The sequence below is a fragment of the Talpa europaea genome (assembly GCF_964194135.1).
Source record: "Talpa europaea genome assembly, chromosome: 1".
Taxonomy (NCBI): domain Eukaryota; kingdom Metazoa; phylum Chordata; class Mammalia; order Eulipotyphla; family Talpidae; genus Talpa; species Talpa europaea.
Window position 1 is genome coordinate 48,666,684 of NC_140073.1, and position 132,491 is coordinate 48,799,174.

General features: G+C 53.8%; 3 protein-coding genes across 6 annotated transcripts; all 3 read left to right on the plus strand.

Moving 5' to 3' along the window:
- Positions 1–385: 385 nt before the first annotated feature.
- CAPN5 (calpain 5) lies at positions 386–33,360 on the plus strand (the record flags this gene model as incomplete). Its single annotated transcript, XM_084246632.1, has 12 exons — positions 386–550; positions 7,466–7,597; positions 22,332–22,540; positions 24,624–24,816; positions 25,988–26,181; positions 26,693–26,770; positions 28,379–28,574; positions 29,188–29,310; positions 30,398–30,594; positions 31,480–31,595; positions 32,130–32,266; positions 33,181–33,360. The coding sequence occupies 12 exons, from the start codon at positions 386–388 to the stop codon at positions 33,358–33,360; spliced, it is 1,920 nt and encodes a 639-aa protein (XP_084102758.1).
- Positions 12,390–12,881, plus strand: OMP (olfactory marker protein; the record flags this gene model as incomplete). Its single annotated transcript, XM_084239017.1, has 1 exon — positions 12,390–12,881. One exon carries the CDS (start codon positions 12,390–12,392, stop codon positions 12,879–12,881), a length of 492 nt encoding a protein of 163 aa, XP_084095143.1.
- Positions 33,361–53,930: 20,570 nt separating the features above from the next.
- On the plus strand, positions 53,931–115,447 carry MYO7A (myosin VIIA; the record flags this gene model as incomplete). Of its 4 annotated transcripts, XM_084228618.1 has the most annotated exons (48): positions 53,946–54,044; positions 58,286–58,438; positions 65,511–65,528; positions 66,851–67,035; positions 67,501–67,622; positions 67,697–67,839; positions 68,089–68,202; positions 69,263–69,416; positions 69,993–70,069; positions 70,697–70,816; positions 71,418–71,560; positions 72,403–72,613; positions 73,375–73,510; positions 76,089–76,195; positions 79,784–79,921; positions 81,594–81,752; positions 82,191–82,283; positions 84,304–84,398; positions 84,855–84,939; positions 85,479–85,697; positions 86,135–86,242; positions 87,425–87,634; positions 88,002–88,205; positions 88,446–88,622; positions 89,088–89,177; positions 90,496–90,623; positions 93,587–93,713; positions 94,414–94,533; positions 95,097–95,270; positions 96,064–96,291; positions 97,497–97,667; positions 98,845–98,962; positions 99,674–99,800; positions 101,152–101,321; positions 102,173–102,363; positions 103,006–103,130; positions 103,740–103,915; positions 104,952–105,105; positions 106,080–106,235; positions 106,707–106,812; positions 107,912–108,025; positions 109,059–109,146; positions 109,308–109,414; positions 111,727–111,912; positions 112,362–112,478; positions 113,539–113,622; positions 114,533–114,652; positions 115,232–115,447. In XM_084228618.1, the coding sequence occupies 48 exons, from the start codon at positions 53,946–53,948 to the stop codon at positions 115,319–115,321; spliced, it is 6,537 nt and encodes a 2,178-aa protein (XP_084084744.1). In that variant the 3' UTR covers positions 115,322–115,447. The 4 variants fall into 4 exon arrangements, with proteins under 4 accessions (XP_084084745.1, XP_084084746.1, XP_084084747.1 ...); XM_084228619.1 differs by lacking the exon at positions 65,511–65,528 and having other exon boundaries at positions 53,931–54,044; positions 101,059–101,321; XM_084228620.1 differs by lacking the exon at positions 65,511–65,528 and having other exon boundaries at positions 53,931–54,044.
- Positions 115,448–132,491: the final 17,044 nt, after the last annotated feature.

A 132,491-nucleotide genomic window follows, 5' to 3' on the forward strand; every position in this document is an offset into this window, starting at 1 on the left:
TGACTGAAATACACTGCTGAGGGGAGCAGCTGGCGAGACAAGAAAGGTCTGCCGCGCCATATAAGACTCTTGCCGCCGGCCGGCCGCCAGGATCTAACTGGCGCTGCAGAGGCTGCTGACAGCTTCACAGCGCGGTGCTCAAGCGCCTGCGCTACCAGGGGAGGCCCACAAATACTATTTCCTGTTCTCCTCTGTCTGATGGGTAGGAATGAGGTTGCTTGCTTCATGGGGGTTCATCTGATGCATCGTGCCCTGGGCCCCCAGCCTTTGGTGAGTGATGATGTCCTGCCTTTCTGTCCTCCCAGGTGCCCCTGGAGCTACCCACATACCCCCTCCATCGTCCACTGCCTTGTCTCAACCTCACCCCCCTGGGGCAGCAGCCACCATGTTCTCCTGCGTGAAGCCCTACGAGGACCAGAACTACTCAGCCCTGAAGCGGGCCTGTCTGCGCAGGAAGGTGCTCTTCGAGGACCCTAATTTCCCAGCCACTGATGACTCTCTGTACTATAAGGGCACCCCAGGACCCATGGTCAGATGGAAGCGGCCCAAGGTCAGTGACTGGTCTGAATAGGAACTGAGATGAGCAGGCCCAGCCCCACCCATGGGGCTCAGTGTGCAGGGGACAGTGGGGTGGCCAGGGGGAGTCCTCTCAGGAAATAGAGGGGCACATGTGGGGCCTCTTGCTGTGGGATTATATCTGGCGAGGAGCCGGGACCACCGCAGCCCCATGACTCCCCCTCCCCACCCCGGGCCTCCACCCCTCGCTGGGAAACCCTGCCCTCTGCCCTGCTGCCCTCCTGTTTTGGGAGTAAAAATGTGGTGATGTGGATGTGACCTTTTTTTTAAGAGTTGACATTCAAGTGTAAGGAATTTAATCATAATGATTATTAAATAGTCATTTGCTGCACATGGACAGTATTTATTATGATTAATCAATAATGATAGAAGTAAAAACTAAGGGTGCCTGAGGATTGTTGTGAGTCCTGCCCACACCAGGCCAGGCAGCCATCACATCACTGTCGGTGTCTGGTGACTGCCCTGCCCGGCCAGGGCGGGACCTAGAATGTGTTTAGCAGACGTCTTAGACCTGGGAACATGATTTCAGTCTCTTTCAGCCCATTCCTGAGTGTGAGAGTGCATGCCCCAGGGGGCCTGGGTGTTGGGGAGGCCACTGGATGCCACCGCCCAGTTCCCCTCCCCTCCAGTCCCTCCTCTCTCCACGGCTGTGCTGGTGACACAGTCAGTCACAAGGAGGACCGTAATGCTGCTGTACCCAGCTGAGGCCCAGGGGAGACACCCGCTGCCCAATAATGAGAGAAGGCGTTTGCCGGGAAAGTTGTGCAGGCAGAAGGCAGAGTGTGAAAAGCCCAGGGAGGCTTAAGCCTTCAGCTTGTTTACAAGGAGGCAGTGCCCCTGGGCAAGGGGAGAGCCTGTGAAGGAGAGCGAGGGGAGGGGGACATTTGGGGTCCTGTCGGGACCGGGTGCTGTGCTCTGAGGCTTTCATGGGGTGTGGCAGGGTCAGACTTAAATTTTACAGAGCTTCCTCCAGCCCCACGGACATTTGGGAAAATGAAACTTAGTTTTCACATTCCTCTTATACTATTGTTACAGGGCAGGGAGAGGGGCACCCCAGACCCCGCAAACCTGCCTGCTCTAAATGGGTTCTGCCATCCGCTGCATCAACACAAAACATAGGAGACTTTAATGGGAAGGAACTTTAATACAATTGGGAAACAATACAGGTAAGGCAAAGAATCTAGTTTCTAAATCAAGCACCCAAAGTTACCCGTCCCCTCGTGGGTAAAAGTCCACCCAAGCAGCACTGGCCCAGAGCAAGGCCCCAAAGCCTGCCACAAGTCTAAAGCACCTTCCAGTGGGGACCCACAGAAAAGGGTCAGAAACAACCAGACAAGCCCGGAAGGAAAAGAGCAAAATCAAAATCAAGATAAAAGCTGCCATTGTCACCTCCCCACGGGTCTCACCCACATCTGTGTCACCCAGTCCACGACCAAAAGACAAGCGCAGTTTCTTTACGTGTCTCTAGGCTCCATGTGCCTCCCTTAGGTCTCCTTCTGGCTCCATCCTGCTTTCTCCCTTCCTCAGTCTCCTCTGCAGCTTCTTCTGCTCAGCTCCACCCTCCATTTGGGTGGGCAGGGAACCTGGAACCTCCCCCTTTCCTGGGGACCACCGTGTTACACTATGATCTCAAGTCCCTTCCATCCCAATAAAATCCTGTTTTGTTTTGGATTGGGGTGCTTGAGAAGTAGAGAAACGGAGGCCGAGTGTGGCAGCATGCTCTGATTGCCCAGCCAGCTGGTAGCAAAGCAAGGCTGGGACCCAGGAGTCCTGCCTCCCAGCCTGCACTCCCCCCACTTGCCTCCCCAACAACAGATAAAGGATTCACATTGCTTTGACCTCAGCCCCATGAGCTGTGCTAGCATCGACCCCCTGCTTCGGTTCTCCTGGGCTCCCAGAGCCTCCTGGCCTGGCCACAGATTCCTGTCTCGCAGGCTCCCCCCTCTGCCAGGCCTTTCCTATTCTCCTCTGTCTGATGGATGGGAAAGGAGGCCTGACTCAAAGGGTCTTTGTGAGGCTTTGGGTCCTAGGAAGGGGGGCTGTCTCTTGAGCATTCTGCCCTCCTGACTCCACCCCCTTGCTGCCCCTGTCCTGACCCTCTCCTGCCTCCTGGCCAGTACCCAGATATTTGAGATCCATAGCTCTGAGGGAGGCTGAAGTGGGCTGGCTGGGGAAAGTGAGAGGTGTGGTGAGAGGAGGAAATGCTGGGCTGGCCAGGCTCAGCTGTCCCCTGCCCTGTGACCCTGGCAGAGTCCCCTGTCCTCTCTGGGCCTCTTGCCCTCTCCCTGCACCGCCTTCTGTACTTTGTGCTTGGCCCTTTCTAGACACCAAAAGAGAAGCAGAGCTCCCTCTGCCCTGGACATGGAGACCCCTGACAGACCATGTGTGGTGGTTGGTGTTGAGAGTGGGGAGTTGAAGAGGGCCCAGGAGTGACCACAGGGCATCAGTTGGGGGTGGGGAGGCAGGGCAGGGCCAGGCACTGACTGAGAGGTGTTGGGTGCGGAGGTGAGACCGTGCAGCTGGGACATGACAGATAGTTCGTGAGTGAGCAGCCGCTGTGTGGCGGCAGGCCCAGTTTCACTGCGGGCCCTGCAGCCTGACAGAACAGGGGCTGGAGCAGGAATCAGGCCTGGCTTGCTTCAGGCGGGTCGGGCGGGGCCAGCCTGGTGGGGTAACTATTTACTCATACCTGCTGGGTGTTTGACCAGTGAGCGGGAACTTTGGCCCTAGAAGCCCACTTCCTCTGCCAGTGTGACTCTTTTTTTTTTTTTTTTTAAGATTTTTTTTTTTTTTTTTTTTTTTTTTTTGCGTAGAAGAAGAACTGGGGTACAGGCCAGAGGTGCAGGGGGTGAGAGGATTCCCCAGAGACAGAGTGGAGAACAGAACAGGCAGATTGACCGAAATACACTGCTGAGGGGAGCAGCAGGCGAGACAGGAGAGGTCTGCTGTACCATGTGGGTAGCTCCCTGGCCGGGGATTGAACTCATGCCGAATGACTGGTGATATAGCTTCACAGTTCTGAGACATAACCTCTGCACCATAGGGTGGCCTCAATTTGACTCTTTAAAGAGTAAAAAACCAACTTTCCCCAAACCCCAGGGGACGCCTTCTTCACCCCTCTCCCTCCTCCTGCTCCTTCTCTTTAAGTTGGTCGGCATTGTGGCCTCTGGTTTTGAAGAATCTCCTCAGCCAGCTCCCTGCTCTGTCTTCCCTCCTCCTCTCTCCCAAAATGCATTACGGAGGATGTTTTTTGAACCAGATGGCCTTGACTGTACTGTACGGGGGGGTTTGACTCTGAGCAAGTCACTTCCCTGGGCCTCAGTCGCCTCGTCTGAGATGGGAAGGATAATTCTTGCCGATCATGGTCTCTGGAGGTTGAAATGACTGAGGCGCATCTGTGGGGTGAGATACCATAGATGGGGGGTCAGATGACAGGCTGGTTTCCCTTCTTGCCACCTGCTCCTGGCCAGCAGTGTTTTGGGGACCTGGGAGTGGAAGTTCCATCTCTTGCAGACTCTGCAGTTGGGGCCAGACTTTTCCACTTCAGTCCCCACCCAGCACCTGTCTGGGGCGCACACCTCCTCCTGCATTGTTTCTTTGTTCTCTCCATCTCAGTAAACATGGGCTGGCCTCCCCCAGGCGGGCCTGGACAGGAAGATAAGGGGACTGTCACAGGCCTGTGCCCTCTGAAATCCTGAGGTATGGGTGGGGGAGGCCACCTCTCCTCACTCAAACCCAGGACCTTGTAGGGGTCTCTTCTCATCCCTGTGGGGACAGAGTGTACCCCCATTCCCCATTCAGCACTCTGCCTCTCCCTGTCTCAGGAGATAAGCCTGCAGGGCCTTTGGTAGAACCCAGAAAGGAACAAGCAGATGTCAGTTCTGGAACTTCCCAGAATTCTGTCAAGGCGGCCTGGTGGTCCCCAACCCCACCCCTGGGCTCATGCGCCCCAAACCAGCACCTGGAGAAAGCCACATTCTTTGGTCCTCCTGAACATTAGGCCCCTTTATGCTACAAACAGGCAGTTTGCATGGCCTTACCCAGGAACGATCCCCTCTGAAGGAAGGAAGAGGGGGCGCATGGAGTGGGGAGCAGGTCTGTTGCATGGAGTGGGGCACTGACGGTAACTCCTGAAACACTATTCCTTTCTCCTGTCCCAGGAGAGGTCCTGCCTCCTTCCTGCACCTCATTTTCCCCAATCATCTGGCTGATCCCTGCTGTGATCTTAGATTTGAAGAGGAGGTGACTGCAGTGAAGGTGGATGGATGAGGAGGGTGGGGAATCTCTCGATCCGCTGTCTTGCCACATTCCTCTTTGTTCTGGGCCTGGAGGCCTGGAGGCCTGAAGGCCCGAAGCTCTTGTGCTGTGGAAGGAGGTGGTTGTGGGCTGTGGCCTGTGTCCAATAGAGCAGGTCTGACGAGCTGGGAGGGGCTGACAAGTGAGAGGTGACCACAGGTCAGGAGGCAGTGCCCAGAGAGGCGTGTTGGCTGGATAGCAGTTACCTCCCAGCCCTGGGGGATGACTTGTTTCAGGACTTTCTGCTTCTAATCCTGCTCCCAGAGATCCTGCCTGCAGCCCCAGCAGAACCTGCCAAGCCCTGCTCCTCACACTGGAGGCCAGAAGTCGGGTTCAGGTCATTGCCTGGAGCTTCCAGGTGGTGGCAGAGACTCAAAGGCAAACCCATGTGAATGGTGATGGAAGGGGGCGTAGGTGGCTAGGGGTCTGGGGGAGGATGGGGTCATCTTGCAGGGGCATTTTGCACAAATGGGTGCCTAGTCATTGGGCACTCTCCTGTGGCTGTTTCACTCACGGTGCCCCCAAGGTGGCTGCAGGACGCCAGGGCAGACCCCAGGTGCCACCAACCTCAGGCAGTGTCTCTAGGTCAGAGCTGGCGAGGCTGCTACTCTCCTGGTTGTGGGATGAGTCAGGGCAATGTGGGCTGCAGGCTGGAGCTCCTGACTCCTGAATTTAGTCTCTCAGGGCCTGAGAAGCCTCTAATGCTGTCTTGTTCTGTGTCAGACTGACAGGTTTTCCCTAGCGCGACTGCTCACTGGGGATGGGTCCTGTCAGAGAGCCCAGCCAGCCAGGATTCTATCCCATCCATTCACCTGCCTCTTGACCCTGGGCCTCACAATTCCCCCACACCCCACCTGGGCCTCAACATCCTTCTCTGTGGAATGGGCCATGTGTCTCTGTCACCAGGCCCTGACTGGGGAGATCTGCAAGGGAAAGGTGCAAGGAGGTCACCTCTACAGACGCCAGTGATGCCAGGTGGTGGCTATTCCTGTCCCCATGGGGAGTGGTGGCTGTGGTCCTCCAGATAGGATGCCCCCCTTCATCCCTCCCTCCAGGGATATAAGCGCTAAGTCATGGCTCCCTCTGGCTCACAGCACTGGGTGTGAGCCTGGGCCTGGGAGATAAGAGAGCGGAGCTGTGGGGAGGGGAGGCCCCCCCACTTCCTGACAGCTGCCTCCCTGGGACAATATTACTCAGACCAGTGGCGGCTGGCAGTCTGCTCTTGGGAAACCTTGCAGCTTGGTCTCTTGTCTCCCTAAAGTCCCATCTGGAGCTGTTCACGCCTCAGGGGAGTTGTGACCCTCAAATCAGCTTCCGAAACATTGACTTTCCCATTCGAAGGTGGCAACAGGAGCCCCACACACCTCAGTGAACACTGATATCCCTTTGCTCCATTTCCACCCACCACGTGCGCTGCCTGCATGGTCTGTGGAGCACTCATGCAGCCCCGCAGGGGTCACAATCTGTCTCCTCTGCGTGGGTGAGGAAATGGAGGCTCAGAGAGGTGAAGACATTGGCACAGAATTGCACAGCCAGTAAATGGGGAGCTGGAATTCGGTTTTCCCCTTCCCGACTCTGCTGCCCTCTGCTGGCTTCCTGCAGGAGGCTGTCAGCAGCTTTGTTGCTTTGAACTTCTCAACAGTTAGAAGCACCTGCTGTGGGGGAGGCCTGTGCTGTGTTTCTGGGGCAGGTTCTTTAGTCTCTCTGGGTTTCAGTTTCCTCACCTGTAAAATGGCCACAACACCACCCCTCAGGCCCATGCCTGGGTCCTGATCTGATGGTGCTGGTAGTTGTTTGGCTCTTGAAAGGCACGTCTCAGGACTTGCACCCCTTTCTCTGTTCTGCCCCCCTCTGCAAGCAGTCACTCCCTCTCAGCTCTGTACAATGAAGATGCCGATGGGAGAGGTGGCAGGCCATGCAGCGATCTGGACTGGGGAACCACCTGGTGCCTAACCCTGCCCCAGCCTGGCCCACAGGGCATGTCCAGGGCACTCTGGAGTGCTTAGGTGGCTCCTTGGCATTTGCTTGCTCTGTGTTCTTGCAAGTCACTGCCCCCCTCAGAACTTTTATTCCTCATCCATAAGATGGAACAACAGCCCCATGCTCCTCAGGTGGGCTGAGGGTCAGCAGAGACAGCAGGAAGATGTGCCCAGAAGCCAAGACTGGCAAGAGGCAAGGCCTGGGGCAGGGCAGGGGTTGCTGGGAGTGTCAGCTCAGCCGGGCACAGCAGCTCTCTGCCTCTCCCCTCTGGCACTCCTCATGCCAGCTGGAATTTCTACCCACATCATGACTGTAGTCCCAGCAAGCCAGGTGGGTGGCCCTGCAAAGCTGCTGGTGCTGGAGATGGTGGCCCCGATCCCTGCTGGCCAGGAGAAGAGTCGGCTCAGGGTGCAGCCCCCAAGTCCCTCCACGGTGTTCATTCGTTGCCAGGCCGTTAGCAGAAGAGCAGTTTCTTGGGCAGGGGAGAGAAGGGTGAAGGGCATTTTAGGCAATACCTGGGGGAAGTTAGATTTGGGGAAACTTGGCCATGTGCCTCCCCCACCCCCCAGTTATTAGAGGAGGCAGGTGAATCTCTGTCTGTGCTTCCCCACAGGATATTTGCGAGGACCCCCGCCTCTTTGTGGATGGCATCAGCTCCCATGACCTGCACCAGGGCCAGGTGGGCAACTGCTGGTTCGTGGCAGCCTGCTCATCGCTTGCCTCCCGAGAGACGCTGTGGCAAAAGGTGAGGCTTGGAGTGGGGGTGCTGGGTATGTCCACTCAGCCTGTGGCCCTTGCTGCCCACATGCAGGTGGGACTTGATGGAAGCCTGTGCTGCAGGGCTGGTGTGGGGTGACACTGGGGCTCCCCAGTACTGACTGAGCATCAGAGCTGCCTTTCCCTCACCTCCTGGCTTAAGGTACCGGGAACAGGTGCTGGGAACCTGCATAGCTCCCCAGGTGATTCTACTGTGCCCCCCTCTGACTTTTGGGAGCCCACGTTGTCCCTGGAGCCACGAGGCAGAATGCGTACCTGCCTGGGTCATGTGATTGTGCAGACACTGGTCCTGGGGCTCAGGAAACCCCTGCCAATGCTGTGTGACTTGGCCAGTCCTTGGTCTTCCTTGGGCTTCGCTTTGCTCTGCTTCAGCGGGAGTGACTGTCATGATTAATGGTTTCAAGCGGCTTCCGTCCTGAGTGGCGCCAAAGGGGTTCGGTTGCCCTCTCGTGGCAGCACCGAGCACGGCAGCCTCTCAGTACACCCCCACGTTTGTTCTGGCATCTGGAGGCTGTCATAGAGGCCGCACTTGTGCGCCCTAAAGAGTAATGGCCGCCTGCATCCTGGTTCCCATCCCAGTTTGTCAAGTCACTTCCCCTTTCTCATTCCTGCTGTTTCTGCTCTTAGACGGCCCTGGCGGCAGGGCCGGAGGACTCTGAGCACCCGGTCTTACAGACAGGCTCCGGTTTGAATCCCTGTCTCACCCTTTGGTAGTTTCATGATTACCCTGAGGTTGCTCCCCTGAAAACTCAGGGTGTCAGGGTAGCTTCCTCTTGGGGAGTTGTGAGAGTGAAACAGACACTTGCCTTAGACTGCCTCGTGCAGTGCTTGGTGGCGGTGCTGTGAGCCCCAGGGTCTGAGCATGAGTGTTCACGTGCAGGCTGGGCTCTGCTGTCAGCCCTCAGAGGGAGCTGTGCCCTCGCCTGAGGCCGGGACTGTGGTGGGGGCCTGCCCTCATGTCTTCCAAATTGGGGTGTGACTTCTCAAAGCCACCCAGGTGGCCATCCCTGGGGTCTGGCCCCTGACAGTCCCGTGGGGATAGGGATAGCTGTGTGCTGTCACGGGGTGTCTGGGAGGGCCTCAGAGAGCCACACAGGGGATTATTTAACTCACGAGCCTCCTTGCCAGAAAGGCTCAGGGCCAGGCACTCTTCTCTGGGTAGAGGCTGGTCTTCACGCTCCTGTCTCCAGGCCCCAAGCAAGGCCTCCTGCTCTGCGCTCCACCCCCAGCTAGAGCTGGGATAGAGGTGGCATGCAGAAATCCTGTGGGGCTGGCTCCCACCCTGCCTATAATTGCCTGTTTATCTGTGGTCTCCCCTCTTGAGGTGAGCTCCCCATGGGCTGAGCCAGTCCAACCTATATCTTCCCACTGAGCCCAACAGGAGCCTGGCAAGGGGGAGGCTCAAGAAAGTTGAGCCCCTTCCCAAATTGTCAGATCCAGCTACTGGGCAGCAGCTGTGCATCTGGCCTGGCTGCCTCAGACCTCCTGGGGCCTGACTCATCCGGTCCCCTCCTAGGGAATGGACTGCCTACTCATTTGCAAGAAAGAGCCAGGGCTTGCAGTGTACCCTGCCCTGGACGCGTTCTAGGCCGTCCCCTGGCACAGCTCCCCTCTGGTCAGTGGAAGATGGGCCCCAGGACCTGCAGGCAGGGGCCTGACCTTGATGTCTGGTGACCATGGGCAGGCCCTTGCTCATCTCTGCACTGATGGCTCCTCTGTTGGGGAGTCAGGGCATGCAGCCTGTCTGGGAGGAGACGATCTCTGGTAGCTCGGGTCCCCGGGAGGCAGGGCCAGGGGGTGCTTGGGGCCAATTGCAATCTGCCTCCCAGTGCTGTGGTGGTGATAGCCCCTGGGTCCTGGAAGGAGGCACAAGGCCCTGGGGAGCTCATTACTATGCCTTCCCTCCCCTCCTGTCCCTGCTGACTGGGTCCTGTTTGTTGTTACCCCTCGTTTTCTGGACCTGTTGCTCTGCAGGGCCTCCCTTGCCCCACCCTGTTTTCTCTATGGAAGAGGGGTATTCAGCCCGAGGAGCACCCTTGCTCCTCCCACCCTTCCCTCTGGGGATGCTGAGCCTCAGATGCAGGCACATCACACCTTCCACTTAACGCCACCTCCTCTTGGAAGCCGCCCTTTACCTCTGGTCCCTGATACAGCCGGGCACCAACAGGCATGGCCAGACCTGGGTTTGCTTCTGGCTAGGTCCCTTGCCAATCATGGAACCTTGGGCAGGGGACATTCCTTCCTCTGGCCTAGGTGTAAATCTGACCTTTCTAGTCCCCGGGGTTGTGGGAAGATGGAAGGGGCCCTCGGAGGGCACAGAGCTGTGTGGATGTCAGGGCCTAGCCCCGCCGGCAGCCTCCTGGCCCTGGCTGACCCTGGCCTCCCTCACCCTGGTCCCGCTGACCCTGCCTCCTGTCCTGTCTGTGAGGCCCAAGCTCTGGCAATGGTTTCCACCTTCAGCCTCTTCCTGCAGACCAGGCCTTCCCCAATTTGGCCCCTGAGCGCCCATCCATTGTCTGAACTGCTCCCTCCACATCCTGCAGGTCCGGAGAGGGGATGGGCATTCTCTTTCCATAGTGCCGCCCCCAAACCACACTCTTTCCATCTAAACCTCCGCAGGCTCATGCTGTTCAGCTCCCTCACCCCATCCCAGCCCACCTAACCAGCATCCCCAGTCAATCAACCACCCTGGCCTGCACCCTTGTCACCAGGGGCTTGGCACCCGCAGTTTCCCCATCTTTTCACTCCAAATACTGTTGTTTCCAGGATTTACTGTGTTGGTGACTGAAAGTTGAATCCCTTCTGGGATTCATCTCCATCACCTTCACCCCAGCCACCTGGACCTCCTGCTCCTGTGGCCTCAGTCTACAGCCAAAGGGTCGCACTCTGTCACCTCACCTTCCACACCTCTTCCTCGAACCTCCTCGCCAGTGCGCCCCTGGCCCTGGGCTTTACCTTGACCTCAGGCAGTGCCCGTGTACTCTCTTCCTCCTGAATGTCCTCTTGTCCTGGCCTTGGAAACCCTTTCCATCACAGCAGCTCCTCTTGTCGTGTCAATCACTCATGCATTCAGATAGCATTTTCTGAGTAATTCCTGTGTGGCCCTGGGGAGACAGACATTAGTCATATTCTTCCTCAACCTCAAGTCTCCTTAAGAAATTGAGCATTTGCTATGTTTCTCTTTTTTTCTTTTTTTTTTTTTTAAAAAGATTTATTTATGCATACAAAAAGTGGGGTACGGGCCAGAGGTATGGAGGGCCTGAGGATTCCCCAGAGACACAGTGGGGAGCAGAACAGGCAGAGTGACTGAAATACACTGCTGAGGGGAGCAGCCAGAGAGACAGGAGAGGTCTGCTGCGCCATGTGGGTAGCTCCCTGGCCAGGGATTGAACTTGTGTGGCAGTGGGTGCCAGTAGCTTCATAGTGCTGAGACTTAACCCCTAGCCACCAGAGAGGCCCTGAATGCCCTTGAGGAATCAGTGAACTGGCCCTAAGGTTTGAGGTATTACCTTAACAGCTTTGTCCCTTCGGTGACCCCTCCTGTTCCTGTATCCCAAGGTCCCACTGACTTCCTTAGCCTCCATCTGGGAATTAACTGTGCTTGTGGCCCACTAGACCCTTCAGATCATTTCCAGTTGCTGTACTGTGACCCGTGACCTGTGTCCCTGTCCTCTTTTCTGTGCATGGCAGCCTCGCTTCACCACCTCACCCTCACCCCCGCCTACACTCAAATACTCCACTTCTTCCTACACGCACATACTCCACTTCTCCCTCAGGCACTGGGGTTATGTATGTTTGTCATTTTCTTCTCTCCAGTAGCCTGGGGGAAACTGAGGCAGGTGGTATAAGTGATGGTATTTTAATCGAAAAGAAGCCCGGTCACGTGGCTGCTGTGTGGTACCGCATGGAGGCAGGGCCAGCAGGCAAGAATCATTTGAGTCAGTGGTTCTCAAGGTGTAGCCCTGGCAACAGCTTCAGCATTACCTGGGAGGTGGTTAGAAATGCAAATTCTCAGGCCTCACCAGTGCACCTTTAAATCAGGAACTCCGCAGGGGCGCAGCAATCACGTGTTAAGTCCTACAGGTGATGCTCATGCGCACCATAGTCTAGGACAGGCATCTAGGTGGGAGAGGATGGTGGCTGGTTCTGGGTCCCCTTAGAGGGGTGTGGGGGAGGCCTCTCAGGGCATCGGGGAGGGGGACTGGACAGGCTTTGGTGATTGGATGTGGAGGGTGAGGGGGAGTCACGAACAATGTGGGTGACTTCAAATCTCAAATTGGTGGCGCTCTGGGTAGTTGTTGCCCTCGCCCCTGCTGGGGGCCTTCCCCACCTCTGGCCCCTGCCTGCTCTCCTCTCCCCCACCCTCCACCCTCAACACTGCTCTCTTCACAAACAAGCCAGCCACAGCCCAGCCCTGTAGTCAGGGCGGTTGCCACAGCAATTGACATCAGCGATCTGGTCCCTGAGGAGCCTGTCACCCTCCTGCTGCCTGTGGTGCCTCCATTGCTGCTCCTGCTCCCATGGAGAGGAGTCACTCGGAGACTCCCTCTCTCACTGTTGCCCCAGTTTGAGGACTGGGTGAGGCTAGGATGGGCCAGTGACCGAGCGGGGAGGGGAGAGGGAGGGCGGAAAGGTAGGCGGGGCCCCTGCGGTGGCCTCCTGCGTTGGTGGTGTGGCCCAGGCCACTCAGCTCCTAGACTCACTGCGGTGGCAGCGCCGGCGGCAGCAGCAGCAGCAGCAGCAGCAGCAGCAGCTGGACCATGGCGGAGGATGGGCCGCAGAAGCCACAGCTCGACATGCCACTGGTCCTGGACGAGGACCTGACCAAGCAGATGCGGCTGCGCGTGGAGAGCCTGAAGCAGCGCGGGGAGAAGCGCCAGGACGGCGAGAAGCTGCTGCGGCCGGCCGAGTCTGTGTACCGCCTCGACTTCATCCAGCAGCAGAAGCTGCAGTTCGAGCGCTGGAACGTGGTGCTGGACAAGCCGGGCAAGGTCACCATCACCGGCACCTCCCAGAACTGGACACCTGACCTCACCAACCTCATGACGCGCCAGCTGCTGGACCCCGCTGCTATCTTCTGGCGCAAAGAGGACTCGGATGCCATGGATTGGAATGAGGCCGATGCCCAGGAGTTCGGGGAGCGCCTGTCAGATCTGGCCAAGATTCGCAAGGTCATGTTCTTCCTCATCACCTTCGGTGAGGGCATGGAGCCCGCCAACCTCAAGGCCTCCGTGGTCTTCAACCAGCTCTGACGGCAGCTGCCTCCTCTGGCCCACCGCCCATCCCCTGCCCGGCTCCCCGCCCCAGGTGTGTTTGGGGACGTTCTGCTACCTGCTGACCTGCACTCGGCTCGCCAGACCCCCTGAGCTCATGTCCTCCCTCTCTTGTCCCTGGCGCAAGCGCTCCGGCCGCGGGCGGAGGAGCCAGGGCTCTGTAGTCTAGAAGCTGAACTGGCTGCTGCTGCTGCTGTAGACCTGGAGGCCTGAGGAGGCTTGTGGGGACGCTGGCGGGACCGTGGACTTCTGCCTTCTCTGCTTCATGGTCCCGAAAGAGACTGAGACAGACACAGAGAGATGGAAGAGAGAAGGAAGGAACCAGCCACCGAACTCTCTCCAGAGACCAGAGACAGAGGCGACAGCGGCCTCCTTGGGGAATCCAGTAAACAGGCCTTGCTGCCCATCTGGCCGCCACGCCTTTGCTGAAGCCTGTGTCCAGAGGTGAACACCAGCCTGAGGACCCAGAGCAGCGCTGCCCCCAGTGCGTGGTCCCAGGACAACTCAGGCCCTCGGGATGTGGGGCGGGGCTGCTTGGGGGGCTGCCTTGGGCGGTCGGGAGTGGCCAGCATGTTGGAGGCTATGCAGTCCAACTCTTGCTCTTCTGGGAATGGCTTCAGGAGGGGAGAAGGGAAGGGGTCCTGTCATGTCACAGAGCAATCTGTCTCTCTCTACACGTGCATATATTGAGAGAGAGCATGCTATATTCATATGGATATATTCTAGAGTCTAAACCTGCACTAAGAACAAGTCTGATTTTAGGTGAACTGTATTATAACTGCCCAGCTGGTCTAAGGGTGTCCCTTAGCAGTAGCTTGGTCAGGATGATCTTGGGGTTCGACTTGGGTGACTTCAGATCTCAAATCTATGGCCTCTCTGCCAGGGGTCTTCCAGCCTCTAATTTTGTGCTGGGGGACTTTTAGGTTCATGCAGTCAAGTGGGGAACAGTATGGTTTCCTTCTGTCTGGAGGAAGCTGGATAGAGGGGTTCAGCCCCCTGGAGCTGGAGACAGTAGGTTCTCAAGTGGCCTTGCTGGGAGCGCAGGCTTTTCCCAGCTCCCTGGCCAGAGAGGATGTGTTTCATCATGGTGTGGAATCTCTCTGGAATCATTAGTGGAACTGGGGGTATCCCGGGGGTGCAGTTATGATGGTTGATGGTCAGAAGTGGATGGAAGGTTGCACATACTGCCCTCAGAGGTTGCACCACCCACTCATCAGACAAGAAACTGAGGCAAGATTATCAGCAGGTTCAGTTTGAATCCCCAAACCTCATTCTTCTTTGCATTGCACAGGCCTGGTGAGACCCCTTTGAGAGAGGGGCCTACCTATTGCTTAGCATCCACCAAGGTCACCATAGGAAGTGCCATCAACACCCTGTTTCAAGACTAGCCCTCTGTTTGGTCAAGGATGTGGCCATGACATTTCCCTCATGCAGAGCCATTGGAGGCTGAGGGTTCTGGGGAGAGACACACTGAGAGATGTAGGGTCAGAGCCATTGGCAGCCGTTGGCACTGCTGGGAAAGTGGACCCCCACTTTGGATGCAGGCAGGCAGGTTTGGGGTACTAGCATCAGGACTAGCATCAGGTGGGAGATTGGCTGTGGTGTGTGTGCTCTGGTCCTTTCTAACTCACAGCTTCAGATTCTAACTTACACCCTGTTCCAGGACTTTGGAGAAGTTCCTGCCTTTCTTCTCCACGGACCACTAGGGGAGGCCAGACCTTGGGGAGCAGCCCTGTCCTTCTGTCTCTTTGCTTAACCTCTCCCAGCAGCTCTAGGGACCTGCTTGGTTCAGACTGCCTGCACTCCCACCTTGCCCCACCATTCCTGCCCTGTGCCAGCCGTGTGTGCTCTGCCGTGCCCACTGCGTGTCCCCAATAAAACCTGTGTGTCCGGCCTGGGTGGTGTACAGTCTCTCGCCGCACGCCAGTCCTCCTCTGCAGGAGCTCTGACCTACCTGTCCCCTCACAGCCCTGAGTAACCCCTTCTGGACCTTTTTCCCGGCTTGAACCCCTCCTCCTGCCAGCTTTCAGGGATGAGGCTCAGCACAGCCAGGTGACTGGGCTGAGGTCAGACATCAGGATTGAGCTGAGACCCAGGTCTCTTGATACCCAACCAGGAAGCAACACGCCTGGTGTTTCCCTGCAGTGACTCCAGACCAGCCTCTCTGGGCACGGAGAGAATGATGCTGAGGCCACAGAAGCTCCTTCTGGTCCTTGGTGGATGGTGCCAGCATCCCAGGGGGAGGGGATGCTTTAAGCCATACTCAATCTCAAGTCTCCCTTGCAGGATGTCTGGGTGGGGGGACAGGGAGGGGGTGTAACCAGGGATGACCTCTCACAAACTTGCTACATGTCCTCAGGCAGTCCCTGACGCTCTTCCAGCCTCTGACTTTCTAGAGGGAACAATGGTTCTGTGAGGTACCTTCCAGCCCCGCCAGATAAGACTGATATCACTGCATCACATTCATGTGCCTCTTGACCCTTCCTCGTTGCTCTGTCCCCTCATCATCTTGTGGCAATTTTCCAAAGAAATCAGGCGGCACACAGAGAGCTGGAGAGAGAGAGAGATTTCATTGTCACAGCAGTGGGCTCAGTGGGATCGCTCCTAAAAGGCTGATCCACCAAGAGCAAAAATAGCAGGGTTTTATACAGTTTATATGGGGAAACTTGCTACCCTATCCATCATAGCATAAGCATTCTTTATTATTCGGGAAGGGGGTCAGGAGCCAAGGTCAAGCAGTGCAGTACACCCAGCAACTTCTCCGCTCCAGCAAGCAGCAGAATCAAAGCAGCAGACTCCCCCAAGCAGCAGGCTTGGGAAACTTCCTGCTTCAATCTCTCTCCAGCTCATTAAGTCTTTGGACAGAGACAACCAAGGCCCAGATAAGCAGCCACCTGCCCAAGGTCAGAGGGAGTGGAGGGGCCAGAGGAGGAATGTGTGGACCAGGATCTGGGTCTGAAGATCTTGGTCCCCTGGGATGGGCTGGGGTGATGCCCTCACTTTCCCTGAGGGCCCAAGCCTGAGCAAGGCCAGCTTCTTCCCAAAAATCAAGGTCAGGCCTAGCTTTAGAGACCACAGTTGGGGTTTTGCTTAGGAACAATCTCTGCTTCTAAGTTTTGAGGTCTTGCACCCCGTCCTCCACCCCAGAGCTCTCTCCAGAGCAGCAGTCACCACCTTGTTTCCTTCCTGAACCCCACACCCCCAGTTTCTCAAGTCTCTGCCTCCCTTGACCTATCTCTCCTCAAACACTGCCCCTCCAGCCACCCCCTCATCTGTTCCTGAAGCTTCCTGTGGATGGAGGGGGTGGAGACCGAGTTACCCAGCCCTCCGCCTGAGGACAGGGGTAGAATCCTGGCTCTATCCCGGCACTGGGTCAGGAGGAATGCAGGGAATGGGAAACAAGGACCTATTTTCCATGGAAACTGTGGTGCCGAGACTGGCCATTTCCTGAACTTCTCCTCCCGCTGAGGCACTGGATGGCAGTGAGGGCCCCGTCCTCCACCAAGCCCCTGGGGGCCCCCTCTGTCGGTGGGGCTAACGGTGCCTCACTTGGAAGGCTGTGGGAGGGTTAGCATGGCTTTGCGAGCTGGCACACGGCATCCGCTCTAGGTTTTCTCATCGCCACACTCCCAGTCACACATGTCCTTGCTTTTCACGATTATTCTGAGAGGAGGGTGTTGGGAGGCCTTATTAGTAAGGAGGGCTCCGGGTGCAGAGAATGAGTTGCCTGGGGTGACTTGCTTATGGCTGCCAGTGGTGTGGGTGAAGGGACAGGCGGGAGCTGGGGCCTAGCCTGCCTCTGTGGCCCAAGAGTGGTCATGAGGGAGTGGACACTCCCCTTTCACCATTACTAGGCCCAGCCAAGGGGACCTTCAGCCCTCACAGTATGGCTGGGGACCCCAGCAGGAGGGGCCCATTCCAAGACTCCCAGCCCACGTCTCTGAGCCTTGTCTGCTAGCCCCTGGCCTGTGGATGGGAATCCCAGGGGCCCTGCAGTGCATCAGCTGCTCTCCAGGTGGCGAACCAGAGGGGCTCTGCTCTCCTAAGGGACAAGGGGTGGTGCCCCATCCTCCTGCCTTTTCCAGTCATGGCCTCTGAAAATAGAGAATTTAGGGGCTCTTGGCATCAGAAGCAGAAGTAAGGCTATTCCGATACTCAGAATCCTCACTATAGAGGCCCTGTGGCACCCCTTCCCCAGCTCGGGTAACAGGAGACCCACTGCGGCCCCTCAGCCCTGCAGACCCTACGCAGAAAGCTCCCAGCTGGCTCTTTGGGGTCCTAGGCAGAAATCTGTGAAAGATGCCTTTCTCTGCACTAAGTGCACCCCACACACTACGTACACATACACTGATGTGCACACGCTTGTGTAATTCACATGCACACACCTACTGACACACCACTTCTAAGCAGTGCCGCCTGCCCTTTCCAGCCTCTCCTCTCATCATGCACCAGGGCAGAACCCTGCCCCAGCCACATTTGGGGCTCTTGGGTCTAGGTTGGAGTCTCCAGGGAAAACCTTCAGATGGCTCCAGGTGCCCACTAGAGGCTCACTGTGGCCAGTGCTTGGGGATTTCCTCTCATCTACAGAGCCCTGTGTTGGGTGCTGGGCATCTAGGTGTGAGTGGGACATGGCCCTGCCCCCAACCCCTCAGTGAGCAGGGAAGGAGCCTGGAGGAGGGATGGTGTCCAAGGGAGCACTGGGTCCAGAGCCCCTGGGGGACCAGGATTAGCATAGGTGCCCGCAGAGGGAGCCACACATTGCATAGCTGAGGTGCCCTGAAGCAGCCAGGGTGTGGATTTGCACAGAGCCTACAGAATGAGGCTGAGAGCACCCTCAGGGCTGCCTGCAGGATTTTGAATCGTGGGACAGGGAGCTGGTGTCTGTGTTGGTGGAGCATGTCAACTGTAGAAGACAGGAGAGGAGGACAGGACCCAGTTAGCTCCCGTACCTCTCTCTGCTTCAACAATTGTCAAGCCACAGCCCTTCTCCTCCTCTGCCCTCCCAGCCAACATCTAATTTCATGTGTAAATATTTTCTGGATGGTTCTCTGAATGATAAGGACTCGTTAGAAAAAAAGTAAGAAACCACTAGCCATAATATCATGCCACAACCCAAATAATTTTTTTTTTTTAAGGATAGATGATCTTTTTTTTTTTTAAAGATTTATTTATTTATTTATACAAGCACTGGGCACAGTCAGAAGCGCGGGAAGGTGAGAGAATTCACCAGAGCCAGAGCAGGGAGCAGAACAGGCAGACTAACGAAATACACTGCTGAGGGGAGCAGCGGGCGGCAGGAGAGGTCTGCACGCCATGTGGGACCCTCTCCCGGCAGCTGGGGATCAAACCGGCGCTGCAGAGGCTGAGGGCAGCTTCGCAACCCAGTGTTCAACCGCCGCGCCACCGGGGAGGCCCTCAAATAATTTTTTTTAAGATTTATTTTTTATTTATACAAGTGCTGGGGTACAGGCCAGATGCGCGGGAGGGGGAGAGGATTCACCAGAGACAGAGTGGGGAACAGAACAGGCAGACTGACGAAACACACTGCTGAGGGGAGCAGCGGGTGAGACAGGAGAGGTCTGCTGTGCCATGTGGGATTCTTGCTGGCCAGCTGGGATCGAACCCACACTGCAGAAGCTGCGGACAGCTTCACAGTGTGGTGCCTAACTGCCTGCACCACCAGGGAGGCCCCTCAACTCTAATAATTTTATTGTAATTCATTAATACCTAAAATATTGAAATCTTGTCCATAAAGATGTATGTTAGAGTTTGTTTGAATCAGTTCCAAACAAAAGTCAAAAATTGGGGCCTCCATGGTGGCGCAAGGGATTAAGTCTCAGCCCTATGGGGCTATCCGCAGCCTCTGTAGCACGCTTTTGATCTAATCCACATGGCGCAGCAGACCTCTCCTGTCTCACCCGCTGCTCCCCTCAGCAGTGTATTTCAGTAGATCCACCTGCTCTGCTCCCCACTCAGTCTCTGGTGAGTCCTCGTACCCGCGCCCCCCCCCCTCGCCCACTCCTGGCTGAGAGCCCCGTTCTTGTATGCATAAATAAATATATCTTTTTTTAAAAAAAGTAAAAAATGACAACTGATTGGTTCCCTCTTCCTCTGTTATTTTTCCCTGGGAATGCCCTTGCTGAAAAAACCAGTTATATGTTCTGTGGCATTTCTGACACTCTGGACTGGCTGGCTTCATTTTTATGGTGTCATTTAACATGTTCCCCATGTCCTGCATTTCTTGTGAGTGATAGCTTTCCTCTGGAGACTTAAGAAGGTTTGCACACTCCTTTTTTGACATGACCATTTCATGCCAAAAATTGTGTCCTTCTCTCAGGAGACACATAAAGTCTGCTTATTCCTCTTAATGAGGTTAGAAGCCATCCCGGATCCTAAACTGATTTGAGAAGCTGCGGTCACCTGAGTCCACTACTTTTCAGTGGTTGCAAAGCAGTAGTGATCTAATATTCTACTCTCTTCCTCATTTACTAGCTGGAATTCATCTGCAGAGATAAATGTCCTTTCTTCTGCTATTGGCTACTCCCCGATACAGCTTATATTGGCAGGATCCATCCTTGATTTTTCCCTTAATTCTACCAAAATAATGAACTGACGCCCTGCCAAGCTCCAGTGATGACTGTGATGATTTGTTTGTGTAAGGACCATTGTGAGCTCATGGGTTTGAACAAGTGGGATGTGTTATCCTCCGTCTTGGTTATCCTCATCGATTGACCCTTCTTTGGCCTGTGGGCACCTCTTCAGGGTGGTTCCTGAATCCTTTGATGGGACTCCAGGCATCTCTGTTTGCTCCCTTGGGCTTCTGAGGTGGATTTTAGTGTATGCCTGTGTGAGCACCCCTTCCAAGACCGTCTCCCTCTTGCTTGGCACCTCGCTCCAGCCCGGGTCCCACAGCCAGGTTCGATGCCGTGAATGCAGGGGGGGAAATGAAGACCCCCCGGGATCACTGACTCTGGAGCCTCATTAGGTGCTTCTTGAGCCACAGAGGACTCAGAGCCAAAGCTTGGGTTAGGCTAATGATTCTCCCGTGGCCCCAGCAGCACCTCCCTGTGCCCTTCGAGGCTCCTCTTCCACCCTCCCGGCCCCCACGTCTCCCAGATTCAATCCAGAGCTTTCAGAGCAGGGAGGAGTAGAGGATGGTGTACAGGCCCGTGAGCTCATTTTTGAGTGCCCACACTCTGGGCCTCCCTGCACCCCTGTGGACCTCAGCCTTCCCAGCCATGTGGTAGGGGGATGCCAGATTCTTGACACAGCCTTCTGTCCCAAAGGCAAAGTGGGGGAGATCGCTGGTGGTTTGGGCAGAGGTGGCCAGGGAGATTTCACTAGGCTCAACAGAGTTGACTGAAAAGGGAGGCCAGAGGCAGGGAGCGTAGCCAGTGGGGAGCCGGAACGTTGGGTCCAGCAGTGCCAGACTCTGCAGCTCTGAGAGTGAGTTCTCCCTCCCTCACCCATGCCCAGGGCAGCCTCTTGCCAGCTGGAGTATCCTGTTTTTAATGCCTCGAAGGAGAGCAGCGAGGGTTGGGCAGCAGAGGAGACAGTCAGCCTGCCGGGCCCCAGCACAGCTGCACTCGCCAGGGCAGCGCCTCTTACTGTGCTGAGTGCTGAGCATTTTCATCCTTGCGGTCTCCAATGCCCTGTTAGGGAGCGTTTCTCTTTGCCAGCATCCCTGTTGATGGCAAGAGGCTGTAAACAAAAGCATCTTTAATGAGTGTGGGGGTTGGGGAATGGCTTTTGGCTGAAGTCTCTGTGCTCGGGCTGGTCCGGGCCTTGGGATTTATAGACTCCTGATGAGGCTGTGGCTCCTCGGCTGGATGCAGCCCTGCTTTTCTTCCAGAAGGAGCTGCCTGTGGTCTCTATGAAACTCAATCCCTCTTGTCTCATGCTTACAAGGCCAGCAGGTGACCCAGACTTGGCTCTTCCTTGCCCACTGCCTGCTGCCCAGCTTGCCAGTCTTCCTTCATCTGTTTAGGCACACCGAGGCCAGCTCTCAGAATACCTGCTCAGAAGCTGCTGCTGGCCCTCCAGGGTGGGGGCCTCCATTCCCTTCTCTCCACTGTGTTGGTGCTCCCAATATCATACTTGTCTGTGTGCCTCCCCCTCCCACCAGACTGGGGGCCTCCCAAGGACAGGGGCCAGACAGAGTGAGCCTCACTATACAGACCTCATTGTTTGGATCCTGGCTTCAAACCAAGTTTGCCTGCCTCCAAAGAGGGTGTGTATTGTCATCCTGACAAGTTACTTGCTCTCTCTGAGCCTCATTTTTTCTTCATTTGTAAAATCAGGATGAGTGATTGTAATCTACTCAAGAGATTATTGTGGGAATTAAATAAATAGACCATGCCCGGCATTCACAGGCATGATACCTGGCATTTCCAATATAATTAACATCACCCACAAATAACCAATGTTATTAGAGTCTCAGCCAATGCCTCTGAATTTATTCATTCAGTGCACACATGTCTATTAAGCACTGCCTCTGGGCCTGGCCATGTGCTAGGTGCTGGATGTACAGCATGACCAAGACAGATGTGTCCCTGCCCTCCGAGAGCTGACATTTCAGTGACAGTGTCAGAATTGAAGGCAATGTCACACACTAGTTTAGTTATAACTAGGATAAGTATCTTAGTGGGGAGGGTCTAGGGGCCATGATTGATGGACAAAGGACCTGGCCTCCTTCAAAAAGTCAAGGAGGACTTCCTGGAGGAGGAGGAGAATGGACCCTAAAGGACAAGTGAGAGTCAGCTGGAGGAAGAGCCCAGAGCAGTGTCTGGGGCTGGGCTGGGGGAGAGGGTAGGAGTAGAGAAATGAGCCTGGGTGGTGGGAGGAGGCTGGAGCACATTAAGAATTTGACCCTTATTTCCAGGAAAGAGAGCTGTTCAGAAAGATCATTCAGCTGCTGTGAGGGGTGAGGGCAGATGTGGCTGCTGATGCTGTTACAGTGTCCAAGGGCAAGGAGATGGGGCCCTGGGCCAGGGTGGTACCAGAGAGGTAGAGAGGAGCAGACAGATTGAGCAGAATGTAGGAGCTTGGATGGGCCTCACTGACTGGAGAAGGTATGGGAGGAGGCCAGCGTGGCCCAGCATCTGGCTCAGGCTGGACTGTGGGATGGTGGCACCATTCTCCAGGTGGGAATTGGGATGGACAGGTGCATTTCTGAGGAACAGGGTAAGTGCTTTGAACCTTCACATCACAGAGCTGGAAGGAGTCTAAGGGAGCCTCCAACCACTGCAGAGACGGGGAATCTGAGGTCCAGAGATGAGAAGAATATGGCCAAATCCCATATTGGTTTATGGCGGAGACAGAGACTGAACCCAGTATTCCTTTCCACTTGGGTGCCCTGGAGGCATGCACCCCCATTTCCTCTGGAAGCCAGATCTGACCCTCCTCATCCTCTCCTCCCTCCCCATCCAGGTCATCCCAGACTGGAAGGAGCAGGAGTGGGATCCTGAGAAGCCCGAAGCCTATGTAGGCATCTTCCACTTCCACTTCTGGCGCTTCGGGGAGTGGGTGGACGTGGTCATCGACGACCGGCTGCCCACGGTCAACAACCAGCTCATCTACTGCCACTCCAACTCTCGCAATGAGTTCTGGTGTGCTCTGGTGGAGAAGGCCTATGCCAAGTAGGTGCCGGCAGTGGGCAGCTGGGCGGGTGCCAGGCTGGGGCAGCATTGCTGATGGGCTCCACATGGATGTTTCTGGCGAGTGGTCCAGGCAGAGAGGTGAGGGGCTGGTGCAAAGTCACACAGCGTGCTCAGAGCCTGAGCACCCAGAGCACAGCTGAGTGTACACCGTGTGGGGTAGAAGCCTCTGGGTACCTGGTTTCAAGTCCCCACAGTCACCCGTACAGAGAGGTGCTGGGTATATATATAGCAACCACTGCTCTCTGCCCAGCACACACTTCTGCCTGTGAAGACTCAGGCCCAGGCAGGTATCCTGCAGGGGGCCTGGGCCAGGGCCAGCTCTCACGTGCAGGTTGGTGATGCTGCCCAGAGATTCAAGCTACTGAGCCCACCCTGGAGCCTGGCTGGGGCTATGGCCTCTGCTCTTGGGCAGGTTGAGGCGGATGGGCCAAGTAACTGCCTTTCTTGCCTCCCAGGCTTACCATCCTCCATCTGTCCATCTGTCTTCCTGTCTGACTATCCATCCATTCTGTCTGGGTGAATGTCTTCCTGCCCTTTGCCAGACTCTGGGTCCCCAGCACCAGCACAAAGGTTTGCTGAGCCGTGGAGGGATATGAGGCGGCGTGATCTGCCCAGGCACCTGCAAGGCAGAGCAGGTGTGGGGCAGGGAGTCAGTGGGTTGAGCCCAGCCCCCCAGCCCTGTGGATCCTCGCCCTGGTTCCTCTTCCAGGCCTGTGTGTCAGTGTCCTTAGTGTGTGTGTGTGTGAGAGAGAGAGAGAGAGAGAGACAGACAGACAGACAGACAGACAGACAGACAGACAGACAGATAGAGACAGAAATATAGAGAAACAGAGGGGGAGAAAAACTCCCAAAAACTCAAGAAAACGCTCCATGAATTAGAATCCTAAGAAAGCAAAATGCGCCCCCTGGTGGCCACTGAGCTCAGGGCCCTAGGCGCCGGCCTCTTTTCCAGCTCCAGAACTAAGGACTTAGGGGGGTTGTTTTTGTTTTTTAAGGAACACTTTTATTGGTTTGTTGTTGTTGTGATGGTGAAATACAATATTTAGCAGGTTAACCCTGTCCAAGTGCATGCATCAGTTACTGGAATTACTTTTATGATGCTGTGCACCTGCCACCCTATCTATATACCCAGCACTTGTTCATCATCCCCAGCATCAACTCTGTACCACTAGACAGCAGTTCCTCTCTCTCCCTCCCCTACTCCCGGGATCCTCTATTCTGCTTTTTGTCTCTATGAACTCGCCGATTCCAGGTAAATCACGTAAGTGAAACCATGTAATATTACCCTTGTGTGTCCACCTTATTTCAATTAGTTTAATGTCTTCAGAGTCCATCTATATTGCAGCATATATCAAAGTTTCATTCTTTATGCATATATATAGCCACATTTAATGGTATCCATTTTCAGTTTATGTATGTCGTGCTGTGTTAAGTATCCTGCTCTGCTTCCAGGCTTACATGCAGCACTGGGCCTGTAAGACCCCAGGTCTTTTCCTGGGAGCTGCAGCTGCGTCTACAGCACCCGGCATATTGCTGTAGATGCTTACCATTCTCTGAATGACTGATTGCATACATTATGAACATAACAGTTTCCAATGTAACAAGCCAGAACTGGCATTTTCCCTGCCATAGCAATTCAGTGCTGGGTTCAGTGGCTGCCTGATGTGTCAGACAAGAAATTCAGCTTTGCTCTCACATGACATTTTCGTTGTTCCTTGTTTTACATTGCGATGAGCAATGCCACTCATCCAGAATTGATGTGTCAAAGGATACATGAACATTTATTGCTTTTGACAAGAACTGCTCGATTTCTGGACAGCGATTTTTTGAAGACGGGGCTGCTAAGGCTAGGGGGAATTTGAGTGATGAAATCATGTGGTTCAGTGGGACAAGCATTGTCTCGGGAGCTGGAGACTGGGTTCTAGCGTTGACTCTGCCATGGCCTGCTGTGGCCTTAGTAGTTTGCTCCACCTCTCTAAGTCTCAGAGCTCATTCCCTGCAAGGTGAAGGATTGTGACTGTCTGGGAGCATGAGCTGGGAACTTTTTCCGTGTCCCCCCCAGGCTGGCGGGTTGCTATCAGGCCCTGGATGGAGGCAACACAGCGGATGCGCTGGTGGACTTCACAGGTGGCGTTTCTGAGCCCATCGACCTGACTGAGGGTGACTTCGCCAATGATGAGGCCAAGAGGAACCAGCTCTTTGAACGAGTGTTAAAGGTGCACAGCCGGGGAGGCCTCATCAGTGCCTCCATCAAGGTGAGAACATCAGTCCAGGCTCTTTCCCCTTGGTTAACCCCTGTCGGGGTGGGAGGTGGGGTGGTATCCCAGATGGAGCCCCTGCCCAGGTTAGCTCACGAATCCAGACCCTCAGCCTCATGGGAGAAGGGAAGAAGTTGCAAGGTACAGCCAGCCCCCTCCCCAGTGCAGGGCAACACAAGCCACACCTCCCCTACCCCAGTCCCTTACACTGTGCAGTGCCTGCACTGTTCAAGCAGCATCCTCCTTTTCTGGTGCTCTTATATAGGCATGGTGGTTGTCTAAGCATCTGAGGATCCCTCAACCTAGGGTTGAGGCATTGCAAGCAGAGGGGCAGTCAGAAGAGGGGAGGCAGCCCCTGTGGGGTGCCAGTACAGGACTGGGTGCCTTGGGAAGGTTGCCTTATTTCTCTGACTGCTCCTGATTCAGATGAGGAATCTGGGTCTCAGAGATGATAGAATTTTAACCCAGGTTTGACTAACTCAGTGGGATGTTAATAAACTGGCTCTCTGGAAAAATGAAAAGCCCTGATTTGTTGCATTTGCTGATTTCTGTGGTGTAAATCCTCCCACCATGTTTGATTTCAAGCTACCAACACTTTAACAGCTAGCTTGCAAAATTCCTGAACATTTAACAATCTCTGAGCCAATGCTGGTCAATTCCAACACAGCCCTGGGCTGACCCTCTGCAGGTCGCTTCCTTCACCCCACACTGTTGCCTGGGCCTTTTTTTTTTTTTTTAATTTTTTAAAGGTTTATTTATTTATTTATTTATTTTATGCAAGCACTGGGTATAGTCAGAAGCACGGGAGGGTGAGAGAATTCACCAGAGCCAGAGCGGGGAACAGAACAGGCAGACTGACAAAATACACTGCTGAGGGGAGCAGCGGGCAGCAGGAGAGGTCTGCGCGCCTCGTGGGACCCTCCCTGGCTGGCCAGAAATGGAACCAGCGCTGCACAGGCTTCGGGCAGCTTTGCAGACCAGCGCTCAACCGCTGCGCCACCAGGGGAGGCCCTGGGTCTTTGTGAACACTGAGCTCAGTTCCTCACTGGCTCAGAACACTGACTGCTGTTCCCTCCCTGTCCTGGAGGAGGTGTGTGACACTCTGGCTCCAGCATGCAGGAGCCTATCGCCTCCACTTCTCTAATCCACTAACTGTGTCCTCCCCTAGGCAGTGACAGCGGCTGACATGGAGGCCCGTCTGGCATGTGGTCTGGTGAAGGGCCACGCGTATGCCATCACTGATGTGCGCAAGGTGCGCCTGGGCCACGGCCTCTTGGCTTTCTTCAAGTCTGAGAAGCTGGACATGATCCGCCTGCGCAATCCCTGGGGCGAGCGGGAGTGGAACGGGCCCTGGAGCGACACGTGAGGCTCTGGGGGAGGGTCATAGGTGCCAAGTAGATCTCAAGCATGTGGACTCTGGTTGGAGGGCTTGGGCAAAAACATGGGTGGGCTTCCTGGAGGAGGTGTCACTGGGGCTGGCTTTTGATGGATTTGGGAGGGAAAATTAGGAGGAGACCTAATTTGGAGTGGGGACAGGAGAGGTGAATTAAGTTCAAGTAAAGGCCTGGCAGTGGGGATGTGCTTACTCCTGTAGGGGACACAGAGACCAGTCTGGGGAATGAGCAGGGAGCGCAGCAGGCTTGAGAATGGGGGTGACTGCTCTATGCTTGGCTCATGGCCCAGGTGAGCAGGGTCCAGGCCCCTCATGAGGATGCCCCCTGCAGTGAGGGTGGGCGGACAGGGCCCCAACCATACCCACACTGATGGAGTCCTGGGCTGAACTGTCCCTCGCACCTCCTCGCCCCTGCCGTGTGGGCCTGGAGGGGCCACTCATCTTATATTCCTCTCTTTCCTCCCCTGTGCTCACACCCAGTTCTGAGGAGTGGCAGAAAGTGAGCAAGAGTGAGCGAGAGAAGATGGGGGTGACAGTGCAGGATGATGGCGAATTCTGGTGAGTGTGTTCTTGGCCCTGGGTGGGCATCCAGGCTGAGGGGGAAGCTTCCTGAGTGTGGGCCCGGGAGTGCTGCTTTGGAGGTGGGAGCCAGGACTGTTGCAGATGCCCCACTTGTTGCACTGTGAACAAATCACGCCATTTCTCTGAGCCTCAGTTTCCTCTTCTGTAAAATGAGCTGAGCAATGATGGTCCTTTTCATTTTACTTTCATCTGCATAGTCCCCTTCCCCACCTGAGGGGAGCCTGGGCTGCTCTGGCATCGGCAAGTAGAGCATGATGCCAGCAGGTGGGGGATGCTGGCAGCCTGGCTGTGCAGGGCAGGAGGGAGAGGAGAGGCCTCAGGGAGGGACCACCTCCTACACTGAGGCTCAGGGTATGAGGAACAAGGAGAGGGCCCCCTCCCAGAGGCAAAAGGGAACACCTGGGTGTGGGAAGAGTGAGGTCAGGGAGGTGAGAGCTGCTGAGGGGTACGTGGATGGGTGGGGCTGGAAGATGGTAGCAGCCTCCCTTAAAGAGCCCAATCATCATTCCTGCACCCATCCAGCCTGCATTCATTCCCCCTGGCATTATTCTCTCCCTCCGGCACCCATCCAGCCTGCCGTTAGTCCCAAATAAGATTTAGTGTTGTTCTTCAGCAAGGCACTTGATTCAGACACTCAGCCACTTCCTGGAGAGTTCCTGGGCCCAGTGTCTGGTGGGTGCCATGAGGGCCCCAGGCAGAGCCAGAGGCAGGTGGCAGTGATATGGATCTCCTACGCAGGTGCCCTCCTGCGGATGTCAGGGAGCTGCAGCAGGAGGCCCCAGGCCCTCTGGTCTGGACTCCTGTGGGTGAGATCCTTTTGCCCAGTGTGACTCAGGGCCAAGCAAAGAAATAGAAAACCCTTATCAGTAGAAAGGGCGTCTTCCTGAGGCCTTTCTCACATGGCACACTCACGCGTGTGTGTGCCGCTCTCATACATGTGCACACTTGAAGGGGGCACCCCCCCTCCCTGCCCAGGCTTCTGGTGGTGTGTGTTCCCGCCACTGCGGGAAGTTCATGGAGGGAAACTGCTTTATGGAGAAACGAGTTACTTATACTATTTTTTAAATTTTGTTAAAGATTTATTTATTTACGCACACAAGAACTAGGGCACAGGCCAGAAGTGTGGAGGGTGAGAGGATTCACCAGAGACAGAGTGGGAAACAGAACAGGCAGACTGACTGAAGTGCACTGCTGAGGGGAGCAGTGGTGTGGGTAGCTCCCTGGCTGGCTGGGGATTAAACTCGTGCTGCAGTGGCTGCAGACAGCTCCATAGCTCTGCGCCCAACCCCTTGCACCCCCAGGGAGGCCCAAGTTATTTATACTATTAATTTTAATAGCGAGCCTGTACCAGCTGCTTCTGTCTGCTGGAAGTTGTACTACGTGCTCCCATTGCGATACTTAATCCCTGCCCTCATTCTGAGAGATACTGTTGTGAGATTTATTGCCATTTTACAAATCAGGAAACTGAGGCTAAAAGAGACCTGGCGAAGCATCCACATGACATCGTGTCCACCCTCAGAGCATTCAGGGTGGGAGGGGGCACCTACGGGGGGCCTTCCCAGCTCAGCCCCTCACCATGTCCAGGATGACCTTCGAGGACGTGTGCCGATACTTCACCGACATCATCAAGTGCCGCCTGATGAACACGTCCTACCTGAGCATCCACAAGACGTGGGAGGAGGCCCGGCTGCATGGTGCCTGGACGCAACACGAGGACCCGCGGCAGAACCGCAGCGGGGGCTGCATCAACCACAAGGACACCTTCTTCCAGAACCCACAGGTAGGCGTTCATGGGGGCCCCCCCCCGTCCTGCTGTGGTGACCTGCATGACCTTGGGTACTTCCCTGTCCCCTCAGCGCATCCCTCAGTGCAGTGGCACTTGGGTGGTCAAATCAGTTCGTCTGTGTGGTCACTTGGGACCCAGCCTCAGAGTCTGACCTGGATGGGAAAAATGAGGAAGCTGAGACTCTGGGAACTCTTGCGTGTCTTATCCAAAGTTATATGGACATTTAGAAGCTGAGTGGGGGGCTCAAAGCCCTTGTATCCACACCACACACAGTTGCTCTGTCCAGGGAAATTTAGACGGACCCCCACAGGGCCCTCTGCCTGGCAGCTTCCGGTAACTGCGCTGTCCTCACCCTGGCATGCCTTCACCGAGCAGTGGCCGTGCCAAGCTCAGAGCCCAGTGTCCTCCTACCCCTCACGCACTGTGGGCCTCCCTCACGGGTGAGGGGCTGAGACTCAGACAGGGATGTGGCTTGTCCCAGCTCACACAGCTTGGAAGTGACTGCGCTGAGGCCTGGCTCTGGACCATGCCTCTGGCTTTCAGGATCCAGTGAGTCCATCTTTGACATGGTTTCGTTGTCATCTGTCTCCCTCGGCCATACCTGTAGTACATCTTTGATGTCAAGAAGCCAGAAGATGAAGTGCTGATCTGCATCCAGCAGCGGCCAAAACAGTCTACCCGTCGTGGGGGCAAAGGTGAAAACCTGGCCATTGGCTTTGACATCTACAAGGTGAGATCAGCTCCCCACCTCCCTGCTCTGGGGAGGAGCTCGGGAGCTGCCTGGGCCTGGGATAAGTATTCTCGAATACCCTGGTGATGACTGCACCCCCATATCCTGGCCACATTGGCTGATGTCTCAGGGATGCAGTTTGGAATACCCAGAAGGCCCAGACTGCTTGGAGATTGGTGCTGTGCCCGATTTCTTCTTGCCTCTGACCTTTAGGCCTGGGTTGTTTGGGGGGGAGCAAGAGGAGGACTGTTGGTGGTCAGGCTGGGCTCTGGGAGGCCTCCACTGCTCCCTCCCTCAGAGCCCCAGGCCTCCCGGAGTTGGAGGCTCACTGGGCACTGGGAGAGCCAGGCAGGCTCACCCCGGCTGCTCCCTCTGACCTTGCGCGTGTGTGATACCCAGTGGGTGTGAGTTCAGCACAGTGGACACCTGGTCCCCCTCGGACAGTGAGAGCCTAATGAAATGCACAGGCACGTGGTGTGAGCTGGCCCGGGCCTCTGACATGCTTATATCATGACAGTTTGCTCGTGCCACTGTGTAACTGTTCACACTGTGCTGACATGTTACAACTGATGCGTCATCACCTCCCCTGACGTGACTGCAGCCCAGCGCAGCGCATGTTCTGGGTTGTCCAGCATGCCCTGGCAGCAGGGGCGCTTATGGACACGTGCTCTGACTTGTGATAATAGGTTCTGTCGTGACAGCTCCCACGGGTGCTGCTAACCAAGGCAGTTGGTTGCCCCCCCCCAACCTTAACAACTTTACTGAGCTAGAATTCACGTTCCATTCAGGTCAGCCATGTAAGGTATACAGTGGCTTTTAGTGTATTTGCAGAATACGGTGCCGCCACTGACATAATCAATTTCAGGACATTTCCATCACCCCAGAAAGAAACCTGGCCCCTTTAGCCATCACCACCCAATTCCATCCCTCCCCCAACCCCGCACAGCCCTAAGCAAATACCCATCTGCTTCTGTCTCTGGATTTGCCTACCCTGGGCATTTCATGTGAGTGAATTCTATTCACTTGGCAAGGGGACGTGGGCGTGGGGCTGGGGTGCTCTGGTGGCCTAGCCCGGCCTCTCCGGCAGGTGGAGGAGAACCGACAGTACCGCATGCACAGCCTGCAGCACAGGGTCGCCAGCTCCATCTACATCAACTCCCGCAGCGTCTTCCTGCGCACGGACCAGCCCGAGGGCCGCTACGTCATCATCCCCACCACCTTCGAGCCGGGCCACCCTGGTGAATTCCTGCTCCGGGTCTTCACTGATGTGCCCTCCAACTGCCGGTGAGTGGGGCTGACGGACAGCAGGGGTCAGTGGGGCCACCAGATCTGCAGCCCAGTGATGTCTGGGTTCTACCTCCTTGAGCTGACACCAGCACCCATCTCTCTGTCCTCCCTGCTCCGCTGTCCCCACCGACCTCAGCCACAACTGAGTTCATGTGCACATAGCACTTCACAGTTTACAAGATGCTTTCACAGGCTTTCCTGTACCCCTCAGCAGGAGGGCTGACCCCTCTGTTTAACTGATGAGAATTGGAGATTGAGGCTAGGTGTTGTCCAAGGTCATGCAGCTGCTGGCAGAGTTGGCCTTGGCCACTCAGCCTGCCTGATTCTGGGCTTGGAGTCTAATCCCCCCAACCCCCTGTCCCAAGGGGCTGGACTGCTGAGACCTGCCCATCCGCCCTTGCAGGGGGCAGACCCCGTGTGGGCCTCCCTGCCCTGCCCACTGGGTTCAGATTCCGTGCTCCCTGCCCACATCCAGACCACAGAGGCAGCTGTGTGTGGGCTTCGTCTGCCCAGTCTGGGCTCCACTGCTCTCCAGTTCGGCAAAGCCCTTCCCCTGTGAGCCTGGTGCCTCCTAGCTTGTAAAACATGGGCATGATGGTCACGTATTGCCCACGGTTGTGTGAGGATTAGAAATCATACAGCATCCCAGCAGAGGGCTTGGCACACAGTAGGTGCTCAGCAAAGTACTTTCCTCGGGGGATGAGGCAGCCTCGGGTCAGGAAAGAGCAGCAGAATGCGTGGGGGTGGATGGTGGACACTGTCGTGGGGCTTACCTAGGACAAGCACCATTGGGACTAAGTGCTGCTCCTGTCCCTTCCCTATTTCTCGAACCCCCTCACCTTCCCTCTTCCTGGCCCCCCATTTACCTGTGCCCTTTACCAGGGAGCTGCGCCTGGACGAGCCCCCCCGAACCTGCTGGAGCTCCCTATGTGGCTACCCCCAGCTGGTCACCCAGGTCCATGTCCTGGGGGCTGCTGGTCTCAAGGACTCCCCGACCGGTGAGACCCTCACCTTTACCTCCCTACCCAGCTGCAGACACTGGCTTCCAGAGCTCTCCTGCTCTCACCCATGGAATGAGCAATCATTTCTTGAGGTCCACGCAGTCCAGTCCAGGAGGAAGCTAGTGCCTAGAGAGGGACAGGCTCTACCGCTGCACTTGGCTCCCAGCATGGTGGGGCAGTCAGGCACAAGAACAGACAGCTGGGAGGGAGGGCTCGGGGAAGGCTTCCTGGAAGAGGTGGCCTTTCTGCAGACTGAGGAGGTGCTAAGCGTGAAGCCTGGTGAAGAGGAGAGCACAAGGGTGCTCTTGGCAGGGGCAACCACCTGGGGAAAGGCCTGGAGGACCAGCAGAGTCTACCTTCTGTCTCTGGAAGTTAGGCAGTGCCTCAGGCTCTAGTCTCCCTTTCCCTGGATGCATGAGCACAGGTGTCTGCTCTAGAGGATGGGGGTGGGGGTCTCAGCTCCCAGAATCTGTCCCATCATACTCTACCCCAGCCCCCACCTTTACCCCATGGCCCACTCCCCTTCTCTAGGGGCTAACTCTTATGTGATCATCAAGTGTGAGGGAGACAAAGTCCGCTCGGCTGTGCAAAAAGGCTCCTCAACACCTGAGTACAACGTGAAGGGCGTCTTCTACCGCAAGAAGCCAGGCCAGCCCATCACTGTGCAGGTGAGCCCACTCGCCCCAGGGCCACTCCGGGGCCCCCACTCAGAGGGGCAGGACCAGGATGGCAGAGCCTTTGTCAGGGACCCAGGAACACTGGGTTCTGGTGCTCACTCTGACCCTAGCAGTGTGGCCTTGGGAAGAGGGATGGCTCCTGGGTGGGGGAGTCGGATTGGCAGATGACCCTGAGACACTGCAGGGCTGTCTCCTGGCCAGGGGCAGTGGCCATCTCTCCCGACCATGTCCCCCAGAGCTTTAGGCGTTGTCCCTAAGGTCCCCTGTGGGAGGGTCCACCCGGACAGGTTACACTGAGATGCATTGCAGGGAGGCTGATTCCCAAAAGCAGGGATCAGAAAGCCGGGGGCCGGGGCCCCGACTTACTTCCCCTCTCAGGCCAAGGGATGGTGGTTGACAATTCTGAGCTCATTAACAGGAAGCTGTCTGTCCCGCAGGCCTAGGCCAGCATCTCTCTGGGTGAGAAGCCATCTGCAAACAAACACACAAGTGCCCCGGGGGAGCCACTGTAGAGTCTCCAAGTTTTCTTAACATTGGGCCCCTCTGGATTGGCCCATAGCTGTTGGGCCTAGAAGAAACCTAAGGGGCCGTTAATCCAACCCTCGTTTTAAAGATGGGGAAAGCCAGGGCTGGGGAGGCCTGTAATCACTTGTCCAAGGTCAATGCAGGGCTGTTAATAACAGATTTAACTTTAAATGTGGAAGGGAGCCTGGACAGATAAGAGGAAGTTCACAGCCCCAGAAGGCCTTGTCTGAGGCTCACGGTGAGGCAGAGGCTTTGCAGGTTTCCCTTCCTCAGCCGGGCTTATCCTGCAGGCTGGGGATCCGCTACCCCCAGGACCTCCCCGCGAACCTGGACTCCTGGTCTTGGATATGCCCCCTCCACCGTCCTCTCTCCCCTCCTAGATCTGGAACCACCGAGTCCTGAAGGATGAGTTTCTGGGCCAGGTGCACCTGAAAGCTGACCCGGATGACCTCCAGGCTCTCCACACCCTCCACCTCCAAGACCGCAGCCGGCAGCCCAGTGACCTGCCTGGCACTGTTGGTGTGCATGTCCTCAGCAGCGCCTCCCTCACAGCTATCTGATGCCTGCCTGCCGCCGCCGGGGCCCACAGTTCTCACCGCCATCTGTATGTCCCCACCCGGGCTGGCTAGAGACTAATCTGGAAGCCAGGACACCAGGGTCCTGTTCCCAGCTCCTCTGCTGACTTGCCGTGTGACCTTGGGAGGTCTCTACACCTCCCTGGGCCTCAGCGTTGCAAGGACATTCCCTTCTCATGGAGGAGTTTTCTAACCTGAGATTTAAAATAGCCCGCCCCACCCCAGCTGTCTCCACTGCTAAGGGACTCTATCCCTGAAACGTTTTCCCAAGGCCCTGCTGTCTGCTGACCATGTGCCAAGGAGATGTCACTTGTTTACACACAAACTGCCACATTCCCAAGCCCACTTTTCCCCTCCGATCTTGGGCTGCCCCGGGCCGCAGACCTTGCTTTTTCTGTCAGGTAAAGACCCGATTTCTAACCACCCTGATAGGACTCCTTGCTCTTCCTGGGCTCCTGCTCAGCCTGGAATTTCTCTGCACATTCTCTAACCCTGTGCTTTTATTTATCTGACAGAGATTTGCCAAATAAATAAACAATGCCCACAGACCCCAGGTGGAGTTGACCCTCCTCATCCCAGGCCTCACCTCTGCACCCCGGTCTTATCAGAGGCCGATGCCTGGAGGGTGCAGCTGCCTTCTCCCAGCCTCTGAGGCCATTCCCAGCCCCTGGATTAAGGCCTCTGCAGAGGTGGGGACAGTGGTGGTGAGGAAGGACATCTTCCTGCCCCCACCGCCTAGAAGCTAGGAGTGTGTCCTGCTGAGCGGGTAGAGGGTCGTGCTCCAGCCTCCCCTCTGCTGCAAGACCTGGGCTTTTCCTGGTTGAACTGACGCTGAGGTGCTGGTCTCAGATCCACCAGTGCCGGGTTCCCCATTGGCCTTGGCCAGGGGTAGGTAAATCCATCACTCCACCCGAGGTCCCTCCACCAATACTCCGCCCAAAATGCAGCCCAGGAGGCCCCAGGCCTCTTCTGCCCGGATTGGAACGTTCCCTTCAACCCTCAGCGTTTTCTAGTCTTTCTGTTTTAAAACACAGTTGGTTTTTACAGCAAAACTGAAAGGCTGAACCCCCATTTTTTTCTTCTTAAACTGCCATTCTGTGGTTCTTTGGTTTTATTTGGATTCTGCTTGAGGTGGGAGAAGCCATACTCCTCAGAGGAGAGTGAAGACAAGGGTGCTTTGCAGGCGGGCTCGGACCCTTGTTCTTGGCGTGTCGGTGCCTCCCCCGCCGGGGGTCCTTCTGTGCCCATGTCAGCTCCGGGCCAGGCGGCATCAGTGAAAAAAACCACTTGGTTCAAGAACAGGAATTCCTTTTGGGGACCTGAATTTTCAGCTTCAAATGTGACTCCTGGGTGGAGATTTTGGATTCTTGACTTTGCCTCTTCACTCCGGGGCCAGCTCTGCTCCGCGTGGCCCCGGGGCCCCCGGAGAACAAGAGGGCTCTTACCGAAAATCTGGAACTTCCCCTTGAGAACCTGGGCCTGGGGCCGGGACTCTGTGCATGACCAGGAGCAAGTCACTTAAACCTCCTGTGCCTCAATTTCCCCCTCTTGCAAAGCGGGGTAATGTTTCTCACGTGTTGGCACTCTTAGTAACCAGTGCTGACCAAGGGCAAAATAATACCCTTTCTCTGTATCTCTGTGTATGCGCCGTATACGCTCATGTAAGCACCACTTTGCAATGTTGATTTCTATGAAGACTCTTGAGACCGGCCAGCGAGGGCCGGATAAGCTGGCCTGGGGCCTCTGGGCTGTCATGTGGGCTCTTCCATAGCCGTGTCCATCAGGGCTACGGAGCGAACTGTGACAGACCGGCCAGCAGGCCTGTGTGGGCGTCAGCCTGGAAGCTGGATACTGCTCCCCCACAAACAGACCTGGCTCGGCAGCCCTTGCGTATGTGCTCTGGGTGGGCCAGGCTGGCTCCTGGCTGTGCAGAGATCCTGGTCCTCCAAAGGCCCTGGAGACTGGGAAGGTGAAGATGGAGTTTTTTCAAGCTCTGACTGGAAGGGGTTTGTGGGGGGGGCATTTGCTCTGGTGGCTGGATGCACCCTACAGCCTACAGGGGCATCCGGGTCTCCATCGGCAAAGGGCAGGGCCTTTGGTCCACACTGCCCTGACCTGGGCTTTATTCCCTTTGGGGTTCACCACAATATCGGTGCCAGGGAGTAGAAATCTCCATTCTCAAAATAAACATTACCACAATCCCAGAAAGATCGTCCTGTGTTTGTCTGTCCCTCTGGGGGTAAGGGATGATGGAGGGGCACTTCCCAGGCCTGGGTGACTGCCCAGGGGTCAGAGACGAGGGAGGGAGGAACTGGCCTGCCCTGTGTGAGCTAAGATCACTGGATCAGTCTGTCTGTCATCTGGCCCTGTGCCAGGCACTGGGGATGTGGGGTCGTGGGGAAGCAGCCGCAGCTTTGCTCTGGGGCATCTGCAGACTAGTGGGGAAGACAAATTGAAATACCTGGATCCTGAAAAATGCTACCTAGAGAACCCCTGGTAAGCAGTGAGGAGTTACGGGGCCTCTTGAGCCTGCCGGGGTGAGGAAGCCTTGACCCCAACCCTCCTGTGACATGGAGGAGACAGCCTCCTCCAGAGAGGGCTGTGGAGAGAGGAGACGGGCCGGTGGGGGTGCAGGTGGCCATGGGGAGACCCGAACAAAGGCTGTTGAGCAGGTGCTGGCAGCTTGAGCCAGGAGACTGGGGGTGGCGATGGGGAGAGACGGCGGGGATAGATTTTGGGGGTACAGTGATGATTGTGTGAGTGGGGATTAAGGGAGAACAAGTAAATTAAGGTCAGTGCCTAGATTTTCCCAAAGGACATAATAGAGCTGAGCACACGTTAGTGGAGCGCCTGGTCTCTCCTGCTGAGTAAATTACAGCTGCTCTAGCATCTGTAGGTCTCGGCTCACCCTGCCGCTCTCCCGACTCTCCATGCCCGTCCTTGGGCACCATGTTCCTCTCCAGGTCTCAGTTTTCCTGTCTGCGTAGGGCCCGCGCCACTTGCCCACCCAGCCAGGGAGGCTCAGCGAGAGGTGATGGAAGGAGTGGTGTGTCCCTAGCGTCAGCAATAGGCGGGAACATGGGGTCGGAGCACCGCCTGTCAGAGCCACCAGGCCAGACACTCCAGCAGCCAGAGGTTTTCAGGGGTCAGGACAGTCGGGTCAGAGGAGCCCTGGCCCCAGCAGAGGCTGTGTTCTGGCACTGTGGCTTCCCACCTGCTCCCCCTGGCAGAGGCTGTAGGCTCAGTTCTGCTCTGAAGGGGGTGCCTGACCAGCAGGTGGAGAACTTGGGCCTTTGGGCTCCTCTGGGCCTGCCCTGTCTGGGTGGCAGCCAAGGGGTCCCATGTGACACAGGGTGAGGATCCACAGAGTGCCTCCCTGGCCCATGCCTACAGCTTCTCTGGAGAGGTCTGTGCCAGTAGGGCCTGTGCCAGGCACCTGTTGGCAAAGCGCGGTGACGAAGTGCTGGGTCTCTACCAGAAGCCCACAGTGTCATTGTTTTCACCAGTGCTAATTGTACACGATTTATTTATTCCTCCATCTGCCCCCCAATACTGCACTTCCAAACTACACATTTCACTTCAGTTTGTACAGTTCCCTGGCACGCGCAGGGTTACTTCAAATTGGCTGATTTGAGAGTTTCCTGGATGATTCTAGAACAACATGCGCTACTCCCCACTTAACCCCCAGAACCGATTGTGGAGACTGCATGGAAGTGACGGATTTCAGGGGACACATCTGAGGGGACCCTCCGGGAAGTGCTTTCGGGCAAGGGTGGTGTGCATACAGGGACAGGGGAGGAAGGGTCAGATGCTGGGGTGGCCACCTCCTGCCCTGCCCAGTCATTTCATCAAAAGTCTCTGTAGGGTGGGCCTCCCTGGTGGCGCAGCGGTTGAGCGCTGGGTTGCGAAGCTGCCCGCAGCCTCTGTGGCGCCGGTTCGATCCCCGGCTGCTCCCCGGCCACCAGAGGAGGGTCCCACATGGCGCGCAGACCTCTCCTGCCGCCCGCTGCTCCCCTCAGCAGTGTACTTCGGTCCTTCTGCCTGCTCTGCTCCCCGCTCTGGCTCTGGTGAATTCTCTCACCCTCCCGTGCTTCTGACTGTACCCAGTGCATTTACAAACAAACAAACAAATGAATAAATAAAAATACATGCCCCTTTAAAAAAAAAAAGTCTCTGTAGGGTAAGGAAAAATGTCAGGCTTTTCTGCCCTCCCGCCATCAGGATAGATGATGGATCCTTGCGGTCCTGAATGCATGCCTGATGGCGGCACCTGGAATAGGGTGTGGGCATAGGTAGATGGGATTTGCCTGGGCTGAGACTGAGTTTATAAGGGCGGCATCGCGGGGACACCAGAAGCAGCCAAGAACGAACGGAAGCCGAGAGAAGAGAAGCAGAGAGCAGGCCAGAGAGAGCCCAGATAGAGTGAGGACTTGCTGGGGGCTGGGAGGACTGCCAGCCTCCCGACCCCCCAGCACCCCTGCCTGCCATATGCCTGGCAAATCTAAATAAAAGACCTGCAAAAGCCACTGAGGACCCTGACTCCTCCTTTACCCGGTCTGCTGGGTCAGAAAACCTACCCTGTGTCTCAAAGGGCCATTTTATGGTGGAGAAACTGGGCGAAGGGCAGGCAGGAGCTGAGACTCAGCAAATCAGTGACCAAGTGAGGCTCAGCACCAGGTTTCCTGCACTGATGCTGGGAAAGCAGGTCGTCTTGCTGTAATGGCTGTAGGCAGCTGAAGCCAGAATGGGTGGGCTGGGCCCTGGGCCCTCGCTGGTCAGCAGCACAGCAGAGACATCCAGGCCCCTGCCTCCTGGCCAGCAGAGCAGCCAGCACTCACACAGAGCCCGCACAGCCCGCCCGCCATGCTGATGTCATGACACCCAGACCTTGGAGGGCCCTCTGGCTCCGCCTCCTGGGGGAAGGCTCTGGAGTGGGGAGGGAGGGCGGCAGTGCCTCCAGACAGCTGCCCTGGCCTGGAAAGAAAAGGAGAGACTGAGAGGGAGATACAGAGTCACCCAGAGACCCCCAGACTCAGACTTGGAGCAAGACAGAGAAGGGGGCACATGCATCTGCAGCTTGTCCTGGACCCCAGACCCTACCTTGCCAAGCCCTCCCAGGCTGGGGGCAACTGAGAGCGGCCAACAGGGATCCAGGTAAGGAGGGGCTGCCTGCGGCTCTGGGCCCTGGGATAAGGGCTTGCCAGACTTCAGTGGAGCTGGGAGTTTGGGTCACCCTGGAGCCCCCGCCTCCAGAGTAACTTACTGGGTCCTGGAATGTGCCTCCTGCTCCTTTGGGGGCTCAGTCACAGCACTCATCAAATGAATCTATCCCAGGCGTGGAGAGAGGGAAGTTTGCACCCTGGAGAAGGAAGGGCCGGGGGGCATATTGTCCACTGAATTGTTTCCAACCGGGGCTTGGCCCGGGGGCTGGCTAGTTGGGGGTGGCGGAGGACGTCCTCTGTCCCTATTTTCTTTGGACTCTCTCCTACACTCTTTTCTTTTTAAAATCTCTCTCTTTATCTTATTCTTTATTTCTCTCCTCAGATAAATCACTTCCTTCTTCTGTGCCTCAATTTTCCCATCTGTGAAATGGAATTATGAAGCCCCACAGAGTAGGTTATAAGAAGGGGTGAATTAGGCATGGGCACAGAAACATAGATGCCGTTCCGTGTTCTCTGCTGTCAGTTTGAAAAACAATTAACATGGGTTAGTATTGTTTTTCCTTATGTGTGACCCTTAAATTCTATACTCTCACCACTCCCCTCCACCAAAGCCCCAAATCTTTCATGAAAACCTTGGCTCTGCCCTTGTGGCTCAGCTGCAGGGCTCAGCACAGTTGGCTGGGCATCGGCCGGGCATCCTCTTCAGACGTAGCCCCCCAGGGCAGGTGCCTTGTGTGTCCTTATTGAATTCCCTTCCTTGACACACACCCAGACAGGGAGTAGGTCTCCATCTCTGTGCCCGCTGTATCCCAGAGCTCCAGGCCAGGGGTCAGGGCTCAGGTGTCGTGGGCAGAAGATCAAATGCCAGGTGCCTCTGAATGGGCCTTGTAAAAAATTGATGCTCATCATGGGGGCAGAGAGGGGGCCTCATGTCGAGATCTATGGGCTGGGGCCGCTAGGATCTCCAGGCTCAGTCCCATGAGCCCATCCTGAGCTGTCTCTAGGCCTGGTCCTTTGCTGGATGAGGCTGAGCCCCATGCCCTGCCCTGGATCAACCGCCTGACGTTGGGAGCAGTGGTGGGTCAGACCCTGATCAGTCAGCCTAGCACATAAGGTGAGATCCAGGTAGAGGGGAGCGCTGGCACTCTGGCAGCCTGGACGTGGTCATGGAAGGCTTCCTCGAGGAGGGACCAACTGCCCTGAGCCACGAAGCATAGGTGGGGATTTATTGGTTAGAATTCCAGGCAGAGGGGCGAGGGCGTACGGAAGCCAGGAGGTATGAGACGGACAGGCACGTTTCAGGAACAGTGAGAACGGGGAAGAGGCTGAGTGAAGGGGTGCAGAAGGAAAACAGGGAGAGCGAGCCTGAACCTTTCACAGGGAGTGCAGGGGTGTTCTTGATGGGCGCAGGGCAGGGCAGGCAGGGCAGGACACGGACAGGCTGGGCGTGGCCTGCGACCCCCTCCCTGGGCCTGGCCGCCCCCGCTCTGGGGCAGCCTTAAGCTGGAAGGCCAGAGATGAAGTCCTAGTCCCGGAATTCACCATGCCCTGCTGTGCGGATGTCTAGGGGAGGGGCTGGCTGTGTTACTTCTCAGGAGCCCTTGGGGAGCCCCTGAATGACAGTGACCGCGGGGAGATCTCAGCAGCTCTGGGCAGTGGAGCTGGCAATGGTGGCTAAGAGTCAGGTCATGCGGGCTGGGCTGCAGCCAGCGGGGGAGAAGCCAGGGAGGAATCCCTGGGGGGAGGAGGGGCTGGGGCTTTGGGAGGAGCCCAGGGGACCCCAGCCAGTGCGAGGCTGCCGGTGGCGCACTCAGAGGTTTTATATGGTCTCTCCTGTGCAGAACTGTATCTGGCCTGACGGGCAGCAAGCTCTTGACCCAGGATGGTGATTTTACAGCAGGTGAGTGCTCCCCAAACCCCACTGGCCTCAATTTTTTATGAGGAATAACACTGCTTCATCCCATATTCTCGCATCCATATGCTTCATTGTCCCTTCTTCACAAAAACTCCTGTCTGTGCTTCAAAACCCAGCTGTGAAATTTTCCCTGATTCTCCCAAGTCCAGCGTAGCGCTCCTCCCTCCAGTGTGAGAAGGGGCCTCCCTTTCTCACTGAATCTCTGTACAGGGCAGAAATGATTTATTTACAGAGATCTCTGAATCCTCAGGGATTCCGGGCAGTGGGACCTCTAGGGCAAAATCTCAAACATGGGAAGGCCCTTGGGGAAAGGAAAGAAGTTGTCTGGTCTGCTGAAGCCAGACCAGGAAGGCCTTAGGGCTGATTGGGCTGCAGCGAGTGGAGCCTGTGGTGGCCACAGCTGGAGCCCCCTTTCTGGGAAATATGGGGAAGAAGCCGAGGTGCGGCCCTGGCCCCCTCCTTCCCAGGGCTACACTGGCCCGTGACCTTCAGCCCTTCCCCGTGATCAGCCTGAGGCTCTAATGAGCGCCTGGTCTCCAGAGCTGGAGTCAGGAATGTGGGCCCTGAGCCAGGTCAGCCTGGCCCCCCCCGGCCTAGGACCAGTAGGGGCATGTGCTATGGGGGGCTCAGCCAGTGGCTTCATGTCCTCACGGCCCCCAGAGGCCAATGGGCAGCATGTCCTATGGTCTTGAGCCACACAGGACCAGCGTGTTTGCGTGCTGGTGTTGTGGATACGAGAAGGCAGGCTGCAGGGCAAGATGAGCCCCATTCTAAGCCCTTGGCCTGGGAGTCTATTCAAAGGCCCATCAGAAGCAGCCAGGACCAGAAAGAGAAGGGGAGACACATGCCCCGAGCTGCTGTGTGTCAGGGCCCGGGCCGCAGGCGGGACTGTGGGGGGGCCCTAGCAGCCATGGCCCCCATGAGCGCCTTCCCTCAGGGCACCTCTAAGGCGGGCCTCTGGCCTACTGTCCCCTCCCCCACCTGCCCCCTCTGAATGCAGGTCCACCTCACCCGCAGACCAGCCGCTTCTGCTGGGGGCAGGTGTCTGCAGGTGCAATCCTGCTCTGCCCGCCCCCCACAAACACAGGAGGTGCGTTTCTGTTACTTCTTTGGTCCTGAAAAAGGCCCCAGCTCAGGGGAACTGACCAGCTATGCAGCCTGTGGCCCCAGAATCCACACATCACCTTGGGCTTGACTGTTGACAAGTGGGAGGGCTATGGGCACGTTCTTCAGCTTTCCCGAGCCTCAGTTTCCTCCTCTGTGAAGTGAGAATAAAAATCCTCCTCTCCTGGGATAGTCGATGAGAGGAGAAAAAGCTGCCGGGGGTTCAATCAAAGCCCCTCTTGTTTCAGCTGCCACCCTGGCCCGCCTCCCTCCTGCCTCCTTCCTCCACTCCCTGCCCTGAAAGGCCCAAGTTCTCTCTCCCCTTCTCTCCCCACCGCCCGCCCCCCACCCGCCCCCCACACACCCCTGTCTGCCTGCCTGGCGCGTTCAGTCTCCCCTTTTTTCTGGCTGACTTCTCAAGCCTCAGCTCGGCCCACATTAGATTCTGAATCCACCTCCTCCCCCGCCTCCCCCGGGCCTCCTGGGAAGCCCTGGAGCGGAGGGGCCATCCCCCTCTCCCCACTGCCTCTTCCGAGATGGTCTCTGGGCTGACCGAAGGAGGAATCCCAGGGGCGAGGGGACAGTGCTCCTACCCCAAGGGCATGCTGAGCAGAGAGGCCGGCGCTTGGCCATCTGGCAAGTTCCCTGGTGAAGCGGCGCTAGCCCCGGCCCTGCGCCTTGCTCTCGCATCCTACTTCTGGTGAGAACTTGAGAGTCTGCAAGGATACTTCGGTTCTGTCAGCAAGCGCAGTGTCCCATGTGGGACGCAGGGGTGACAGATTCCCCCTCCCGCCTCCATCCCTCAGTCCTTCCTGCCATCCGTCCAGCCTTGCTCACCCCCATCAGGTGCCAAGGATGGGGAACACTGGCACAGAGATGGACCGAGAATCCAAACCTCTTCGCTCATGAAAAAAATTATTCGCAGATTCTAATACCAGCTTCCCTGCTAGGGTTACCCTGCCCCGGCGCCTGCTGTGCTCGAATTTCTCCGCAAGGCTCTGAAGGGGGGTCTTCGTGCCTGCGTCACGTCACCGGTGAAGAGACTGAAGCCCAGATGGGCGGGCTCAGGCAGAAGGGGGGGAGCTTGGGACAGGAGCCCCGACGACGTGGGGTGGGGCGGCAGGCAGGGAGAGGAGGTCTCCAGAGGGGCTGCTGTGCAGGGCACTGGGGGTGGCCCATGGGCAGCGCAGGGCTGCAGGGACCAGCGGGGTGGCTTTCACAGTTTGTGGGCTTCTTCCTGGGGACCCTGTATGGGTCTGGCAGATCTGTCATGTGGCTGGCCTGGACATTCCTGATGTGCCAGAACCTCCCTCCTCCGGCAAAGAGGCACTGAGCCCCTTATCTGTGACAGGGCGCGCACAGCAGATGCAGAAATTAATGGCGTGTTCCCTGCCCTGGAGGAGCTCCTAGATTAGCGTGGGCAGAAGCAAGGGTGTCCCTGAGCGGAACCCTGATAGCAGGAGTGGGGAGGGTGGGGAGGGAGGCTCTGCCCAGCCAGCAGCTGGGTAGGGGGCAGGGAGAGGGTCAGGAAGGCTCTGTGGCATGCAATAAGATGTTAATTGTAAACCCCAGGGTAACCACTAGAGAAAAAATTAAAAATGTACAGAAGAATAAATGAGAAAGGGATCAAAACAATACACTGGGGGAATACACTGCAGATGGGGGGGCCTCAAGTGGCAAGGCAGCTGGTGCTTGTGAGGACCCAGAGATCTATGATCCTGTGATCCAGGGAGGTGGTGAGCTGCGCGGACACAACTCCCAGCTCTATGGGGGGACCCGAATGGGGACTGGATGTCCTTTACGCAGACTCATGGATGAAAGGACGTTTGAAGATAAATTGCAGGCTGTTGGTAACAATTGGACTGATCTTTGTATTAAAGTATAAGGTCCTACTTTGTCTCTTGTAGCAATTTTTTATTTTGATGTATAATCCATTTTGTCTGATAGTAATAGAGCTGGCCCAGCTCTTTTTTTGGTTATTTGCATGCACTATATTTTTCTGTCCGTTTACTGTCAACCTGTTTGTATCTTTGGAGCATGATTTTATTTTATTTTATTTTTTTATAGTGATCAGTTCTCTTTATTTTTTTTTAAATAATAAATTTTATTTTTATATTCCCCATACAATTGCAAACCCCCCATTCTGACCCCAATCCCTCCCCTCCCGCCCCCCACCCCCCAAAAAGTGTCTCTGGTTCATAGTTTTTTGTTGATTTTGATTTTCACTTTCTTATAGTTATTCATTTTCCTGGTCCCTTATTTAAGTTTTCTAGATTCCTGTGGAGCATGATTTTAAAGCAAAACCTATGCAGCCAATCTTTACCTTTTTATTGGATAGTTGATGCATTTGCATCTGAAGACTTAATTCTGCTAAGCTACCATTTTTTTCTACATTTCTATCTTTCGTGTTTGACTTCCTCTGCCCACCCCACCCCTGCCAGTGTATTGTTTTGATTTCTTTCTCATTCTTCCCATACTTTTAAAATTGTTTTCTTGGTACCCTGGGGTTTACAATTAACATCTTGCATTTCTAACAATCTAGTGGCGCTAAAGGCAACTTCGCTTCAATACTATAGAAAAGCTCTTCTATATACTGTTTCTCCCTTCACACTGCCATTTTCCAAGAATCACATCTCTGTATATTGTGTGCCTATTAACATGGATTTATAATTGTTGTTTTATGCATCAGTCTTTTAAATCATTTTGAAACAAGGAGAAAAAAAGAGTTATGAACCAAAAACAGCAACAAAACACTGGCTTTTATGAGTGGTAAACTTTACCAGGGTCCCTTGTTTCTTTACATGGCTTCCAGTTCACCTCTGGTGCCCTTTCATTTCAGCCCAAAGGATTATTTTTAACATTTACATTTCTTGTAGGGCAGGTTTACGAACAACAAACTCCTTCGACTTTTGCTTATATAGGAATATCTTAGTTTTTCTTTCACTGTTGAAGGATAGTTTTGCCAGACATAGAATTCTTGGGGAGCAATTATTTTTGTTTCTTTCCTCACTTTAAATAAATCATCCCAGTGCCTTCTTCCCTCCATGATTGCTGATGAGACATCAGCTATTAATCATGTTGAAGATCCTGGGCCTCCCCTAGTGGCGCAGGCGGTTGAGCGCAGCGCCGTGAGGCTGTCTGCAGCCTCTGCAGTGTGGGTTCCATCCCAGCCGGCTGGCGAGATAAACACACAGCGCAGGAGACCTCTCCTGTCTCTCTTGCTGCTCCCCTCAGCAGTGTATTTCAGTCGGTCTGCTTGTTCTGCTCCCCACTCTGTCTCTGGTGAGTCCTCTCACCAAACTGCACAACTGGCCTGTGCCCCAGTTCTTGTAGGTTCTTGTATGCATAAATAAATCTTTTAAAAAAAAAATCATGTTGAAGATCCTTTGGATGCAACAAGTCACTTCCTTCTCACTGTTTTTAAGATTCTTCCTTTGTCTTTTGACAGTTTGACTATAATGTGTCTCAGTGTGGACACATTAGTCTTCAAATATTCTTTCTCCCCTTTTCTCTTTTGGGGGATCCCAATTATACATATATTGGTTTATTCAATGGTGTTCCACAGGCCCTTGGGTTCTGCTCATTTTTCTTAATTCTTTTTTTTTTTCTTTCTGCTGAGCCCATCTAGTGAATTTTTCCCAGCAGCTATTATACTTTTCAACTTCAGAATTTCTGTGTGGTTCCTTTTTATACCATTTCCTTACTGATATTTTCTATTTGGCTAGATATTGCTCTGGTTTCCTTCTGTTCTTTGAGCATATTTACAACAGCTGATTTAAAGTGTTTTAGTAGGGCCTCCCCGGTGGCGCAGCGGTTGAGCGCTGGGTTGCGAAGCTGCCCGTAGCCTCTGCAGTGCCGGTTCGATCCCCGGCTGCTCCCCGGCCACGGAGGAGGGTCCCACATGGCGCGCAGACCTCTCCTGCCGCCCGCTGCTCCCCTCAGCAGTGTACTTAGGTCCTTCTGCCTGCTCTGCTCCCCGCTCTGGCTCTGGTGAATTCTCTCACCCTCCCGCGCTTCTGACTGTACCCAGTGCTTGTATAAATAATAAATAAATAAATCTTAAAAAAAAAATAAAGTGTTTTAGTAAGTCCAGCATCTGGACTTCCTCAGGGAAAGTTTCTATTAATTTCTTTTTTTCCTGTGAAGTCTACCTCCTACTTTTTTGTTGCAAGTGGGGCACTTTGAATACTGTAATGTGCTAACTCTGGAAGTCAGACTTTCATCGGGGTTTGTCATTTCTGATTGATATGAGTTGTACTTTTAGTAACTTCTAAAATACTCTGTGCAGACTGTATTCTTTGTCACATGTGGGTGTGACTAAAGTCTCTAAAACACCTACAGACCCACCCCAATTTTTTTTATCTTTGCAAGTGTGTGTGTGTGGGTGTGTGTGGTGTGTGTGGTGGGTGTGTAGATTAAAACACAGCAAAACTCTCCTACTGGGTTCAGCTACCTTTTTCTGCGTCCAGTGTTTGGTTGGTAACTATAAACCTTCAACTATTTTCTAGAGTTCCAGTAAAGTTGATCCTGAGAGTTTGGTGCATGTTTCTTAGTGTTTCTGTAAAGGGATGGGGTTCCCTACTCTACCATCTTTGTTGACATCACTTGCCAATGACAGTTGGTACAGTCATTTCCTGAAAACTCCTTGCCCTGACTTGCTATCAATCCTTGTGTAAGTCCCTTCATCCTCTCTGAACCTCAGTCTCCCCATTCGTAAAGTGGGTAGCCAGAGCTGGACTGGATGGTACCCATCCAGTGCTGAGTAAAGGCAGCACCATGGTCTGTGTGAAGCACCCAGGGAGTACAGAGAAGAAGGTGGTGGAGGAAAAGGTTGTGGGGAATAGCATGCACATGACTCAGTGAAGCCTTAGGGGCTAGAGGGGCTGAGAAGAAGCTAGTGGGGTAAACCTTCTTATCCAAGGGCTCAGCATGAGCAAAGGTGGGAGTCCCTGTCCTATGTGGTCAGGACAGCAGGAGATGAGGCTGGAGCAGCAGTGATCCCTGGTTCTGGAAGAGGATCTGGAAGAGGATATCAGAGCGGGTCACAGGGGCATTAGACTTGCCTCCCTGATGTGCAGGGGCAGGGCCTATTTCCCAAACATCAGCTCAGGGGTGGCCTGAGAGCAGGTGTTGTGGGTCAGGCAGGGCCAGGCTCTCAGCCCTGCTGGGCATCTTCCTGTTATGGGGCAGGGTAAGGGTACCCCAGGACCCCCAAACTTGCCTGCTCTAAATGGGTCGTGCCATCTGCCACATTAAGACAAAACATACTCTAGTATATAATATCTTCCGTGGAAAGCAACTTTAATACAATTAGTATGCAACAGGGAGAAAAGAGAAAGAATATAGGTGAAACAGTTTCCCCAAGAAACACTCAAAATTACCTATTTCTTCATGGTTAAGTGTCCAGCCAACCAGGGTTGGACAAAAGCAGGGCCACTGAGGCCTGAGAGCTGGCCACAAGCTTAATGTACCTTATGGTGGGGACCCACAGGACAGGGGTAGAAGGGGCCAGGAATGTCTTGAAGGAAAAGAGCAAAATCCAAATCCAAATCCTGATAAAGGCTGCCATTGTCAGCCTCCCCACAGGTCTCTCACCCGCATCTCTGTCTCTTTCAAATGTCTCCTTCCCTGTCCCCAAGTCCCCAGGACAAGTCCAAGGCCGAGAAGCAAATGCAGCTACTTCACACATCTCTCCGCTCCACGCGCCTCCTCCAAATCTCTTCCTCACTCCCTCTCCCTGCTTCCTGCTTTCTCAGTCCTTCTGGTAGCCCTTTCTAGCTGCTTCTTCTTCCCCAGCTCCACCCTTCCTTAGGGTGGGCCAGGGAACCTGGAACCTCCTCTTTCCCTGGGGATTACCCTGTTCCATCTCAGCTGGCTTCTCTCCATCCACCAGACCTGTTTTACTGTCTCTTCCTTCTTAGCTCTTCTTCTCTGTGCTCTGCTGTACCCTCTTCTGGAATGCCATCCCCCTACATGTTTGCTTAAAAAGCCACAACCCCCAGGTGTCATCCTTAACATAATTTTCTTAGTTAATAATTCTCAAACAACATTTGCTCTAACAGCTACTCAGTGAGTGAGTTGCACACCTGAACCTGTTTAATGATCACAGGCAGCTCTCTGCTCTGCTATCATCTGACAGAGAAGGCACAGAGGTTGAGGGACTTACCACAGGTCACACAGCTTGTGGTTCACCACGGTGAGACTGAACCTAACCCATCAGGCTCCAGAGTCCAACCTCTTAGTGGCCATCCTCCTGCCTCTTTAAGGTTAATCTGCCCCTTATCTGGCTGGACTGTCCTTATCTATGTCTGGGTCTGGCCCCGCCCCACCCTCTCCCCTTACCCCGAGAGTTCTGAGGACACTGCTTTAGTCTGAGCCTGTGAAAATTAGTTAAATGGCCAGATGCCTGGAAGCTGGTCACCAGCATCTCCCTGTACCTGAGGGTCTGATTCCTGTCCCAACAGAGTCCCGCGGGTAGGTGGGCAGGGAGACGGTGCTTGTTCTGGGTTTGATCCCTCCTGAAGGCACAGGTAGCGGGTGGGAGGCCCAGCAATCAGCTTTATGCTGGGTCCCCAAGGAGTGGGGTAGTAGTTGGAAGTCAGGGCCCAGGGCAGGCCTGAGTTCTGTGTGAGGTGTCACAGTTTCCTTGCCATTCTCCCTCCTTCCGGCTTGTTTGTTGTTGAGGGAGCTTCCAGGATTCCAGACAACGCGGAGGGCCAAAAATGCAAACAAGAGGCCTAAAGAGAAGGAAGGAGTGGGGAGAAGCGAGCAGACAGGGCGGATAGCAGAAGATGGCGTGGTAGCCACGGTGGCTCATGGCCCAGCATGGACCCAAGCCAGTTGCCCAGTCCAGGACATGCCAGCCCAGCTGGGCAGCCACTGGGGTGAGCTCAGCCATCAGGAGGGGCTGGTTGCCCTGGGGAGCCAGGGGGCCCTTCTCCAGCGGGCTCCACTGGGGCCTGGCGATTATGGCCTGGCTGGCTCAGGAGCCGGCTGAGAAGGGCCAAGACAGACTCTTGAGGGACTTTGCCCACAAAGCCCCCTCCCCCAAGGTTTTTCTCTCTCACTTTCCAGAGGCGGCCTTTGCACTAGGAAGATCTTTGACGCACCTTCCTTTCAGTCCTAAAAATTCACGAAGTTACTGGATTCTACCGCCTGACCTCCCGCGCTTCTCTCCATAGAAAACAGTGATTTTCTCCAGCCCTGAGTCAGGGGACGCGCCGGGAGCCACAGCCGTCCTGGGGCGCGCGGCTCTCCCCGAGCCGCCTCCCGCTGGGGCGCGGCGAAGTCCGCCGGGAATCCCGGATCAAGCTGGGGGTCCACCAGGAGGGAGGGGACCCGACGGCGCCGCGCCCCCTCCCTGTTCCCGCCGGCGGCGTCACCTAAGCCGCCGTTGCTACGAGCCCGCAGCAGGTGGCCGGGTTTAGGGTTCCCGCGGGCGGCGCGCACTGGGTTGGGTGAATTCGGAAGCCCGAGCTGCCGCCACTTGAACAGCGCCAGCCCCTCGGCGCCATGGAGGCCCCCGCGCACCCCGCGGACCCCACCGACCCGGAGGATCCCGCCGAACCCACCGAGCCGGACGCGGCGCGCGCCAGGAGGCCGGGCAGGTGGGCGCTCGTGCGCAGCCTGAACCAGGCGCGGAAGACCCACGCCGTCCTGCCGGTGAGGCCCGGGCCGGGGCGGGAGGTGCCCCCCAGACCCTGCCAGGGGCTCGGGAACCTTGAGGATCCCGGAGAGCTGGCAGAACAGGCGCCTCGGTTTCTGCGCGTGGTCCTCCCCGGGCAGGTGCTCCCTGTGCTCGCCGAGATGAATGGCCCCTGGCAGACCAGGGCGCCCCTGTCCGTGCTCAGACCTAGAGCAAGGAGCGCCGAGGTCCCTGGGTGCTCCTCTGCAGACTTTCCCTGACTAGGACCCCAACTCCTGGTAGGAGGGAAGCGTGGGCCACCTGCCCCTCTACCACCCAAGGGTGCAGCGGGGCACTTGCCAGGCTCAGGGGCAACCTGGGCGAGTCAGTGGGCTGCACTTTCCCGCTCTTGAAAATGGGGCTAATAAACTAGTCTTCCAGCGAGTGAGGGGTGGGGAGGTGTCCAGAGCAGACTTCTTTTCATTCCGCAATGGGATGGAAGCCCCAGGTTCTGTCCCAGAGGTAGGAAGAGGCATGAAGTGCTAAAGCCCCATAGCGAGTAAATACTGAGCCCCCGCTGGGCTCCCCCTGGGCTGGAGGCCACAGACGTCAAGGCTCACCTCCGCAGGCACTGACTTTAGACAGGTGGACACTGAGGCGGGGAGACACTGACAGTCTTGCCAAAGCCATGTGGTATTAATGGTAGAACTGGTGCCTGCACCCAGATCTCTTAACTCTGCATTCATGGTGGGTGCATGCTGGCTCCCCTGGGGAGAGTTTTGGGGGACTGCTCTGAATATTTGGTGCAGTCCATCCTAGGAAATCACTCTGGTATGGGAGCTGCATTGGATGCCCCGCGAGCTTTCCCTGAGACAATGGGAACCGTCCCCCTCAGAGGGTCTCAGGATCCTGCCTGAAGCCCCTTAGCAGAAGCCCTTTTAGCTTTTGTTCAAGTTCTTACTTAGCACAGTGACAGTGAAGTCACCACCCTCCAGGCAGCAGTCCCAGGCCAGGAGATGCTCAGTCACTTCCGCTTGCTGTGTGGCTCTCGCTCCTCACTTGACCTCTCTGATCCTCCATGTACTGCTCACGTGAGTTCTTTCATGTTGGTTATTCTCTGTGCGCTGAGTGGGAAGTATTTTCTGTGAGACAAGCCCTGTCCTGGATCAGGTGGCTCAGGGAGACCTCTGATCTCTAGCTGAAACTAGAGAAACTTCCAGCTTGCCTTGTGCGCCGATGGTCATCTATCGCCAGGGTCCCTGTTAATGTGTCCCCTGTTGCTCTCCGGGCTGCCCTCGGGCATGTTTGGAAAGAGTGCTGCATTTGGAGTTTGGGCTCGTTCCTGGCTGTACCACAGAAGAGCTGTGTGGCCTCTCTGAGGAGATGAAGTGGAAACAGAATCCTCCAACTAAAGGATGTCATGAACTCAGTTCAATGAGATAGTTAATTACAGGGAAGCAGCTAAATTGCTACCCGGTCTGTTGTGGGGATACTGCGGATAATAATGTCCTGGTGTCTGTCTGTGCTCATCTCATGCAAACATGCACACACACACACATCCCTTGTCCATGTGCTCTCTCTTACACCGTCATTCCCTCACAGACACACTCTCTTTCATGGAGAGAAACTGTCTGTGTTTGACTCTGTGTTTGGCTCCAGAGCATCACAGATGAGAAGCTTGCACCCAGCCTGGCCCTCAGAACAGATGGTGGTGGTGGCCTCAGCAGTGGCCCAGCACGGCTGGCTGGAAGGGGCAAGCCCAGGGGTCTTTGAGCCCAAAGGGACGTCTCCATTTTCCATACAGCAGCCAGAGTGAAATTTAGAAAATGCCTCTCAATACGCTTGAAATCCACCTCCTGTCCTGTGGGGCCCGCTGTCTGCTTGTTTCCTCTCCACCCCGCCCCATCCAAATCGTCTCCCACCTGCGGGTCCAGCCGGGGCCTGCCCGCTCTGCGAGCAGAACTAGCCAGTGCGGGTGCGCCACGTGTGCCGCCTGAGTGAATAAACCGACCAGGGCGGAGGAAAGGACAGACCTGTGCGGGTCTGGACAGACCTGTGGGGGTCCGGGTGGTGGGGGCGGCCGTGGAGGAGAATAGCCCGAGCGGGAGCAGCAGGTGGCCCATGGCCCGCAGGTAGGGTGGGTGAGGAGTGTGGCAGGAAACACCGCTTGGCCTTGGGACTAAGGCAGACATGCGAGCTCTCCCCTCCCCCTCGGGTGTAGAGCAGCTGTGCAAACCTCCGTGCAAACCTCCGTGAAGGGAGGGCTCCCAGGGGCAGCTGTGGCTGAACGTGGTTGGGTCCTATGGGGAGAGGCTGAAACAGTGGTGAGTCGACCTTGGGACTCAGTGACCCACCCCTCACTGAGACTTGTAGAAGCTGCAGTTCAAGTTGGTCAGCGACTTGTCCGAGGTCAGGCAGGTCCTGGAACCCAACTTCCAGATTGTAGGGGAAGGAAAAATGTCAGGCTTTTCTGCCCTTCCGCCATCAGGATAGATGATGGATCCTTGTGGTCCTGAATGCATGCCTGATGGCGGGCACCTGGCGTAGGGTGTGGGCAGAGGTAGATGGGATTCACCTGGGCTGAGACTGGGCTTTTAAGGATGGCATCACGGGGACGCCAGCAGCAGCAGAGAAGCGGAGAGCAGGCGAGAGAGCCCAGACAGAGTGAGGATTTGCTGGGGGCTGGGAGGACTGCCAGCCTCCCGACCCCCCAGCACCCCTGCCTGCCATATGCCTGGTGAACCCCAATAAAAGACCTGCAAAAGCCACTGAGGACCCTGACTCCTCCATTACCTGGTCTGCTGGGTCAGAGAACCTGCTCCGTGTCCATTCCTGCCCCGACACCGACTCACAGCCCAGAGCCGCTGCTGCACCCTGTCCCTGCAGGCTGATTTCACTGTGAATCAGTATTATCAGCGCTTCTGTTTCTAACCACTGCTTGATATTGTATTTTTCTTAAGATGTCTATGTTCGCTCATCGTGCTGGGGAATTTGGGAACCATTCAAAAGGAATGCTCTTAATAGCACTAGAATAAAAGCCATGCTTTCACGTCCAGGTCAACAAGAATCTTTGAGTCCTGGATTTTTTTTTTAAAGATTTATTTATTTATGCATACAAGAGCTGGGGCACAGGCCAGAGGCGTGTGTGTGTGTGGCGGGGGTGGGGGGTGGGGGGTGGTGAGAGGATTCAGCAGAGACAGAGTGGGGAACAGAACAGGCAGACTGACTGAAACACTGCTGAGGGGAGCAGAGGGTGAGTCAGCAGAGGTCTGCTGCGTCATGTGGGTAGCTCCCTGGCTGGCCAGGGATCGAACTCGTGCTGCAGTGGCTGTGGACAGCTTCATAGGTTGCGTCTTAACCCCTTGTGCCACCAGGGAGGCCTGCGTCCTGGATCTTGCCCACGTCTACGACTTCCCTCCCTTTACCCAGGTCCTGCCAACATGGCCTCCTTGTCATTCCTTCCTGCCCCGGGGCCTTTGTACTTGTCCTTCCTCTGCCCTGATTCCTATCTTTGCTCTCTCCATATCTGACTACTTCTTGCCCTTCAGTTATCGGCTCGAGATTTCCTCCACTGAGTAGCCTCCCTGGGGACTGAGTCTGCCGTGGACGACTCAATCCTTCGCCACCACTGGGGTGTTATGTCCTTCCCAGCACTCAGCGCTGTCAGAAACAATCATGCTGGTGTCTCTGCTCAGTTAATTGTGGTGTCCTCCCAATGTGAATGTAGATGCCACAGTCACTGGCCACGCCCTAACATTTAGTCAGTAGGTGCCCAGCACACATTTGTGCAAGGCATCGGTGCTGAAAGTGGTTTTTCCAAGTACACTTCTCTGACTCTGGGTTTTAAACTTGACTCCCTGGTGCCCTTACGGAGTGTGCAGTGTGAGCTAGGCCCTGTGCCAGAGGCTGCAGGGGGCACAAAGGTGACACCCCTCCCATCTAGGTCGGTTCTCCCACAAGCTCGGAGGCGGTGTGGCTGAGTGGTATCACTGCGAGGAGCTCATAACTCTATGAACATCAATCCCTGGGGTGATGAAGGCTGTTGGTGGTGACACTCCTTTAGGACAGAGAGAAATGGCTTGATTTCTCCTCCTATGAACCTGTAATGAGGCTGCTGTACGTGTGCTGGGGGTAGAGCCTTAGAGCAGCGGGGCGTAGGCCAGCCTGGATTTGAAGCTGCCCAGCTGTGTGGTGTCAGCTCTGCTCTCTGCGCCTGTGCTTAGTCTGCTGTAAAATGGGGAGATAGGGCCTCCCTGGTGGTGCAGGGGTCAAGCACAGCACTGTGAAGCTGTGCAGCCTCTGCAGCACGAGTTCGATCCACGGCCAGCCAGGGAGCAACCCACATGGCACAGCAGACCTCTCCTGACTCGCCCGCTGCTCCCCTCACCAGTGTATTTCAGTCAGTCTTTCTGTTCTGTTCCCCACTCTGTCTCTGGTGGGTCCTCTCACCCCCTGCACCTTTAGCCTGTACCCCAGCTCTTGTATGCATAAATAAATCAATCTTTAAAAATAAATAAAATGAAATGGGAATAACAGCCACGACAGAGGAGGACATGAGGGCAATGAACAAGTGTCCAGCCCAGGGCCAGCCACCAGACAGCTCCCACAAGCGCAATTCCTTCTTCCTCCCCACTCTCCTGTGTTTTCACAAGAGTCTCTGGTGCTGGTAGGGATGGGGCACACAGCTGCCTGAATGGGGTACCCACCCCCCCTCCATACTCACCCAGCCTGGGCTCTCTCCCTTCCCCAGGGGGACTATGTCTGGATGGACCTGAGATCCGGACAGGAGTTCGACGTGCCCATCGGGGCAGTGGTGAAGCTCTGTGACTCTGGGCAGATCCAGGTGGTGGACGATGAAGGCCATGTGAGTAGCCCCTAACACCCCGGCCCTGCCCCCGGGACGACGCAGGCTGACTGGTGACCGGAGGCACAGGCTAGGCCCGACTCGGGGTGGAAGCCATGTTGCGGCCCCATGTTCACCTCTCAGCCATGCCCTCCACCATGGGACTTCCCCCCTACCCCAGTGAGATAGAACCTTCCCTGCTGCTCTAGACTAGTGCTATTTCCACTAGCATTTCAGTCCCTTTGCCTACTGCTGGACAGGTGTGTCCGAGTGTGCTTGTGTGTGCAGTGGGAACAGGAGGTGGAAGGAGGCTGGAGCGCCTCAGCACAGGGGTGCTTTGGATCAGAGCACCTGGATTCACATCCCACTTATTAGCTGCACAACCTTGGCCAAGTCTCTCGCCCTTCCAAGTTTCTGTTTCCTCTTCTGTTAAATGGGGCTGATATTTCCGTAAAATGGGTCTCTCACGGGCTGTTAACCACATGCCAAGGGCACCTCCGCAAAGTGAGAGTTGGTCTGGCATGCCCAGACTCCCCCATGTGACCGTGTGAATTCCTCGCCCACCTTGGCACTGCCCTGGGGTCCTTCTGGTTCACTCTTTATTGCTCGTCATCCTGCAGGAAAGAGACACGGGAAATACAAGTTGGTAGGCAGTGCGAGTGGGCGTTGGGGAGGGAAGCAAAGGTCTGCAGCAGGGCCCTGCCTGGAGCAGGCGGGTGTCCAGTGAGGGCCAGAGGAGATGCCAGGCGCCCCAGACATGTATGCATGTGTACTGCACCTACGTACGCAACTTGTGGACATGTCAACGTGGTCTGGGGAGCAGGGCTGCAGCTGAGCAGGGACATGAGGCACCATTATTTGGGGTGTGCCCAGGGCTGTGTCTGCCTGGGGACATGGAGATAGGACCGGGCCTGGACTGAGCCTCCTAAGGTGACAGGGGAGGGTGCAGTGATTTGGAGCAGAAATCTTTGCTGGGGATGAGAGGAGGGTTCGGGACCGTGGAGGCTCGGGACTAGACATGGAGGGGTCAGCAGGATCACTGTTAGCCCTGCAGTCCTCAGGAACATCAGGGTGCAATGCCCTTTGACCCCAAGTTCTGTCTCTGGCAACTCACAGCACCTGTGAAAGGCAGGGAGGGCAGCAACCGCTACCGTAAGGGGCAACTGTCGCACAGAGAGGGACCACTAGCACTAGCCACACGGCTGGTCAGTGAGGGTGCTGGGATTAGAACCCGGGTCCTCGGCTTCCAGCCATGTGCTTCCTCTCCCAAGCTCTCAGTGGCAACCTGGGGCTCAGGTTCTGGTAACCACGCCTTTGGTCCCTGGGCTTTAGAACTGCAGCACTTGCAATGTCATTCTTGAGGCTCCAGTCAGTGGACCCCAGAGGAAGCCAGTGTGACGCTGTAGTCACCAAGGGGGCACAGCTCAGCTTGCAGTGCAAACAGGCCCACTCACCAGTATGTAGCCCCCAGGGTGCAGCCCCAGGGCGCTGCCTGCAGGCTTGAGTTTCACCGGGGTCATGTTGCATGTCATGGTGTCCCATAACGGTGTCACCGGATCCCAGAGTCCCCCTCCTACCCACCCCCACCAAGGCCCAGAGAGTGGGGGTTTAGGGGGGCTGACTGGCTGTCCAGAGCAGTTAGGAAGGCTGGGTTTGCTTCAGAGGCATTAGACCCCAGGGGTTCTAGTCTCTTCTCCCAGGAGCTTCCTCTGCTCCCAGGGCCTCCCTGCACTCAAGGCCATCTCCTTTCACCCCTCCGTCCTTCCGGCAGGCTCCTCCACCTGAGGGCAAGCTCCAGAGAGCCGCCTCTGGTTTCTGGAGCTCAGTAAGCTGTGGGCCCAGAAAAGTTCCTCTGCAAAGACTCGCTGAGTGAGTGCAGGGAAAGAGGTAGCCCGAGTCCTCACAGAATCCAGACCTTGTGTTTGCCCAAGCAGTCCCCATTGCCAGAGGGGAGCCCCCCTCCACTGCAGTGGAGCAGCCCCTAGTCGCACAGCTCAGTCACGTGGCTCTTTCCAAATGTGACCCCTTAGCATTGGCTGTGCTCTCTCTCCTCCCGCTCTCCTGTCTCTCCTCGGAGCCAGGCCTCCGTTGACTGCCCTGCTTACACTTTTTAGTACCTGCCCTCTGTGGGCACTGACCTGAGGTGCTGACCTCAGTTTGGGAACCTTTGCTGCAGGAACGAGGTGCGGGGAGGCTCAGGTCCGTCATGTAACTGGCCGTGTCACTTTACCCCTAGAGTGTGAGTCTTTAAAACTGGAGGCCAGTGCTTCTGTTACTGGATGTCGCGAGGGACGAATGAGCGCAGGCGTCTCCTTTGTAACGCTAGACAACTTTTGGGTAATAACACCTGGCACTGGCTGAGCAATCACCAGGCACCAGCTCTTTTTAGACCTGGCAGGAATGAAACAAAGGTTTGTCTTTACTGTGTCAATGAATCCTCCCAACAGCCCCAAGGAGAGACTGTTAGTGGAAGTCCCACGTCATAGATGAGGACCCGGAGGTTCCGGGAAGCAAAGTGATGAGCACAGAGCTGCAGGCGCACGCACAGGCCGGGCTGCCCCTTCTGTCAAGGAAAAGGATTATGATGAGGCTGGGTTTACGGGGGACAGCAGAGAGCCCACCCAGGGGTCCTCCTCTCTGGCCCGTGCTAGGGCCAAGGACTGACTCAGGGCGCGGGCACCAGGCAGAGGGAATTTTCCAACTGGATCAGCTTGTATCAAGAAACAGGTACCTGGGGGAAAGGAATGTTCCACAAAGGATTGGAAAGTCCAGGAGTTCTTTGATCTCAACACCCACATGGCTCGTGCCTTGAGGAGGGCCGTGTGATAGCCTGACCTGGATGGAAATGCTCCTGGCCTGGGAGTGCTGGCGAAATGCCAGGGAAGCTGGAGTCACAGGCAACGGCTGTCCCTGTCCCTGGTCCCTCTGAGGGCTGTGCACATGCCAGCTACCTTGATGCTCTCTCCTCACCCTCACTTCTTATATGAATAGAGAAAATCCTGAGGATTCCCCTTGGAATAGGGAACCCCTGAGGTCTCTCCACAGACCTAGTCCCCAGAGCCGAGCCCCCATCCATCCCACCAGAGGTCGCTTGCCTCATCATTTGTGCCTGATCCCTGAGGAACAGGGATGTAGCAGACAAGGATTCTGACCTCCCAGCCTTGGGCAAATTGGGAAGTCAGTGACACAACTGCACTCAGCCAATGGCACCCCAGTGCTGGCCCTGCCTCGCCGTGGGAGGCCCAGGCCACGAGGGAGCCCAGAGGAGGCCTGGGCTATACATGGGGAGCCGGGCTCCTGCCTGGTCCTGAGGCTCCCAGGGTGCTGGCATTTGGGAATGTGGAAAGGCCCAGAGAGTTGAAGGGCCACATCCAAAGCACAGTCCAGGTTCCCACTTCCTTGAGAGGCTGGGATTGGAGGAGGAGGCCACAGTGACCACCAAGAGGAAGGGAGGCTCCCAGCACACTGAGGACGCCAGCGTACCACAAGCCTTTTAAAGAGCCTGTACTGTCGCTCTCTGGTGCAAGAGGGTGCCATCTTGTGGCAGCAGCAAATATTGCAGGGGTGCAGTAATGGGGGCTGGGGGGGGCAGAAGGTTGGGGATAGCTCCCTCTGCCCTCAGCCCTGCTGGAGCTCAGAAGTTCTGAAAGTTCATCCCTGCGCCACAGGCAGCAAGTTCTGTGGAATTCATCCCAGATGGCTCTGCTTCTGCCATCTCCATGGCTGCCACCCTGCCTCTGGCTGTCCTCGCCCACCACACCAGTCTTCACCAGCCTCCCAGACTTTCCTTTTGCTCTTTCCTGGGCCCGGGATCCCCTTCCTTTGCCCACCTCTTGCAGGGGTGTCTTCCCATCATTCTGGCTATGCCTGGGGGTGGTGGCCCCTGACCACTCTGTCTGCAGTAGCGCCCGAGCCAATCTGCAGCCTGTATGCTGCTTGGTTTATGCTTGGCGCTCCCTGAAATTACATTTTGGGCATTTACTCATCAGAGCCTGGATTTGGAGGCAAATGTGTCTAACTCCAATGATTACACTTCCCGTTCTATCCTGCAAAGTCACGGGAGGAAGGGGTTGAGGGGGTGAGAGAGGTCAGAGCAGCAGGGGAGGTGGGTGGTCCGATCTTCATACTGCTAGGCCCTGAGAGGGCCAAGTCTTTACCAGAATCGCACCCACCCTGGCCCGTCCCTCCCAGGCCCCATCTCCGCCCTTGTGCAGGCTGGACCTCAGGAGAGCCACTGACTTTAGCCCTGGGCCTCCCCACAGGAACACTGGATCTCCCCGCAAAAGGCCACACACATCAAGCCCATGCACCCCACGTCAGTCCACGGCGTGGAGGACATGATCCGCCTGGGGGACCTCAATGAGGCTGGCATCCTGCGCAATCTGCTCATCCGCTACCGGGAACACCTCATCTACGTGAGTGCCCTGCTGTCTACAGCCATGCCCTGCCCACACGAAGCCCCCCAGCCCCCTTGGGGTCCAGCCTCCCCCCTGGGTCTAGCCTCCTGGGGGGTCCAGCCTCAGAACACTGCGTGGTCTGCTGCTGGCCACCTGGCCTGGGACTCGCCAGCCCTGAGCTGAGTGTGTGGCTCATACTCTGTTTGGGGCCGTGGCTTGCTTGTGTGGTCTGCGGTTGGCCAGGGGGCAGTTTATACCACTAGTGCTTGTGACGCCAAAGCCCCTGAATCCGCTGAGAGGTCAGCACCTGTGAGTGGCTCAGCGATCTGCACAGAGACAAGGATGATGGGGAACTGCTGCCTCCCCTTACCCCACCCTGATTTGCTGTGGGGTCGAGGCCAGCCATTAGGTCCTTAAGGTCCAAAGAGGATGGGCTGGGAATATGTCTCTTCAGGAAAGGGCTGGAGGAGAGAACATGCTCCTTGACCCCTGCTGCCCTTATGGCCAAACCTCGATTTTAATAGCAATCATACACACCCCACACTTCTCTGCCTCGAAACTCAAAAAGACAAAGTCAGCCTCAGGCAACCATGACAGCTAATCCCAAGACATGGGGTTCGGGGACCATCAGAACAATATGAGAATGTTTAGTATTGAGGTTCTCATACTTTTTGGCCTCAGGGATCCTTTATGCTCTTAAAAATTAATGCAGAGCCCAAAGTTTGTTTGTGTGCATAATTGTTAATGATATTTACATAAGAAGTTAAAACAGAGAGAAAATCAATTCACATAAAAATAACCATAAAAATCAACTACAGTGTAATGTAAATAATATTTTATGAAAAATAACTACTTGTCAACGTTAAAAAATGAATGAGAAGAGTGGCATTCTTTCACAAGTTTTGAAAATCTCTTTCCTGTCTGGATTTTCTGTTTCACATCCAGTCTGATGGGATGTTTTGTTTAAAGTATATGAAGAAAATCTGGCCTCACAGATATGTAGGCGGAAAGAAGTGACTTTGCAAACTTTCAGAAAGAGCCTTGGGGGCCCTCAGGGATCTTTGTAGTAAACTCGAGAACTGCTGATCTAACACCAGGTTCACAAACAGGCCCAGAGCCAAGTGCTGGGGCCACTGCGTGGCTTTGACCTAGCCCCTGCCTCACGCAGCTCACTCAGAAGTGCAATAAGGAGGTGCAGGAGGGAGCCTTCTGAGGCCGGTGCCAGGCCTGAGAAGCTGGCATAGAGGGCTCAGAGGAGGTTGAGGTTCTGAGGGCTTGAGAGAGTGCACAGGTACTGCAAGGTCTATAGGAGTAAAGCATCAAGGTGGGGATAGTGGTGGGGTACCTGGAAGTGGGTGAGGCTGACTGCTAGCGATGGCATTCAGGAAGGGGCCTTGCATGAGAAGAGCAGGGGCCTTGCAAGAGAAGGACTGCGCCAGGTGAGTGACCATGAAGGGGAGCCACAGAGATAGGTGTGGAAGAGTCTGCAGGAGCAGGGGACTGTCCCTGAGGAATTAGCACAGAGCTCTAAGGGTCAAGGGTCCATCTCCTCAGAAACCTGGCACTGTGGCCCTCAGATGCCAGGGAAGCCCTCCGCTTCCCTCTCCATCAGCAATTTTGGGCTCCCAAGGATACACTGTGCCCAGACCCTTGATGTCTGTCCATTGTATAGATACAACGAAGTCTATTGCAGGGACCCCCGAGCACTGACAGAGCCCCTCTTGCTCCCCCTCACCCAGGCCTCTCCTGCACTCTGAGGGCAGGGGTGGCTCCTCCAGATACCATCCGTACCTCCCAGCCAGGTGGGTGGGGCCAGAACCCTAGCCCAGGTCAGAGATACCCCGGAGGGACCCACTGGTGTGCATTCCAGTTCTTGGTGGTTCCTTCTGTCAACTTTGAAATGAAATCTTTAGCTAGTCAAGTTGAGCATATTCAGCAGCAGCAGAGGAATTTCAGTTGGGACAAGCAACTCTGGAGAACCTTCGCAAGACCACGAGGGCAAATTGGCACATTGGTCTTGGGAGGCAAATTGGAAAGGGCTATATATATTTTTAAATTTTTATTAATTACTTTTTTTTCTTACATCATTGTCCCCATAGTTCTGCCACCACCTCATCACCCATGAGCCATCACCATATTCCCTGCGTTCTTCTCTCCCCGGGTTTGCCACCCCCGACCCCCTCCTTTGCCGTAGGCCGCCTTTCACAGGCAGCGTGCTAGTTTTCACGTTTTCTTGATCTTCCATTTGGTTTCTCTGTAGTCCACATATAAGTGAGTCCATCTGGTATTTATCTTTTTCCTTCTGACTAATTTTGGCCGGCATAATAGGAACGGGCTATTTTTTTTAATAATTTATTTTTTTAGGGCCTCCCCGGTGGCGCAGTGGTTGAGCGCTGGGTTGCGAAGCTGCCCGCAGCCTCTGCAGCGCCGGTTCGATCCCCGGCTGCTCCCCGGCCACCGGGTAAGGGTCCCGCATGGCGCGCAGACCTCTCCTGCCGCCCGCTGCTCCCCTCAGCAGTGTACTTCGGTCCTTCTGCCTGCTCTGCTCCCCGCTCTGGCTCTGGTGAATTCTCTCACCCTCCTGTGCTTCTGACTGTACCCACTGCTTGTATAAATAAATAAATAAATCTTAAACAATATATATTTTTTTAGTTATAACTTATGGATCATTGTGTATTCCCCGTAAAATTCCCACCACCCGTTCTCGCCACAGTCCCTTGTGCTCTACTCTCCTCTGTTTTGTTCCTTTCCTCCCCCCTCCCTCACAGAGTATCTTTTATTTATGGATGCCTGCTAGTTTTGGTGTTTTGTCATTATTATTGTTGTTGTTATTTTTTCCCCTGATCCCTTATTGGGTTCCCCTATATTCCTGCTATAAGTGAAACCATTCGATATTTTTCTTTTTCCTTCTGGCTTATTTCACTGAGCATAATTCCTTCTAGCTCCACCCATGTTGCTTCAAATTGCATGTGTTTATCTTTTTGAATGCTGAGTAATATTCCATGGTGTATATGTACCACATCTTCTTGATCCAGTCATCTATTTTTGGGCATGTGGGCTGTTTCCAAAGCTTAGCTATTGTAAACAGTGCTGCTATAAACATAGGGGTGCAGGTGTTCTTTGGAATTGATGTTTCTGTGTCCTTTGGGTAAATACCTACGAGTGGAATTGCTGGATCATATGGAAGCTCTATGTTTAGTAGGTCCAGAAATCTCCACACAGCTCTCCATAGTGGGTGGACCAGTTTGCACTCCCACCAGCAGTGCAGGAGTGTTCCTTTTTCTCCACATCCTCGCCAACATTTTTAATGTGTGCCATTCTCACTGGTGTAAGGTGGTATCTCATTGTGGTTTTGATTTGCATTTCCCTGATTTTCTGTGACATTGAACATTTGCATTTCCTCTTTGGAGAAGTGTCATTTTAGTGCTTCTGCTCATTTTTTGACTGGATTGTTTACTTTCTTTTTGTTGACTCTTGTGAGCTCTTTGTAGATTTTTGTGATCAGTCCCTTGTCAGTTGTATTGTGTGCAAAAATTTTCTCACAATCAGTGAGTTGTCTCTTTGTTTTGGTTAGTGTCTCTTGCTGTACAGAAGTTTTTAGTTTGATGTAATCCCAGCTGTTTATCTTTGCCTTCGCTTTCCTTGCTTTGGAGGGAGTGTCTTTAAAGATGTTACTGACATATATGCCATGTAGTGTTTTGCCTGTATTTTCTTCTATATATTTTATGGTTTCAGATCTTACATTTAGTTCTTTTATCCGTTTTGAATTGGTTTTGTGCATGGTGTGAGGTAGTAGTTTAGCTTCGTTCTTTTGCAAGTAGCAGCCCCATTTTCCCAGCACCATTTATTGAACAAACTGTCTGGAAAGTGCTATTTTGTGTTTTTTTTTTTTCCTTTAAAGATTTATTTATAGGCAAAAGCTGGGGTGTAAGCCAGAGGTAGGGGGGTGAGAGGATTCACCAAAGACAGTATGGGGATCAGAACAGGCAGATCCATGGAAATACACTGCTGAGGGGAGCAGCGGGTGTCAGGAGAGGTCTACAGCGCCATGTGGGTTGCTCCCTGACTGGCTGGGGATCAAACTCATGCTGCAGTAGGTGGCAATAACTTGCTAGTGCTGTCTTTAACCCCTGCGCCACCAGGGAGGCCCTGGAAAGTGCTATTTTGGATTAAAGTTCAGTGAGCTCTCTAGGCCCCTGGGTTTCTCATTGGCTCTAAGCATTGAGTTGCTTGTTGAGCAGTGAGGTTGCATGAGGTTGTTCCCTCTAGAGCATCCCAACTCCATTTTGAATCAGTTTCCTTTATTCAACTTCATAACTCCTTGCTCCTCTCCCTGGATGGCAAATGAATACAGGAGTGTCCCTGGGAGGCCTCTGCCAGAGTTGAGGTCAGGATCCAGTCTCGGTCAGGAGGAGCCCAGGGACCCGTTCACAGGGAGGAGCTGGGTAAGATGACATCGTCCTCACCAAGAAGCCTGCAGACCATGCGCGTGACTAACTCACAGGCACGTCGTTGCTTATTTTGCAGGCAGCTTAGTGATTTTGTAGGCAAACTGGTTCCTCACATGGGGCAGCTGAATCAAGGAACTAATGCAAAAACAGGATCCATAGGGAGCAGGAGGAAAAACAGTTTGGGGACATTGATTGTAAAATTCTGGGGCCTAATCTCAGTAGCTGGCAGCTAGCAGAGAAATCAGCCTAGATGTATGTCCTTGAGTAGGTGTCTAGGCCATCAAAGAAAATAATTCCATAGGTTTAGGAGTCCTCCAGAACCCCAAGATTTGCACCATCTGCCTCATCGGAAGTTGAGGGAGGGGACAGGATGCTTTTCCCTGTGGAGGGATGAGGATGAGGTGTCTTAACTGCCTGCCTGTTTGGGACTCAGTGAGGAATCATAGCCTGGCACCTGGAAGGCCCCCGCTCAGATAGTCCACGGGCCCGTCATTCTGGGTGTCCGTTGGTCTGGAGAGCCATGCTCAGAATTGCTGACTCCATGGTTATGCTGCTGCTAGATCAGGCAGGATTAGAGCAGGGCTTTGAAGAGGCAACCGGGCCATTATCCCACCGGAAACTGTTTCTGTCCCCAACTGTGGCAACCCCTGGTCACTTCATGGCTTGGGTTACCTGGGCGTAGCCCCACATGCCCAGTATTTCCTCAGCTTACCACACCACCCACAGGCTTGGGCTGGGCAGATGCTCTGTCCTGGCTGTGCCCTGGGCTCGCTGCTTGCAGCTGGCCCATCCCCAGGGACTGAGGGACATCCCCGGAGGCACAAATAAGCCCAGAATGGAAGAGGGCCCTGGGAGGAGTCCTGGTAACCCCTTATAGGGTGGTCCAGTCAGGGGTCATCTCTGAGTCCTACAGAAAACAGGGGGCAGGGTAGGTGGGGACAAGGGCTAAGCAGAGCTGGAGTCTGGGCTGGGGAGCCTGGCCCAGGCTTAGCAGGTGGCCCTGGAAAGTTCTTCCCCCTTTCTGGTCTCAGCCTTCCTTCTGGCACCATCTGGCACAGTGGAGTCTTCTTGAGTGAACACTTCTGTGGCTCTGGGAAGGAGCATGCATCTCACCCTGTGTGTCTTGGTCTCTCTGACCTGCTCAAAGAAAGGTCCCAGGGCTGGCAGACCTGGGGATTTCCTGTAGGAGGTGGAACTTGAGGTGAAATTGATTCCTGATCTGTCTCTTATGTGTTCTAGCCTCAGAGAGGCCCCCTGATCTTCCCCTCAGGAACTCATGTGCTATGTCCTTGACTTGGGAATAGTCCTTATTCAGCCCCTGCTACACCTTATCCCGCCCCTTAGCTCCATGGGCTTTAGGGGAAGCTGGACATTAACCCTTTCTGACCATGAGACCCTAAGAAGAAGGCCTAGAGGATTGAGGGCCCCTCAGTGAGCGCAGGCCAGGCCTGGGTAGTCAAGCCCCTCACTTTTCTCCTCCTCCCTCACTTCCAGCTTTCCAATCCTGGGGTGGGGGGCGGGGGGGGGCGGCCTGCAGTGGTTGGCTGAGTGTTGGTGGTGACCTGGACCAGTAGGGGCCAAGCTGATGGAGAGAGGTGGGGTGGCATAAAGAGAGAGGCATCTGGGGCTCCCAGGTCCTGCCGGGGTGAGATATGCCAGTGGTTGTGCTGCTGGCAGGGCTGGGCAGGTTGAGAAGAGCAGAACTGGAGAGAGGGACCAAACCTGGTCTGCAGAGGCTGGCGGACACCATGTGGGGGTGTCCAGGAGACAGGGGGCAGAGGGGCCTGGTGCTCGGCAATGCTCTCAGGGCTGTAGGCGGGGCTGTGGGTGAGAGAAGAGCATGGCCTGGGTGAGCGAGCCTTCTCTCAGGCCCCCTCTCTGTCCCGCTCCCTGTCCACTGGGTCATTAGGCCTGAAATAGTGTCTGCACTTCCAGGCTCGGCAGACGACTGCTCTCATCCTCCCAGGGCTGGCAGGGTGACCTTTTCCAGCAGACCTTCCAAATGTCCTGCCCTTTCATGCCTGCGCATTGAATACCCGCTGAGAAGCTCTCTGCCCCCCGTCTCCTGAAACTCCTTACCTCAAGGAATCCATAAGCCCCATCTGAGCGCCCACAACCCTGCGCCTTCCCACCCTGGTCCTGGCCCACAGCTGTTAGGCTCCCTGCCTGTTTGGGTGAAGGATCCTTGAATGACTACCTGGAGCCAGCCTCTTGCCACATGGTCATCAGAGGCCAGGGGATGAGAGTTTCCTGTTGTTAAGGAGAAAGGAAGCAGTGCTGTGGACAGCCCCTTGATACCAGACACCTGTCAAAGTACCAGGCCCTTTGGTCTTTAGCCACCAGGTGGGTGTGCAAACTGAGGCTTAAATAAGTGGAATGATATGGCAGAGGGGGGTGTTTCTCGTGGCTGACCCCTCCCACCCCTCCAAATAGGACCAGAGTTTCTAGCTAGTTCCCTCAGTGAGGTGACTGTGCTGGAGGGAATGGCGGCCGAAGTACCCCCGGGATTGGAGGTCAGCAAATCCTGCTGAGTTGGCCCAGCTCTGAACTGCGGGGTGCTGGCGGTGGAGAAGACCTCTATGTTTTCATTACCCACTGACCAGCTCCCTTTTCTTCTGTGCCCCCGCTTTCAACCTCAGACCAGCTGTGGAGGGCGGGTGAGTGTGACCAGCTGTGAAGGGCGGGTGAGCTGGCTCTGCTCTCAGCACTGCTTGGCTCGGCGGTTCCCCTCAGCCTCCTTCCCCACCCATTCCACGCCCCCCTGCCTGGGCTCTTGTGCATGACAGGCCAGCTCAGCTGCTTCTGTGCGCACTGCTTGGGGGTTGAGTCTGGATGGGAGAGGAGATTCTGGTCAGGTGTCCTGGCCCAGGGGGTACAGGTCAGGATTGGAGCCGAGGTCTGGGCATCGAGCCCAGGCCTGCTTTGTGCAGCTCCCCCTGGCTGGGGGTGGGGCCCTCCCCTAGGCTGCGGCGCCTGCAACGGTGCTTTCTCCACGGGGCTCCCTGGGGCTTAGGCTGCTGGGGCATGGCTGTGGCTCTGATGAGATGTCCTGGGCGGGAGGGGACAAGTGGGGTTGTCACCTCTCCTGTATGGTCACATCTTTCTCTGGCCTCTCCAGGCCCAGATGGCAATACATCCATCACCAATTATAGGCTGGACTTGACCTTTTCAACTTGGGCTTGGTATGGGAGCGGTGCGGGTGGGGGGGGGGTGTGACCCTGAGTGCTCACTCTGGCCTGGCAGCAGGAGGCCCAGGCTGTGCTGCCCCCTGGTGGCAGGGTTCCAGGCCCATAGCAGGAAATCTTGTGCCCAGGCAGCCAGGCTGTGCCCCAGAGGAGCCAAGGAGGGAAAGTCCCCTAGAAGGTGCTCTGGTACATCCAACCCCTAGGCCCACACACCCCAAGATGACTGGAGGTGCTGCCCCCTGAGCAGGGGCTCTATGCTACAGAAACTGGGCCTACCCAGCCCCCAAACCACATACTCCAGCTCCTTCAATAAATTGTAATTGGTTCCACTCCCTTCTTACCAGCTCAGCTTCCACTCTCAAATGGCTCAATTTATGATGTCACCCCAAATGTTGGGGATGAGAGCTTGGGGCAAAGGGGGAGCCCACATTTGAGGAGTGCCAACAGCAAGCTATGAAATTTAAAGTGCAACATCTTTAATTTTCTTAAACATTTTATGCCCATTTTACAGGTAAAGATAAGGAAATCAAGTCTTGGCGTCCCTACTTCCTTCTCTCCCCACTTCCTTCTTCCCCCCATCAAACACTGCAGAGCAAAGACTCAGTGCCACACCCCAGGCTAATCTGAAGGCCCCACCTCAACGGCTGGAAAGGCGAACCTCTAATTCCAAGACCATGTGATTCCAATGCAAGTCTCCCCCATGCAGAGGGATGCAGAAGGACAAGCCTGAGAGCTTTCTAGAATCACAGCCTCCCACAGGGAAGTGGTGAACCCCTGTCTCTTGTTGCCTGCAGACATACACGGGCTCCATCCTGGTGGCTGTGAACCCCTACCAGCTGCTCTCCATCTACTCACCAGAGCACATCCGCCAGTATACCAACAAGAAGATTGGGGAGATGCCCCCCCACATCTTTGCCATCGCTGACAATTGTTACTTCAACATGAAACGCAACAGCCGTGACCAGTGCTGCATCATCAGGTGGGCGGCCCAGCAGTGCTGCGGAGCTCCCGACTTATCGCCTGGAGCTCCGCTCCGTGCTCCTGCTAACACCTCGTAATGTAGAGAATCGCCTCCCCTTCCCCAGGGTCTATGTCTCCATTCATGCTAGCTTTTGAGGCCATCTTTGTTTACTGTTGTCTCCTGTTAAGTTCTGATCACTTGGACCTCAGGTTCCTGCCCTCCCTTGGCCAGGGAGTAAAAGGACAAAGCCTTGATCAAGGACTGTGTGTGTCTTACTAGAGCAAGCGTAGATGGAGGAGTGTGTGTCTGCTTGATGGCAAAGGAAAGCAACCTTCAGATGGGCAGAGCCCTGAGTGACTTTGGCCATCCCCTAGCTCTGAGTGGTCCATATAATCAGATGGTGGGGGGCCCTGAAACCCCATAGTATGGGGATGGTGAGCCAGGGCTGTGATGGGCCCTGCCTCTGCCTGGCTCCCTCTGCAGTGGGGAGTCTGGGGCAGGGAAGACAGAGAGCACCAAGCTAATCCTGCAGTTCCTGGCGGCTATCAGCGGGCAGCACTCCTGGATCGAGCAGCAGGTGCTAGAGGCCACCCCCATCTTGGAAGGTAGGGCCAGGCCTAGGGTGGGGTTGGGTGGCTGTGGGGGAGTTGGCCCTGACGGTGACCCCCTCCTATTGCAGCATTCGGGAATGCCAAGACCATCCGCAATGACAACTCCAGCCGCTTTGGGAAGTACATCGACATCCACTTCAACAAGCGGGGTGCCATCGAGGGCGCCAAGATTGAGCAATACCTGCTGGAGAAGTCACGTGTCTGTCGCCAGGTGGGCCCGAGCCTCAAGGGTTGGTGGGGTCACACCAGGCTGACTAGCCCCCCTGTCTTTTCGCTGCTGCCTGCTTGCTCCTAGCCTGGAATCCCACTGTGAAACCCCGCCCCCGCCGGGGCTTTTTCATAAAAGCCATGTGTTAAAATAGTAAACCATGTCAACAGCCTTCTTGATTGTCTGCTTCCCGATGACCTTCTCCTGCCCTCCTACCTCTGTCCCCCCAATGCTGTGTGCTCACATTTTCAGGCCCCTGATGAAAGGAACTACCACGTGTTCTACTGCATGCTGGAGGGCATGAGCGAGGAGCAAAAGAAGAAGCTGGGCCTGGGCCAGGCCACAGACTATAATTACCTGGCCATGGTGAGGCCCAGGTGGGGCCCCTGGGGAGGGGGACGCCCCTCCCACAAGGTCAGGGTAGCTCAGGCCTGGTGAGTGGGGAACTCTGCGTGGGTTTCCTCCTGTCCTCTCACCTGCCCCAGCACACCCTGGGCTCATATGTGCCCTGAAGCCTGTCCCCAACTTGGTCACATGCCCCTTGCACACACATCTAGGTGAATTCCCTCCACCAGCTCACACATTCCCAAATGTGTGACGTCTCAGACTGACACACGGCCATACATGCGTTCTCATAGACCTCCCTGCCCGTGTGCTGCACTAGTTCGGTCCCTGAGAACACAGGGACTGGGACCTTTGCCAGGGCCCTCAGGATTTGGGGTCAAGCTGCTGCAGCTTCAGCCTCAAGGGCTTGCTGAGTGCAGTGTCATGCTGCTGTCTGGCCACCAAGGAGAAGTGGGTCCTGGGGCATTGCAGCCACCTAGCACCAGGTGGGGGCCACATACACAGCAGGCTGGCTTGGGGGACCAACTTCCTTAGCCCTGGGGAGAGCCCATGCCTATTTGTCTGGAGCTGGGCTGGGCTGGACTACGTGGGTACAATATGAGCTATGACACCTGGGGGATGTAGGCCAATATGTGAGCGTGTGCATGCACGTGTACATGCAGTGGTAGGTGTGACAGACCTTCATGGACACATCCTGTGTCTGGCTGGCACCCTTGCACATACACACGCACAGCTCCCAAGCACACATGATGGGCAGACCCCTGTCCGTGCCGGTCTCTCTGTAGTTATCCCCCTTCATCCACACCAGGCGCACTGGTGAGGGGTTCAAGTTTCTGAGGGGGTGTGCCCTAGGAGGTGGGGAGAATGTAAAGTATTGCTGCTGTCAGGGTGACTGCCAGGCAGAGTGACTGGGAAAAAGGGACAGCCAGGGTTCCCAGGTGTAGAAAGTGTATCTTGAAAAGCCCAGCCAGGAACTTTCCAGACATTCTAAGGGAGTTGTAGAGCTCTCAAGATAAGGTCTGTGCCCAAAGCCCCAGCCACTCCGTGACGCACCCCATTCTCCCCCACCCCGCCCACACAGGGTAACTGCACAACCTGTGAGGGCCGGGAGGACAGCCAGGAATACGCCAACATCCGCTCCGCCATGAAGGTGCTCATGTTCACCGACACCGAGAACTGGGAGATCTCGAAGCTCCTGGCCGCCATCCTGCATCTAGGCAACCTGCAGTACGAGGGTGAGGAAGCAGCCGTTCTCAGAGAGGAGACGGAGAACAACCTCTGGGCAGCGCTGAGGCAGGCCCCAGGTCCCCTCCATTCTTGCCCCTGGTGCCCAGCATGGCCCCTGGACAAAGGAGGAGCTCTGGGGAGTTTGCTCAGTGGATGAATGAATGACCCCAGCTCTGAGGAGCTCAAGTTCACGGAGTCTTAGAAGACTAAAGACATGAAGGCTGCATCAGGCAATAGGAAGTGCTTGTGCCAAGGCCTTGAGGCCTTGGGAAAGGCAGATGGTGTCAGGCGCTGAGTGACACACTTGTCACAAAGCCCGAGCGCCAGTCATTCTGGGGGTCTGGGGCGGCGGTGGGAGGAGAGGGCTGCGGGTGTCCGCTGCTGGTGCCGGGGCTGGGCTTGCACGGTGCCTGCCCTCGGGGCGCCCGCAGTACAAGGGGAGGGCATTCCTCAATCGTATTGACCGAGAGACACGTTTAATTGTGCTGCTGGTGCCCTCTGAGCACAGGGCAGACCCCAGGTTCTCCTAGGCGCTCCCAGGCCCACCCTCCCTGCCTGACGCCCTGCCTTCTTGCTGCCACCAGCCCGCACATTTGAAAACCTGGATGCCTGTGAGGTCCTGTTTTCCCCGTCCCTGGCCACAGCGGCGTCCCTGCTTGAGGTCAGTGCCCAGCTTTCTGTCCCCACAGCCGCTCTGTTCCTCTCGGGGTGGGGGTAGTTTTGTCTTCAGGGTCAGAAGACTGAGCTTGTGGGCAACAGGGGGCTGGACCCCTCTGGAAGAGTTCTAGAAATTTACTATCAAGAGCTTACTGAGTGCAGGATCTGGACTGGCACAGGCCCCAGAGGGTGGAGCACAGCGCCCAGGGGCCTCGCTGCTCGTCCCTGGGGATGGTGCCCCTGGGGATGGTGGGGGGCTTGGGGGACCCTGGGCTAGGGCCTCTCAGTGAGTCAGTCTGCTAGACTGTGAGCAAGCACTGGACTCCATTCTGGCTGAAAAACTTGGGTGAATTAAAGGCAGGGACAGAGCCAGTCCTGGGAGGACAGTTGACATGCTGCCGGGAGAGAGGGGTCGTAAGGAAAGAACACCCCCTTCCAGGCAGCTCTCGGGGCTGGCGGGCTGATGGTTGGGGAGGCTCGGCTGTGGGGCTGTGGGGAAGGGCATTCTTAGTGGAGGCAGCAGTGTGAGCAAGGCCTGGTTGACGAGGCCTGTGAAGGAGTGAGTTTAGGTGTGGGCAGAGGGAGGGATGGGTGGGTTGCCTGACTGAGTACCTGCCTGTTGCCCCACCAGGTGAATCCCCCAGATCTGATGAACTGCCTGACCAGCCGCACCCTCATCACCCGTGGGGAGACCGTGTCCACCCCGCTCAGCAGGGAGCAGGCACTGGATGTGCGGGACGCCTTTGTAAAGGTGGGCAGTTTGTGGAGTGGACTTTGGTGGGCAGGACCCAAGGGGCTGTTGGTGGGCAGGACCCAAGGGGTCCACAGAGCCAGTGGACCTCTGGGCCCGGACCCAGGCCACATTGTCTGCTCTCTCTGGGGCTGGGCAAGAGTCTGCCTCCCCCGAGCCCCTTTCACTGCACAGGAAGCTGGGTGTGTGCCCTCCAGGGCCTGCCGGCTCCGGCCCCCTCAAGCCCTCCCCCTGGCCTGCTTTGATCTCTTGAAACTCAGGCTGGAGTCACCCCTTGAGTCCCTACCCTTCAGCAGGCCCTGTGCTGGCCTCTGGGACCCTCCAGACATGGAGACAAATAGACAGGGACATGGGAGCCCCAAGGAGAGTTCCCTCCCCAGCTTCAAGGTCAGAGAGTTTTGGTGGCGCTGACCCCACACTGAGCTCTGAAAAGCAGCAATTGTTAGGCCGGAATGGGTGCAGGCAGAGAGACCAGCTGGAGGAAAGGCTTGGGGTTTCCAGCAGCGCAGATGGGCCTAGAGTGGCGCCGTGAGGCCGGCAGCCTGGCCAGTCTCCCCAGGAGGGTGTGGCTGGGCACAGTGGCCGACCGGGCACCTCTCAGGGCATCTACGGGCGGCTCTTCGTGTGGATTGTCGACAAGATCAACGCTGCGATCTACAAGCCCCCGTCCCAGGAAGTGAAGAACTCCCGCCGGTCCATCGGCCTCCTGGACATCTTTGGGTTTGAGAACTTTGCTGTGAACAGGTACCACGTGGCTTTCTCGCTGTGGGCATTTCCTCCCACGGTGCGGACACCGGAGCCGCCATAGCTCTCCCTGGAAACTGCACTTAGTCAGTCCTCAGCACGCTCTGGGGGGACGGAAAATTGCACTTCCTCATCCTGGTGGGCTCTTCCCTTTCTCCCCAACCCTTCCAGTCCCCTGGGGCAGCTGAGGCCAGCTGGGGTGCCAGGGGACGCTCTTACACCATCTCAGACCCTCCGGCCCCAGTGCCCAGGCTGCAGAGAGCAGGTGGCTGGGGCTGGAGGCAGCAGCTCTGCCCTCCTTCCTGGCTGTGGGGCCCTGGAGAGTCACTTCACTTCTTGTAATGTTTGGGTGACTCGGAGCCTTCACCCACCACTGAACACCCACGCTGAATACACAGCGTCCCCTGCAGAGCCCAGAGTTGGTGGCGCAGAGGTGTCAGCCACTAAGGCTCTGCTTGACAAATCCTGCCCGCCCCCGCCCATGTCCTTTGCTCTCTCCTTATGACCCTCCTCCCCAGAGCCTTGGGTTTCCCTTCACAGGTGCTCAGCCAGGGGGTTGGCACCCACTCTTCAATCCTCCCCCACAGGCTTGGTCATGCAGGGAAAATGGTCCTGAGCTGGGGTTCCTGAGCCCCAGATTTTAGCCTTACTCTCCGACCTTTGCCCTCGCTGGGCGGGCATGTCCTCTTGTGTAGATGACAGGGGTTAGATTTGACAAGCACCCCACTCAGGGGCTGGAGATCTGGCATTGGGAACCATTTGTCCAAAGGTGCGCTGCACACCAAGGCAGCAGAGGGGAGCCCTGGGTGGCCCCCACCTGTGCCCTGCACCCCTCCCTGCAGCTTCGAGCAGCTGTGCATCAACTTCGCCAACGAGCACCTGCAGCAGTTCTTTGTGCGACACGTGTTCAAGCTGGAGCAGGAGGAGTATGACCTGGAGAGCATCGACTGGCTGCACATCGAGTTTACTGACAACCAGGACGCCCTGGACATGATCGCCAACAAGCCCATGAACATCATCTCCCTCATTGACGAGGAGAGCAAGTTCCCTAAGGTGTGCTGCAGGCACCTCCGAGCCTCAGTGCTCCTCATTGGCCAAATGGGGTGAAGGATGCCAGCCTCTCAGGGGGCTCCGGGCCTTTCAAAGGCTTTTGTCTGGCCTTTGAGAGTCACCTACAGTCCAGGGGTCCTGGGCCAGATGACGATGATCTAGGCACATAGCTAGCACAGGATAGGTGTTCCAGACACAAACTATGACTTGGAGCTAGAGAGACATTGCTCCCATGATTTTAGTAGACCTTTTATTTAATTTTTTTAAAGATTTATTTATTTATACAAGCACTGGGGTACAGGCCAGAGACGCGGGAGGGTGAGAGAATCCACCAGAGACAGAGCAGGGAGCAGGACAGGTAGAGGGACCAAAATACACTGCTGAGGGGAGCAGTGGGCAAGACAGGAGAGGTCTGCCGCACCATGTGGGTATCTCCCTGGCCGGCCAGAAATCAAACCGATGCAGTGGAGACTGCGGACAGACTCACAGCACTGCGCTCAACCTGCTGCGCCACCAGGGAGGCCCTTAATAGACTGTTTAAACTGAAGTGTATTTTCAAGGTTGTGTAACTTCACTCACTTTAACGGATGGGGAACTGAAGGCCCAGTGAGCCTCTGTATGAGGTATAAATAAAAGAGAGCAGATCCTCTTGGGAAAGACAAAAGAGGAGAGGCAAAGACATGGGCAGGGAAGGCAGTAGGGCCCTGTGGAGACTGGGGCATGAGTAGGGGGTAGACTTGACAGCCACCCCTTGGTCTCCACAGGGCACAGACACCACCATGTTGCATAAATTGAACTCCCAGCACAAGGTCAACTCAAACTACATTCCTCCCAAGAACAACTATGACACCCAGTTTGGAATCAACCACTTTGCGGGTGTCGTCTACTATGAGAGCCAAGGTACAGGCGGGCTGTCTCTCTCTCTATCAGGCAGAGAAGCTGTCTTTCCTTCTCCAGGCCAGACGGAGACACCAGGGTTCTGGAATACCGAGAAGGAGGGCATTTAGGAAGCCCTGGGCTCAGCAGTCTTTTTTTTTTTCTTTTTATATTTAAAAAAATGTAAAAGAAATATCATATAAAATTAGCCAAACAAATTGCTAAACTATTTTTAAGCCTATAATTCAGTAGCACTAAGTTCATTCCCAAGACTGTGGACCTCACCACCATCCACTTCCGTAGCCTTCATCATCCTGCGGGAAAGCTGCACCCATTAAGCAGCAACTCCCCAGCCTTCCACCACTCCCTGCCCCTGGGAGCCTCTATTCTACTTTCCGTCTCTTCATATTTGTCCGTTATAAGCTCCTCATATAAGTGAAGTCATACACCATTTGTCCTTTTGTATCTGGCTTATTTCACTTAATATAATGTCCTCAAGGTTCATATGTGTTGTAGGACATTCAGCTTTTCTCTCCTCTTTATGACTAAATATCATTCCTTATGTGGCATGTATGTGTGCGTATGTATTATGTTACATTCTATTTATCCAGGCATCTGTCAGTGGACATGTTGAAGGTTTCTGCCTCTTGACTATTGTGAATGATGTGCCATGAACGTGGGCGTGCAGGCATCTGGTTGCGTCCCTGCTTTCAGTTCTTTTGAGAGGGCTCAATGCTCTTTTGTACCTATGGGGAAACTGAGACTTCCATGACACGATACAGCTTTTTGGTTACAAAGTCCTGCCTCCTCAGGCCTCCCTGGTGGCCTAGGGATTAAGTCTAAGTGCTATCACCTCTACAACCTGAGTTCGAGCCCAAGCCAGGGAGGGTACAGCAGACCTTTCCTGACTCACCCGCTACTTCCCTCAGCAGTGTATTTCAGTAGATCCACCTGTTCTGTTCCCCACTCTGTCGCTGGTGAATCCTCTCACCCTTACACCTCTGGCCTACACCCCAGTTCTTCTACACACACACACATACACACACAAAAAACAGAACCACCACCATCACCCACCAAGACTCAGCAACAAGACCAAGTATGAGCTTCGAAGGGGACATTGATCTTTTTTCTCTCCTGGGATATGCAGTTGGGTTCATTTTGAAGTGAGAGGTGAAGAAGAGGGCTCAGAACAGTCAAGTTCAGCCACGGTCGGAGGCCATGGGTTTCATCCTTCCTGGTGAGGTGGGTCCAGGAGGCAGGAGAGTGGTCAGTGGGTCAGGCTGCTGAGATGCTCCAACTCCACTGGTGAGAAGAAGGAGCCAATGTGCAATCTGACGCGTGCTGGACAACACTGTTGTTTGGAGTAATAGACGACTGTATTTTTCAATTCAGTTCAATCAGCCTTCACTGAGCATCTATTATGTACCAGGCTCCATGCTGTTCTGAGGATACAGAAATGAAAACTGAGCGCACTCTATGCTGAGTTATAAAATTATAGAATGTTCGATCTGGAGGAAACATAAATATCATCTGCGTTTATGGATTTGGAAACTGAAAAGCAAAGAGGGAAATGACCCTACTAAGGTCGTGGACTAGGTCTGAGCTACTTTGAACAATTTCTCCCACAAAATACACTTTTATGTGGCATTTCATTGATTAACTGGGTAGTGGTAGGTGAGCTGAAGAGAAACAAGAGCTTTTATTATCATCAGGGATTATTTTTCCCTTTTGAATGATGAAACTGAGACCCAGAAGTGGCCTTCTTAGGGTCCTATAGTGAGCCCCCCAATTCCATCCCAGCTGCAGAGCCAACCTTGCAAGTGCCTCCTGCAGCTTACTGTCCCCGGACGCCGGGCCGGGGTCACCACACCACTGCTATGGCAGGGCAGGGAAATTAATTATCCAGTTCCTAATTCAGCCCCTGAACTGGCAGCCTTCTCTGGGGATCCATGTAAGATGGGGGGCCTCCCTGGACTGAGCTCAGCCTTGACCCTTCTGGGGCTGGCTGTGCAGTGTTCGCTGACGTAGCTTCTTTGAGCACTGCCTTCCTGCTGAGGGAGGGGAGAGAGCCCTTACCTTCCCACGTGTCCGGGGGCAGTTGTGCACATCCGTGCTGTGAGGGCACAGTGTGCCATCCAAATGCAAAGTCTTTTTAATTAAGTCCTTGACTGTTGCTGGCACCAGGCCTGCGTATATCCCCTCCCAGGGGATGTGCTTATTTAACAGGAATTTGTGACTTCTTTATTCAAAAGACTAAGGATGGCATTTTAGTCCCTGGTGGGGTTCAGTCAAGAATGTAGCCCTGACTCTCTCCCCAGGAACGAGGCCTCCTGCCCTTCTCCTTGAACAGATCTGGAAGTGGGGGGGGGCTGTGACTGGGGAAACAGTGCAGTCTGGGCTCTGCCCCCCATTTTTTCTGTGATCTTGGGCAGCTGCTATTCTCTCCAGGCCTTGGTGTCTCCACTATAAAATGGATGCTAATGAACCAGGGGAATTTTGAGGGTCCTCTTGGCTTGGACATAGTGGATTTGGGGTGGGGTTGGCTCTCGTCAGGTGGGAGCATGGAGCTGGCCAGGTGTGACGGTTCTCTGCTGCTCTCCAGGCTTCCTGGAGAAGAACCGAGACACGCTGCACGGGGACATCATCCAGCTGGTTCACTCCTCCAGGAACAAGTTCATCAAGCAGATCTTCCAGGCTGACGTCGCCATGGTGAGGGGGGCGCAGGGCTTCGTGGAGGGGGTAGGCCCCTTCCCCCAGCTCCATCAAAGGTAGACCCCCAACCTTGGCCTGGAACTCCAGCTGTGCTCCTCTGGGACAGTGGGAGGGAGCGGGGAGGGGCGGGGAGGGGGGGGCTGATCAAGGTCCTCCCATCCTGTCCTCTTGTGGCACTGATTTGGGGGTGTAGGTGGGGCACAAGCCCAGCAAAGGGTCATGTGAGAAGGCGCAGAGCAGATCCGGACTTGATTTACCATGGAGGTGCCCCCCCCCCCCCCAGCTAACTTGGAGCACGGTGGAGGGACACACCCAGCCTTGAGGACACACTGGGGTGTGGATCCCAAGAAACTGGCATAAATGGCAGATTTGCAGCTGTGGACGCCACACAGAGTGGGGAGAATTCCCCGCCCGCTGCATTTCCTCTTTTCCTCGGGTGGGAGTCTGACGGCCTTGCTTCCTGCAGGATTGTGTGCTTTTTATTTCACATTTTCCTTCTGTCCCCATGTTTTCTGGGGGGTACCTGGAAAGGCTGGGGTGGGGGAGAGCAGCCCCTGCCCCCTCGGTGCCTGTACTCAAGTTACCCCCAGCACAGGCCCTGCCCCAGGGCGCTCTCCTGAGGATTTGTGCTGATTTGTGACCCTGCCTTCTCCTTGCTTCCCTTCTCCCCTCGCCCTGCATGTGGCTCCTGCTGTAGTTTCTCTGTGGTTACGCGTCAGGCTCTCTCCGCCAGTACACGGCGTCCACGAAGGTAAAGGGCTCTGCCCGGCCAGAGGATGGTGGCAGCCTTGGGACTGAGCTGTGTCTTTGGCCCCCCGCGGCGTGGAGGCTTGGGGAGAGGACCAACATTTTCTTCTTTTACTTTTTGTGGAGTGTGTCTTTTTTCTTTGTGGAGTGGTTTGTGGAGTGGTTTTGTTTTTTGTTCCCTGAGTTGTGTGTATTATAGGTGCCTCCGTTTCTAAAAGAAGGAACTGAGTCCTTGAAAATGGAGGAAGACTTGCCCAGAGTAGTTTGAGAACCAGGGGCAGAGTTAGGACTAGAACCCGTGTCTCCCCTCTCTGCCCTTGCTGAGTTTCTTTGAGGCATCCGGCCTGTTCTCACTCACTCATTCATTCATTCATTCATTCATTCATTCTCAAGTATCGATTGCATGCCCACCATACACAGACATTGACCCAGGCCCTAAGAACACAGTAGTGACCAAAGCAGAGAACAACCTCTCTGCTTGTGGACCTCCCCGTCTAGGAGGGGGAAGCAGGTGATAGGCAAATTAATACTGACGATATGTAGTATGTCAGATCGGAGCTATGACATGGAGAAAAATGAAGGAGGGTGAATGGCAGAGGTGGTGCTTTGCAATTTTGAATAGAGGGTCAGGAAAGTTCTTAGTGGTTGGCTGATAAGGAGGTGAAGAAGCCAGCTGCGTGCATTCTGGAGGAAAAGCATTGAGGGAAGAGGGATCCTCAGTGCAAAAGCCCTGAAGGGCTTTCTAAGCTGATGGGAAGTGTCTTAGGAAGAACAAGGAGGCTGGAGTGGCTGGAAACAGGTGAGAAAGTTGGAGAAGAGATGAGAGCTAAGTGAGGGCAGAGCCAGTGGGACATTGTCAGTCCTTCTAAGGACCTTGGTGTTCATGCTGAGTGAACTGGGGAGCCACAGAGGATATGCGGGTGTGAGGGGAGACACGACTGGATTGTGTTATAACAGCCCCACTCAGGCTGTGCAGATAGTGGCGTGGAGGGTGGTGTGGGGGCCAGACGCAGTGTGTCCAGTTTGAAAATTATTGCAAGAATCCAAGAGAGCCAGGCTGACAGCTTGGACCAGGCCAACACTAGGAGGAGGGCGTCAGATTCTGCATCTCTTCTGGAGGTAGAGCCAGTAAGAGTTGTTGGCATATTGGATATGAAAGGAATTGGGGACAGTTTCTGTGGGGTTTGGGCCTGAGCAATTGGACAGAGGATCATTCTGTGCATCCTTGGAAGCGAGGAGCCAATGCAGCCGCACTTCAGCTCAGCGAAGTGTTCATGATTGTTACTCTAGCCAGGCCCCAGGCCCGACAGTGAACAGGCAGACCCGCCTGTCTTCGTGGGGTTCGAGGCCCAGCAGAAAGCTGGGCATGACGATCGAAACCAAGAAGGGTGTCGATTGTGTGTGTGAGACGTGTGCTATTGTTTTGTGTGTACATTTGGATGAGTCGTGTGCTGTATGTGTTCTATGTGTGTAGGTGTGTTCCGTATGTGTGTGTGCTCTGCGTGTACATTTGTGTGTGTTGTGTGCTGTGTGCAGTGTGTGTGCTACAGCCCAACCTGGGCAGCTCTTTCTCAAAGTGGGAGCCACTCAAGTGCTGCTACTGGATCAAGTTCAGGGACAGATGTGGGGGGCTCCAAGCCTTGACATTCCCCTCCCCCCAATGCAAATAAATACTCCTCAGCTTCCCTTGGCAAAATCTTAGCCGATATTCCAAACAAAAACTTCCCTTGGAAAACACTGCAAATTTTAGAATAGTAAGTGTTTACTGTTTCTTGGCAAGTTTTATTTCAATTTGGTGGCCTATTGTCCAACGTTAGTCTGGGTGAAAGAAATACCCATACTAATCACCAAATTCACTAGTAAGAAATTTTCGCCCAAATGAAATCACCAGAAAAGCAATACCATAAAAATGCCTTAGAACTGGATCTGGTTTCTTTGTCCAGCGTCTGGGGAGCGTCTGTAACATTCAGCTTCCTTTTGCTTTGTTTGCTGCACAGGTCCTCCCCCAGGGCCTCGACCTCACTTCACAGAATTCTTAAGAGGGGGATGGAGACAGGGCAGGGGGTGCAGGGTGTCACAGGGCTGCTCACCAGGTCGTGGCTGGGTGGGGGGTATGGAGTTCTCCAGGCCTCAGTGCCAGAAGGCCAGTGTGGGCCTTCTCAGGAGGTTTGTCCAGCTGCCCATCAGCCCACGGCTGACTCTGAAGACTAATCCCACAGGGAGTGGGGAGGGACCGGCCCCCTCTCCCCACCACTCCCTTCTCCTCCCCCAGGGGCTCCTGGTTGCTGTTTATCAAGTCCTGCTCTCTGCCCACCCATGTCAGGTAGTGAGAGGGCACCATTGCCATCTAGAAAGCTGAGACGCCACGCTCTGAGTGACCTGGCCAGGACCCCACAGCTAGGAGGTGGTGGGCCAGGTTTGATTTGAGGTCTGTCAAACCTGGATCTAGATCCACCCCACTGTGGAGACCACGCAGGCCCCAGGAGGACCCTTCTGGAACCTCCCGTCTACTGGGAGGCAAGGATGGGGTCTCAGAGAGGGGCTGCACCTTGCCCTGAGTCACCCAGCAGCCCAGGGCTCTCTGCTTCCTCTGGGGTATTCCTCCTGGCAGGGAGCCTGGCCCAGGAGACTCCGGGAAGCTCCTCAAAGGGTGCCTCTGGGATGGCAGCTCCAATCCAGGCCAGCGGGTCACAGGAAAACCCCAAGCGCCTGACCAGCAGTTTCCCTGGGTGCCTCTCCCCAGACCCCGACCCCGGCGGCCTCCCTTCCCCCTTCCAGGACTGCAGGGTGAGGTCAGCTCCTCCCACTGCTATGGTCCGTCCCCCCCACCTCCCCTAGGGCGCGGAGACCAGGAAGCGCTCGCCCACACTCAGCAGCCAGTTCAAGCGGTCGCTGGAGCTGCTGATGCGCACGCTCGGCGCCTGCCAGCCCTTCTTCGTGCGCTGCATCAAGCCCAATGAGTTCAAGAAGCCCATGGTGAGCAGTCCTGGCCATGGGCCAGCGGGGCCAGCCTGGAGGGTGAGGTGGAAGGGCCTGGCCAAGGGTGGACAGGGTGGGGGCTGCATAGTGTGATTCTTGCCCTCTTTAGGGCACCTGGGGGGATTTATAGAGCAGAGGCCCCAGGTTGCTGGAGGCAGCAGGTGCCCTGGACTCCGCAGTGGGTCATGTGCAGGTTCAAATCCTAACTTTATCGCTACGAGCTGGGTGACTGTAGACAAACCAGTCTTGTGCCTCAGTTTCCTCACAGAAATGGGACTCCTAGTGGGATTCTGTGCACGAGTGAGTATGCAGATAGCCTGGCACGTAAGTGCTGTTCGGTAAATGGAAGCCGTGCTTCTGGCTGAAGGTGTACCTTTGAAATCCCTTCCCCTTTTGTCCACCTCCTCTTTGAAGCCTTCCCAGATCCCTCTGACTGACCGGGAACCTTCTTAATTTTTTGCTCTTCGGAGTAACATTTGTTGGACCCTTTCTGTGTGCCAGGCACTGGCTAGATTGTCTTTCCACAGCCACATCCAACCTTCCCAAGAGCCCATGAGGCAGGGACAGCGTGGCCCCACATTTACCATCGGGGAATGGAGGCTTATGGAAGACAGGGGGCTTGATGCTGCAGACAGGACAGAGCCTCACTGGGATCCCTTTCCTTTCACTGTGTTGTTTACCACCAGGCTCTTCCAGAGGCCAGAGGAAGCCAGAGGAAGGCTGGGCCTTTGGGTCTGGGGAGGGAAGGAAGGCAGGAGGCCAGTGCTGTGCTAGGGAAAGTGCCCGGAGGGAGAGGAAACAGGTGACGGAAGCCGGGAGCAGCACACTGACCCTGCCCCTGACCCTGGCCTCTGCCTGGAAAACATTCCCCAGAGGGGCCTAAGAGTCCCCTGGGGCTCAGGCCCTGGTTTGCAGGGTGTGAGTCACAGAATGCTCCAGCAAGCTCCCCCTTTAAGGCAGGTCTGGGTCACAAGATCAGGGCCTTGCCAGGACCCATGGATGCCATTTCTCCTGCTCGGAGATGCCCTTCCATCCTGCTGCCCCCAGAACCTGCCTCTGAGGCCTCTGCAGTCCCTCCCCAACCAGAGGCTGGCTGGCCAGGCCCTGTCCTGCTGCCATCACTCACTGACTGTGTCAATTAGAGAAAAGCGCCTCTTAAGGCACTTTACTGCCAATGGCCAGAAAGTTGTCTGAATAACTCCAGCTCTTACAAGGCTGCCGTGTGAAGGGTGCCTGGGGTGATGCAAGGCACACACCACCTGTATGATCGTAATCTTGGCGCGCATCAGCCTTCTTGGTCCCCTTGGAGTCCCCCAACAGGCATGGGCTTTCACGCTTCCACACCTCCGCAGGTGTTCATCCTGCCCCTCCAGTGCCTTCTGTCCTGTTGAGGTTAGAGCAAAGACTCAGAAGCCCCCTTGAGCTAGCCCAAGGGTAATTAAGCCATCTCTCCTCTGTGCCCCCAAAGCACACAGCTCACCCTGCAGGAGGATCTCATTTTGGACCACTGTGTGGGTGTGAGCTGCAGATCTGGGACCAGCCCTACCTTTGCTTCTCATCTACTATGTGGCCTTGACCTCTCTGGATCTTTGGGGCTGGGCATTGCTGAGCAGGGCTGGCCTCCTTCAGGAACCTCAGGTGCTGACGACCTTGGCTTTGTGCCCGGCAGCTGTTTGACCGGCACCTGTGCGTGCGCCAGCTGCGGTACTCGGGGATGATGGAGACCATCCGAATCCGCCGAGCTGGCTACCCCATCCGCTACAGCTTCGTGGAGTTCGTGGAACGGTACCGAGTGCTGCTGCCTGGCGTGAAGCCAGCCTACAAACAGGTGCAGGGCTGGGGGGCATAGATGGCAGGAGGGAGGGTCCCTGTTCTAGGCTTGGCAAGAGCCCTAGTTTTTTCTCATTGGGTCAGTAAACTCGGCATGACATCAGCTCAGCCAACTCAGCTATAGCTGGGGAAATTGGGGGGCAGAAGTGGGGTGCATCCAAGGTTCCTGTCACCTTATTTGTCTGTGTGAATGTCACACATGTGCTGTGTAGAGGAGACCAGGTCTGCCAAGTGGGTCCTGGATGTTAAACATTGGAGGTTTTGCAATCATCTGGCTGAGCTAAGGAGAAAAGTGCCAGCAGAGAAGGCAGGGCCCAGTCAGGATCATACAGCCAGTCAGGGGCAGAGCTGAAGCTAGTGGCGGCCTCCCGGTCTCCGGGGAGACATCCAGCTGGCCTTCCCACTGGAGAGGCTGCCTGTTCTTGTACACCCCCAGGATGACCTTCGGGGGACGTGCCAGCGTATGGCAGAAGCTGTGCTGGGTGCCCACGATGACTGGCAGATCGGCAAAACCAAGATCTTCCTGAAGGTGAGCTCAGCTATGCACTGCTGACACAGTGGGGATGGTATCCTAGGGGGCGCTGTAGAGGAGTCACATCATCAGATGGGGCAGAGCTGGGTCTCCAAGATCTTCTTGTTCTGCAGCTGTGTGATCCTTGGTGGCTGAGGGGAAATTGGTACTGAGACCATCTATGATCCCGGTGTAGGGTCAGATCACTGAAGGCCAGAGGCAGGTTGACCAGGGAGGCTTGGATTCATATCCTGACCCTGGGGTTGTCTGTGCTGGGGCTTTGGGCAGGTCACTGGTCCTTTCTGAGTGTCATTTTCCCATCTTTAAAGTAAGATGTGGCTGCAAGGAGGGGAAGGGCGAGGGGTCAAAACACGGGGGGGAAGAGCACAAGGGACTGTGGTGATGGGTCACGGGTGCTATAGTGGTAGAACCACGGGGACTACACCTGAGGGGAGAAATCACATATTATTCAAAAATTAACAATAATATAAGAAAATAAATAAAATAGGATGCATCTGGCAGGGTGGAGGTGGGACATTTTTGGGTTGAGTGCATTTTTGGGTTGACCCCGTGCCATCCCCTTTGCTCTGTTAGTGTTTTGGGGCCTGTTCCTACCCTCTCAGACTCCAGCTGTACCCTAGATAGGACCTCAGAAGTCGTGCAGTTGGGGGCAGGAGGACAGGGCTGGGAGCAGGAAGCTGGACCACTGGGACCCTGGCCTGGAGCAGTGCTTGCTGGGAGATGGCAGTGGCGAGGCAGCTGCAGCAGGAACACTGCCAGCTTCTGCACATTGGCTTCCCCATTTCCAGTTCTGCTGTACTAGATTGCTAGCTGTCCTGGGCACCCGGGCAGGGCTGCTTCCTGTGCAGGGGGGCAGGGCTTGCCCAGTCCAGGACAGTTTGGAAAGACAGGCAGAGCCAGCCCGGAGCCGGAGGGAGTCCTGGAGTCTAGTCCAATCCCTGTCTGCCTGAGGGACCGTGACCAGTCCCTTCATCTCCCCGAGCCTACATTTCCTCTTTGCAACAGTGTCACTCTCACCTCAGCTGTACCTGCAAAGCCTGCAGGGTGACCACCCCGGGCAGGGCTCGCTATCTCTGGTCTCCTTAGTCCTCAAGCAGCCCTGTGAGCTAGGACTATGTGCCCGTTCCAGGCTCAGAGAGGGGGAGTGAGTTGCTGGGGGTCATGGGTGCTGAAGTGTGGTGCTCGGCATCTGGCCTGGGTGGGCCTGAAGCCAGGGAGCTCTGAGAATGGTCATGGCTCCTATCCTCACCTCAATGGGCTTCTCAGAAATGGGCTGTGGCTCCTCATTCATCCAGAAACTTCAGCTGAGGCTGCTCCTCTGTGCCCTGTCCCCACATGATGTGGTCTGTGATTATCTGATGGATGTGGCTCCCTGCGAGGACAGGGTCCTCTGGACTCACTGCCCACCCCCACCCCCACAGTGCTGGCACGTGGATATTCAGTTTTGACCAACTTGGGGATGAGAAAGAGAGAGGCCCAGTGAGGTCAGCAGGGCCTGATCATGGAGGGCCTGAGTGCCAGAATGAGGAGACCAGGCTTGATCCCAGGAACCATGGGGTATCAGTGTGAGGGCACCATCAGATCTGTGTTTCAGGAGAAACACAAATCCCTCTTTAGGGAGGCTGGAGGGGCAGTGATGGGGGTAGGAGACTGATTAGGAGACTGTTGTCAAGATCCTGGAGAGAAACAACAACGGCTGCCTGGCCCAGATGAGGGGCCGCTGTCACAGAGATATGGAGGGGAGTAGGGGGCTGAGTAGAGATGGCCACAGAGATGAAGCCAGGATGTGTGCATATGGGGCCTCTGACCCCATCCAGTCAAATTAGGTTCCTCCAGTACCTTCCTGGGCCTTCAGGCATAGCCACCATCACCCTCTCTGTACCCACGGCTGTGTGAGGCTGCCCATGGGGCCAGAGCAGGGCTGGGAGCCCAGTAAAGAAAGAGAGGGCCCACGGGGGCAGCTCAGCCCTGGGACTGAGGCCCTGGCCCCGGGGAGCTCAGGAGCCCTGCTCTCCAGGACCACCATGACATGCTGCTGGAGGTGGAGCGGGACAAGGCCATCACCGACAGAGTCATCCTCCTCCAGAAGGTCATCCGGGGATTCAAAGACAGGTACGTGCCCAGACCATCTCTTCCCCATGCCAGCTTACTCAGAATTGGTCAGAAGATGTGGCACCTCATGTAGCCCCAGCCTCACAGAGTCTCAGATGCCTTACCTATACACTGGAAAAGTTAGTCAGTAATAAGTGACGTTCACAGTGTTCAAAGCTTTTAATCTGTCGTATTCATCACTTGTTACTAATACATTTATTCATTCAATAAACATCTTCTGAATGGCTCCCTTCTTGGTCCAGGGGACAGGCCTATGAGGCAGAGCAGGTATATTCTACCACTTTACGATGAGAAAACTAAGGCAGAGAGGTGACGTGACTTGGCCACAGGTCATATAGCTAGCCCAAGAGGCAGAGCTGGAACCAGCCTGGCCTCCTGTTCCAAGCCCCACCTGTGCCTTGGCTGCCTCTGGATGCTGTTTCTCTGAGGACCTCCTGCATCATGCTGCTGTTTCAGGTCCAACTTCCTGAAGCTGAAGAACGCCGCCACACTGATCCAGAGGCACTGGAGGGGCCACAACTGCAGGAGGAACTATGGGCTGGTGAGCCTTCTGAGGGAGCTGCTCTGGCCCCATGAAATCTTTGAACCCAGGCCTGTTACCATAGCAGCAGAACTTGCCTGTGCCCTGGTCTGGTTGGCCTCCCACCAGCTCCTACCATTCTTCCAGCCCAAAGTCCAAGTCTGGTTCTGTGTTTTTCCCATCTGGTCAGCAGTGTGTGTGGCTTTTCTTCTGGAATGTCTTGGTGGGTTGTGAGCACCTGAGCTATTTGAGACCTTGCAGAGGGTTGGGAATGGATGGGCCAATCTGTGGAGTAACTGGGCTACAGGGCTGATTTGTGTCTGGGGAGGTGCTTAGGAAGACATGGGCTCCTACTCTGGGGATGGGGCGTCCTTGAGGGAACACAACTCAGGGGGAGTCAAGCGCACACCCTGGGGAAGTTTCATCAGAAAGGAGACAGGGAGAGACAGAGTGGGGCCCTGGGGCAGGCGGGTGTGAGCATGGAGCCAGTGAGTGATGCTTCCCAAGGCGGGGCCAAGCTGGAACTGGGGCAGCGGCTGAGCAGGTGGCTGTGTTTGCAGATGCGGCTGGGCTTCCTGAGGCTGCAGGCCCTGCAACGTTCCCGCAAGTTGCACCAGCAGTACCACCTAGCCCGCAGGCACATCATCCAGTTCCAGGCCCGCTGCCGTGCCTACTTGGTACGCAAAGCCTTCCGCCACCGCCTCTGGGCCGTGCTCACCGTGCAGGCCTATGCCCGGGGCATGATCGCCCGCAGGCTGCACCAGCGCCTCAGGGCTGAGGTAAGGGATCCTGAGTCCACTGCACCCACAGCCCCAAGCCCCATAGGGGGGTGAGTCCTCTGAGGGGGCTGCTCCACCTCAGGCAGAAAATCACCCCCACTTGTTGGCTGAGGCCTATGTGGGTACCTATGCCCTCTCTGAGGACTACACAAAACTGAGGCCACAGCCCTCATTTCCATCCTCTCAGCCAATGTCAGGGCCCCAGTCACTTATGATTCTGTGGGATGCTGAGGCAAACCTGGTTTGACTTTCGGATCAATGGTACCCTGTTCTGCTCTGTGGCAGGAAGAATCTCTGAGATGCCTACTTCCCTGTGTGCCAAATTATTGGCAGAATCACTCCCTGTCCCAGAATTCAGTCAGGGTTCGGTGGTCCAAGCTGGTAGCAAGTGCCAGGGCCGCTCCATGTGGTTCAGTGCCCACCCACACCACCCCCAGTACCTGCGGCGCCTGGAGGCCGAGAAAATGCGCCTGGCAGAGGAGGAGAAACTGCGGAAGGAGATGAGTGCCAAGAAGGCCAAGGAGGAGGCGGAACGCAAGCATCAGGTGAGCTGACAAGGCCAGGCACCTCGTGTTGTTCACGGGTTCGGTCACTGGCTGCTCATCCCCAGTGCCCCAGGGGCCTGAGCCTGCTGCAGGCTCAGGAGAGAGGGTCCATGCCCTTGGGAAAACTTTCGAGCTGGGAGATGGTGCCCAAATTAAAAGACTCAGCTGGCCAAGCGCACCCAGTGTGTGAGCCCCCAACCTTGAGGCCGCTGAGCGCTTGAAACGACAAGGCGCCATCAGTGTAAGGCACACACTGATCTGCAGATTTGGTACAGGAAAGAGAAATATAAAATATCTCAGTACTATTCTTAATAATTTTGTGTTGAGATGTTATTTCAGAAACATTGGGTTCAACAAAATACTGATTTTTTTTTAAGATTTATTTTTTATTGGGCCTCCCTGGTGGTGAAGGGGTTATTAAGTCTCACACTATCAGGCTATCACCAACCACTGCAGCCCAGCCAGGGAGCTACCCACATGGCGAGGCAGACCTCTCCTGTCCCTCCCGCTGTTCTCCTCAGCAGTGTGTTTCAGTAGATCTGCCTCTTCTGCTCCCCACTCTGTCTCTGGTGAACCCTCTCACCCCTACCCCCCGCACCTCTGGTCTGCACTCCATTTCTTATATGCATAAGTAAGTAAAAGTGGCTGGCGGTAGCTTGATAGCATGAGCGATAGCTTGAAAGCCACCAAGGAGACCCCAAAATATTGAGATATTAAAATACACCCATTTCTTTTCACCATTTTAAACAGTCACTCTACACATGGCTCAGTGTGTATTTCTATATCACAGTGCTGGAATAGAGCCTCAGAACTGCAGCTGTGGAATTTCTGGGCTGGTGTGCTCTCCTCCAGCTAGGGAGGCATGAGTGGGCTTCCTGGAGGAGGTAGTTCCCGGCTGTGCCTTGAAGGAGGTAGCTCCCGCCTGTGGCACTACTATCTCAGCTGTCTCGAGGCTTCCCTGTGGTTCAGAGCTGGGCGTCTGTCTGCATTGGACTGTGAAGAATGAGCTGGGCAGGACCCAAGATAGAGAAGCTGGGGGCTCAGGACTTCCCAGCCAGCAGGAGGCCTTGGGGGTGGCTGGGACTAAGACCTGGCTGCTGCAGGGGCTCTTGACTTGCTCCCTGAGGCTGTGGCATTGGGGGCAGACAGCATCTCCTCCTCTGTGTCACCCCAACCTCCCAGGAGCGCCTGGCCCAACTGGCTCGTGAGGATGCAGAGAGGGAGCTGAAGGAGAAGGAGGAGGCTCGGCGGAAGAAGGAGCTGCTGGAGCAGATGGAGAAGGCCCGCCATGAGCCCATCAATCACTCGGATATGGTGGACAAGATGTTCGGCTTCCTGGGAACTTCTGGTGGCCTGCCGGGCCAGGAGGGCCAGGCGCCTAGAGGTTTTGAGGTACCAGGCTGGGGACAGGGTCTCCAGAGGTCCCTGGTGAGATGACCCTCAGTGCTCTTGTGCCTCTCTGCGTTACAGTCCACCTAGTACCCTCTGAGCAGAAGCGATGACCTGGGTCAGGGGCCACAGGTCCCAGGTCCTTCCCAGTCACCAGCCTGCCAAGTGACCTTGCTGTCCATCTCCAGGGCTACCCATGAACTTTTATTCATTTATGGAGGAGACCTGCTGTGGTCAGGCCCTGCCTGGTGATGAACAGGATGAACACAGCCCTACCCTGCGGGGGTAGATCAGGCCTGCAGGGACAGGTTGGGGGGACAAAGCCTAGTCCTGAGTCTGTCCCATGGAAGGGAATCCCCTGTCTCCTCAGGACCTGGAGTGTGGGCGGAGGGAGATGGTGGAGGAGGACCTGGACGCGGCCTTGCCTCTGCCCGACGAGGATGAGGAGGACCTCTCCGAGTATAAATTCGCCAAGTTTGGTGCCACCTACTTCCAGGGCACAACCACGCACACCTACACCCGGAGGCCCCTCAAGCAGCCTCTGCTGTACCACGACGATGATGGGGACCAGCTGGTAAGGGCAGGGCCCATGCGTGCCGAGGAGGCAGCCGGGGTGGGGTCAGCACCAGGGCTGACTTCATTCTGCAGCAGTCACCCCTGCGGCAAATCCCGAGCAATGCCCCTCACATGCTCAGCTCAGTGGCTCTTCTGTGGGGTTCTCCAGCTCTCCCCAAGCCCCCAGGTTATTTGACGACTTTGTAATACCCTGTGCTCACTCTCGTGCTTGGGGTCAGACTGCTCTGTCTGCCCCCAGGCGGCCCTGGCGGTCTGGATCACCATCCTCCGGTTCATGGGGGACCTCCCTGAGCCCAAGTACCACACAGCCATGAGTGATGGCAGCGAGAAGATCCCTGTGATGACCAAAATTTATGAGACCCTGGGCAAGAAGACGTACAAGAGGGAGCTGCAGGCCTTGCAGGGCGAGGGCGAGGTGAGGCCAGGGTTCCCTGTGGTGGATGCCCCCCCAGGCCAGTGGGCAGGGCTACCCAGCTCCCCCCAACTAAGGGTCCTCAGCCAAAGGGGCATCCTAAAATTTGTCTCTGCCTCTCCACCCTGCCTCCCCGCCCTCCTCTGTCTACTGGCGGGAAAGTAAACTTGCTGAAGGCCACCGGGTAGGCCTTGTGGCACCAGGCTGGCCTTGCCGTCAGCCAGCTCCACACGCTGACTCCACGGGAGGCCTGGCAGGCTGCATTACTGTGCTTTTCTGGGTCTCCGGCTTCCCATCTCTCACTGCTGGTGGGAAAGCTGGGGGAGCACAGGTGGGGGTGGCAGTGTGGTACACCTGGTAAATATTGGTGTGGTGGGGAGACAACCCTCTAGACACAGTCCTGTGGCCAGCTTGTCTCGCCATTGCGGTCAGCCCTGTGGCTTGACCCTCACCCCATTGGTCCCGCAGGCCCAGCTCCCTGAGGGGCAGAAGAAGAGCAGCGTGAGGCACAAGCTGGTGCACCTGACCCTGAAGAAGAAGTCCAAACTGACAGAGGAGGTTAGATCCCCAGGCTGGGGCAAGGCTGAACTCAGGATCATGGGGGGTGCCTGTCCCCAGGGCCCCAGCTAGCCAGCGACTGGCCGGCAAGGGGAGTGATAGAACAGAGAGGAATGTGAGGAACAGGCTGATGAACTCAGGCTTGGGCCAGATCAGAAAGGGCTTCCCAGAGGAGGCATCCCAAGAGCTGGGAGGGCTGGATTGCAGGTGGGGAGGGAGAACATTTCTAGCCAGGTGATTGGCGAGTTGCATTTGATCCAAGGACACTTCAGATGCTGAGAATTGTTTGGTTTGTGAGAATGCCCTCGGGGCATTAATACTATGAATTTGTTTGAATTTGCTCATTTAGTTACCTCTGTGTTCTGAGCACCGTCCTGCCCTGTGCTCCAGGATTGCCCAGGCTGGGAAGGCAGACAGACTACCAGGTCATTTACAAATCAGGATGACTGGCTCCCCTGCAACCTTACATTTGCACATAGCAATCCCTCTGCCTGATATTCCTCCTTTCTCTTCTCTGTGTGGGTGTCACCGCCTCCTGGATGCTTCCTCAACCCCTCTACAGCAGTAGACTGCTCCCCTGGGCTTCCACTAGCCTGCTTTGTCTCTACTCTTGTGCTGTTCCCCAGCTGAGGCTCAGACCCCAGCTTAATGTCACATGGTCCCAGGTTTGAATTCTAGCTCTGTCTGCCATTTGGAATCTGAGGACCCCAGGGAAGAAATACCCACTCATGTGTTCCTGGGAAGATGGTATGTCCCCAGTGGGTGCTCAGGAGACTTGAGGACCTTCTGTGTCCATCCTATCTACAGGGGTGCTTTCCTGTTGCTCACCCCCTCACTCTGCATCTCTGGGTAGAACTCAGGCTGGTGTCTGGCCATGTGAGTCCAGAGAGAAGCACATCTGTGAGAATCCAGGTCTGAGTCTGCTCCCTAGGGCCCAGAGGTGCTGCCTCTGACTGGTGAAGGTGACTGAGTCGTTGGAACCAGAGTATACTCCGGGTGTCAGTTCTGTGTGTGGGCCCACCCCAGAGAGACAGGGAGCCACTAGGAGTCAGAGGAGCTGGCCCTTGGCGTGGGGATGGGAGTGTTAAGGAGGTTTATATGTGGAAGTGGGTGGTACCAGGCCAGTGGTCCGAGCTCTCTGGGCCAGTTGTTGCTCCAATGTTTGCTATTCTCAGGGCAGGGGTATGACTGGGGTGGGAGCCCCACTCTTCTGCATCTCCCAGGATTCTGTTCTGAGGGGAGTGGTGGACTCCACCACCAGGCAGGTCCCTCCCTTCATCCTTCCCTTGTAAAGCCTGGGTTCCTCTATCTCGCCCAGGTAACCAAGAGGCTGCACGACGGGGAGTCCACAGTGCAGGGCAACAGCATGCTGGAGGACAGGCCCACCTCCAACCTGGAGAAGCTGCACTTCATCATTGGCAATGGCATCCTGCGGCCAGCTCTGCGGTCAGGGCCTGGGACGTGGGGCCAGTACCCAGGGGTGGGGCCAGAGCCAGAGGGGCGGGATCAGTACCTGGGGGCGGGGCCAGCACCAGATGGGTGGCTTCAGGGAGGCTGTTTCCCAGAGCGTGGTCCTGGAAGGTTTTGGTGGCTGAGTTGTGACTTTGTCACCTTCACATTAGACTAAGCCATACAGGCCTGCATTAAGCTCTGCTGCTAGCTAGCGGTGTGACCTTGGTAGAGTTATTTATCTCTGTAAGCCTCAGTTTCATTGTCTGTAAAGGGGGAATAATAACCACCTCATAGACTACAGGCAGATAAAACTGGAAGGTGTGTGACAGGACCTAAGTATTACCTTGTTAAGTGCGTTTCCTGGTTTACCCCCATCCCTGCCAGCTGTAGTGTAGCTCAGTGTAGCTGAGCCAGGCCTGTGGGGACGGTTACAGAGCTCAGCATGCCTTGAAATCCTGCAGGAGCCTCCCTCCCCCACCTACACCTGGGAGAAACCCACCTCAGTTTCCTGGGGTGTCAGGAAGGAGACAGGACGATTCAGGAATTACCAGAAGCAATTCAGGAATCAACCTAACTGGTTGGTGGAGGGCAGACAGGGCTTTTCAGAGAGTTCTGTCTGCACAAGACAGTCAGGAGAGCTGATCTCATGGACTTTGTGTTGGCTGGGAGGACAGCAGGATGGGGATGGGCATGAGCCCCATTTTTCCAAAGGGAAAGCTGAGGTCCCATAGAGAGGGCAAAGAGACCTGCCCAGGGGTCACTCGCCTCCCGGGCACCCTGCCTTCCACTGAGGCCTCCTTTAGTTGTTCCTTGAGGCCATACACTGTCCCAGTAGAGATGGTTACAGCACCCAGGCCCCTGCCACCAGGAAGAAGGACTCAAGGTGTGTTTAAAGAGCAACAATTTGCCTCCCAATTATCTCACTATCAGACTCACTTCTAAAGAACAGTGTCAGGAGCCTTCAAGAGTCAGAAGGCTGAGGGGCCGGCTCCCCGGGGAACCACCGGGATCCCTTTCCTCTCTCGGCCTCTGTTTTCTGTCCATAAAGTAAATCAGTCAGGGGCTCCCAGCTGCAGCTGAGAAAGTTGTCACTGGTCTGTGATAAGCTGGGAAGAATAAGGATGTGCTGAGGCTAAATATGATTTTATTTAAAGGATCGCTCTTTATTCCAAGATTTCAGCTTTCCAACTTTTTGGACATTAAAATTACCTTTGTTTTATGAAATGATTGTAGTATAGATTGTGGACAGGTTATTATGTGTGGTGTGTATTTTATTTTTTTTAAAGATTTTATTTATACAAGCACTGGGTACAGTCAGAAGCGCGGGAGGGTGAGAGAATTCACCAGAGCCAGAGCGGGGAACAGAACAGGCAGGAAGACCAAAGTACACTGCTGAGGGGAGCAGCGGGTGGCAGGAGAGGTCTGCGCGCCATATAGGACCCTCACCGGTGGCCAGGGATTGAACCGGCGCTGCAGAGGCTACATGTAGCTTTGCAGCCCAGCGTTCAACCACTGCACCACCAGGGGAGGCCCTGTGGCGTGTATTTTAAATGTCTTTACTTATCATGATTGTAGGGGCAGGAAGACCACAGTGCAGGTTTTCTGACCAGCAGACCGGGTAAAGGAGGAGTCAGGGTCCTCAGTGGCTTTTGCAGGTCTTTTATTTAGATTTACCAGGCATATGGCAGCAGGGGTGCTGGGGGGCCGGGAGGCTGGCAGGCCTCCCAGCCCCCAGAAAATCCTCACTCTATCTGGGCTCTCTGGCCTTCTCTTTACTTCTCTTCTCTCGGCTTCCGTTCATTCTTGGCTTGTGCTGGCGTCCCCGTGATGCCGCCCTTATAAACGCAGTCTCTCAGCCCAGGTGTACCCACTTCAGGTGCCGCCATCAGGCATGCATTCAGGACCACAGGGTTCCCTCATCTATCCTAATGGCAGGAGGGCAGAAAAGCCGGATACTTTTACCTTACCCTACAATGATAAAAAGTTAGCCACCTTCATATTTTATTTAGAAGTTGCACTGGTTTGTGAACTTTCAAAATTGGGGAGCCGCTGAATTAGGCCTTTCCTCCTTCCTGCCAGCGCTGCCCTTTGCGGGAAGAGCAGGGGTGAGTGCCTCCTAGTGGTCACTTCACCATGGTGCGTCCCCCCCTTAAGCAGTGTCAACAGGGCAGCTAGCATTCATTTAGACAGGGTTTGGTGTGCTAAATGCTTTATAAGCTTTGGCTCATTATTCTTCACAGCAGCCCTATAAGGAAGGGACTATCATTTTCCTTTAAAATGAATACATCAAACCTATCTTCATTGCCTTCAACTGATTTCAACAGTAATACAGGCCACTTGGTACAGAAATATGTGAAGAGAAAGCCAAAGTCCCTACTCATGCCATCCCCCGGAGAACTCTCCAGATGTTTTGCTGTTTCTATTCTGCCAGTTGTCATGACTATGCACTGGGCTCAGAGAGGTGAACTCAGCTGCCGGCACCACCCACCTGGTGGTGGGAGACCAGGCAGAGCCTGGGTGGGGGGGCTCATCAGTGCGGTCACCAGTGGCCGCTGTGCCCGCACCACCCTCTGGTGTTAATTCTTCAGTAGCAGAGGGGTTGCCCTGAGGACAAGTAGCAGAGGGGTTGCCCTGAGGACAAGTAACTGTGAGGAGCCTCGGGCAAGTCCACGAAGGGAAGGTCCGCTTTCATTAGGCTTTAAGAGGGAATCAGAAAGGGCAGTTTTGCATTAAGTTCACTGAGTGTTTGAGGCTGTGGTGGTTTCTCATTGGCTGCAAGTGGTGAGCAGTGCTGGATGCTGGATGAGTGGCTTCCTGCCAGGTGTTGGAGCATAAGGAGTGGCAGGTGCCTGACAGCCCTTCCCTTGAAGCTTCCTGACTCCATTTTGGGTCAAGTTTCCCTCATTCACTCTCCCTCCTCTGTGGCGTTCTCCCTCCTCCTTTCCCTGCCTCCCCAGGGATGAGATCTACTGCCAGATCAGCAAGCAGCTCACTCACAACCCTTCCAAGAGCAGCTATGCCCGGGGCTGGATCCTCGTGTCTCTCTGCGTGGGCTGCTTCGCCCCCTCAGAGAAGTTTGTTAAGGTAAGGGAGGCATCTGACCACCTAGAGTGGGGGGGGAGCTGGGCCTCTCCCCCAGCACTGAGGGGTGAGCAAGGGGAGACAGCTCGCAGTGGCTTGGCAATGAGGCCCCGCCTGGCCATCTCCTGTCAGGCCTGAGGTCCCCCTGGGCCCGTCTTCCTGACCCCTCCTCTCAGCACTTCACTCTTTCTCCCTTCAGCCCCATTTTATTTCTGAGGCAGCTGAGTCTGATGGCGCAACCTAGCCCCTCTCCTCTGCATGCTTCCCATGGAGCAGTCACTAGTTCACCTCAGGCCCCTTTCTTGACGGCTCCTCAGGGCCCGGCCCTGGGTACTGGGGATGCAGAGGCAGCGCAGGTGACAGAGGACAACACTGGCTGGTGGGTGCTATGGAGAGAAGGCTTCTCCAGTTGGGAGGAGTCAGAGAGGTGGGCCTGGATGAAAGCAGACAAGCGCTAAGCTAGGCAGAGCAGGGGTGCCGCTGAGACTAGGCAGGGCTAGACTGTGGGGCCTTTCTGCCAAGCTGAGGCCTGTGGACATGGTCCTGAGGGCAGCGGGGGGCCATGGAAAGCAGAGGAGCGGTGTGGGCGCACCTGAGGGGCAGGTCTGTGGCGGGAGACCTTGTGAGGCGGGTCTAATGGTCCAGGGGAGGGAGGCTGAGAGAAGTCAGAATGGGGGTTCCCTCACCTCATCTCTGTCTGCAGTACCTGAGGAACTTCATCCACGGGGGACCTCCTGGTTACGCCCCATACTGTGAGGAGCGGCTCAGAAGGACCTTCGTCAATGGAACGCGGACGCAGCCACCTAGTTGGCTGGAGCTGCAGGTGCAGCCCTGGATCCACCAGGCGTGTGTGTGTGTGTGTGTGTGTCTGTGTGTGTGTGTGTGTGTGTGTGTCTGTCTCTCCAGTACCCCAGAAACATTTTTTGCTTTGGGCTCTTTAAGTGCCCACCCCCAGGTTCTGGAATCCCAGACCTACTGAAACAGTAAAGTCTCCACTAGACGATCGACTCCCATATTCTGGCTTTTTGGTAGCAGTGCCCCGGGCAGGGACTTCCCTCTGTCTCCATGGCTTCATCTGCAGCACGGCGACAGTGACACTCATCTCACAAGTTCTTGTGACGGTTACATGATGTGAGGTCAGAAGCAATGCCTGACCTCTCAGCCCCAACTCTCAGCTCAGGGGTCCTGGAGGGTCAGTGGGGGGACGGAGCACAGCAGGCCTCCCTGGGCGCCTGCGACAAGGCACAGGCAATGTCCCAATGGGATGCTGGGGCCGAGAGGGGGCAGCTCCGATCGCAAAGGGAGCAGGGAGCCAGGAGCCCGAGGGACTAAGCAGGTGGGTCAGAAGTGGAAGGATTCCCACAGACCCTCTTTCGTCACTTCTAGGCCACCAAGTCCAAGAAACCCATCATGTTGCCAGTGACATTCATGGACGGGACCACCAAGACACTGCTGACAGACTCAGCGACCACAGCCAAGGAGCTGTGCAACGCGCTGGCTGACAAAATCTCACTCAAGGACCGCTTCGGGTTCTCCCTCTACATTGCCCTGTTTGATAAGGTATTTGGGCCTTGAGGCTTCCCTCCTGTCCCCCGCAGCTCCAACCCAGTGCTGCCCTCTGCCGGCTCAGGTGACTTGTGCAGTTACTTGCTTCTGAGGCCTGTCAGTAGGCCAGTGACCCTGGCTCGCCTGACTCTGTCGGATTGCGGGGAGCTATTAACCACCTGGAGAAACATCCAGTGCATCCGGTACAATGTAGATTGAACCCCAGACCTCACTTCAGCCTTGTGTGCCCCGCCTGAAGCAGTCCTCCCCTAGCGCGCAGAGACAAGGAGGGGTGTGCTGCCCTTGACGCTGACATTCACTTTCCAATTTGCAAATGGGAATGTAACTCCGGATCAGCTCGCTAGGGTCGTTTCTTCTCCAGTTTAGTGACCACCTGGTGTGCGCATCTCCTGGGCTCATGGCTGAGTCTGGAACCTTCTCTGCTGAGCTGTGGAGGGGGTGGGTGGGGTGGGTGGGCAGGGGAGGATTTTGCCTCCACACCCAGCAACATCACAAACTCCAGGGATAGAACCCTGTCGCCAGAGACACTCTGCCTGGATTTTTCCCATCTACAGAAACCTCCTCTGTTCTCAGGGACCCTTTGTCCATCAGGCTTCATGACTCTTACACTAGAAATAGGAACTCCCACATGGCTGCGCCAGTTCAGGGCCCATGGCTGGGACTCAAGCTGGCCTGCCTCTCTCAGAGCCTCAGTTTTCTATTCCAGTAAGAGCACTGTGCGGTCAGTGGCGCTTTGCCGTCCTCCCCTGCCTGCTCTCCCCCGGTGACCTCCACCCTGTGGCCACAGGTGTCCTCTCTGGGCAGTGGCAGTGACCACGTCATGGACGCCATCTCCCAGTGTGAGCAGTACGCCAAGGAGCAGGGCGCCCAGGAGCGCAACGCCCCCTGGAGGCTGTTCTTCCGAAAAGAAGTCTTCACGCCCTGGCACAACCCCTCGGAAGACAACGTGGCCACCAACCTCATCTACCAGCAGGTGGTGCGAGGGGTCAAGTTCGGGGAGTACAGGTGTGAGAAGGTGAGAGGAGCTTCTGGCTGAGCTTGCCTGGCTCACAGCGGCCTGCTTCTGAGGTGGGGCTGAGTGTTACTGTCGACGACCCGCCGTCAGCCTGACGGAGGCTGGGCATAGGCAGGCTTCTTCCGGATCTAACGTTCTTTTCAGGCAAGGATCTTGAAGAGCAGTCTGGCCTCTGCCGGTGGAGTCATCCCAGCCACGCAGTCCCTGTGCAGTGTTCAGTGGGTGTGTCAGAACTCACGGCATTGCTCTGAGTTCACCTAAAACACTTCTCTCAGGGAGGAAGAGAGCCCCTTATTTAGACCAAGCTAGCAAATGCGTATCCTTTTCTCTCCTTCTGAGGACAGGAATGACATGGTGGTTTTGTATTTGATGATGGCGTCGATGGTTCTCACGACCCTTACGATTGTGATGGTAATTATGGTGGCGGGATAAGGATGGAGATGATGGAAGCCAAGGGGATGGTTGGCCATGGCAGCGGTGACGGAGGTAGTGATGGCCTAGGTGCTCCTGATGGTGGTAGTGGTGATTGTGGCTTTAGTGAAGGAGGTGGTGATATTGGCAGTGGTGATGCTGAGTGGTGTTGGTGTTCGAGTAGAACGCATAGTATAGTCATATCTGTTGCTAAAATGGAAACACTTTGAACTTACTGGAAAATGTCTACTCCCTTCAAAGTGCCCAAGAGCCTTTCTCTATTGATCCTGCTGCCAGGAGAGCCTCAGGGGCTACCGCTCATCCACCCCAGGCAGAGCCCACCCGGGCCTCTGAAGCCTCTTCAGTATAGCCTTTTGGTTGTTCATCACTTTCACTGTCCCTGGGCCGTGTGGTGATGTGGCGGGGATGCACTGTCCTCCCTGACAGTCACCTGGCAAGCCCTCCCCTTCTGTTGTCACCCCTCGTCCATCTCCCTAGGCTGGGAACAGAGTGGCTGACCCATTTACCCATAGACTAGCTGATCTCCTGGGTCAGCACATGTGTTCCTGGGCAGGACCCAGCTCTGTTCTAGTGCCGAGGGGACCTGGGGGAAGGCAAGGGTATGGCCCTGAGTTTAGGGAGCACAGGGTTCCACCAAGTACACAGGAGTTCCTAGTGAATCCATGAGAACACAGCTTCCCAAAGGCCTGGTTACAGGAAGCAGGGGCCTGCGGCCTTCAGCATTCCAGAAGGCCTTCCTATACAGTGTGACTGAGACATCCTTCCCCACCCAGGAGGATGACCTGGCTGAGCTGGCCTCCCAGCAGTACTTTGTGGATTACGGCTCCGAGATGATCCTGGAGCGCCTCTTGAGCCTCGTGCCCACCTACATCCCCGACCGCGAGATCACGTCCCTGAAGACATTGGAGAAGTGGGCCCAGCTGGCCATTGCTGCCCACAAGAAGGTAGGAGGGTTGAGAGACGATTGGAGGAGGGCTCTCCGGTGACCTGGCTGAGGGGCACGGACCCAGGCAATCAGAGGGGTCACACCTCTCACCTGACCTGTCAGGCCAAGGGAACATGACGTATCCTAGACCCGTCTCCCACAGCCTTTCTCCATCGTGGACCTCTAGGCGTTCACTTGCCTTCTGCCATCTATAACTGGGCTGGTGCCAGGCACACAGGTGGATCGAGTCCAGCCCTGCAGTCTCAGGAGGAAACCAAGGGCCCAGGGTGTTGGGGTTAGGTGGTAGAGCTATGGCTCAGGGGCATTGGAGGAGCTTCTAGCAAGTATAACCTCATTTTCCCCTAAAAGAACCATGGCCCAACTTCCTTCCTGGGCCATAAACCAACCATGAATAGCTCCCTTTCAAGCTAAGGGGTCTGCCCCTGGGAGAAGGAAGACACCGGCTATGGGAGGAGACCCCCAGGCCTCTCACCTGCAGGCCTTGGTGTGTAAGAGCACAATCAGCTTTGTCCTGAGTTGCCAAGGGCTCCAGAGTGGCAGTCTCTTAAAAACTCAAATGCTTTGTGGCCTCTTCCTAATCAGGGAGCCCCACGAGCCCTTCCCACTCACCTTTTCCCCTCCCGGGTGAGCTGCCCTTGAGCCTCCACGCCCCACCCCTATCCCTTCCGCTGCATCTAGGCCTGGCTCACGGAGGCCCTCCCGACGCTCTCAGCCCCTCCAGAAAGAGCGATGACCTTCCTAACGCCCACATTTACCTGCCAGTTTCCACGGAAAGCTCAGCTGGGTGGTGACCTCGCCCACAGCTCCACTTGGCCGGACTCCCCTACCCTCCCTGTGCCCTCGCCCCAGTCTGATTTGGCCTGCACACCCCGCTCAGCCAACCGCTCCTTTCCCCAGATGCCTCCTGCTGATCCCTGCCTTTGAGCTGGGATCGTCTGCTTTTCTGTCACTCTTCTTGATTAGGGGCTCTGTGGGAGGGGGCCCTGCTTTCTCTAGTGAGTGCTCACCGATGTCCCTGCTAAGAGGGCCGTGAGCGATGGGGTGGCTGTGACTGACGGGGTGGGGTGAGGCCATGGAGTTCTGGGGCCACTCTCGGCCTGGGCGCAGGGACGCTGGATTTTCAGGCAGAACATGTAGAGTGTCTTTTGTCCCTGTCCCTCCGTGTCCCCCTCCAGGGGATCTACGCCCAAAGGAGAGCTGATGCCCAGAAGGTCAAAGAGGATGTGGTCAATTACGCCCGCTTCAAGTGGCCCTTGCTCTTCTCTAGGTTTTATGAAGCCTTCAAATTCTCAGGTACCCTCAGCCTCCCTGCCTCTGTGCCCTTCTCCCTGACCAACACCTTGGGAGTGGGGGGCCAGAGGAGGCCCGAGCCAGACTCTTGTTGGCCAGGCTTCTGCCTGTGGGCTGACTTTGTCTTTCCAGGTCAGTGTATTGAGTGGGTCTGGCCCCTTGTAGTCCAGTAGGGCTCTGTGGCACACAGTAGGTGCTCAGTAAAAGGGTTTGAACAATTGCCTGTTGAGGTCACCTACTGTGTATAGAAGAGGGTCACCCAGAGCATGGATGGGGTTGTCACTGCTGGGCCTGCTCTGTGAGGCTGAGAGTGGATGTTGCCATCGCAACCGCACACTGGCCGTCTGCTCAGCTACCGCAGGCCATTATTACTGGGCATCTGCTCTGTGCCAGGCCTTGTGCTGGTACCGGGTTTCCTAGGAGCACCAAAAAGCAGGCCAGAGGGAAGCTAGTCCTAGTCCAACCCCTCCCTGCACCCCACCCCACCGCAAGGTAGGGACTTGTCTCACAAAATCAGTGCAGGGATAGGACTCAAAGCAGCTCCCTAATTTCAGCACTCTTCCCATTGCATCTTGGATTTGAGCTTATAAGGAGGTTGTATCCTCTGAGCCTCAGTTTCCCCATTTGTAAAATGGGCTGGAGGTTGCAAGATTTGGAGGGGATGGGTGTGGAAGCAGGGAAGCCGCCCTCCCAGTGCCTTGATCTCTGCCCCAGGCCCCAGCCTCCCCAAGAACGACGTCATTGTGGCCGTCAACTGGACAGGAGTCTACTTCGTGGATGAGCAGGAGCAGGTGCTTCTGGAGCTGTCCTTTCCCGAGATCATGGCCGTGTCCAGCAGCCGGTTAGTCCATGTCTCCCAACACCCCACTTTAGCGCAGGGCAGGGGCCTGCCCAAAGCTGCATAAAGACCAGTTGCAGCGCTGGGGTGCAAACCCAGAGTCCTGATTCAGTACTCTCTGCAGTGCGGAGGGGAAGATGGAGGTGCAGACAGACAGGTGGGGAAGAAGGGGGTTCCCAGGGCTTTGTGGGGAGTGTTGACCTGGAGAGATGCACTCTGAGCACTTGTCTGCATGCACAAGACCCCTCAGGCAACTCCCTCCTGTGGAGGTGGGGGTGGGGGTAGGGGTGGAGTTGTGTTGAGATGGGTGTGGGTGGTTAGGACAGCCAGGGCCTGCCAAGTGTGTACAAAATGAGTCTGGCCTGGAGTTCAAAGCCTGAATGGGACTCACTTCTATATCCTCCTCCCAAAAATAAAATAGAGGTTCTTTTTTTTTTTTTAAGATTTATTTATTTATGCATACAAGAACTGGGGTACAGGCCAGATGTGTGGGAGGGTGAGAGGATTCACCAGAGACAGAGTGGGGAACAGAACAGGCAGACTGACTGAAAAACACTGCTAAGGGCAGCAGCGGGCGAGACAGGAGAGGTCTGCTGTGCCACGTGGGTAGCTCCCTGGCTAGGGATCGAACTCATGCTGCAGTGGCTGTGGATATCTTCACGGGTTGCATCTTAACTCCTTGCGCCACCAGGGAGGCCCCCAAAATAGAGGTTCTTATACTTTCCTTCCCTGAAAGTGATGAGTGCATTTATTAATGCAGTCGTTCCCGGGGGAGCTCTGTGTAAGCTGAAAAGTGCAGTGCAGTGGGAAGGGGTGGTGGAGCCGGGGTCCTGGAATTGAAGGGCTTCTCAGCAGTGCCTCCCTCCCCCTGGGGCGTGCAGGAGTGCTCTGGGCTGGGTCCCGTGTGGGCCAGGGTGGACCATATCCAGCTCTGAAGAGGCACACAGGGTACAGTGGGGACAAGATAGTCCTCACCCTCTTGCAGCGTCAGAGACGGGAGATGGACATCGAACAGACCATTTCAAAGGGACTAGTGTGATGAGGGCTGTGAGAGGTCAGGGAGGAGGTGGGATGTCACTAAAGATGGAGAAGGAAATAGCAAAAGGGATGAGCTGGGCCACTGCAGGCCTTCCTTGGACCACGTGTGACTTTGGCTGGGCCATGTCTGACTTAGGCTGAGACGTGTCTGGCCTCATGCTGGCTGGACTAGCCTCTTTCTGGCTGGGCCACGTCTGACTGAGGTGGCCTTGGTCTCCTTCAGGGAGTGCCGTGTCTTGCTCTCGCTGGGCTGCTCTGACGTGGGCTGGGCAGGACTGACCCCGGCTGGGCCCTGTTCTCCGTGTTGGTCCTGCAGGGGAGCGAAATTGGTAGCCCCCAGCTTCACCCTGGCCACCATCAAGGGCGACGAGTACACCTTCACCTCCAGCAACTCCGAGGACATCCGTGACCTGGTGGTCACTTTCCTGGAGGGGCTCCGGAAGAGGTCTAAGTATGTGGTGGCCCTGCAGGACAACCCCAACCCTGGTGAGTGGCTCCTGACATGCTGCTAGGCCCTGGGGGTCAGGAACATTAGGTAGATCACAGGCCTTGGCATTCCAGGCTCTAGTGCCTGTTACCTGTCCTTCCCCAGACGCCTTTGGCTCCAAGTAGACCAAAGAGCTTCAGTGCCCTGTGGAGAGTCTTCCTCTCCCTGCTGCCCTCCCCACCTCCCCAATTATTCTCTCTGTCACTCTCTCCAGGTGAGATCAGGGGTTCTTCCTCAGTGTCCTCCAAATACTCACCATCTTCAAATGATGGCAGCCATAGCACCTACCCTGAGCATTCCCCTGGCCGCTTCTGGGCAGGGCATGGACGAAATAGATGCAACGGATCCCAGTTCTTCCCTCAGTGGGGAGAGGCAGTGGAAACACAGTGCAGTGATCTGGGAAGGGAGATCACCCAGAAGAGAGACCCATGCAGCCTGGGGTTCAGGGATATGTGAGCACAATGTTTGGGGCAGAGCGAGAACACGAGTAGAGGCAGAGGCTGGAGAAAGCAGTGTCTGGGAACTGTGGATGGTTTGGTTTGGCTGGAATGGACGAAGTGAGGTGAAGTCAGGAGAGTCAGCAAGGCCAGCTCCCAAGGCAAGTGGGCTTTCTTCTAAGGGCCATGGGTGTTGAGCCAGGGAGGGGCCACTCTAACAGCTTTGTCTGTTAGGAAAATTGTCTGTGGAGAGGTATGGCAAGGGATGGCAGGGTGCCCAGTGAGCAGACAGAAGTGGGACAGGGCCTCTGTCCTTCAGCAGGGAGGGTCAGCTTATCGGTCACTAACCCGAATAAAAGTACCAACCCAGCCCCTCTCTGCCCCGTGTGGCCCCGCGCACCTCTGCCTCCCAGCGGGTGAGGAATCAGGCTTCCTCAGCTTTGCCAAAGGAGACCTCATCATCCTGGACCATGACACAGGCGAGCAGGTCATGACCTCCGGCTGGGCCAACGGCATCAACGAGAGGACCAAGCAGCGTGGGGACTTCCCCACCGACTGTGTGTACGTCATGCCCACGGTCACCATGCCAGCGAGGGAGATTGTGGTACGTGGTCTGGGGTGGCCAATGGTGGGAAGGCTCCCCTGAACCCTTCATGTCTTCTTTCCATGTCTGTAGAGTGGAGTGAGGGACACTCACTGGTCTGCCACTTCTGAGATGATCTGGAAGGCTCGTGGACTGCAGGCTTAAGTCCTGTGCTAAGTGAAGAGAATGCTAGAAACCCTCAGAGGAGGAACGTCCCAGGGACACCATGGGAGGAGAGCGGCCTCAGGGCGGGGCGTCAGCTGCAGGGAGAGCACAGGGCAGGCAGACCTGAGGAGGGAGGCCCTGGCTCTGCTAACACAGCCCAGAACTCAGACAGTTTTTCAGGCAGCTCCTGAGTCAGACTGTTGAGTCAGGCATTTCTTCCACTGATTTGTCCCCCCACCCCGCCCCGGTCCCACCTTTGTAACTGACCCAAACTCATTCAGACACTGTCCGGAGGGAAGGGTCATGAGCCCAGCCCAGGAGGCAACACTGACTTCCAAGATGCCAAGGAGGAAAGGCCCCTGGGGTCCAAAGGGGCACAGGGTCCCCCTCCATTGAGGTGACCTCCAGCCTCAGTGCAGGGAACTCTGGGCTTTGCACTGTTGGTCCCCAGGGACCCCAGGTGGACGGCTGACCTCAGCCCCGTCTCTGGACCCCTAGGCCCTGGTTACCATGACCCCAGACCAGAGGCAGGATGTTATCCGGCTCATGCAGCTGCGAACAGCGGAGCCTGAGGTGCGCGCCAAGCCCTACACGCTGGAGGAATTTTCCTACGACTACTTCAGGTGACGGAACGGGGATGCCCAGGATGGTGGCCGCAGGCTTCTGCCACTCTCTGGTGGATGTGTGGGGTCAGGTTGTGAGTGCCCACCCACGAGCATGCTTGGGTCAGAGAGTGCCAGGGAGGGTAGTTTCTGTCCCCTGAGACGGCCACTCTTGGGGTGTGCCAGCTTACCCTTTAGGAGATGCTGACTGTGCTCGGCCTGGTGGGTCTGGGTACTCAGGTGGGCCTGTGCCTGGCTTAGTCACGAGGGGAGACAGGCAGATGTGATACTGTGTGCCCAGCTTTTGTGATGGAGATGCTGGGGGCTGGGGAACAGACTTTGGGGAGGAGGTGACTTCAAGCAGCATGGTGCAGGGGTGACCGGGGTGGACAGGCGCTACGGGCAGCACTTTCAAGACAGGAGCAGAGCGGGGGGCCCTGCTCTGGGCAGGTGGGCAGGGCTGGCTATGTGAGTATCTCTGTGAGGCCCAGGGAGGCTGGTGACCCCTGCCAGGTCACATGGCACCGCAGGAAAAGCAAGGCCTGTTCCCGCCTCTCGGCCTCTGATGCTGGGGGCACTGTGGATGGGGTCTCCTGGGGATCAGTGCTCACTGTTTCTGTTCCCTGCCAGGCCCCCACCCAAGCACACACTGAGCCGGGTGATGGTGTCCAAAGCCCGAGGCAAGGACCGGCTGTGGAGCCACACAAGGGAGCCTCTCAAGCAGGCACTGCTGAAGAAGATTCTGGGCAGTGAGGAGCTGTCACAGGAGGCCTGCATGGCCTTTATCGATATCCACACCCACAGGGGTGGGGGACAGGAAGGGTCAGGGCAAGGGCCTTAGGAGGGGGATTTAGGTGGACTGAGTCCCTCTAAGGGGCCCGGTTGGGCTCCGGGCAGGTAGGGGATGCTGAGCCGTGTTCAGCAGATAAAGGATGAAGTCGGTCCATCTATGTGCCTGGCTGCCTCGTCTGTTGTCTCCTCTGACCCTGTCATTGGGTTGACAGATGTGTATTGTACTACATGCTGAGTCAGGCATGATGACACAGCCATGATCAGACCCAGTTCCTCCCCTCATGGTGCTCACAGTTGAGAGAAGACATGCTGACTGGGGCTAGTGCTGAGATGGGATGGGCAGCATTCAGTGACCTGATTTGGCCTTGGAGAGAGCAGGGAGGGCTTCCTGGAAGAAGTAGGAGCTTACCAACCAGACCTTTGAGGGTGCTCTGAAAACTGAGCCCTTCCAGGATAAAGTGTCCAGGCAGATCCTGAAGCAACTGACACAACCACTTCATATCTGAAGTCTAAGTAGGCCTCTGTTAGTCAAAGGGGAGATGTGTGGGGAGTGTTCTGGGGGGCGCAGCACATGCAAAGGCCCTGAGGTAACAGAACAGGGCTATTTCAGGGGTGAAAGGCAGAATTTAACAAGGGAATCTGAAGACACAGCTGACTGTTTCAAGCCTGTTAGGAAGCTTGGACTGGGTCTCACAGACCCCAGGAGCTACTAGATACAGGGTGGCCGGGTCAGATTTTTTTATTTTGAAGGTCCATCCTGGTAGTTATGAGGTCTTTGGATATGGAGTTAGAAGCCTGAGGCAAGGACCAGCTGTGGAGCCACACAGCGGAGCCTCTCAAGCAGGCGCTGCTGAGACGGCTGATGAGGAGGCAGCCAGAGGAGGTGGGAAGAAAGGGTGGGTAGTGGGCATGGAGATCATGGTGGGACGACCTGGAGCAGCCTGAGGCTCAGGGCCACACAGTTGGGGGGAGCAGACCTTGTTGAGGAGAGCAGCTTTCAGCCTGCAGGCTTCCCTCATTGGCACAAGTCCTTCCTTGACAGCTCCCCACCCATGCTCAAGTACATGGGTGACTACCCATCCAAGAGGATGCGCTCCGTCAATGAACTCACTGATCAGATATTTGAGGGGGCCCTGAAGGCTGAACCCCTCAAGGATGAGGTGTACGTGCAGATCCTAAAGCAGCTGACTGACAACCACATCCGGTGAGGGAGTTGGGTGCGGGTGGGGTGGGGGCAGGGTGGGGGGTTGCGGATAAGGGACTGACTGCTCCCCTGGTGCTCAGGGCTAAAAAGAATCTCCTTTGTCAGGTGTGTGTGCCCACTGGGAGCCGCCTCCCTCCCCAGGCAGCCGCTGGCTCTGCCTGTGAACAGTCTGTCCTCACGCAGAGCAGAGCGCTCTCCTCAGCTCTCTCCAGTCCTAGCTCTGCCTCCATCCCGGGCTCTGGTGTTGGGCCCCAGAGCTTGTTACCTTTTCCTCCTTGCTGGGCCAGCCCAAGGAGGGGTGCTCATCTCCGAGCCTGAGAAGACCCGCCCCCTTCCCTTACACTCGGAGCCCCAGTCCCGCCCCAGTTTCGTCACCCTCTGCACCTCTTACTTTACCATCAAATGTACATGGTATCTTTTCACACGACATACTTTGTGCCTGCAGTGTCCACAGCCAGGAAAACCTTTTCTCGTTTTCTCTACATATCAGAATCTTCCTCATCAAATGTTCCCTCCTCCCAGCAGCTCTCCAAACTTCCCTATCAGGCCCAAGGAGCTCGGGGGGCGCCTAACTGCACGGTGTATATATCTAAAAAACAGATGAGGTGAAGAGCTTCTGCCAGAATACAAATCACACTCAACTTCCTTCAATAGGAAGGTCTTACTATAAAGAAAAATCCTTAACTGAGCCGGAGTCCTTGGCGAGATCATAGATTTCCATTCTGGCACAAGCCCCTTATCAGACTGATAACTGTGTAGCCTGCCGAGGCTGCCAACACACCCTGTGAGCGGCACTAATTAATCTGGCTGTCAGGGAGCTGGTCCTCAGAGAGGGGTGGGGGTCAGGGCAGGCCCGTGCTGCCACGGTGAAGAACCGAGGGGCGTGAGGCTCAGGGAGCGTTCTGGCGGGGGCGGCTGGTGGGTGCCGGTGACTGGCCTGTGGTGCCCATGCTGGACACCATCTCTTCCTGCAGGTACAGTGAAGAGCGGGGCTGGGAGCTGCTGTGGCTGTGCACGGGCCTCTTCCCACCCAGCAACATCCTCCTGCCCCACGTGCAGCGCTTCCTGCAGTCCCGCAAGCACTGCCCGCTTGCCATTGACTGTCTGCAGCGGCTCCAGAAAGCCCTGAGGTACAGCAGATGATGGGCAGGGGCAGGAGCTTGGGGCTGGTGCCGGGATCAGCTTCTGGCCGCGTGGGCCTTGCGGGATGAGGATGTGGCCACGTAACAATTGGGATCTGTCCTTGGGGTACCACAGCTGCCAGCTTGACAAAGGTTGCTGCATCCTGTGACCATCTGGACAGTTTGAGAATCTGGATGCTCAAAAGGGCTTGGCTCTGAGCATCAGGTCTGCTGGGGAGAAAACCATCTGGACCATTTGTACTTCACTAAGTCCACTTGCTTCCTTGGCTTCATTCCACCCCCCAGAGCCCCCTGGCTGTCATCCCATTTTACCGATGAGGCACTCGAGGCTCTGAGAGGCTAAGTGACCGTCGCTGGGCAGGAAGTGGTGGACAGGACTCAGGGCCGAGGTCTGCCTCTGTTCCCTACCACCCCATGAAGTCACCTACTCTTGACTTTCCTCCCTTCCTTGGTTTCCAGAAATGGGTCTCGGAAGTACCCCCCACATCTGGTGGAGGTGGAGGCCATCCAGCACAAAACCACCCAGATTTTCCACAAGGTCTACTTCCCCGATGACACTGATGAGGTGAGGGCTACTGGCTTCTTGGCCCATGAAGGGCCGGGCTCCCTCGGGGGACACGGGCAGTCCTGACGGCTCCCCTTTATTCCCATCTTGCTCCCTCCTCGTGCCCCTCACGGAGTCAGGGCTCAGCCATGAGGCCATGGACTCCAGGGGAGGGGGGGGTGGGAAGAGGAGGGGTCTTGGGTTCCTGGTCCAGCCCCTGCTTTCCGGAGCAGCCTCCTGGAAAAGGTCACCCCTCCTGCCTTCCCGCCCTCCTTCCTGTGAAAAGTGCTTCTGCCCTCTGAGTTGTGCTCTGTGTCGGCGCCGCATCCCTGACGCCAGCCTTGTTCCTGGGCACACCTCTCTGGGGCTTTGCAGCCCATTTTTCTGGAGACCCTCCCTCCTCCTCACCTGGCCTGATCCCGGGCCCCTCTTCCAAAAGCCCCGATTGTCTTTCTGTCCTACCACTCGGCCAGGCCGTCTCCCGGCCCTTGCCCTGTCTCGGCACTGCCTCTCGTCCAGATAAACAGAGTCCAACATGAAACTCGCAGTTTGAAGGGCACTTTAAGAACCTGTCAAGAGACTAGAGCCTCGGAAGTGCCACTGTAAGATTCTAGCCACAAGGACAGGCAACTTCCCAAAATCCTCTCCTGTCCCCTCCAGTGGAAGTTTCCATGGAGTCATCACCTAAATCATGATCCTCCCTCCACCTAAACCCTCTTAAGGATCTCCATTCCCTCTGACCCCCAGCCTGGGCTGCTGCCCCTCTCTCCTCTCCCTCTGGATGGGTTTTGCTTTCTTCTTCCTCTAGTCTCCCTCCTCACCCCATCTCCCTCGTCCTGGCCTCTGCCATCACGCATGCCTTGACAGCCAGGCCCAGAGGTCTGGAGCCAGGCCCACTGGGAGGGTTGCAGAAACTGAGATCTGGGAAGACCCAGACAGAGTTGTTTTTCCCTTTTTCTTTAATATGCCCGGCTCCAGGCCCCGGGCAGCGCCCTCGGAGAGGGAGGGTGTCCTGCATGGGAGGGGACTTGGTCTAGTTGGAGACACAGCCAGTGATGCCAAAGGCCTCCAGAAAGGCCCTGCCGGACAGAGCCGAGCAAGCCTCCCTCCCTGCCCCCAGGCCTTCGAGGTGGAGTCCAGCACTAAGGCCAAGGACTTCTGCCAGAACATCTCTGCCAGGCTGCTGCTCAAGTCCTCCGAGGGGTTCAGCCTCTTTGTCAAAATTGCGGACAAGGTGGGTTATGGGTCATTGGTTGTCTTATCTGCCTGCTGTAGCCTGTTGGGAAATTTTGTGAGGTCTTAGGAGCTGGTGGGGGCGGCAGGGGGAGGGCAAGAGGCAGAAAGGAGGGAGGGAAGGAGTAGGCTCTGTCACATGCTCACCTGCTTCTCACATTCCTGGAATAACCCCTTATATATTGCAACTTCTCCTGAATCTCTCCTCTGAGACACTGCACGACCGGCCTTGGACCCCTTGGGAACCATGTGGCTCCTCACCCTGCCCCAACACACATGAACTTTCCAGATTTGTTCAGACTGATCCCTCAGTTGCCATTATGAGGCCAATTAACCTCGAAATAACCCTGGAAGGGAGGGTGATCACCCCTACCCAAGAAGACACAAGACCTGGGCTCAGAAAGGTTCCATCATTTATTCAAGGTGACATAGCAGAGACCCAGATCCAGGTTTGACTCCAAAGCACATGCTCCTGCCACCACGCCACATTGCTCTTCCCCACTTCTCTGTCCACGGGAGTCTTTGAGGCCCAGCCTTAAAGCCCCCTCCTGTGGGAAGGCTTCCCTAGCTGTCTCAGAGAGCAACATCAAGTACCCCTTCCTGTTGCTCACTCAGTTTTGTGGGCACCCATGTCTGTCTCTTCACTTCATGCTGGTCCCTGTACCAGATACCGGGGACCCAGACGTGACCTCAATGAGATCCTAGATCCAGGGGAGCTAAGGCCTCGAGAAGAACAGGCCACGGATGCTAAAGAATATCCAAGGCTGGGACTGGGCCTTGTTCTTAGCCACTTTGGGGGGCCTGAACAGCAATAAGTAGGTCTTTGCTCAGTGACTCTCCCTCTGGACAGGAGATAGGTTGTGTGGCGGACACTAAACAGCCAGTCAGGGCAGAGTGGGGCTGACATACACCCCTCTGGCTGTAAGTAGGAGTCTTTCAGAAGAAGAGGTCACCAGGAAGGCCTTGGGTAGAAGCTCAGAAAACTTACTATTGCTCAAACAAAAATGAGCAGACTACAATGGCCATGTCCCTAGGTCATCAGCGTGCCCGAGAATGATTTCTTCTTCGACTTTGTTCGACACCTGACAGACTGGATAAAGAAGGCGCGGCCCGCCAAGGATGGTATGTGAGGCCAGGTCCGGGTCCTCTGAGGTCCAAGCAGGGCAGGTGCTGGCTCGAGGCCATACCTTGAGGCCCACCCGCGTGGGATCTGAGCTCAGGTCTCCTCTGAGGCTGGTGCTAGGAGCCCTGGGATGATCCGCTGCCCACCCTCTGTGCCACAGGAATCTTGCCATCGCTCACCTATCAGGTATTCTTCATGAAGAAGCTGTGGACCACCACAGTGCCAGGGAAGGACCCCATGGCTGACTCCATCTTCCACTATTACCAGGTGAGCACCTCTGTCCTTGTTGCCTCTATGTGCTGCCCGCCTGGCTGTGCTTTGACTGGGAAAGCAGAGCCCTGGAACAGCAAGGCCTCAAAGCAGTTACTTCTGGGGCCCTAGGGAGTGTCACTACCTCAGAGCCGTCTTCAGGTTAACCCCCAGCCCTTGGGGGCTTGACAGCTTCTGAATATTCAATTCCCACCTTCTCAGCTCCTTCCCCAGGTGAGGCGGCTGTCCTCCGAATTCAAACAGCTACGCCAGGGCCATGGCGTAGCCAAGCCCTTGATGTGAGTCTGTCAGCACTTCCAGGCAGATGCATGTGCCTGCAGAAGTCCACATGCTGAGCCTCTATAATGTCTCTGGCCCTTGTCACTCATTCTGTCTCCCAAGAAACTTCAAGAAGTAGTGTGTTCCCATTTTACAGAGGGAGAAACTGAGACTTAGAGACTAAATAATAGAATAAGCATCGCGTGGCTGGTGGAACTTGGGTGTGGTGATGCAGATGCTGGCTCATGCAGACTCTGCTCTTCTGGGCTAGCCTGTTTACCATTCTGTGAGAGACGCGAACCCAGCTGCTGGGAAGGAGGGAGGCGGGGCTGGCAGCGGCTGTGATGGAGGCCCACCTGGCCTGAGAGTCAGAAGCACTGCCCTCATTCAAGCCTGGGGTCCGCCTCTTCTCCATGCCTCCTCCCACCCTGACCCCGGGTTGCCCATTTGGTCACTGGCACCATCAACTACCCCAAGGCAGAAACCCAACAGTCAGCCCTGGCATGTCCCTTCCCTCATCTCCTATGTCCCAAATCATTCATCTAATGCTTTCACCTGCTGACTAGTTCTAGACTCTGTCCCTCCATCACACTACCAGCTTCTGCCGGATCACCATCTTCTCTCACCCAGATGAAGCCCTACCTTTCTGTCTCCCCCACCTGTCTTTGCTCCCCTTCAATCTATTCCCACAGGGTGGCCATCCTGTTTTCCAGACCCTCTCAGTAGCTTTCCATTGCTACTAGGGATCCCCAAATCCTGACCTGACCCTAAATGGGGAGTGCACTACCTATTTCTGCTGCCTAGTCTTGTATGTAGCACCCCATTGCTTGGTTCATTCTAGCTATAGGTTTTTCAGATTCTCAAGCCAGCCACAGGGGCTCCGGAATGTTCATTTGAGGTGTTCTTCAACTCTTTCCTTCACCTCCTAAGCTTTTAATTCAGTCACCTTGTCATAAGGGAGGTCCCTCCCTGTCCCACAACTGTTTTGGGTTACCCTGTTATATGTTCTCATCTTCAGAGAACAATCCCTTTGAACACTGTAATTATATATTGATTTGGTGTGATGGTTAATGTCTATTCATGCCGTGACTACGAGTTCCCTGACAACAGGGTATGTGTTACTGTTGAAAGGACCTGACTCATAACAGTTACTCAGTGAGTATTTATGGGATCGCTGGATGGGTGACTAGGGGATTGGTGACTCGATGAATGGACGGGTAGGAGATTGGAAGGTGAATGAATTTACGAATGGGTATTAGTGAGTGGACAGGTGGAAGAATAGGTGCACAGGTGGGTGGATGGACTGACAAATGGGGAAATGGATTGTGGGGGTAGGCAGACCCAATGGGTGGGGCGGTGGATATATGAATGGGGAGAAGTGAGTAGATAAAAAGGTGTGTGGATAATAACTGGCTCATAATTATATGTAATTGTGTGATAATGGCAAAAGTCAGGTTTCTCATCTACAGTGTCCTCGAGCCAGCCTCAGTTTCCCTATGCTCCAAACAGTGGGTAAGACTGTTAAGGCTCCAGAAGCCGGTGGGAAGCACTGGCTCATCAGAGGCTTACTCCTTACCTCAGCTACTCTGGTTCGGTGTCTGGAAAGTCAAGGTGGGGGACGAGTTTGGTGCTGCAGATGAAACCAGACCATCTTGGGAACACAATGGGAGGCGCCAGCCTGACAGGCTTTTCCCAAGGAAGGTCAGGCCCAGGAGGTTCAGGCGATGGAATAGTCTCAAGTTCACCAGCTGGTCACGCTGAGCACCTTCACCTCTGAAGTAGGACTGCTCACCTCACTGGACTGTTACGGGAGGAAATAAGATCACATTCCACATGGTTGTGCTTTCCAACATCTCCTGCTGGGTCTGTGCAGGCACAACTGCCGTCTCCCTAAGCTTGGTCTCCGGTCCCTGGAGAGCAGTGTCAGCTAAGGCCAGAGAAGCGGGGAAGCCCAAGTGCGGGATAAGACGGTAGACCAGCCTAAGGTGGTCGGCTCGGAGCCTATTCCTTCCAGAACCCTCCACATCTGTGACCTGCTCTATGTCTGGCAGGAGTTGCCCAAGTATCTCCGAGGCTACCACAAGTGCACGAGGGAGGAGGTGCTACAGCTAGGGGCGCTGATCTACAGGGTCAAGTTCGAGGAGGACAAGTCCTACTTCCCTAGCATCCCCAAGCTGCTACGGGAGCTGGTGCCCCAGGACCTCATCCGGCAGGTCTCACCTGACGACTGGAAGCGGGTGAGCATGGGGAATGGGCAGTGGGGACAGGGAGCCCCCCCCCAGAGGGCCTCTGGGAACCTCAGGGGTCAAAAGGGCAGGTACTGACCAGCAGCCCAAGCCCAAGGAAATTCCTCTGTGGCCCTGTATATGAGAGGGTTCCCCTCCCCTTCTCCTCTCTATCTGCTTTACTTTCCAGTCCCTCAGGTACAGGATTCAACTGACGACTTGGCAGTAATCTGCTCTGTCCTGGTTACCATGGTGACCTATTTTACTTGCTACTCTTGGCCTGCCTGGTTGGAGGAGGGGAGGGAGGTCAGGAGTCCATTAACTGGAATAAGTGGGAACCCCTCCTGGTCTCCAGGACCCCCATCCTATGCCCAGCCCTCCAGGGTCCATGACAGCTGCTAACAGGGCAAACGGGGCAGGAGTGGCAGGGGACAGGCCTCTGACCCACCCTCCCCCTGCAGTCCATCGTCGCCTATTTCAACAAGCATGCAGGGAAGTCCAAGGAGGAGGCCAAGCTGGCCTTCCTGAAGCTCATCTTCAAGTGGCCCACTTTTGGCTCCGCCTTCTTCGAGGTGAAGGTATGCTATGGAGATGCGTCTCGGAGGAGGAAGAGGGAAAGGAGGGGACAAGAAGTCACAGAGAGTCCTCCCCAGGACCGTGGGAAACAGCAATGGTTTGTGCCACCCTCTGGCAAGGGAAGAAGGGGAACATTCTCAGCCTTGCTCCGAGCTAAATGTCTCGGCTAAGTGCTGAGCTCCGGGATGCAGAGGGTCCTGAAGCTCGGCATGGCAGGGGAGGGCAAACATGTAAACTGGCAAACTAATGGAGGATGATCTGTGCTGTGGCAGAGGGTCCCTCATCTGGGTAGAGAGACCTACCCAGACTATGAAAGCTGGGAAGGCTTCCTGGAGGAGGTAAACACCTGAACTTTCCAGGGACACCCTGAGGGGAATGTTCCTGGCAGAGGGTCCAGCATGAGAAAAGACCCAGCGGTTCAAGAGCATGGGTTGGGCAGGACGCACCAGTGGTTGAGTGGTTATGGGTTTAGGGTCTGAGGTGAGCAGACCGAGGAGAGAAGCAGATCAGTAAGCCGGGTTTCCTCCTGCAGGTGGCAGCAAACCTTGGAGAGTTCTGAACAGGGGTGATGAGGCCAGAAGCGCAGTCTGACTGCAGGGGAGGGTGGATCTGAGGCTCACGAAAAGGCAGGAGAATGGCGCAGAGGCTGCTGTGAGAGCACGAGGTCAGGAAAGGGGGGGCTGGGCTAGGATGGGAGGCCTTTAGAGAAGCTTGCCTGTGCAAGGAAAAGAGAGGTAGGTAAGTAGCAAGAAGCACATTCAGGTTCAAGGAAGGTTTTTAAGATGAGACATTGGAACAGAGTCCTAGAGAAGCAGGAGAGAAGGAAAGGAGCTGCTACTGGGAAGACTGGGCCAGGGGGTCGGTGGAGACCCATGAAGGGATGTGGGGTAGCATGGAGAGCCCAGCAGAAGTTGTGGAAGGGCTGCCAGCACCCCTGGCACCACTAGGCAGCAGGAGAGGCAGACTTAATCCCAGCTGGGTGCAGTCTGCTCCTGTCCCCAAATGCACAGAGCTTTCCCTGCTCCGGGCCTCCCGCCTGACGGTTCTGGCTTTCTTCACTAGCAAACGACAGAGCCCAACTTCCCTGAGATCCTCTTAATTGCCATCAACAAGTATGGGGTCAGCCTCATCGATCCCAGAACTAAGGTGAGCGGTGACAGGGATGGACAGGGACTGGCTTCTCTGTCTGCATCTCTCAAGGCCGCTGGGTCCCAGCTCCCAAAGCCCCTGCCAGCCACCATCCTCACCTCATTTGGCCTCTTGGCCACACACCTTGAGAGGTTGTCTGTGTTTGCGCTGTCCACTTCCTTACCCCTCCTCTGTTCCCTCAAAACTTTCCCCTCCAGTAACTACCACCTTGCTGCTAAATCCAGCGAGCTGCTTTTTAGTACTTGGCCATGCAGCATCATTGGACTGAATGTTCCCAACTACACCTTCCTTCCGAACATTTTGCCCGCACCGTGAGGCTGGCGGGCTGTGCTAGGATACCTGCTGCTTGTATTTGTGGACCAGAGCAGCCCCGACCAAGGGGGCCAGGAAGCACAGTCCTACCATGGACACAGCGGGGATATGACTGGACCTTTGGCAAAGGGCACCGGTGACACCCTCTTTGCTTCATGCACCCACTTCCGTTTTTCCTCCTAGATCTCTCGGTCATTCCTCTTATTTTTAAGGGCTTCTCCACCCAAGTCATAGTGTCCCCAAGGCTCTGTCCTGTTTTCTTGTCCCCCTCCTCAAACTCTCCCTGGATCATCTCGTCCAGGACCACAGTTTCAGTGCCTTCAGGTCTTCCAAATTTTCCAATACTGACCCCAAATACCCAAAAGCCTACTGCACTTCTTGGGTGGCCCACTAGCTGGTCCCAGCCGAGGCCTGGGGCGGGAGGAGACTGCCTGCACAGCAGTCTCACTACACAGCTGGCTGCGACCCTCTCGCTCCTTGTGCCCTCCCAGGCCCCAAGGCCTTTCACGAGGGTTGTGTCTGTGGTGGGCTGGGGTGGAGGGGAGTGAGGCCAGAGGGTACAGGCTGTGCAGCTTCACTCTCTCTACTCACCCAGGACATCTTGACGACTCACCCCTTCACCAAGATCTCCAACTGGAGCAGCGGGAACACCTATTTCCACATCACCATCGGAAACCTGGTGCGCGGCAGCAAACTGCTCTGTGAGACATCACTGGTGAGCTCTCTTCCTTCCAGGCCCACCGGGCTCCGCCTCATCTGTAGCTTCAGCCATCCCCCCTGGAACACACAGGAGAAGTGCACAACTTGGCCTGGGGTCAGGGTGAAGGGTCGGTCTGGTTGGGGTCAAGAGGAGGTCAGTTTGAGGTTTTGAGGCCTGGCTTAGGTCTTATTCAACAACTATTGTTTGAGTGTCTTCAGTATCTGGGGGTTGAGCCTCTAACCCCTGAGTTCGACAGGAGAACCATTAGCAATGAGCTCTTCTGGACTGAATTTGACTTCCACGTCTAGCTCAACTGGTAGAATTTTCAGTCACTCCTGGAGGTAGACATCCAGGATATGAGGGACCCACAAGCTAAGATCTTAATATGGGGTCATAACTGCTCTGAACCTTAGACATCTGGCTGGGTGAATCCAACCTTTCAGCAGCATGAGTGGGGAGACTGAGTCCAGAGTGAGACAGGATTTGCCATTATCCAGAGTTTTGCCCACTGCAAGGTCCCAGGAACTGTGTTTTGGATCTGGGTGGGCTACCTCTGGCCTACTTTGCACTCTATCTTCTCTCCATTGTTTCCAGGGCTACAAGATGGATGACCTCCTGACTTCCTATATTAGCCAGATGCTCACAGCTATGAGCAAACAGCGGGGCTCCAGGAGCGGCAAGTGAATGGTGCAGGGGTGGCACCAGCACTGTGGTGTCTGCTTTCTAGGCAGCAACCAGTTTAGGCCCATCAGCAACCCCTGCAGCTGGCGGAGGGCCTCTGCCATCAGGGCTGGGGCACTGGGTAGGCCACCACTAACTGTACCAACTTAGCCTCTGATCCTTTTTCCAGTAAGGGGGCCTCGCAGGGGTTGCAGAACCCCTTCCCTCCACCGAGAGACATCTGGGTTGATTCGAGTCCTGGCTTGCTGTCGCCTTCCCACTTACAAGATTCCACAGCCACTTGGATGCCTTTTCTTACTTCAGACCAGTCCTATCACACAACCTCCTTCAACTTTCTGTGTACCACTGGGACAGGCAATCAAGAGTATGGAGAACCAAACAAACCAGGAATATTCTGAAACTTAAGGGACTGACTTAATTCCCCAAGCCCAGGACCCTCGGCTGGGGTAATGGAGACAGACTGCTTTTATATACTGCAGTGTGTGTGCTGAGCCCCTGCTCCAGTCTCCCCTGGTGACCCAGGGCTTTTATAAAAGCATGTGTTTCAGCTTCTGGCCCTATAGTGTCTTTGCTGGGGGAGGGGGAGGCAGAGGGGAGAGTTTGGGGTGCCAGCTCAGGGCCCTGTAGCCTGTATAATTGGTCTGTGCATGCAGGGCCAAACTAGTCCAGATTTGTGAGCTGGAGTGTGCCTGAGTCCAAGCTGTGTTAGAAAAGGGCTTAAAGGGACTGGCTGCGACCAAGGCAGATTGGGGAGACATGCCGAACATCAGTCTGGGAGGGGGGAACTAAATGCTTATGAGCTGGGGATCTGGAGGGGGTAACTGCTTCTGGGCCTTAACTAGGGCCAGTAGAACCAGAGTAGCCTTTGCATTTTTCCAGAAACATGTCCTTATCTCATTAAAACACCTCTAAGAACAAAACTGTCCTGGGTTAATCCTTTTATCCAGTGAATGCCTAAGAAATGTCACTTTGTGGCCAGGATGAACAAGTAAATTTGGTCACAACCAGGGTGGCTCTTGGGGGGTCTTCAGCTAGGGAAGTTATAATTTGGGGTAGGGCATCCTCCTGGGTGTGGAATGGGTGCCTGAAGCGGAATGAGTGTCTAAAGAAGTGATAGTGGAGAATCCCCTTAAGGTGCGCATGTTTGTGATCTGCCCTCAAGTTGCCCCTGGCACTCTGACAGAGCCAAGTCCTGCTTGCTGGCACATACTCAAGAGTTTGGGGACATCTGCATCTAGATGCCTGTGAGGGAGGGGAAGGGGCTGGTTGTAGAAATGGAGGCCCTAAACCAGTTGCCCTGCTTTCTGGGATGACAATGTGGCTGAGACAGCCCTGACTCACCAATGTTTAAATGATTTCATAATCAACCCAGGATTAATCTGAGCCAGAAGGAAGGTGCTGGTGGTCTGCCCCTACACCATCCTCATACAGATCTAGATGCTGAGACCCAGAGAAGGAGTGTGAAGAATGAATACCACACAGAATTCAATTCACTGCTTATAACACACAGATTTTTGGTTCCAGATATTTGCCCTAAGCTCTAAGGTGGGCACGGGGTCATGCCCAACATTCTAATATGAAATCTGCCAACAAAGAGTTATTAGGAAGCATCCCCCTTCAGGGTAGATCATAGAATGTGCATGTGGGATGAGATCTTTGGCTCAGACTCCTAGCCATGCCCAGTCACCTCTGACTCAAGATGCCATCGCTCATCGCTTAGGCTCTTTCAGCCTGAGTGATCACAAAGGGATTCAGAGAATACATCATTTTTCTTCTGGGTTCCTCAGAGGTTGCCTTTATTTACATGCAGTCAGTCCTTTAACAGGGAATAACATGAAATATCAGGATGAGGCAAACTCTGTGACACCCAGAAAACAACCAGCTCCAGCTCCAACTGTTTTTCCCTTACCTATCCCCTTGGGGTGCATTTTTTTTAATAGAATGATCTATCTATAAGAGGAGTAATGTATTGTATAAAAGGATTCCTAGGAGGAAGATTCAACCATGGGGGTGTCTCAGTGTTGAGATTCAGAATAAGGGCCTCCTTGATGGATACTGTGGGTCTTTGTGGCAGGTGGCCAATGTGATTCAGTGAGGGGAAGGGTCTGCTTAATGACCCATCTAGCAAGTATGGTACTGGTGGCTACCATAATTGCCAGTTCCCTTTAATTTCCTGGCTAGAGGGTGAAACACCATACACCAGCCCTTGTGTCCTGACGAGTCAAATGCCCCACCACTAGTGGTCAGGCACCCCAGGCCATGATCCTGTACCCACATGTTTCCTTTCTCTGCTGGCCACCAACCTCACTGGCTGGGCCTATTGGCACACACAACACATAAAGGAAATGTCACTTTAGCAAGATTCTGGTGACCAGGTGGTATGGAGAATGTTTCTGAGTCCTACAGATCTGAAACAACTGGAATGCCAGCTCTTGGTCACTTACCAAGAAAGAGGGCTGATTGCAAGGAACACAAAAGTTCAGGAGAAAACCAAGACCAGGCAAGCTTGAATGATACAGTTCATCACAAAAGCAAGGCCAATCCACCAAGATTGGGAGAGATAACCACTTTGCCTAACACAGAAGCAAAACACAGAACCAACAAAATGAGGGGGATGTGCCCCAAATGAAGGAACAAGATAAAACCTCAGCAATAAGCCTTACTGAAACATATCGACACAAATTACCAGATAAAGACTTCAAAGTAATGGTCATAAAGATGCTCACTGACCTTGTAAGAATGGATGAACAAAGCTAGAATTCCTAAAAAGAGGGAGAAAATTCCTGGAGCCCTGCACTTGGGGGTGGCTCTCTCTCTCCACTTTCCTGGCTTGGGGAACGTTAAGACTCAGCCTCCCTTACTGTTGCCGGCCAGTAGTGAGCAGGTGCTTCAGGCTGCGCAGTGTGGGAGGCTCAGTCACTTGCACTGACCTCAGTAAGAGATGATGTCACCAACCACAGTGTGAGACCAGCATGGGAAAGTCCCGTCTCTGGTGATGAACTTTTCAAAATTCCTTTGATCTGTTCTTCATTAGTTTTTCCTTTTAGTTATGCTTAGGGGAGTGGAATTTCCGAATCTTCCTATTCCACGAAGTTGTGGGTTGAGTCCCATCTGAGAATTCCCTTAACCTAAGGAAAAAAACAGATATTAACATTCAGGAATTTCAATGAGTTACAAGTAAAATGAACCCAAAGAGACCCACACCAAAATACATATAATTAAAACAACAAAAACATCTTACTAATCTCATAAGATTATTGGTGTTTATCTCATCAGAAACCTGGGGCAGAAGGAAGCAGCATAATATATTCAAGTGCTGGTAGAGCTCTCCATCAAGAATTCTTTACCCAGCAAGGCTATTTTTCAGAGTTGAGGGAGAAATAAAGAGCTTTTCAGACAACAAAAGTTAAAGGTTTTCCTCACCACTAAAATGGATCGAGGATTTTTGAGGTGTTTAGCTGTGGTTTGGCATAAATTTTTGACTCGTTAATACAATCTGTGATGGTATTTCATGTCATTTGCACATGTTATTCCTAGTGACTGAGGAGAACCTGGAGCTGTTTTCAGATTGAAAGGATAAAATCCCATAACTTAATCTGGTCTGTTCCTTGAAAGGGGGACACCCACCAGGGGAGCCCTGAAGTAGTGGAACAGGGCACAGGACCGCAAACCCAATAGGAGGTTTGACAGTTTCTGTCTGCACTGAGCCCGTCCGAGAAAGCTGTTAATCCCTGGTTTTGTCAGGGACAGAAAGAGAGCTATGAGTGAGGTTAGCATCAGGATTGACATTATTCCAAGCTGGAGGAGTCTAGTGAGCTTTAAAGTAAGTGAGAGGAAGGAACTGTAGTCTACTCTTTTAAGTGGAATGTTTTTACCTGAGTATGGTGAACCCAAAATTTTATGCCTTTTAACGTTAAGGCGGGGGATGAGAAAGACGGTATAGGGTCTCTTCCAGGAAGGTTGTAGGTGGGCCTCAGGATGACAACTTTTCTAGATTTTTAGAAGCACCTGATTACCAGAGTATTACATAAAGGGATATCAACTGGACGCTGCAACCTGTCAGAAGCAAGCCTATGTGAAATAGTGACTTAGGGAAACAACATAGGACTTAACTTGCACGAGGCCATTATATTAATATTTCTGAGCTCAAAACTTCTATAGGTGCCACCTAAACCAATTTTAATCTTCCAGAGGCCAGAACAGTTAGACACAAGGGGAAGACATGCAGACATACATCACATGGACACAGGTTCCTTACTTTTCAGTTAACCCACATGGAATATCTTATGCAACTGCAGTTTCACTCATATTTACAAAGACACAGAGCTTTTTCTTTGTTTCCTTACAAAAACAAACTCTTCTTACCACTGTCTGATGAAAAGGGGCCACAGTAGTCACCTTAACCACCATGTACTTGGGGGAAAAAAAAGTTTGCAAGGAGACAATGGGAAAATAAAAACATAGCCCACGTTCAAAACCTTACAAAAAATCAAAATTGTAAAACAAAATTAAAAAATCTAAAGCCAAAAATCACAACCAAGTTCTCTCCATGGAGTCAAAATCAAATTCCCAAAACTGGAGAGTGCTGACAGAAGAGCGCTCATGGTCTCAGATGCCATCATACATACCTTAGACTTCAGAAGGAGAAAAGCAGGTTTAGTTAGAGCAATTACTTAGGAAGGGTGATAGCCTCATCCCCCATCTATCCATTAGGAAGTCAATCCAGGGGTATCTTGTAAGAGTATCTGAAAGAGAAAAAGAAATCTAAGTTTCTGTCTTTTTCTAAAATAAGTATCTCAGGGCTTTGACAGGTACACAGAACCAATGGGGTTTTGTCCACAGGTCACTGAGTTCCAAGGCTTTCTTCTCTCTGGAGTGATACACCCAGGGTTTCATGATTACAAATTTCAAAGAATTGTGACTTGTCTGATTATGGAGAGGCACCACCATCAAAAGGGGAGATTCCATGTTCTTGCCCCACCTAATGAAGGGTAGAGCTGAGGGATGAGGAGAATCTAGAGGAGACTTGGAGAACAGACCTGCAGAGACACAGGAAGGCTTGGAGGAGGCACCCGGAACAGAGACACGTGAAGGAGTAATCCCACTTGCTTCTCAATTTTTGACTTACACCACCAGGATTCCAAAAGGATGGCTATTTTGTTTACCTCTATTTTAGCCTCGTATCAGCCTACCTGGGTGGATATATAATACATATGCTATTAACGTCAGAGGAACAGTAAATGGCTTTAAAGAAGGCTAGTGATGAAACTCATCGCCTCCACCATGAAGACCCAGAAGATTCAGAACCAGAGAGCCTGCCTTAATAGTAGACCCTAACTGAGACCGTAATGAAGGGGGACTGGAAATGGTGCCTATTTAATGCTCTTCCCCCTTTCAGAGATTCATCTGTAATACAAACTCATGTAAGTATAGAATACAAGTATAAACACCTAATATTATAAATTAAAGACAGGAGAGGCACTGACCTCTTAAAAGGGATCCTCCAATGGTAATTTCAAAATCTCCAGTAATTGGTGGTTCTCTTCCTCCTAATTTCCCTTCCCTTTACTGCTACCAGTGAAAGGGAATTTTGCTTTTCCCTTCTTTGTGCCATCAAATAGGTCTATGTCTTTACCAAATATAGTTTATGGAGGGCAGTCAGAATTTGTCCAAGCAGACTCTTGGTTGATGTAGAAGGCTTGCCACCCCTCAAAACAAAACACACATACCCCCCTGAAAGGTCCACCAATAAAAAATTTTAAGTTGGAGGTTGAAACTGAGCCTAATACATATGCCCACAGGATCTTTCACAAGACCAAAATCAGCTTCCACACATTTTACCAGACTTAACCAGATTACCCAATCTAAAACTTACAGAAAAATAGAAAGAGGAAGGAGAACTGCCTGAACTAAAGGTTGAACCCACATCTAACTCAAAACACACACACACACAGAACTATGCTGTAGTGAAACCAAGCTCCTCTGAATTAGAGACAGAAAAATCCCACCACCTGTCCTGCAATCGCACATACCTATGTGCACTGCCTTATATTGTACAGTACATTATAAAGTAAGCACAATGATTTCTGGGGGCGGGGGGGGCGCTGCCTATTGAGTTTGGCAGGCCCTCTGGATAGCTTGAGTTAGTTCAGTTGTAATCGCTTTTGCCTGCTGATTATTTGATGTTACTGGTTACGAAAAAGTGTAAGTCATGCTAGTCAAATGTGAGCTGAGACGAGTGAGTGCCCTTTTAGTTTTGAGTGATAAAGGTCATATTGATTAGTTGAGAATTGTTAGGCTTATCCAGGTCTATATTAATATAGTGGTGATATGCCTCCAGTATTTGGTCTAAAAAGGCTGATGCATTTTCATTTGGGTCTTATTTTCATGGACCTTTTTTTGCTCATGGACTTTGATAACACTTTTTTTTGTTCTTTTGCTTGGGGGCCACTTATCTAAACCCAGCTAGGATGTAATCCTGGTAGTGCTGGATCCTACCTTTCTCACCACATTAGGATCCCACTACCGGTACTGTAGCAGCACGAGTTGGGTTGCTTTCTGAAGAACAGATCCCAGGGCTTTATGATGTATGTAGGGCTTTTCAGCACTATTCTTTTTTTCTCTGAAACAAGAGACTAGGAGGCCACATATATATATATTAGCTCAAGCTGGGCAATAAACACCTAAAAGAGTCAAACAAGTCAGTCATTTTGAGGGGACTTACCCTGTAAGTGGGGTTATGGTCTTTCTAACTATATAATTTAGAAGTGGAGAACTGGATGTGGTCCCACATCAGGTACCTCACCTGGAAAATTACCTATCAGGGATGCTCCTAATAATTGTTTCCCAATAAAAACCCCAAACTCCGGGGGGCATGATGAGATTGCCAGGGACCCTGTTCTTCCTATTGGTCAGTGGGCCACTTGGGTGCCTTGTCTTTAGATTTTGGCCACAGGCAGAAGCCCCAGGCCAAAAGAGATCTTGGTTAAGTGAATCAGATTCAATAATTTGCAACATCTCAGGCTTAAACTTCTGAGGCTTTTCCATGAAAATTTGGCAGCCCTTCAGCTTCTCTTGATATATTATCATAAAGGATTAGACATAGGGATTTCCCTTCCATTTTTGTTATCTTTGACACAGGGCTGAAAGCTGAAAAATTCTTTAATAGCTTAAAGCTCCATTTATGGGTCACTTCTTGACCAATCTCAAATCATACTGTAAGCACAATGAATTACAGGAGGGGCTAAACACATTTTTTTCCTTTTTTGCGGTGGTTCATAGTTATGCTTTTACCAATTATTTAAAGAATATCCAATTGGGCTCTGAGCTGGTATTAAACTTGAATTCCCCATTACAATATGAGCCTTGGAAATAAAGTAGAATACAGTGGGTGGAGGGTAAGTAGAAACAGGCACACAAAGGAAACTGCCTCTGAGGTTCCATGAACTGGAGTCCACATATGGTACGAGTAGATTTAACCAAGAAGACTTGTACATTGAAAGACATGTAAACTACAAACTATCCACAAAATGTTGGAAAAAAATTAAAGAAGACATAAATTAATTGAAAGCAATCCCATGTTCATGGATTGAAGGACTTAATGTAATTGTTAAGATGATAATACTATCCAGAGTGCCCTACAGACTCAATTTAACTTTTATCAAGATCCCAGCTGCATTTTTTTCTATCTTAAAACTCATATGAATCTCCAAACAATCCCTTGAAAAAAAGAAAGATGGAGGCCTCATACTTTCTGATTTCAAAACTTACTACAAGCTACAGTGACCAAAACAGTATGGCACTAGCATATCCTATCCTAAAGTATAGGATAGAGACCCTAGAAACAAACCCCTGTATATATGGTCAACTGATCTTACAATGGTGTCAAGACCATTCAATGGGAAAAGGATAGTCTTTTCAATAAATGGTACTGGGAAAAGTGGATACCCACATGCAAGAGAATATATACTATATACAAAAAAGAACTCAAAATGAATCAAGACCTATAGGTATGAGCTACAACTATAGAACTTTTTACAAGAAAACAGGGAAAAATCTTCATGACATTGGATCTGGCAATGATTTCTTAGATATGACACCAAAGGCATAGGCAACTAAAGAAGAAATATAGTAATTGGAATTCATGAAAATTAAAAGCTTTTGTGCATTAAAGGACACTAGTCAACAGAAAAAAAGAGACAACCCAACCAAACACTGGGAAAAATATTTCCAAATCATGTATCTGACATGAGGTTAATAGCCAAGATATATAAAGAACTAAAACAAAACAATCAGGTTAAGAAATGGGCTAAGGACTTAAATAGACCTTTCTTCAAATAAAATATACAAATAGCCAATAAGCAGGTGAGAAGATATTCCTTATCACTAATTATTAAGGAAATGCAAATCAAAACCACATGATATATCACCTAACATCCATTAGGGTAGCAATTATAAAAAACACAGAAAATAACAATAGTTGGTGAAAGTGTGGAGAAAGTAAAACCCTTTTGAGAGTCTGGGGGTTCAAACTGGCAGACTTCCTGGGTTCACTTCCTCCCCAGAGACAATAAACCTATAACTATATATGGAGCCACTCCCTCTGAAACAACTGAGGTTAGAGGATCAGCATCTCCACAACAAGTAAAAGACCTCCTATGGAAAGGGTGGGAATGAGGAGGACACAATCTCACCAGGAACATCACCCCGCACATCCATGGTCAGGAAGGATATCATAAACATGGAAGTTATCCCTGGGGAGTGAAGGGCTTGCATCCCACATCAGGTGCCCCAAACTCTGGGAATGGCACTGGAGATGCAAAGACTTCCAGCTGTGGAAAACAAAAGGGCTTTCCTTAAGGAGAACTATAAGAGTATAGGGGGATAGAGATTTTACTTTTAAAGGGCTGAGCAGGGGTCATCCTGGTGATGCAAGGGGTTAAGACGCAACCTATGAAGCTGTCCAAAGCCTCTGTAGCATGAGTTCAATCCCCGGCCAGGGAGGAGCAACCCACATGGCACAACAGACCTCTCCTGACTAGTCTGCTGCTCCCCTCAGCAGTGTATTTGGGTCATCTGCCTATTCTGTTCCCCACTATGTCTCTGGTGAATCCTCTCAACCCCACACTTCTGGCCTGTACCCCAGCTCTTGTATGCATAAATAAAAAATCTTAAAAACAACAACAAATAAAGGGCTGAACACAGATATATTCACGCTGGGGAACCAACACAAATGAACAGTTTGAGGGTTATTTAGACCATACCCCAAGGGGTTCCACTTGCTAAATTTAAAATGTAAGCCACAGGAATAAGATAAAGGGCTCGCTTTCTGTGAATGGAGACAATGGTGAGTGCCCTAATTTCCTCTTTGTACAACTAGGTCTTGAACTAGCATGCACCATACTTGCAGATTCAGTCAAGGTACCAGGGCAGGAGGGCAAAACACACTACCTCTGTCCATGGCTTGTCCAGTTTCCAGGGCAGCTCTGACCCACAGTATCTGCCTACAACTTAGGTACAAAGCACCCAAGACAGTTCACATCACACAGTACTTACCATGGCTCATGTCCATGGCTGCTAGTATAGTTCATGTCTACAGTATTCTTCCTTGCTTACAGCTACAGCTTCTAGGACAACTCAAGCCAACAGAAATAGTTCATAATCATGGCTCCAGGGTCAGTTTGTATCCATAGCCCTTCCCTAGGTTTTTTGCCCACTGACTTCCCAACCAGCTTACACCAGCAGCTCCTGAAGCAGCTCACTCCCATGGCTCCTGTTGCTTCAGCTCCCAACACTGTTGACAGAGCTCTCCAAGCTGCCATCTTGTGCCTACTCTTTTGTACCAGCTGCTCCAGTCACCAAGGCCTCAGATGTAGCAGTCGTTTTCCACCAGGTACTCTGGGCTGACATTCTGTAATCTTCATTTCTAACACAAGCCCAAACCTTCAGAACTGGAAGAGATAGCTGTTTATCCTAACAGAAATAAACACAGAGGGTCAATCAAAATGAGGAGACAGAGCAATATACCCCAAATGATAGAAAACAAAACCTGAGAGGCAAAAAACAAATCAAACAAAAATAAATGAAGTACATGGTGAAGATTTCAGAGAAACAGTTATAAAAATTCTCACTGAATCTGGAGAATAATGGATGAACAAAACCAGAACTACAACAAAGAGAAAACAGGAGAAAGTTCCAAACAGCACCACAACAGATGAATCAAAAAATACAACAGACAGGCTCATCAGCAGTCTAGATGTAGCCAGAGAGAATCAGTGAGTTGTAAGATAAGGTAGTGGAAAACACCCAAGAGATCAGTATAATGCATAGAAAGCAACACAGTGAGTTAAGGACAATAAAGAAAGAGAAGACTATGAAAGAATGTGAAATGAAAGAGAAAGATGAAAAGCAAGATAAAACCACAGAAAAAGACCTCATGGAAAAAAGATAAATGACTTGTCTGATAAAGAATTCAAAATAACAGTTACAGATGTTCCCTAAGGCCAGGAAAACAATGTATGAATAAAGTGAGAATTTCAGTAAAAAGAAAATGAAAGAAAGCACAAAAACAAAATCACAAAGATAAAGGATACAACAATTGAGCTAAAAAATTCAAAAGAGGGGTTCAAGAGCAAAATATATGAAGTAGAAAAAAGATCGGCAAACTTGAACGCAGGAAAGTTGAATTCTCCAAATAAAGGAGTAAAAAGAATGAAAAATAATGACACCAGCTTCATAGACTTATTGAGCAACAATGCAAACCAATTTCAGGTTGTAGGGGGTATAGAAGGAAAAATCAGAGGCAGAAAATTTATTTGAATAAATAATGGCTAAAAATTTCCTTTATCTGGGGACGAAACATATCCAGATGCAAGGCCAGAGATTGCCAAATGAGGAATCCAAAAAGACCCAAACCACAACTCATTATAAGTAAACTGTTGAAAATTGAAGGAGAGATTCCTAAAAGCAGCAAGAGAAAACACACCCATAAGACTACTAGCAGATTTTTCAGCAGGAACTTTGAAGAGCAGGAGGGAGTAACACAATATATTCAAAGTGATGAGAGAAATACCTCTTCACCAAGAATACTACGTGATATTTTTCTTTTTCTTTCTGGCTTATTTCACTGAGCATGATCCCTTCCAGCTTCATACATGTTGCTGCAAATTGCATGAGTTTATCTTTTTTTGATTGCTGAGTAATAGTCCATTGTGTATATGTACCACATCTTCTTGATCCAGTCATCTATTTGGGGGCATTTGGGTTGTTTCCATAGCTTACCTATTGTAAATAGTGCTGCTATGAACATAGGGGTGCAGTTGCCCCTTTTGAATTAATGTTTCTGTGTCCTTTGGGTAAATACCTAGGAGTGAAATCGCTGGATCATATGGAAGCTCCATCTTTAGCAGGTTGAGGAATCTCCACACACCTTTCCATAAGATAAAGAGACATAAATTATGACATCAAAAATATAAATGTGGTGAGGGGAGAGTATAAATGCAGGGCTTTGAATGTATTCACCCGTAAGTTTTTATGAACTTAGCAAAAATAAATGAGTGGGATTTGAGAGTTAAAGAAATCTAGGAGGAATAAGAGTGAGGATTTGAAGATTGGATAAGATTTGGAAAAGGAGAGGGACAAAGAATGTATAAATAAGTTTTCTGCCTCTCCTTTATTTTGTCCATTACAAATACTAGGTGTATTATATAAGTCTCATGGTAACCACAAAGCCAAAAAACCATAGTAGATATGAAACAGGGCTCCTCAGAGACAGCCAAAAACCAAGCGCCATAGCTCCATCTATACAATAGGGTGCAGCAGGTCAAAGGACAGTGCCCAATATAGGACAGGTCACTGTCTATGGGTTCTTGCTTGCACACACACTTGCAAGACACCTCAGGCTCAAAGAACAATAATGGGCTATTTTACAACGAGCGGAAACAAAGAGCTTAATGTAGCCACAAGTGGCCAGCTATCTTACCCGAGGGTCCACCAGAAGTATAGATGTAAGCAGAATGCTGATCACCTGTCAACAGAGCTGGACAGCACTGGCCAGTAGTGGTCATCACTACTGGTCACCAGCAGCAGTGTCAAAGACATCAAGTGTTAACAGCTCTCTGTGAGTTGTTGACCTGTATCAACAACAAACAGCTTTTTGAGACACCAGGCCCAGGGCCTATGGTTCTCTTCTCAGGCGATGTCAGAGACAAGACTGGCGGCAGGTATGGTGGCCTGGTCTTCTTTCCATGGAGGTTGGCTGCTGGATGCTGCTTCTTTCTTTAGAGGCCAGGAACAGAGTCTTCACAGCTCCCTCCAGCCTTGCCTTATATCCTCTTTCAGGGTTCCCCACCTACAAGTCTACAATCCTATGGCTGATTGGAAAACATTTAGCACCAATCAGTTTGTAGCTCACACCTTATTGGTCCATTCTATAATCCAGGCACCAAGTTCAAAAGGGAGGCTGCTGGGCTCTGAAGAGCCACAGCCAGAACTGGCCTGTAGTGGAACAGACTGCCACTGCTCCTGCCAGCTCCTGTCATTGAGGTGGCTCCTGCCATTGTTGAAATCGGGTTCAGGTTTCAGATACACAAAAGAGAAAGGAATGTAAGCACACCATCACAGAAAATCATCAATTGCAAAGAAAGATAGAGAAATCAGGAACAAAGGAATTATTACTGTGAGCCTCAAGGGGGGGTCTGAGACCTGGGACGCTGATTGCGAAGGACCCACCAGACGGGGGACTGCTGTCAGCTACAAGCAGTGATTATTTTTCTCAACATGGTTATATAGGAATTGTGAACAAGGACATCTCTGTTTTATTGTAAGTCAGAGAAAATAGAACGACCTTGCCTTGCACGCCATGTACGTGAGCCCAAGCATGCTATGTACATGAGCCCATGTATGCCATCTGCTGCACTAAGTTACAACTGAGGGGACTTCCAAGGACGGCACAAGTACAGGAAGTCCCTCCCAGGAGGTTCGCCGTCCTGGCACACTCGAGTCTGCTCAGCGTTTCTGTCAGCCCTTTTCCTTGCCGTCCTCAGGTCACCTTTCAATCATCCTTATGCAACAATTACAAAACAGCTGGAAAAAGTAAACAATGGCAATAGTCCATACTTATCAGTAATTACTTTAAATGTAAATGGACTATCTCTAATCACATAGTAGCTGAATGGATTAAAAAAATCAAGACCCAACTATGTACTACCTACAAGATATTCACTTCAGCTCTAAGAACACACACAGACTGAAAGGGGTGGATGGAAAAAGATAACCTCCGCAGATGGAAACCAAAAGAAATTTTTTAGAATTCCATTTTCTTGATATATATACCTGATATCTATACTAATATAGATATAGGAATATATATCTGATATATATATATATAATATTAATGTAATGATTTTTTTCTTTCAGATTTATAATGGAATTTTATGTAATACATATTATAATAGAATTATACATATATTCACATATTTATCCATTCTTCCATTGCCAGACATTTGGGTGTTTGCCTATCTTGGCTATTGTGAATAATGCTACAATGAACAAGGGATTGCAGATACTTCTTTCAGAGACAATTTAATTTTCTGCCCTGGAGTGGGATTGCATATTCATGCAGTAGCTGTATATGTAACACTTTTAGTAATTCCCATACTGTTTTCCATAATGGTTGTACCAATTTATATTCTCACCAAGTTGTTTTCTCACATTATCACCAACACTTTTTTTTTAAGTAACAGCCATTCTAACAGGTGTGAGATAATTCCTCTTTGTCATTTTGATTTGTATTTCCGATTATTAGTGATGCTGGACACCTTTTCATGTATCTGTTGACTATCTGAGAAATGTCTATTTCAGTTGCTCTCTCATTTTTTGAGTATGTACGTATGTATGTATGTATGTACGTACGAATACATGCATTGCCATTGAGTTGTGAGTTCTTTATATATTTTGGCTACTAATCCTTTACTATGTGTGTGGGTTGCAACTATGTTCTCCCATTATATAGGTTGCTTTTCACTTTCTTGATTGTTTCCTTTGCTAAACAGAAGCCTTTTAGTTTGATGCAATCCCACTCATCTATTTTTTGCTTTTGTTGCCTGTTGATCTCATTCCTTTTGTTGCCTGTTGATCTCATTCCTGAGATCAACATTCAGGTTTTTCCCTGTTTTCTGATTTCAGGTCTTAAATTTAAGTATTTATCCAGAATTTCTGTTCAGAAATCAGAACAGACTGATGAATTGTGAAAGTACTTAATGCCACTGAGTTGTACAACTAAAAGTGGTTACAATGATAAATTTTATGTGTATTTTATCACAATTTCTTAAAGGACAATAAAAAGTTTGATTGCTATTAAAGTTTTGACTATTCTCATCTACTTAATATGCACTCTGTTCCTCTCCTTTTCTCAAATCTTAGTTCTAATTCCTCCTACATTTCTTTCAATCTCAAAATAATGTCACTTTCTTGTCTAGATTCCAAGAACTACTACTATCTGGTGTAATTCTCTACCATAACCACGAAGAATTACTTAAATATTTATATTTACAGTCACAGTTATCCTGTTTTCTATACTAGTTTGAATCCTATGTGAGGGAAGTAGCAATATCCTGTTCAGTCAAAAGGACATGATTCAACAATTTATGCCTGGGTTTGATTAATGAAGTATTTTTAAATATTCCATTTTGATTTCATTTCACCGCTTCTTTCACTTGGTAGATCCCAAGCTTCCTTCTTTGCAGTCATTCAGATTGATAGGTCCAGATACTTGCTGTTCCCACTTGAGGCCCAGGGTTATTGGACTGTACCATCATCCCAATGGGAAATCAGTCAATGAACCTATTAGGACGCATCCCACTTCACAGGAGATCACAGAATGTGGATGTGGGATGAGATGGTTGGCCCTGAGTTATAACTATGCCCAGCTACCTGTCATTCTGTCTCAGGCTCCATCACTCATCCCTAGCCCTTGTCAGGCTGAGTGATCACAGAGGGATTTAGAGAATACATCGTTTTCCTTTGGGTTCCTCAGATGTTGCCTTTATTACAAGCTGATGTTCACCCGTCAGTCCTTTAACAGGGATACTATAAAAAGTGAGAAGAGACAAAGCCTGTGACGCCCAGAGAATCAGCTCCCGCTCTAAGATCATTTCCCCCCTGCCCATCCTCTTGAGATGCATTTTTAATTAAAAAGAAAAAAAAAAAGCTAAACCAGAATGGTACCCCTGAAAGCCTCAATGGCCCCACCGCACAGCTTTCTTGACCTCTCCCCACCAGCACCACCCTCGGGCACAGCGAGGAGGAGGAAAAGGGGGCAAAATGTGGCTATTACTTCTTCGAAGATGACGACCAAAAAGAGGACAAGCTCAAGCTGGAAGCACTGGAAAGCAACACATAAGAGGATTCTTGGGAGGGTTCAGTAGAGACGTTCTTTGTGGACTGTGTTGCAGAATGGAAGACCTCTGTGGAGGAAACTGATGGTTCATCTGCACTCACGATGGGCAATGCATCCGGGTGGGTGGCCGCCCACGAGGCTGACTGGGTCAGGTCAAAGACAGTCTTCATGGGCGCTGTTGGTCTAGAACCACCCTGGGCTTGCGTCAGTCTGCTCATATTTTCCCTGACAGGCTCTGGTTCTATTTTGGCTTTCTTCTTGGGAACTATTGAAAAATGGCGAGTGCCTGGATAATTTTTTATATCCTGGGTTAAAGTTGGATAGAGGGATGCTATAGTCCAAGGGATTTCCCTAACTCGGGATGGAGTTGACGTTTCTTGATTATCGCTTTTTCCCCTTTGGAGATTTATGCTCTGAGTATCTGTGGGATAGAAAAGACAAAAACGGATTCCTCAAATGTTACTTCTCCAACCTCTGCTGCTGCTGATTTAGCTGATGCTAAATCTTACTTATCTTTAAAATGTTAGTCCCTCACTACCATCTCAGTTTCTTTCATCCTACCTTTCTCCCTATCCCAAATTTGTGCAGACTCTATTATGAGCCTCTCATTCAGCATGGTGCTAGAATTTTACAGTCTATTGCATAAGATTCTAGCTCACCATGGAAGCCCTCTGAAGTAGAAACTAACATTTGCTTAAAGGTCATGCATTTTACAACCATTACTTCCAAATTAATTTGAGCAGGAAAATTAATACATCCTCAATTTGAATGGGAGGGTTCCAAGTGCCCAGATCTTGTCTTGCTTGCACACATAATGCTCAGAAGTGTATGCCATATAGTAAGCATTCAAAAAATAACTTGATAGAAATAAAATAACTGATGGAAAAAAATAGATGGAGATGTTTCCCAATAATGGAGCTAAGAAAGTAACTCTTACTGAAAGACAAGTTAAAAACTGAATAATACAGAAAACAAAGTTTCCCAAGAATTTACGACATGGGACCAAAATCTAAAAGAAAGTGAGACTCCAAAGAAGTAAACCATGAACTCAGTTATTTTTGCCTGGAATGCAATTTTAATCTTAAAGAAAAGTTGCATTCATTTTTTTGTCAGTTTCACAGGAGGAAGGGGATTTTTATTGTATCTGAGTTTAATCTGCTGGTCAATTTCTAACATCTAATATGACATGACAACTAATATCTTTATGATACTACATTTTAAATTTGTCAATGTGGTACACTGCTCCATTTATTTGGGTTTTCTTTCTTTCAGTAAATTTTTGTAATTTTCAGTGTCCAATCATATATCTTCTTTGAAAAGGATTCAAACATATTTATTCCTATTTTATGTCGTTATGGATGATGCTATTTAAATCTTCTGAAATTTCCGATTATTCATTGCTTAGACATGGCTGATTTTTCTGTATGTTGATTTTGTAATTCAAGATACTGCTAACTTAACTCACTTATTAGTTCCAGTATGTTTGTTTGCTGACTCCTTAAGCTTTTTTTAATATTAATAATCATTCTGCAAGTCAGGGGTTTTATTTCTTCCTTTAGGCCTTTTATTTATACTATTAAACTGGCCAGGTGCTCCAGTACAATACTAAATAGAAATGGTAAGAGCAGATGTCCTTACCTTATTTTTGATCTTAGAGGGAAAAATTATTTCATCATTAAAAATCATACTGACTGGGCCTCCCCAGGTGGCGCAGCAGTTGAGCGCTGGGCTGCAAAGCTGCCCGCAGCCTCTGCAGCACCGGTTCAATCCCTGGCC